The sequence below is a fragment of the Podarcis erhardii genome (genome assembly GCF_964252035.2).
Source record: "Podarcis erhardii genome assembly, chromosome: 4".
Classification (NCBI taxonomy): Eukaryota; Metazoa; Chordata; class Lepidosauria; order Squamata; family Lacertidae; genus Podarcis; species Podarcis erhardii.
Window position 1 is genome coordinate 51119682 of NC_138508.1, and position 144179 is coordinate 51263860.

At 41.1% G+C, this 144179-nt stretch overlaps 2 long non-coding RNA genes across 2 annotated transcripts; one reads left to right on the forward strand and one right to left on the reverse strand.

Moving 5' to 3' along the window:
- Positions 1-12551: 12551 nt before the first annotated feature.
- On the reverse strand, positions 12552-88609 carry LOC309340671. Its single transcript, XR_014156066.1, has 5 exons — positions 88589-88609; positions 86592-86702; positions 85383-85456; positions 79517-79563; positions 12552-12594 (listed from the first exon to the last, which is right to left on the reverse strand). It is a non-coding gene; the product is annotated as an uncharacterized lncRNA (long non-coding RNA).
- LOC309340049 lies at positions 38447-44560 on the forward strand. The gene is made up of 2 exons (XR_014155768.1): positions 38447-38693; positions 44181-44560. It is a non-coding gene; the product is annotated as an uncharacterized lncRNA (long non-coding RNA).
- Positions 88610-144179: the final 55570 nt, after the last annotated feature.

Here is a 144179-nt window from a genome sequence, read left to right on the forward strand (position 1 = left end):
GGTCACAAATCCAATACATTCAGGATTGGCACAGTCCATAAGAAATCCAGTTGCAGCAGACTTAACCTAAACTTAACAATGACTTATAATAAGACTAAACATTAGCATATAGAACACCACTCTAGAATAAAGAGCTAGAAAGAGAAAGTGAGTGAAACCCAGGCAACTCCTGGCCTGACTATTATAGTCAGCATGACCATGACAGAAAGGATAATAGAATCAGTTTAAACCAGCTGTACTCAGCTTCCCAGAAGGAATAACCCAAACAAGAACTTTCTGCCTGTTTCTTTCACATAGAAAGAAACCTTCCAGAACACTCCTGAACCAATCAGAATAGGAAAGATTTCTACACATCAGATCAATACTTTCTGTACTAAGAAATGCAAACTGACACCCCCCCCAAAAAAACCCCTCATGATACTACATTTATATGTGTGTGTTTTTTGCAGATCATCTATGTTGCTCTCTCTCTCTCTCTCTCTCTCTCTCTCTCTCTCTCTCTCTCTGTGTGTGTGTGTGTGTGTATTCTGTATAACTTCTTTTCACCACAGTTTGATTTTCTGAGTCTTCTTGATGTGAGTGCTGGCAAAGCCATTTTGAAGTCAGTAGCCAGTGAAGCAAATTTGATGAACAACAAACTGCTCTATCTGCACTCCAAGGATATGTTCTGAGAGACAGCTTTTATATTGGAGCCTGTGTTGAAATAACCAACTCTGCCTGATCTTCTTGACATGCTAGAGTTCCTGACGAGATACAGTATCCAAATAAACCCAAGGTCTTTAAGATCAAGAAGAGTTTAAAACTATGTGACTGAGGGATGAGAGACGCAGACATACGTGCCAAGTGCTCTGTCTGCTGGTTTTAATACTAGGTTGGGAACTAAGAGAAGGGAAATGAATCAGTTCATTATATTTGTATGGACCATGGACTTTTATCCATCCTTTCTTACTGGACTATCAGCTTTTATCCATTCTTATTTACTTTTGACCTTTCTGAGCCATCTGGTTTTATTAACAGAGAAGAGAATATTTTTAATAATAAAAAGGCTGACTATTGAAAGAACCACCCCTGTTTTGTTCAGGTATGCTTTTCAAAAGGCCATCCTAACTGGGTTTAACCTTTATAGCTTTGGGGGAATTGGAGGCAGTCTTGCTTTTTTGGAGGTGGGGCAGTGGCTCTCAAGTTCCAACATAAAGACTTTTCACCTACAAATGAGGGCTAGCCTGTGACACGAGCAATCATTAAACACCCACCAGAATGGAGTTGTAATACAGTGGTACCTCGCAAGACGAAATTAATTCGTTCTGTGAGTTTTTTCGTCTTGCGATTTTTTTCGTCTTGCAAAGCACAGATTTTGGAAAAGCCTCAAAAATCACCAAAGTCTTCAAAAACCTCAAAAAAGGCTACCACACCGCGTGCTATGAGTTGCTCCTCGAAGTCAAGTCGCAACTGCACCCCCTGAATTTTAAGAAAAAGGAAAGGTTTTAAGAAAAAGGAAACAAACTTGCAAGACAAAGGAAACAAACTTGCAAGATGTTTTCGTCTTGCGAAGCAAGCCCATAGGGAAATTCGTCTTGCAAAGCAACTCAAAAAACGAAAAACTCTTTCGTCTTGCGAGTTTTTCGTCTTACGAGGCATTCGTCTTGCGAGGTACCACTGTATTATACAATATTTTATTCAAGTTGGCACCCTTGCTCCTCTCAGATACGGAATGATAACTTGTGGAAAAGGAAGGCTCTTCTATCTATGTAGGGCTACCTGTACAATTCAGAACCTGGGGGGGGGGGGAGAGAGACTCCAGGTCACAGAGCAGATAGAAAAGGTTTAGTCCTAGAAAATGTATTCCTTAACATTGAAGGAGCTGAATGACCTTGGGTGCAGGGCTAAACACACATTTGCAGTCTCCTTGTATTCCAGCTGCCCCTTTGGTGTAGAGCACATGACAAGGACTAATGATTTTTAAGTAGCTGGGATGATAAAGTGAAGGGAAAAGAAAGTCTATTTTCTTTTTTAAAAACGAATAATGGTGTCAAAACAGTAGCAGATTCAGAAAACATTGATTGTAGGAAAGCATAAAACAACAACAACAAAAGATGGAAGACAAAGAGTTTGGGAATGGTTTGTGCATCCCCCGGGAACAGAACAGCTTCAAAAATATTTGAAACTGAAAATTCAACTCCAATGTCTTCAACTCTGTCGGAAAAAATGCAGACAGCAGTTTGTGTCAAAATGTAGCATTCATCGCTACTCTTCTGAGGCACTTTTTAAGGTTCCTTCACAACAGCGAAGTCATTAAAGGCTCAGCTATGTAGCTGTTTGTTGGAAGCATTCATTTCTTATTGCCATCGTAAATGTCTCCTCTGCCCACTTAACAGACAACACGGAGAGAAGGGTGTATTCTCAATTGTTTCATTACTCTTACTTCTTGCCTTACCCCTGTTTTCAGGGTATTTTGTAGCCAAACAGTCTAAAATATATATTTGATGTTTAGCCACTGGATATTTCAAATGCATATATTAGTGCAAGAAATGAGAACTTTTAAAGACTATTCAGTATAATTCATGTTCAGAGAATATCTTTCCTATGTTATCTACCACAGATGTTTCTATAATTGTGATACATCTGGCAAATTTAATGTTCAATTGGCCTCAAAATTTCTCATTTCTTACCTAGAGCTGAAGTGGCTTCAAATCTGCCTTATCTATTTAATAATGCTTGAGTCTCCTTCCAAAGCTATTTTTCCTAACATAAACCTTCAGTCTGGTTGGCTGTACACCTACCCATGTTCATATTTTAAGATGTTAAAGATTATACATTTGGAATTTGGAATTTCACTGTTCCTGACTTATGAGAAAACAGAGTTCCACAAGATTGGCATCTTGAATTTATGTAACAAGTCAACTTTATCATAACAATTTAATGCATCATATATACTGCATCATAGCTACATGTGTGAAAGTCTGCCTGCTCACCATATTCCTCTTTCCTCCTCCTCGACCTAGCTGACATGGATTGGACAGTTGCCATCAGAGAGGTTATTAAATACTCTACTGAGGTTGGGAACTCTGTGACCTTCTTTTTCCAAGAGATGCTGTCTCATTAACAACTGCATTGATTTATGAGGTCCAAATATAGTTGTTACTGCATTTGGGAGGTCCTTTTCGCAGTCAAATGTATATAATGGCTGGCCACACTGCAGTGTGCTTGACACTAAACAGGTCTTAGTGGTTCATTATGCTCTGCACAGGGATCCCATCCTGTGTACAGACTGTGCTGCATAATTTTGAGCCAGCCTGTCAGAATTCAGCATATGAGAATTTCACCCCAAATCCAACAGTATGTTGCTTAAGCTGTCTGCCTCTCAGACGGTCTATTTTATGAACAATTTAAGTGACATGCTAATGCTAGCTAATCATTATAAACATCAACCTCTTCTGGTAATGATGTTAAATGTTGGCGAGATTAAAAGATGCACATCTTAAAACTGATGACAACCAATCAATATATCTCAATGCAAGTCTATCTTCTTATTCTTTTTTACCACAGAGAAATTAAACCCATTCACTTTCAATAACTGAATAAATGCTAAGTGTCATAAGGATTAATTGAGATTTGAATAGACCTATATAAATACAGTTATCAATCCTGCTTGAGCCACTATCCCCAGTGGTTCTTAAAAGGATGACAAATGACAGTTTATCATGGTTTCTCAATGACATAGCCTGAAATTACTGGCCTTGGGATACTCATGATACATAACCTCAGTAGGCATACAGCACACAAAACGAGACACTGGATGTTTATGATTTTAAGAAATGTTATCAGCCTATGAATTACATCAAGGGATACCTGAGGGATGGGGTTTGATGCAGTGTAGACTGTTCTACCTGCCTTTAGATAGGGTTACACTCCATGTAAAGGAGAAGGTGGCCTGCCCAGAAATATTCCTGGATTCTTTATTGCTATTGGAGTCCCAGGAGATAGCAAGGGTTCACCACTGTCATTGCATTCACTTATGTGTTTCTTTTTTCTTTTCTTTATCTACTATTACGGAAGTAGTGTAGGCAGTGGAACCAGTGTGCACAACTACAGTTCTGACACTGCAAAGGGAATGTCAGAAAGGGCCTCAGATTGGCAAGTGATCAGATGGTGTAGGACTCAGGAGACATTTGCAAAGATTTTCTTCAAGTAGGTTCATCCACCTTTGGCCAAAAGATCCCACAGGGGCTAAATGAGTGAGATACTCTTAACTGCTGAATATTCAATTAATTTCTTCTTTGCTCATGTAAGTCTGAAATAAATGAGTTGGTCCCTACCATCATCTATGTATCTCCCCACCTTCTCTGTTATCCATGTAATTTATACGAAAGGATGTCTGTGTGACTGAGGGACAAGAGAGCTGTGTAGCTGCCCACCACCTTTTTAGATACTTTCATTTCCCTTCCCCAAATGTTCATATGTTAGGCATAGACATCTACGCCATGGAAGCCTACACATATAGATCTGTAGATCCACATTCATTCAGGGGTGCTGCATTATTGGAGCTCCAGAATGTGTGAGTGCAGAGGTCTTCGCCTGTAGGCTTCCCAAATAAAGATGTACACACATAGTTCATGAAAATTTAAGGAACAGGACCAAGAAACCACGTGATCTCAGGGACAGGAGCAGCAGTGTAGCCCCTCTGCCTCTTAAACGAGTGGAAATCTCTTTTGTACAATTAATGTGGGAAAGAGGCCCCTCTCACACACTCTCTTGGTATAGATCCTGTAGGAATGAAATGTGTGTATCCTCAGAAAGGCAGAACCAGCTCAAAGTAGATGTGGTGGGAACTTACAATGCAGCTCCTTCCCTTCTGCTGCAATTTTCTTTTTCCTTCTCTAATACTCTGCAAACCAGTGTTCTTGCAGCATAATCCTTTTTTTGCAGTAGTAGTAGTAAGGTTTCCTAACTTTCAGAATATTAGTGGCTGGAGTCTTCTCTATATAAGGCAAGAGAAATTAACATTTTTAAGGTCTTTCCCCACCATCCCAAAAAACCCAACTCTATGAAAAATAGTGGGGGATGATGACAAATGTAAACATGTTTTTAAGCTACTACACTTTCTGATCACTGCTGGAACAGAAATCAGAGGACAACTGAAATTTGATGGGAGTAAATCTACCTTCCTTCATGGTCCTCAATTTATTAGAGAACAACATGCATTTCTTTAAACTGCATTTCTGTCTCACATATACACCAACAGCAGGAGAAAGGCACAAACATCCTTGAAGGGGCACATATGATAAGGGTCATAATGTGGCTGGAACAACATAATGTATCAATGAAAGTGGCTTTTAGAGGTCCTTGCTCAATCGTTCTTTATCAGGCATTGAATCTCTGAGATGGGAAAATCCATGAGACTTCACTATATGTATTTACTGGTCTTTGTGTTATTGAGACCTCATCCATCATTGTTATACTGTTCCCCAAAGTCATATTTTCAATGAAGTGACAGGCAGATAGAATTAATATTCTGATATGATGCAGGCTTTGGGAGCCTGTTTCATTAGTATGGATTTATTTATTTAACAAAATCTGAATACTGCTTAACTGTAAATAAAACCTTTAAGCAGTTTAAGTGCCAAGTCTCACAAGGCACACCTACTGCAATACAATCAAATATATCAACAGTGACCTCAATTCTCCTTGTGACCTCAGTTCTCATTATGTAGCCAAAATAACAACACCCACAACAAGAGGTGGTAGCAGAAAAATGAGGAGAACTTTGAGGTGAGCAGGGGGAAGGAAATAAAAGGGAAAAGCCTAAGAGAGTGCCCTATCCCTATTCAGTTTCTCTAAATTATATCTGTGAAGGGGCCCTCTTCACACCTGACAACTACAGTCCTTCCTGTAACACACTTTTTGAATTAATTATACTTACATACGGCACTATCAATCTAAACATTTTCACTAGGACATGTAGTTGTAATTGTGCAGTAGAACTTCCCTGCCCTCTCAGCTCCATGTGCATCACCAGGGCAGCTCATAAATCTGCTCCAAAGGGTTGGGAAGACCCCTGAAACAGATTTAGGGGGCTCACGGGGGCAACTAAAACTTCCTTTGCTGGAGGAACTGTTTAGTTGGATAATAAAATGATACCAAGTTGATATCAATATCAACATTTGAATGACACTACTGGCTTGCATAAGGGGTGGGAAAACTTTTTTGTACCATATTCTAGATCCTTATCAGGATCAGCCTCATGGGCCAAATTTGACTAGGAAGAGCTATCCACCTGTTAGTCACATGGCATCATTATGACACGCTCTGCCAAACCTCTCTCTGAGGCCACTCTATCCCACTTTTTATGCCACTTTAGCTTCAAAGAGCAAAGGGCTTTAACCTCTGCCTCTCAGCTGATAAGTGAAGATTAGCTTCTTCTGCTGTGGCTATGCAATCCTTTCCGCTGCTCAGAACAGGGTGCACAGCCCATGCAGGATTAAATTCTGTCCTCCCGCCCACCAGCTGATGTCACCAGTGATGTCAGTTGATGGGCAGGTAGGTATGGTTTGGAGAAAATGGCCTCATGGGCCAAACTGAACTCTCTGGTGGGTCATGATTGGCCCATGAGCCAGATGTTTCCCACCCTTGGGTTTATACTGAGTTGCTGTAAAATTTCACTCCATCAATGGGCATATGGTTTGTTACACAGAACCAAGGAGTTCAACAACCAAAGAGCCGAAGCAAGTTTCTAAGATAACCCTGCCCCTGAAAAAACACACCATCAAACATCAGCTTTTGAAATTTCAAATGCCCATGCCAGAAATAATATTAGGAAAACTCAGAGATTTCTTAATACTCTTTCTGGCATTGGTGTTGTAGTTTCAGATTAGTAACAGAAGCTTAATTACTTATGCTTCAGGTGCCCCACAGGATGGCCCATTAGTAGCTAAAGGCTTTCTGCATGTTGCCAAATCATGTGTAGCATGGGAGGACTTGGGAAGTCTCTGGCAATACATTGGCATAGCAGGTGTCCCTTCTGGTCTCCAGATGGAGGCATTGTTTTCTCCTGGATTTTTTTAAAATGTAGACTAGAACAGCTTGCAAAAAAAAGAGGAGATAAAAGGAACCATGGAAGGAGAGAATTGGAAGTCACGAAATTTTATTTATTTATTTTGTTTACTATTCTTTTATGTTATTTCAAAATTTTATCCGATATTATTTCAGAGATTGTTTTTCCTATTATTTTTGTATTATTTCTGTTTATGCTCTGCTGATATTGAAATGTATCAGAAATGCAAATCATAATTTAAAAAATAGCTTTCATTTGGCATAACTGTAAGGCTAAGGAGCACTTAATTTACAATAGGAGGATAGGAAAAAACATTGGAGAAATGCTTCTCTCAAAACCGAGTTGCAGCCAGCCCTGTGTGCATTTCCCCCATTTAATCCAACGGAAGACTGGTGCAGTGATAACACTGGGCAACAATTTTTTACTTTTTGAATGTTGTCTAGATTTCTACAACTGATTTAGGGTATTTTTGCACTGCTGAATCAGGAAATGGCATCCGTTTCTCTCCATCAGGTCAGGTTTACTGTAAACTGAATGGTGGGCATTGATAAAGGTAAGTACACGTAAATTGCATGTTGCTTCACCATTTTTCAAACTTCAGGGCTTGAACTTCTGTTTCTTGGAACTCCTGGAATGCTCAGCCACAGGGAGGTCTATCTTCAGAGTCCAACAGTAGTCAGCCATCATGACTGCGTCCTAGCAACCCTGATAACTGGTCTCCATCTCTTTCATGTCCTGATGGAATCTCTCCCCCTGCTCGTCACTCATTGAACCCAGGTTCGCAGGAAACCGGCCCATATGTGAAAATAGGTAGTGCATCTTGACGCTCATGTTGCAGCCCAGGTTTCTGAAAGCAGTCAGCATGTTGTTGACAAGTTCTGCATAGTTTCTGGCCTTATTGTTGCCAAGAAAGTTCTTCACTACCAGAACAAATGCCTTCCACGCTTCCAGTTCCACTTCGTTCAGTGACTTTCCGAACTCTGAATCTCTGATGAGCTGACGGATCTGAGGACTGTCAAAGATGCCAGCTTTCAACTTCTCCATGGTCAATCCTGGAAAAGCCTGGCACAAGTAAGTGAAGCAGTCACCATCCTTGTCCAGAGCCTTGGTGAACTGCTTGATTAAGCCGAGTTTGATGTGCAGTGGTGGGAAGAGTATTCTGTCTCTGTCCACCAGAGGGTCGTTGATGATGTTCCTTTCTTTGCAAGGCACCAATTCCTCCCGCACAGGCCAGTCCTTCTTGGTGTAATGCTGAGCACAGTCCCTACTATCCCACATGCACAGAAAACATGGGTACTTGGTGAAGCCAGACTGTTGTCCCAACAAAAAGTTCACCATCTTCAGGTCAACACAAATAAACCATTTATGCTGATCATAACCAATTTTCTCCAGCACATACTTCACCGCTTCATAGTTCTCCTTCAGTGTACTCGAGTGAGCCAGGGGTATGGAGGCAAACTGGTTGCCGTTGTGTAGCAGAACACATTTCAGTGATCGCTTGCTGCTGTCAATGAACAGTCTCCAATCTTTGGGTTCATACTGTGGCACTCCAAGCTTGAGCAGAAGCTGCGCAATATCTGCACAGTACACCAAGTCCTTCTCTTCCGAGAAAAAACGGAGGTACTCTTGATGCCTGTTGCGGAGGAAGCTGATGCGAGCACTGTCAGAGAGGAGGTTTTTTCCCCCTTCAATATGGATGCCAACAGTTCGGCAGAGTCCTTTGACAAGCTGAGGTCGCAAACTAGATCATTCAACTCCTTTTGGGAAAATGGATGTGGAGCATCATCTTCAAGAACTACTTCTTCTTTATGTCCTTCAACACTGGAGGCATCTTCGTTACTAATGTCAGGAAGTTCTCCGAAGATAGGCACTGGAATTTCATCACAATGAGCTACAGGATGGCATGCTGATTGAAGATCAGGATACTTGAGGCTGCTCTGGTTCTTTCTGTTGATCCCACCAATTTATGAAGCCGCACCAATTTATGGAAGATTTTGAGGTTTTATGACTTCAAACTGATCCCTTTTCGACATAATCACCCAGAACTATCAGACCTGAATACTTCTTGTCATTAAAATAATCATTTCCAATCAAAACAATTATTCAACATGGCATTTTACCCCCACCAACTTCTTCTAAAATGCTCCACACAAGCGTACATGTGAACAAAAACTTTAAAAAATGGCATGTGCCCATAGCTCAAAAACTTGACCTGACTGAGCAAAACCAATGTGATTTTTGGATTCAGCGCATCAGATTTGTCCTAAATCAACTGAAAAAACGCAGACAACAAATTTGTTGTTGACCAGTGTAATACATCTGGAGAGCAAATCAAGTGAAATGTATGTGAGTTGTTTTTTAAATCTACATAACATTTGCAAGAACAGCAGTACTGGAGTGTGTGTGTGTGTGTGTGTGTGTGTGTGTGTGTAGGTAGGTGATAGACAGATAGCTAGATATAGAGATACACATACATACAAACACAATATAGGTGATATATAGATATGTCAATATATTGACATATATTGAAAGAAAGGAAGCAAAGGAAAGAGCACAACAGGTCCATTCAACTTTCTCTTAAAATGGGTTTAAAAGTAGCTGATGCTAATATAGGAAAAATATAGAGTTATTAACATTGCTAATATTGGAGAAATATATAGTTCTAGACATTGCTAGATGCAGATCAACAGATATTACTTATGTAAAATATTGTTACCTTACCTGCTAACTGTTCTTGAGGTAATTTACAATAAATATGGTGAAATAGATAATAAGAATGTTGGTCTCTCACTAAGTGGGGGCTTCCTCAGCCAGGTTCTTAATGATGTGCTTTCTGGCTTGCTTCGCTAAGAAGGAACTAGGGGAGAAAATGTGTTTATAATTGTTTCTTCAGTGATCAGATGTTCCAGCTGTCTCTTTTGTTGAATCACTGGAATACATAAATCCTTGAGGAACTAGAAATGCCTAGAAATGAGGAACACTAGAAATGTCTGGCAAACAAGCCAGTTGTTGGAATCCCATAGAGGGCTTTCAAAACAGCCAGATGTTGGAATCCCTCAGAGGGCAAGTCTTCCTCATTTGGTCTCCTGGCTCCTGACTACAGACACAAATAGCAGCCATTGTGGGAGGCTGTTTGGAAGTCCACCTCCATCCTGTAAAATATTTATGGTGCAAGTGCTGATCAGATCCTTTACAAAGAATACACATTATAGTTCCTAACACATGTAAGGAGAGTTCAACCTCTCTCTTTACCCCCATTCAAACTGCCAGCAGTTATCTCTATAATCTAATCTTCCAGACTTACAGCACTGCAGAAACAATGCATATAATAGAGGAATAGTTATATAAAAAAAATCAAAATCAGCTACAACCACCTTTAAATATAATAAAGGGAAACAGTTATCTTTCTAGGGGGAAATAGCAAAGAAGAATGCAGTCTCAAAGGAGCTTCAAACAACATTATTGAAAACTCTCCTCTCTGGAGATCTGTGAAATGTAGTAATTGTCACATGCAAACCACACAAAAGTAGGGATAATGGGAGATAACTATTTCATATAGGCATACAGTATTTCAGAGGGGGAAGGTGAATCTATAAATACACTCCAGTGCCTTACTGGATTGCATTCACAAACACAGAGTATAACTGTTTCAGCCATTGCAAATATTTGATTTAAGAAACCAGAAAAAGAGACAGGAGACCAAGAAATAGATGTAATTCAAATAAATACTTCAAATATTAAACTCGCTCATAGAGTGCAACTTCTTCACCTTTTGCTTAGTCATTTTCTGTTTACCTTTATTTCTCCAGATAAATGGTTTTGGGCTGACTCATAAGGTAAAAGGTATGTCCATTTTGCTTGGTCAGCACTTGGGACATTATCAGTGGCTACTAGTCACAAGAGCTATGCTTCAAAATGCCAGTTGCTGGAAACCACAGGAGGGGAGAGTATGTTTGTGCTCAGCTCCTGCTTGCTGCCTTTTCATAGGCATCTGGTTGGCCATGGTGAGATCATGATCCATCAGGCCCTTCTTATATTCTTTGGTTTCCTTTTAGGAAGCACATCCTAAACCAAATGAGCCATAATGGAAGAAACATATTCACATTAGGTTTGAAACAGATGAATTAAAAACTCAATCTTTCCCATGCAGAAGCATGTGCCATGATAAAAATATATAAAGTCATGGGTTTTAGAAGAAAAATGTCAATGCCATACACAACCTGATACATCACCTATATGTTTTTCCTCACTTAAAAAAAAAATACTGTTGAACCTTCCACATATCTCAGATTTCTGCATTTTTAAAAAATGTGCAGCTTTGGAATTTTCAATCCATGAATATTTGCAGGAGGGAAATTTTTTACATTCACAAAATATGAGAATTAGGACATACTTGATGACATGATAGGTATAGATTTACAAACACCCAAAAATCTGAAACATTCTGAAACAACCCATTGAAATCATGCTTAGGATTTTTAGAAATGGCAAGCTAGATGTTCCTAGACACCACCATGGATGGAGAAGGAAGTTTAGGTTCATGTCTCCTCCATGATTCTATAATTCTGCAACTCTCCGAATTCCATGCATAAATAAGTAAGCACAAGCACTTTCCACAATATAGATAATTGAATATGTTTTGCAAGTGTGATGCAACACTGAAAATTTGGGAATGCATACAGTTCATGATCGTCTCAGAATCAAAGTTAATTTGATTGTGAGTGATGTCAAGGTTAGTAGCCCAGAGTCTCCATTAATTTAGTTCAGGGGGGAAAACATCATCAGTAAATTAGTGTAAATTGGTAAAGTAACTGTATTAGTGGATTCCAGGCTTACCTGTCACATTTAATCAGTTAACTGCATGTGTGCTACCGTGCACGTAAAGAATTTCAGAAAGCTATCTCTGTACATGTATATGTTCAGAAATCATTACAATTAGAAATATAATTTACTTGGACTTAGTTCAGATAGATTTTAGTTTTTGCCCCCCTCTGAGATCCATCGATGGAAGAGCAGTGAATTAGGAGCTGACTGTTCAAATCAGCGGTAATGCATGAACACTTACTCCTTTCATCAGTAATGAAATGTCAGTCCCCTGTGCTGTTGATTCTAGGCAAGCTGTTTCAAGAATACATAATGGGGGACAGTCTTGTTTTACCCTAAGCATGTGCTGTTCAACTGTAATGAAGATCAGAGAATCAGAACCAGGCAGATCTTATTTACAGAACATCCTTTTAAAGCTTCAGGTGTAACTTCATCCAGGGAAATCACTTTTTGTTGACTAGAAACACAGCAGGTAAGCTTTTAATGACTGTTTGGCCACTGAGTTGGGTTTCTTTGGGGTAAGCCAGAAGTGACAACTAGGTTGCTCAATAAAATAAGTGGCAAACATCAAAATAATTGCCATGACTCAGACTCACTTGTACAGTGTTCTAATAATCCCTGCATTGATTTTATTTGATGTTTTCTTGTTTAAAACACTTTGATGCATTTTTTTTCTCCAGATCTTGTTTCACATAAGCTTTTTCATACATCGTACTTTGCTGCCAAATGTAACAATAACAATAATAATGAACCTCTTTGGAAAAGGATAAGTTTTCTTTATACTTCTAATTATGAAACTTACTAAAATTTTGAAGAATGTTTTCTTGCTTTCTTCCCCCCTCTCTGCTACATTTCCTTACAATAAGCTATCTAACTTAAGAACATAAGTCCTGAAGAATCAGGACAAAGGCCTGTCTAGTTAAGCATCCTGTTTACACAACCATATGCTTATGAGAAGCTCACAAACAAAACACGGATGCAGGAGTACTCTTCTTCTTCATGTTCCTCAGTGGCTAATATCCAGAGGCATGGGGATCCCAATCCTAGATATCATAAGCAGTATACTAGTAGCCATAAGCTACACATCCAGTGATTAGTAAGCTTTGCTTCCTGAAGCCCATAAAAGAGGGTTTTGGCAGAGCTCCATCCCTCAAATTACTGGAATAATAATGTCTGCCAGGTTGGAAAGGAGTGCTCACCAGCAGTGGGATGTGTAGTGGGGCAACTATAGAGCCACCCTCCTGACATTGGTGTCACTGATGATTAGCTGGGCAGGACTGTAGCAGGGTGGCAGTGAGGCAAGGGCAACAACGGTGTGTTGGTGGAAGTAACAGATTGATGACAGCAGACCTGTTGGTAAAACTGCAGAGCTCTGACCTCACCACTGCCCTGCTCCAGTGTTGTCAGTGTCAAAAGGTTGCCTCTATAGCTCTACCCCACCCCACAAGCTGCTATTGCTGCTCATGTTCAAATCAGAGATGAAAATTGGGTGCTTATGCACACCATCCCTTGACTGAGGTCCACTACCCAGAATGGTTTTCTACACAAAGTGAATCCATTGGTTCTGAACCCATGTTACTCATGCCAGAAGAAACAGATTTATTACACTTTAGAAATGATAGAATACACAGGGGTAGGGGGGAAATGTGTGAAGTAGACTTTCCAAGGTAACATTAAATGTGTTCATAGAGAGAATGGTTGCCATTCAAGAAACCATTACTTAAAGTAGATCTATTGAAATGAATGGCCACAACTAATAAGTCCAACAATTTCAATGGGTCTGCTCTGAGTAAACATTAGTTGACTACCACTGAGTACCTGGACATACATTTTAATGTTAACTATGGAATAGATGTTAAAGATGTAAGTTTAATATGCATAAAGTGCAATGTTTATGTGCACTGAAGTAAAAGAAAAACAACTTATGCAAAGGTTTGCATTTGCAAGAGAAATTTGCATTATACACAGGAGGTTTCATTAAATAATGCAGAAAAGGTTGGATGTTTCAATTTCAGTCTGTAGGCTAATGGATGTTGTCAGGGTTTTAGGGAGAGAGGAGACAGAGAGCGAGGGCGAGGAGGAAGAGGACGACAACGAGCCGAGGTTGTCCCAAAGTCCGTCTAGCGAATCAGAGGATTCCCAGAAGGGAGCCCCCCTGGTCAGGCCAAGGGGCAATAGAGAGGGAATCAGTCAGAGAGAGGGGAACGAAGAGGGAATCCCCAGTGGGAGTGGCAAAGCGGGACCAGCTCCCCCATCGGAACGGAGTAGAGGGGGGGGAGTTGCCAGTGTGTCAGAAAGAGCAGGACAGGAAGGAGGAAGGGGGAGGAGTTCGGAGCAAGACGTCCTGCCTGAAAGGGAGGAGTGTAGTACCGAGAGCAGCGTAACTGTAGAAAGGAAGGTCAGAGGCAACGTACGCGCGCCAAGTTCAAATATAGAGGCGCGCGGAAATGAGGAGAGCTCTGAGGAGGAGCCTGGTGCCAAAGCACGAAGGAGGGGGGAGCAGGCGGGAGAAGACTCAGCCTCTGGGGAGTCCCGGAAAGAGGGAAGACAGGGGGGCAGGAAGACCCTGCGGAAAAGGAAAGAGAGGAAAAGGTGGAGCAGTACAAGCCTCTTAAATTGGTGCAGGGGAGGGACGGACTCAGAGGGGACTACTAACATCTAAGGGTAACAGATGCGGAGCCACGGAGTTTGGATGTAATGACGACAATGATCTTCAATAAAACCTTTTGTATATAGCTTGGACTGGACTTTGGTCTCTTGTGAGCTGGGACCCAGGGTGGCTCTGACAGAAAGTCCCCTCCAAAGAACGCAAAATTTTTTTTTTTGCAAAGCTCACGAACGGTGACAGCCATGACTGCGGAGGAGCAGTTGACAGCGCTGCGAACTACAGTTTCCGAACTCACTGCTGCAGTCCTTGCGTCTCAGAAGAAGCATGACGAAATGGAGAAGCGCTGCCAGGACCTGCAAACAAGGTGGGAACGTGCAAGCAGGGAGGGGTTCCCAGGGTCCAGATCAGAGGGGATTGGACTTGGACGGAGGGGGGGCAGCCTAGTCACCCACTTCGATGGGAACCTGAAGCACTACCCCAGTTTCAGAGCAGACGTTTTGTATGCATTGCACTTGCTTCGTCATGACTTTAAAGGTGAGGAGGAGAAAGTGGGGTTTATTGTTTCTCACTTGCATGGGCCGGCCAGAGACTGGTTGCGCAATTTGTGGCGTGAAGATGGCCCTGCCCGCCGCGATGCAGATGAATTCATTAAAGCGATGGATGCCTGCTTCCAGTCTACTGTAGATGTGGATCTTGCACGCAGGGAAATTTTTGGATTGCGGCAAGGCAAAGCCACTGTGCGTCAGTACCATTCTAGATTTTTTGCTTTACTGACTGCGCTAAGCTGGGAGAAGGATTGTGCACCTGTGAGGGATTTGTTCTGGGAGGGGCTCAGCGGTCCCATTAAGGATGAACTTGCCAGGGGAGACAGACCCCAGACCCTGGAGGAGCTTGTGCAGAGGGCTTTGGCGATTGGGATACGGCACGAGGGACGTCCTTGGCACACTGAGGAAGAACGTCAGGTGCGTCCACCAGCGAGGACGTCTTCTTTCATCCCCAGGGAGTTCAGTCAGTCACATCCTTCGCCACTGGGAAGGCAGGGGGAGGAGCCCATGGAACTTGGTGGTGCTAAGGCTCAAGCAACAGCCAGAGCCCCAGCTTCCGGGGCAGTGAAGGCAAAGCCTCCTAGAGGGACCAGGAAGTGTTACATTTGCGACAGTGCACAGCACATGGCGAAAGAGTGTCCCCAGAGGCTGCAGAAACACACTGCAGCTTTAGCAACTGTTGCAGCAGAAATGATGCAAGCAGAGCAACCTCAGGGAAACGACAGTGCCTGGCGGGAAGCAGAGCTGCTGGGGCTCAGCCAGGCGAATCTGTAGAGCAGTCCCCAGCGCTTTTGCAACGCACAGACCCTTTACCACCCAGGCCAGCGGTGCAGCTCACTGCAACACTTCAGTTGCCGAATGGAACCACCCTGGAAGTCCCCATCACGATTGATTCTGGGAGCAACGCAGATTTTGTGGGGACGCACTTTGTCAAGCAGCATCGCATAGCGCTTCTGCCAGCGACAACACCTCTGAACGTAGTCACGGTGGATGGCAGGAAATTGCTAGGAGGACAAGTTGTGCAACAGACGCCTCCCATGGTGATGAGGATTGGAAATCATCGAGAAGTCATCAGCTTCAATGTCACCCGCCTTTCAGACACGCCTATAGTATTAGGCATGAGTTGGCTGGAGAGACACAGTCCTGCTGTAGCGTGGTACCAACGGCAGATCACCTTTTGCTCATCGTACTGTGCTCAACATTGCATCCAGTCCAGCCAGGAGGAGGGAGCTGAGCAGCAGTTGCAACTTGGCATGGTGCAGGCAGTACCCCGCAAGTACGAGGGGTTCCTGGAGGTTTTCTGCGAGAAGGAAGCTGACCAGTTGCCGCCCCACAGGCCTTATGATTGTGCCATCGACCTGGTGCCAGGGGCGCAGTTGCCGACTGCAAAGCTGTATTCCATGTCTGAGGACGAGATGCAAGAACTCAGGGAGTTCATAGAGCACAATTTGAAGCGCGGATTCATCCGAGAATCGAAAGCGGTGGGGGGCAGTCCTGTTTTCTTTGTAAAGAAGAAAGACACGCCCCAGAAAAGACTCATTGTGGACTATCGATTCATAAACAGTAAGACCCAACCCAAGGCCTTCCCCATGCCCAAGATAGATGGTCTCCTGGCAACCGTAAGGAAGGGGAAGATCTTCACCAAATTGGATCTGCGTGGAGCGTATAACCTCATACGCATCCGGGAGGGCGATGAGTGGAAGACGGCCATGTTCACGCCTCTGGGCACGTACGAATACAGAGTTATGCCATTTGGTCTCCAAAATGGATCTCACGTCTTCCAAGCATTTATGCATCACGTGCTAGCGGGACTTCTCTACAAGAAATGCGTGTGTTTCCTCGACGACATCCTGATCTTTTCGGAAACGGAGGAGGCCCATGAGAAGGACGTAAAGGAAGTCCTGCAGAGACTACGGGAGAACAAGCTCTACGCCAAGTTAGAGAAGTGCCAGTTTGATGTGACGGACGTGGATTTCCTAGGCTACAAGCTGTCCGACAAGGGGCTGGCCATGGACAGCGCCAAGGTCCGCGCGGTGTTGGACTGGAAGAGCCCTCGCAATCGGAAGGAAGTCCAAAGATTCATCGGCTTCGCCAACTTCTACCGCAAATTCATCAGAGGTTTTGCAAAGGAGACGGCAGCGATCACGGACACTCTCAGTTCCAAGAAAAAGAGGTTCGTGTGGACGGAACAGGCGGAGCGCTCTTTTCAGAAGCTTAAAAGCCTTTTCGCCTCCGAGGAGCAGCTGCTGCACGTGAATCCGGGCAAGCCCATACGACTAGAGACCGACGCGTCAGACAGAGCGGTTGGAGCCGTACTCCTGCAAGAAGATCCACATGGAAACTGGAGACCCGGTGCCTTTTACTCCAGAAAGCTCAGCAAAGCGGAGCAAAACTACACCATATGGGACAGGGAGCTGTTAGCCATTCACGCAGCTTTCAAAGCGTGGCGACACTTCCTCATAGGAGCCAAGCACACAGTACAGGTCCGCACGGATCACAAGAACCTAGAGTATTGGCGCACGGCGAAGCTCCAAAGCCAGAGGCACATGCGCTGGGCGGAATTCTTCGCGGATTTCGACTTTCGGATAGAGTACGTCCCAGGAGATTCCAACGTTATAGCCGATGCGCTATCCAGGAAACCGCAATATCTCGATGAAGCGGCGCCTGTAGCAGCCAAGCACATTTTCGCACCGCAGGCGTGGTCGTGCGCTGCCGCCACAGTAGATCTGGACGCGGTGCGACGCGCGTTGCAAGTGGATCAGTTCGCACAGTCCAAGATGGAGGAATTGCGCAGAGGTGTGCAGAGTGGCGAAGAGTTCCAACTACGCGACGGGCTGCTAACTCGCAAAGGTGCCCTCTACGTGCCAAGCGACGAGCTTCGCGCAAAGGTTCTGCAGCAGTTGCACGACGCCCCCAGTGCGGGCCACTTCGGTAAGGAGAAGACAATAGAACTGGTGGCAAGAGACTTTTGGTGGCCCCGGATGTGTGGAGAGGTAGCGGATTACGTCGCCAGGTGTGACACTTGTCAGAGGTTCAAGCCAGTACACCAGAAGCCAGCGGGGCTGTTGGAACCGCTGGAAACGCCACAGCAACCGTGGGAGAGGGTAGCTCTGGACTTCGTTACTGACCTGCCCAGCTCCAGGGGGAAGACGGCGGTACTGGTGGTTGTGGACCTGTTCACCAAGATGGCGCACTTCATTCCATGCGCAAAGGTGGCGACGGCGGAACAGACTGCCAAACTCTTCATCGATCACGTGTTCAAGGTGCATGGGCTGCCGCAGTCCATCCTGTCCGACAGGGGGCGCCAGTTTGTTTCCAATTTTTGGCAGAAGCTTTTAGGTATCCTGAACGTCAAGATCAACCTCACGTCGGTGAGACACCCACAAACCAACGGCCAAGCTGAGAGGGTCAACGCGATCATGCAGCAGTACCTGAGATGTTACGCCAACCAGCGACCAGCAGTTTGGGTGGACTACCTGCCGATGGCAGAGTTTGCCTATAACAACACGAAGCACGCGTCCACGGGGGTGACGCCGTTTTTCGCGAACAATGGTCGTCACCCCAGAACCTTCCCGGGGTTCGTGGCACCGGGAGAGGGGGTGCCGCAAGGAGCCGACCAGTTTGCAGCGGAGCTGCAGGAGGTGCACGAAGAGTTGCGGAGACATTTAGAGCTGGCCAAGCAAGCATATAAGGTGCAGGCTGACAAAAACAGGAGAGAGGGAGAGGAGATCCAGGTGGGGGACTGGGTGTGGTTAGCGGCCCAAGCGATGCCAGCCAAGTCGTTGGCCAAGAAGAAGCTGGGGCACAGGCAGTTAGGGCCGTACCAGGTGGAGGCTAAAATCAACCCTGTAGCCTTTCGACTAGCCCTCCCCGAAGGTTCCAGAGTGCACCCGGTCTTTCATAGATCGGTGCTCACTCCCTACAAGGCACCGCACAGGTTTCAGGAGTCTGACACAGTCACGCAACAACACACTAAGTCACAGGAGAGGGAGAGGGCGCCTAGGGCCGAACCACTCAACGAGGTCACAGAGATCCTGGACTCGAGATGGGGGCAAGAGGGAGTAGAATATTTTCTAGTCAGAGAGGGTGCCCCAGTCAGTGCCAATGGTTGGGTGCCGGGCTACGCCTTAGACGAACCTCTTTTAAAAGACGAGTTCCATGCCCTTTTCCCTCATAGACCCATGCCAGCCGAGTACTTTGATGACTGGCTCTTTACGCCCACATGTTCAGGCAGCACTTTCCACGGCTTTTCTTCAGCTGAAGAAAGGTCGCCGGACTCCAACTCGCCCAGGGGATCGTGTTCGGGGGTGGACACAGAACCCTCTTATTGGTGGGACGAGCAACCAGAGGAGGACTGGCGCAGGAAATGGCTGACGGGACCTTGGCAGGCAGCACCGGACCAGGTACCAATGGAGGAGGGAGAAGAGAACACCTTGGGTCAAGAACCCGAATTCGAACACTCGTACAACGAACTGCAAACAGAGGAGATGGAGGTGCAGAATCTGTATCCTGCGTCCGCCTCCGAAGAGCGGCAGCTTCCACAACCTGCACCCGATGAGCGGAAGGGGGGAAGGGGGGGCTTCGAGGGGGGGATGGATGTCAGGGTTTTAGGGAGAGAGGAGACAGAGAGCGAGGGCGAGGAGGAAGAGGACGACAACGAGCCGAGGTTGTCCCAAAGTCCGTCTAGCGAATCAGAGGATTCCCAGAAGGGAGCCCCCCTGGTCAGGCCAAGGGGCAATAGAGAGGGAATCAGTCAGAGAGAGGGGAACGAAGAGGGAATCCCCAGTGGGAGTGGCAAAGCGGGACCAGCTCCCCCGTCGGAACGGAGTAGAGGGGGGGGAGTTGCCAGTGTGTCAGAAAGAGCAGGACAGGAAGGAGGAAGGGGGAGGAGTTCGGAGCAAGACGTCCTGCCTGAAAGGGAGGAGTGTAGTACCGAGAGCAGCGTAACTGTAGAAAGGAAGGTCAGAGGCAACGTACGCGCGCCAAGTTCAAATATAGAGGCGCGCGGAAATGAGGAGAGCTCTGAGGAGGAGCCTGGTGCCAAAGCACGAAGGAGGGGGGAGCAGGCGGGAGAAGACTCAGCCTCTGGGGAGTCCCGGAAAGAGGGAAGACAGGGGGGCAGGAAGACCCTGCGGAAAAGGAAAGAGAGGAAAAGGTGGAGCAGTACAAGCCTCTTAAATTGGTGCAGGGGAGGGACGGACTCAGAGGGGACTACTAACATCTAAGGGTAACAGATGCGGAGCCACGGAGTTTGGATGTAATGACGACAATGATCTTCAATAAAACCTTTTGTATATAGCTTGGACTGGACTTTGGTCTCTTGTGAGCTGGGACCCAGGGTGGCTCTGACAGATGTCTTATCCTGAAAACCTGCCGATCTCTCTCAGCAGGAATGTGTAACCTGAGAACACAGCTTTTCTGTCAGTGATGGAGCCAGTAGGAGTAGAGGCTAAGCTCCATGATGAAGAACAAGCAAGTTGCTTAGGATCGTTCTCTGGGATCAGAGACAGAAAAGTTACTGAACTGTTTTAATGACAAAAAGAAGACAGGGCCACATTGCTAGTTTGTAAAAGAGTAATGTGTTACAAAATAAATGTAGGCAAAAATGCAAAGTATCTGTTTTATGACTGTTTCCAGTGCAGCACTGAAACTTATTTTTCTGGTGGAGAGCAAACTAGGGCTGCCATACGTCTGGATTTTCCCAAACATTACTGGGTTTTCAAAGGTGGAATTGACATCCAGAGGGAATTTCTGAAAGGCACCACTTTGTCCTCGATCTTAGGCAAGTCAATTGAAAAATTGTTTTTGAAAGAAAAAACTTTCCCCTGGTTTTTACTTTTTGAAATATGGCAACTCTACATAAGTTCCAGATTAGGGATTCCAACTGCAGAATCTATAACAATAGATATGCACGGTGTTTCTATATTAGTTGTTTAAATGAGGAATTCCCACTCATTATCTCATAAAAAATGAGCAGCAATTGACATGAGAGAAGTTATGTGCATGAGCCTGCTGAAATGTGGAGATATGCTGTTTACAGTGAGAGAACAATGAGTCTGGAAGTACCCTAAGAAAAAAATACTGTGTGCTACAGAAACTACTAATACAATTTTGATATGCAGGTGTTATAGAAGCTACTGGAACTATTCCAAATTAAATGGCTTGCAGGGATAGCTGACACAATTAAACACATTGGCTAGGATCCAAAGAACCATAGAACCATCAGGTTTCATGCAACAAAGGGCTTTGGGACTCGTGTCTCTTAAACAGAAACCTCACATGGCACATGACATTTTCAAGCTGATGGGGCAAAGATAATTGATTGTGATCGCTCCTTTTCCATTTTGAGCAACCAAGAACAAACTATTGTGAACTTTGTTAATGAGTTTCTCTCTTTCTTTTCAATATGAATAAATGATAGTCTGATGACCTTCATATTAGTTCCTGAGGTTTAGAAGAAGGCATAATACCCATGATGAATCTAGTGCTGAAAATTTCTTTTTTTACGAAACAAATGATTGGAAATGAATGTTGAGAATGTTGGCCATAGAAAGGAAATAGCTGCCTATGCATAAATCTTACTGGGAAGCTTCAGACAAAGCACTACCTTGATCCAAAACTACTGCAAAGTATTCTTTTGAGGATGAAGAAGATTTTAAAAATAGGGCATTCTGAACACCAGACAGTGAAAAAGACATCACAAGCAATATTTGTTGTTACAATTATAATTTAAAATAATATACTATAAATAAAACTTTACTTGTGCTCTGAAAACTATCATCTGAAGGATGTTTGAGAGTAATGACCAAAGAAAGGTATGAGATATGTGAGGCTATGTATCAGATTCAGCCGAGGCCTGAGCCAAACTGGAACCTATTCAAATTGGACTTAGGTATGGGATGAGTTGGGTACAGTCACAGACTGCTGAAAGTTGAGTTGGATAGTCCAGAGTGATCCAAGGAGAAGCAAGCAATGTGTAAAATGTGCACAAAAAGGTCAAGATCTACCTGACCTGAGGTTGCATCTTCTCAGGAGAAGCTAGGCCCAGGAAGCCTTCCTTCCTGACTCCCTGCCATGCAGGAAAAATGCTACCAGTCAACAGCTGCTGAGCAGAGGAATCATTCCTATGGAGTGCAGGTGCTGTTTCACACCATGCAGGATTGGATCTTCCTGCTTTCCAGCTGGTAGGAGGAGAGTCTAATCCGGTCACTGCTCCTTTGTGTGTGGTTTGTAGGCAGGCAAGAGGTTGCAAAGGAGCAGTACCATCAGGGCTGACTTACCCATAGGTGCTAGGGGTGCAGGGCACCCGGGTGCTGGGCTCTCAGGGGCACCAGGCTGAGAGTTCAGGGCCCAAGAGTTGAGTCCGAGGAAGAGCCCGCCCATCGGTTGGAGTGCCGCGGCAGGCTCTTCTGCTGCGGGCGGCTCTGTGCCGCGATTTCATGAGCGACTGAGCCAGCGAGATGCTGAGGTGGCCGTCTGGCTGGTCCTCCTGTGTGCCTGGGACTGGGCAACCTGGGGAGAGGGGCACCAGGCGGATCTTTGCACTCCGGTGCCACATATGCTTAAGAGTATGAGTACCATGCACAATCATACCATCCAGCTTAATAGGATCCAATTATGTGGGATGCCAGTTACTGCTCCTGGTTTAAATGCTGTGGAACAACAGGGGAATGGTAAATATACAACTCCAATGGAAGGACCTCAAAATGCAGGCCTAGAAGGATTCATAACTAGTCACATTGTCTAAATGTTTCCCTGGCTAGAGGTGAATTTCTGCCAATTATATATTAGATCAATCCCCCCCCTCCCCAAAGGGTGTTAAGACAGCTGAAAGGTGGGCAACACATCTGCCCAGAGGTAGGAAGATAAAAGCTCAGGCTCCTCACTACTTTCCCAGGAAAGTAAGGAAAATGATCTCACCATAGATCACCTTTCATTTGCCATCACTAAAAACCCTCCCTCACTTATGCACCACTATTAGAGAGGAAAGTATATGCAAGTAGTTAGCTTCAAATGTTAATTAACTATTTTGAGCTTCACTGCACCTCTCACAAATACACCATTCATTGCATTTAAAGCCATGACGCTTTGGATAGAGGTTTCTGATGCTTCAGGTTTGAAACTGAGAGAGAGAAAGAGAGAACCTTGCAGGCATGATACGCTCCACTCCTGCTTCTGGCTGCTTCTGGTTAAGAGCTCTCCCACACATTTGCATCCACCCAGTGGCAAAGAGTTCCTCAATATGAGAGAGAAAAAAGGTGTAACTTAAGAATCTATGTTCTGGGAATTTGTATGGCACATGTCATACTCCTAGCCCTCCCATTTTCCTTCTCCTAGCATCAGGCATGTTAAATTCTTCAGCTTAGAATATGTGTGCTAGAACTAGAATCAAATGCATCTGCCATTTTATATATACCTGTGCATAGTATATACCTGTGTATAGTTTATATATACCTGTGCATTGTGTGATTTATATGTTTTTATTTTTAATTTCAACAAATCAAATCTTGGTTTGTGTTATTTTGCTTGGGTCGCTCAGGCACACTTAGAAAAGTGTCGGTTGCATCTGGGGCAAAGATCCTGTCCCTCTTTAGGAGGTGGGTGGTGGGTGTCCCGTGAGCAATAGACATACACAATATCCATCCAGACCCTTGTAACAACTGGAAGCTACCTCAGAGAAGGAGAGAGGGCTTCACGGGTTTCTGCAGCACTTCCCAGACTAAATATGATTTTTTTGCTTGAATATCCAAATTGTTTAAATGATAAGACAAAGCAATTGAAAGAGAAGTAAGATGTTTATTCATTTTTCAGAAGTTTATTATTTAATTTCCACATAACCTTTCCACGCCTGCTCTCCTGGAGAAACTGTTTCCATGCTATTAAAATTTCCTTGGAATCCAGAAGTTTTATCATCAGTAAACACAATGGCAAACACTCTTTATGGAGAATGTGGAGAATATGCATTGTCAACAGTTGCTTTGTGAAGCAATAACATATTCAGATCATCCTTCTCCTTGACTGCAAAAAAACATAGAATTTATGTTATTGGGCAGAGGCAGGCATATAATGAGGCAGGCACAATTTAAGCTGCCTTTTAAATTAATTATATATCTGTCTCTGTGCCTTGGTTGAAGCGCACCTTTATAGCATTGCGTGCTTTGCCCGATATAGCCACAAATCTCTTAAGTACATTTTCATAAAAGCTTGTGTGTTTTGTTTTTGCAGTTCATTTTTAATGGCAGCATGTTATTTGGGCAATCAGTCTGAGAAAAAGACTGATTTCCCATTATGTGGAATGGTACAAACAGACCTCTCTGCCTTTGCTTCACTCTATTAGATGCAACCTTTATTATTTACTTACGCAGAGCACTGGAGGTGAAATGGCTTTAATTGCTATTTGTCCTTTCTTTGTCCTGAGTTATTTTTAAGCCCCTATTACATTTTGTGGTTGTTTTTATTCAAATTTAATACCAGGCAGAGCAGCAGAAGCAAAGTTGTTCGCCTTTTAAAAAAAATTAATCAAGCTAACATTTTAAAAATGTAAACGTAACCCATGAACAACAAGAAAAAAGCGGATAGAATTAACTATACTAAATGGGCTCTCTTCAGGCATTATGGTCCACATTATTACAATTGCATAGACTGGGAAGGTGGGGCTGCACCCAATGGGCCCTCTATCACACTCCCACCAGCATATTCCCACCACCATCTACCTCATAGGCTGAAGGTCTGAAGAGGGGACCCTATTGTAGGTGTGTAGGCTCCCCTTGTCATTTGGGGCACTGCTACGGGGTCTAAGTTGTGAGGAAAGTCTATGCACATATAGCAGGTTCCCTGCTTCAGACCTTCAATACCCAGGGGTTCTGGGTCTTCAGGAGTGTGATGGAGAGGGGAGAGCCCAGTGAGTGTCTACTCATAACTGTAATTGTATGAGATTTTGAATGGCCAAATTCTCAAGGATGGAAAATTGCCAGCTCAAAATTAGAGTCAAGTCAAACTCTCCCAGAAGAGCCTCTTCTGACAAATTTTTGCTTCCACTCTCCCATTCAAATTCCTCATGAAATGTTGGAGAATTTCAGCTCTCCAAAATATGGTGTGGAATGCCTCCCCTATGTCACCCACAGACAGAGTGGAGAATTTTGAGAGGCTATTTTTGTTCAGCCTTGTGCAACATGTACAACCCTCAATCCCTAGGAGAGGCCATTTAATGACTTTTTCTCATCCTCAAAACAGCTATCAGGCAGTATGAACTTTCCATTTTCCAGCAGAACTGTGCATTTGGCAGAATTCTGCAGCAACCCTGGATCCATCTGGAAAGTTGGTGCTTCACTGAGGACATAAGACCAGAAATTTCCACCTTCTCCTCTAGAGCATAAATCATCATTAAGAGCCCAGTAAATGTGTTTTGTTTTGCTTTGGCTTTTGCTTTTTTACAGCATGCTATGGGAGGACATAAAGAAGAAATATACTGGGGTAATTATTATTTTTCCTCAGCAAGATTTGAAATGGATGCAAAACAGATAGTAAAAGTGAATTGGACACAGTTATGTTTCAGATTGCAATGGAAGCCTTTCATGTGAGTCTTATGGGTACTTATGTGGACTGATGCATTCACACCAGAATGTTCTATCTGGCTCACACTGGGATGAATGCTGTGCTAATACTCTCTAGCAGAATCATATGCTAGGTTCTACAGTGTATTGAAAGGAACAGCAGAGCTGGAACATTAAAGCCAAATTTGAGAAAGAAAAGGTATGGGGTTGATTATTTTCCTTATTAAACCATCCATTGTGTCTAGGCAGGGGATATCACTTGTGAACAGCACTCTCATTAAGACCCCTTCCCTCCATCTCCCCTCATTTATAGCCTTTGTTGAGACTAATATGTTACAGGCCATTCCATTTGTTTGGTTTGTTTCTTTACCGTTGTATTCAAGGAACAAAATGTTTAATAATTAGGCTTAAAAGCAAGCTTCTTTGAAAGTGTGTGTGTGTGTGTGTGTGTGTGTGTGTGTGTGTGTGTGTTGACAGAGAGAGAGAGAGAGTTCTCATCTTTGCAAGAAAGAACAATAAGCAAAGCCTAATTACTGAGGGGTGGGTAGGTTGAAGAGTAGAAGAAGAAGAGTTTGGATTTGATCTCCTGCTTTATCACTACCCTAAGGAGTCTCAAGGTGGCTAACAATCTCCTTTCCCTCTCTCCCCCACAACAAACACTCTGTGAGGTGAGTGAGGCTGAGAGATTTCAGAGAAGTGTGACTAGCCCAAGGTCACCCAGCAGCTGCATGTGGAGGAGCGGGGATGCGAACCTGGTTCACCAGATTATGAGTCTGCCGCTCTTAACCACTATACCACACTGACTCTCCAATAGAGGCAGCTGGGGAGGGGAGGAAGTGGGAGATGAAAAGAGCGATGAGAAAGAGAGAAGGTAAGAAAGAGATAAGTAGAGAAAGAGACGAAATGAAATGAATATGTATGTGAAAGAGTATATAGAGTGACTCTGGCTGTGGTCCAATCTTTCATGGCCAAGTAGCATCTGAATGTGGCCCTCTGGGAGGAAAAATCCCCTCAAATTTAGGTAGCCATTAAATTAATGGATATGAGTTAATGAAGTATGTTAAACCAATGAGAATATTTGTTTTCATTATTCACATTCAGGTTTGTTGGATGTTTTCATTCTTTCCTGTATTGCCACTGCCTGTGTCCATGGTGGCAGCAGAGCTGCATCCCGGGGGACTGCAATTTCATTTCCCCAAAAATACCCTGTACAACAAGCTGAGCTGTCCTTCTTCCAAGCAGGATCCACAGCTGAAATTTGTATAGGGGGTAGGCTCTCCAGTCCCTCACTGAAAGAAACCCCCATCTTGGGACATGGGCCAGTCCACCTCAAGGTCTGATGTCACAGCTTCAGCTCAGTTGTAGGAATGCAGTTGTTATTTTCCCCCTTCCCAACATCTACCCAACAGGCAGACTGGGCCAAGCACTTGCAACAGTATGTAGGTTCTCAGAAACAAAATCCTTGCCTTCCTACTGATAATCTGTACCCAATAAAGTTGTGATCAGCCTTTTCCCCAGTTCTGTGTCCCCTGTTCTTATTTCATCATCTTTCTACCTAAGAAAGGACAGGTTAGCATAAAAATAGATCTGGCTTTGTCTCAGCCTTTAGATTTTAAATGTCACCCTGACAGCTTCTGAGACTGACAGCCAAGTGGAGCCAACCAGAGAAGCCTCCTGTCTGTGACAATCATTGTGCTGTATTTTTAAAGTCATCATTTACTGTAGGTTTCCATTTCATATCAGTCTCTTCTTTGGGAAGTGGCAGTCTTGAATAAGAATGTGCTATTTCAATAAAAGTAATATAGAGAAATTTCATATATATTAATATTGATTTCCCAAAGGGCAGGTTCCATCATCACACTCACAGATTACCCATTCATTGCTATTTAACATCTTAACCATTGCAGACAGTTTCCAAAATACTGACTAACTTTGACATATGTCACAGGAATGCATGGCTAATGCTGGAAAATATAAGCCAATGCAAGTTCATTTTTCAGTAAGACAAACTGCTCCTTCTCAACAGAATTTCAGTGCAGTTGATTTATGGAGCCAACCACGCTGACACTTAGGAAAGAACAATTTCAGCATCAGCTAATACTGTTAAGTCGCAATAGAGCCTTATATTAAATTAACATATTTCAAAGCATGACAGATGCTTAAGCAAAAACATTTTATACCTTCAGATAAAAAAGAAGCTGCGAAAGAAGATAGTTATAGGTCAGAGGATAAATGGCACATATTCAATGGCCTTTATAGAAAGGAGAACACTGTATATAATGTGTAAGAGTGGATTTAAAGGCTCTTCCACTCTCTAACTGTTCAAAAGGCATATGTAACCTTTGCTAGTTCAAAGAATAGAGAAAGGATGAGGAGGGGGGGGGAACTATTTCCTACAGCAATTCCTTTAAAAAAAATAATAATATTTATTACTTTTAGAGCTTACAAAAAAGAAAAGGAAGAAAGAAGACAAAAAAGAACATAAACAATACAAAACACAACCTTAACACATTAAACTAACACAACAAACAAAAAAAAACAAAAAACAAAAACAATTTAAAAACATACATCATACCTTTTCCATATTCTATCTTTCATTCCCTTGTATCATTGACCTCCTCTCACCTCCCTCTTTGTATTCCACTTCCATTAATTGTTTCAGCAATTCCTTTCCATCTTTCTCTATTTTCTATCATATAAATGTCTTAACATATTTTTAATCTTATTTCCATTAAAATTAATATACATATTTACGCTTAACTCCTTATAGCATTTCAGCTAAAGCCATAAAATTTCCTTCCCACATTTTTCTATCACTCATTAATTTTACAATATTTCTATATATAGACTTTAAATTTCCAATCTTCTTCCACCATCTCCTCTCTCCAGTCTCGGACTCTGCCAGCCACTTCCGTCAACTCCATACAGTCCATCAACCTGGAGATGTCCGAGGCTCTTAACTCTTTTCCACGTCCCTTCCGCCAGTCTTCTTCATATTCTTTGATGCTAAAGAGCAGATCTCGGGGAAACTCCAATCCAACTATGCTTTTATTCCTTCTCGACAGGTCAGCCAGATTTCCATAATTAAAGCTAGGATCCATAAAGTATTTCAGGGCATGTTTCAAAATTCCTCCAAATCCAAAGGCCCCCAGAACTCCAATCTCCTCCTGACCCAAGTCCATATTCCAAAAGTCAGTTAATCCCTGCATAGAGGGATCTTTCCAGCTTTCCTTTTCTAGTCCAGGCCAAGCTCCTATCTTCAAAATCTGACTTTTTCTAGTCTCAATCATAAAGGGCCTCCACTTGTAGTCCTCAATTTGCCTCTGTAAGGGTAAGGCTCCCCCTTGTGTTACTTTGGGTTCGACAACAGCAACTTTCTCCTTCTCCTTTTCAGCAATTTGTCCTGTTGAAATAGATTCCTGTGCCAAATCCTGAATAATTTCTGTATTGGTGCTCACTTTTGGTTCCAAAATGTCAATTTTAGTAGTCATAGCATCCATCTTTTTATGAAGCTGTTCCAACAGGTGGCTTATCTTAGAAAATGCGGTCCATAAGGCTTCTCCTGTCGACATTCTTGAATATCCAAGGTCAATCTCTAGTTCCCACAGTTCTTATCAAGCAGCTGGAGATTTCCCAGCTCCACTCTTGTAACAGTTTCAAAAGCTCCCTCTAGAGGGGAAAAGTCTCCACTTGTATCAATCTTTTCCAACACAGATCAAAAAGTAAAGATAGTTTCAATTTTCAGATACTTTTCCTCCCTTTTAAACGCAGAAGCGGACAATGGAAACAATATATTTCTCTTATTTAACTAACTGTCAACATCCATTCTCTTCGCTGTCAATGAACTCTCCCGAAACGTCAATCACTGGGAGCCCATTCCCAGGTTCAGAGCAGTGGTAATTTAATTTTAATCACTCTCTCCTGCAGGATACACAGTCCAAAATTTTCCCCCTCTTCTCCTGCTTCCAAGGGGGGGTCTAATAATTTCAATCGATGGAAGTTTAATCCTTTACATAAGGCTTTCCAAGACCTTAACTTGTAAGCTCTTTGCTTCAGTCTATTTACAAAGGGGAAGGCGGACTTCCTGTTTTGAACCTTCCCCGTTCGATGCCAAATTAAGATATTTAAAGATCCAATTTTCCTTTTTACTCACGGGTTGTTATTTAAAATCCAATTTTCCACAAGAAAAAGTCAGCACTCTCCAGCAACAGCAATGAGGCTTCACTCCATGAAAGAAGCGGTCGATTCAAAGCACTGCGCCACTCACCCCACGTTGCTCCAGATCCCCAAAACAGGGTTTCCCCATGAGTAGGGGAGGCGCAAAAGGTGCCAGCCGAATCCCAGGTTCACAGGCTTCTTCCGCCTGTGATTTCAATGGGTCTCCGCCTTCGCCGTGGCGGTTCATACCCAACTTTCCACGGAGCAAGTTCCTCCCGCTCGGAGGAGCTCCGCCATTGCCAGGGGTGCCAACCCGGAAGTCCTATTTCCTACAGCAATTCCTGACTACTTATGGCAGAAGAGGCTATACCACTTTCCTTGTGTATGTGACCTTGTATGTGACCGTTGGCTTGTATACAATGGTGTTGCTCAGTTCATGATAAACCTTACATCAGTGGAATGGTTTCACCACCTTGAAGTCACCTACAGCCCAACTAGACCTGGTCTAAAGGGTCACTCAATCACCTTCAGAAGATTTCAATAGGTTAGATGGAGGATAACCCAAAATTGGTTATCACTCCATTCTGCTGATGGAAGCTTTAGCATCAGCTGAGTGACACCACTGGATACAACATCAATTTTTTTGTGCACAAATGGATCTAGAAGAAGAAAAAAAACAAGACAAAACTGTCAGGAGCTGGGCCATTGGTAATAGTTTGAGATGAACCAGGAGTCAGAAGTTATGGACTTGTCAAGACCAAATAACAGGCTTTATCCCTCTCTGAGTTTTCAGCTCCTTTGTTAGTGTGTTGCAGTATTGGACCGAGACCAATATGGAACAGGGTTTAAATTCCCATTCATAATCTGTGTTACAGTAATCCAATCAGAAGGGTAACAGGGTATGGATTGCTATGGCAAGGTTATCCCCATCCAGTAATGGGCATGGCTGGTAAACAAGGCAGAAGCAGTAAAAGTCAGCCAATATTACTGAGCCACCTGGCTTTCCTGTGACAATGCTGAATCTCAGATTGCCACCAGATGAACTACAAGCCATTTAAAGCAGAGTGCAACCCCATTCAGAAGAGGTCGTGTTGGAGTCATCAGTGTAGTTAGCTTTTAGCTTCCAAGGTTTGCAAAGAGATTCCCATGTCTACTCAAAAGTAAGTACTAGTAATGTCTGTGTATTTACTCCCAAGTGCATATGCTTAGGATTGCAGCTGTTGTTTTATTACATTGATTAGTCATTCTTGTTGTGCTTTTTAATTTGTCACTTTGAAAGAAGTACCTCTAAAAACAGGCTTCTGGGCCTTTCTGCTCATTTTTCTCAAGACAATTTTGTAGTGGAAACAATTTAATTAGCTCTTTGTTATCAGTAATGAGATAGCTATTCTTCTCTGTCTTCAGCAATAAACATTAGTTCCAGTTTTTACCAAGTTTCAAATAAGGTCTCAGTGAACACTTTCACTAATAAAGCATTACTGTTATAAGTGGATATGTGCATTATCAAACTCTCTTTCTTTTGCTGAGTTTTAATTTGTTTTCCATGCTTGCTTGACTTTGATTTTCTATAGTGAACTGAGCCATCACTTAATAAAAAGAATTAAAATCATTTTATTTGCATATTTTCTATTGCATTGGCAGCAGAAATTCCTTAAAAGTGAACATCAGTAAGAATTAGTAAGGTATATGATCCTCCAGCATTGTTGGTTTTTGGGGGGCAGGGGAAGGTGCATGCCCTCTGAGTTCAACCCCTTATGATCCTTTCAGTGTTAAGGCAAGGAACTCTCCCTGCACCCTGAATTACCATTACTTTTCTGCCCCAAAAGGGCTACTTGCTAGTGCAAGCTTCACTTATGATAGATTAGAGGTTATTCAGCTGACCCCTGCTATTTTTCTGCAGTTGAAATGATCTCCCCCTATGCCCCCCAACCACCTACGTTGGCACTCAGGACCATACTTTAACACGCCACTGATTCCAAAGGTTTAAACAAAATTATCCAAGAAAGGCTTACAATTACTTAAGAGTAGTTTAGAATTCAGGGTTCAGCCAAATGACTTTCCTTCTTCTAATTGGCAGCTGCCCAACACAAAAAATTATAAGGACAAATGTTACTTTTTGCTTGACAATGAAACTAAGGAATAAAGAAAACTAAAGGAAAAAAACTATGCATATTGGATAGCCCACAATTCTCATGATGCATGATGTCAACTGCTTTTTAAAGAAAAATCAATGAAAATGCTTTAGTAATGAAACATAAATTCACTGGAACTAGCCTTTCACTTTGTTAGGGTACAAAAAAAATGGAATCCTCATTCCTTGCCAATTTGAACATATTTTGCAATACATTTTCTCTTTAGATGATTATTTTCCTTTTTTTTAAGAATAGTGCAAACTAATGTAAGATGATTTTGCACTAAGCGAACAGGTACATGGTGTGTGTCTTACCATTCTGTATTTACTTATATGGTTAGTTGTCCTTACTTCCCCCGTCAGTTCTGGTTACAGAGCAGGTGGGGTGGAAGATGGCCAGTGGACCCAATTCACACCTGGCTCTTGTCTTCCACTATTTCATCTTTACATACCTAAGCTTACATATAAACCATTTCAAGGACTTCATTTGATGTACATGGTTTTCTTATGCAACTTTCACACTGTGAGGCAGTGCAGGCATGATGAAAGAATGCTAGTAGAATGCAATGGACTCTACTACTTTCATATATTTCTCTTCCTGACTATGTGTCCATTTAGAAATCCTAATCGGATCCTTGGTGTATGCAGAAGCACAAGGCAGTGATCTCCTGGAAAGCAGGGTCACACACATTCATGCATACACCTGTTGGGAGTAGCAATAATTAATTTAGTTACAGTAATCCTGGAACTTAACACACATTTCACTTGTGCACATTCAGTTTTACATGCTTGGGGGGGGGAAATTAAATAAAAAAAATAAATAAAAATAAAATAAAAGCTGGAGCCAGCACTGATGGGAAGAATCCTTAAGCCTTTCCAACCATCTGACTCCATCTATTTAGGCCTCAAAGCACAATTACATGTAAGGGGGAAAAAACCCAGCTAGCGCTGAAAGCCTCATTTACAGTAGTGGATATATGAACAACTTTGATGGATTATACAGTTGGTTCTCTAAATTATAACCTAAGAGTCAGCAAGTATGACTGAATGTGTTCACAGTGGGTGGGCCTATCTTGCTCTTGTTTCCATGGCAATTCTTTCCCCCCTAGTTAGCTAAGAATTACAAACTGAAACACCTGTGTGCAATGATGCATGTGCCTAATAGAAAATCAGACAGCCAGCTGTTTTTTTTAAAAAAAGGTTCTGGAGTTTGGAGTTTGGGAGAAGAATTCAAGTTAAATTGCATACAACCCTTCAAAACTTTCTGGTTATAGAAGTAGATCTGTACAAGGCAAGAAATTAATCTGTGTCCACAAAGAAACTTGCTGGATGTGGCCCATCTTAAATTAACTGCTTCAGCTTGACTCCAGTAATCTGCTGCCACTTTCCCATACCCTTTTAAAAAATTAAAAAATGCCCAGGCAGGTGGAGATGCTTGCTAGTGACCAACTTAGCAACTTAGTGCAAGGTCTTTGTCCCTACCTAATTACTCCCCAGTAGGGCTGTACTGAAATCTCTCCTTAAAAAATTTAAGTTTTCTCTAGCTATAGTTAAAGAGAATTCCAGCTTTCTGGCACTTTCTCAGGACATGATAGAATTTCTTTAGAATTTTGGTGGAAGTGGAGGAAAGCTTATCTTATCATTGTTTTGGGTGGCTTGTGTGCTTTTATTTCCATTTTAAAAAATCTCAAGCACTCTGCAGCCTCCCTAGCTGCCTACTTATGCTGTTCTGGAAAAGATACATGGGGTAAATTTACCTCACAATGCCCTTTCAACAGTGGCATCACTGCCACTTACTGGGAAGCGGAGGTACGTTGGGAGGTCGGTGCTATGGCAGTGCACTCACACAGCCCTGTCCTTGCTACCTTCCTACCCATAGGAACCAACTCCTAGGGGCTGAGGGGTCTTGGCCTCACCAATAAAATATTTGAGGGGGCTGCACTCCCCAGTTGATGGGCATTGCCATTCAAATGGTGTGTGTGCACCATGTCATATGATTGGGAGGAGCTTACCCCCCATATTTTATTAAAGTTGGAACCCCTGTTCCTGCCCTATAATGACCCAGTAAGCAGTAGCCATACCACCATCAGGTCAGCTACACAGCTCCACAGCATGCCAGCCACTCTTGTTTGTTCCACCAACCTCAGAAGCTCAGGGTGGGAGAGGACATTCTCTCTGGCAGCCCCTGTTCTAGAACTTGATCCTCACAGAGGTGCATTGGACATCTTCATAATACATCTTTGAGTCCATTTTGAAGACACACCTCTTTACCCTGGCTTTTGACACCTGGGTTCTATATTTTTAGAAACCACCTTATTTCTGTAATTGTAAGTTGTTTTACATAGTTTTTTAACATTGTCTTTTAAATTTTGTAATCCACCCTGGGATCTTAGGGTGAAGGACAAGCTATCATCAACATCAAAAGTAATCTTGTAACATCTATTTTTCAGAATTAATGTAGCTAGTTCTTCATTGATGTACATTGTGACATCTCTTATATCATATTTTCTGAGACTAGGATGTTGAGATAATAAAACAAAATGCAATAAAATGGGAAAATTGTAAAACTAAAAATGGCAGTGACCTTTAAAATTCTCTTTCTACAGTGTCTTCCAGTCTTTAGCTTAACGTGATACTTACTTTTAAAAAAGAGTATCTAATCCTTCTCATGGAGGTTTTGGTGAAGGAATGAAGTAAGCATCATTGGTTTAATCAGACGCTCTGTTAAAAGCTGCATTACTGCATCTCAAATAGACGCTATGTTTCTTACAATAAAATGTTATAATGAGATGCATTTCATAATATGAATCTCAGTGGCAGGTGTTTAAAGTAATACAAAGGAAATTATTAAGTTAACTTCCACAAGACTAGTAATAGGTTCCCAAATAGCTCTTCTGCAGAGGCAAATAATTATAAATTTGAAAAAGCATACTGTTAATTCGACACCATTGTAATGACATCTCTGTAGGTGGCACATATCATGCACCATTTTATAAGCTTCTTAGGAGCCTAATGGCAGCATTTGCACAATAGGGATACAGGAGGATGAGGTAGCATAATTGCAGCATCACTGAAGCATGACTACATGCTAATTAACAAAATTGGAACTGCTGCACTCATGCTCCCATTTCATCTATCTTATTTCATTTACTTTTACATGCTGTTATTGCCAAAAAATTGCTGTGTGTGTGTTGTTTGGATATTATGGTGATTATTGTCCACTTGATGCTTCCATGCTGCTGTAGTACAAAAGGCTGGTCAATTGGCTAATGGTTTTATCCCAGAACCTGTTGTTCTTAAGAGTCTTAGGCAGTCATCACCTTTCTAATCTGGTTGCTCCTAGATCTTGCTACATTCTCTTTGAATAGCAAAACTGAAGCTAAAAAAGCTACATAAATGTGTAATGCAATAGACACAGATAAATCTTAGCTGGCAATACTACATTTGGTCAGGTCTACAATTATAGCTGGACCATAAAGAAGGCTAATTGCAGAAAAAAATGATGCTTTTGAATTATGGTGCTGGAGGAGACTCTTGAGAGTCCCATGGACTGCAAGAAGATCCAACCTATCCATTCTTAAGGAAATCAGCCCTGAGTGCTCACTGGAAGGTCAGATCCTGAAGCTGAGGCTCCAATATTTGGCCTCCTCATGAGAAGAGAAGACTCCCTGGAAAAGACCCTGATGTTGGGAAAGATGGAGGGCACAAGGAGAAGGGGACGACAGAGGACGAGATGGTTGGACGGTGTTCTCGAAACTACCAACATGAGTTTGACCAAGCTGCGGGAGGCAGTTGAAGACAGGAGTGCCTGGCGTGCTCTGGTCCATGGGGTCATGAAGAATTGGACATGACTAAACGGCTAAACAACAAAACAACAACAATTATAGCAGTCTTACGGTAACCCCATAACTTGGAAATCTGAATCACAGTACAGCTCATGTTAGCATATGAAGGAGCTTCCAAAAATTGTGCTGCCTAGAATAGGGTGCCAAGAACCCAGTCAGTCAGAGTTCCTGTCACCATGGAGGGAGCCCCATGCACATACACCTGTATAGATATGGTACCCACTTCATACTAATAGCAATCATGCATTGGCTGGGGATAGGGAATGCTGATTGTACATATTGGCCAAAGATAAAAAGTGATCAAAATTATAAAAAAATGAGCACATTGATGACGTGATGGCATGGGCTGTGCCTGCACTGTGAGAGGGAAGGACGCAAGGCAAGCTGATGAGCTTGACATTGAAACTGTCACATGGATGTCACTTGGCTGTCACATGGAGCAAGCTTATTTTATTCTGCTTTGGAGACTAGGACCCAAACCAATGGCTTCAAGTTGCAACAGAGAAGATTCCAGCTAAACATCAGGAAGAACTTTCTGACAACAAGAGCTGTTTTGACAGTGGAATGGACTCCCTTGGGATGTGGTAGACTCTCCTTCCTTGGAGGTTTGTAAGAAGAGGTTGAATGGCCATCTATCATGCATGATCAAGATGAGATTCCTGCACTGCAGGCCATTGGACTAGATGATACGTGGGATTCCTTACAACTCTACAATTATATAACTCTATGAAAAACAGTATTACAGTGAAAACACTGAAAAATCATTTGGTCCCTAATTCTAAACTTCAATGAAACACACTTCCATATATGTGGCGGTATGGCAAGGACATATCAACTAGAATTTCCCTATAAAAAGTGGTTTGAAATTTCTAGTTTATATTCCTGTCCATAAAAGTTGTTTAAAAGTTGTAATTACAATGCCAAATTGGGTGGATACTTCTTCTAGCTGTCTTTTAAGTTTGTATTCTGTCCTTCTCCAGAAGCAGATGTGATTAGAAATAATTTTATAAGACAGTACTGATTATGTTGTTTTACTATATACCATTTATCAAATACCTGCACAATGCTTTGAACAATGTACACTAACCAAATAGAAAATCACTTGGCACCACACAATGAAAGTGTTTGTAAGGTGTATACAAGATAATATATATCTGGAAAGGCAGAATGGCCATTTGCAAAAATGCCCAGACATGTAGCTGCAAGACTTGACATAATGTAGTGGTTCCTATTTGCCTTGACTTTGTAACATGGCAGAGCTACAGAACAGCAAAACGGGGAAAAAATGGGCATAATTTCTAAAGAGGGCCTGCTTTAAGAGCAGGACTGTGACCACCTGTTCAGCTGACCTGTTTTAGGCAATGCAAAAGGAAATGTTTGGTGAATAGCCAGAGAAAATGCAACAGTGATATCACAAAGAGCAGAATCAGGAGAAATGTGACAGAATCCCCTGCCCAATTTGTTTGAAATGAGACTGGTCACTCTAGAATAAACAGCAGGGTAGGTATGAAGGATATGATGACAGCAATCAGGCACAGTAGGTGTGCTTTGCCTTTGACATCAAATGCATTTGGCTGAGTGCCCACCACAACCACTCCAGTAGGGCATAGACAGCTTACTAATGTAACCCCTCTTAAGTGATTTGATGTTGTTAGTGCACTACTCATGCATTTTATCTTTGAATTAAAAACACAACTATTACAACATTTGAAAGTGACACAACATATGTCCTTTCACAGAGAAAACATGCACATGATACTTATTTGAATGATCAGAACACATTTTCTTCTTACGAACTGAAAGCAAAACTCAGGAAATGAAACTGGGGAAAATATGACATAAAGCAACTTTACATGATAAAACAAATGGCAGCAATTAAGGGAGTAATCCTAAGCAATCTGGAAGGGGAGTTCAGGGGCTCCATCTTCACCAGCAAAAGGACATCTGCCCCTGGTGGTGGAAAGCTCACCCAGCATCAATATCCTTCTGATGGCAGTAGAAGAAGGGGGGGGCGGTTCAGAGGCAGACCAAGGGAAGCTTTGGAACTGCTTGATCCAAACCCTTCCCATTACATAAGTTACGTAATTTTGCCACAGCAGACAGTGAGCCAAATGTGATGGTAACTATCCTATTATTATGATATTGACCTATACCTGGGGAGATTTATTAGTTTACAGCTAAAGATCAATTTCTCATTCCAAATCTCTTCCAATACAACTGGAAGAGATAATAAGAGTACCACAAAATGATACTGTGGTTTAAAAAGGGACTAGTTAATAGTTCAGGGGCAATAGCAATAATAACAAGAAATCAATCAGGCATCACAGAAAAGAGTAGACTAGCAAAAGAAATGAAACATCAAATGAGACAAAAGCCAAGTTCCCTCTCCCTTTTCACAGAATCATTCTATTTGTTTTTCTTAGGGCAAGATAATTTCTAAGAGGGGTGTGTAGGGTTTTTTTGGGGGGGCATCTTTATCTTACCCTAAAGACAAGGAGGCCTAGATTAGTTTTTTCTTTCCTTAAATGAAAAGTTTAAAAGAAGTTTTGCCACCTACAAGCGGCCAGTGAGTCTTTCATGTCTTGGCTGTGTTCCGACTTCCTTCCACTATGTTCATCTTCCTGTGCCAGCTCACCATGGAAATAATGCTAATGCTAGCGTTGTTTCCATGGTAATCTGACACAGGAAGAGAATGCAGTGGAAGGAAGTCAAAACACTACTGACAAATCAGTCTGCCCTCCAAAGCCTCCTGGACCTTGTGATTATCATCAGAGGCCCTTCTCCATGTGCCTCCTCTGAGGGAGGTTGCAGAGGGTGACAATCTGAAAACAAGCTTTCCCAGTGGTGGTTCCCCCATTTGTGGAATGATTTCCCTAGGGAAACACACCTGAAACAATGGTTGCCAACTTCTAGGTGCCAGGTTAAGGCATTCTCATTTGTCCATGCTATGGTATGCTTTCTGCCTACTTTTGTGATTGGTTAGTATTCATTCTTTTTACGGTTCTTGTTGGATTGGCACTTTTAGGAATTTGGTTTCATTGCATTTTCCCTAGAGAATTTGGTTTTGATTATCAGGTTGTTCTACCTTCTATAGATTTGTAAGGTGCTTTGAGATATCTTGTCTCAGACAAAGTGATGAAAAAAAGTAATAGACAATAATTCAGATTTTCTTCCACACACATTGGAGTTAACATTGCTGCTGGTCATTTAATCTCTTGTCAATTCTGTTCCAGGCATTCCTGCGCATTAACAGTGGGCAACAGCAGGCACTTTAGAACCCCCTCCTGGTGCCAAATACTTTGTTGTTCCTGTGCCCTACACTATCATGGAAAGTATATACGGTCAATACTTCTTTTAAACTGTGTTTAAAAAGGGAGGAGTGGAAGGCTACTTTCAATGACATCATCTATATATGAAATATAGTATTTAATACTATACTTAATACTATATATTAAATATAGCAATCCAACTCCTAGTCGCCCTCTACCCCTGGTATTCTCAAAAATTCTTCCTAGTACAAGCCAGTTATTGGCACATTTACTCTTTGGTCCTTCCCATGCAAATGAACAAATTAAATTGTCCCAGGAAAAAAGAAAGAATCTTAACTAAAACACATGTTTTCAAAAAAAGACAAAGGAGATTTTCACATACAGAACACTTTTGAATTGTCAACAGAGTTCTTGAAAGAATCAGCAGTCAATGCCTTCTTTAGGCTGCAAGAAAACAGATTGTATATTTATCACTTATTACAGAAGCATTTTCAAGATAACCACTTGCACCACTGTCTCCAATCTCTGTGAGATGATTCAGTATAACTGATGTCTACAGCTAAATTGCTCCCTAACCTGGCTGGTGCCAGATATTTGAAATGGGGCAAGGAAGTAAAACAAGCATGGTTGTCAGATGTAAGGCAGCTACATCTCCCACACGTTGCAGTTCCAAATGCACTGACAACCTGCCCATCTATGTGACATTTGACAATATCAGCCAGCTGCTAGTGAAGCTGAGTAGGATGTTCCAAGAATTAGTCACAGGAAAGAGACCTTTGATGGCTGTTCTTTTATGCCTGGTAGCATGAATTTAATGATATTTTGTCTTAATTCTCTCACTATATAAATCAGGAGTGGGGAAACTTCAGGCCGTTGATGTTTCTCTTTTTTATAAAAATCTTTTTCTATTAATTTTCTCAATAAACAATCATGGCATTGAAAAAGAAAAAGAAAAAAAGAGAGAAAGAAGAAATGGGGGGGGGAACTACACAAAATAAAACAATTAAAACATCTATATTCACTCTTAGTATTAATCCATATTTTGGGATTCATCGAATCCCCTGATTTCCCTCCACTCCCTCCTCTGGTCCCTTTGTGTTATTTTCATTTGTGCACGTCAACAAAAAATCTTTATCTCTAATTACTTCCTTATTTAAACATTCTCCATAACATTACAAGTATTGTTGTTGTTTTTTTAAAAAAATCCTGCTAATATATTAATTGTCTTGATTACTAAGTTTCCCAGTTAATTTAGCCATTTCCGCATATTCCATTAGTTTAATTTGCCAGTCTTCTTTAGTAGGGACTTCTTCTCCTTTCCAGTGCTGGGCTAGCAATATTTGCACGGCTGTTGTTGCATACATAAACAGAGTTTTGTATTCTTTTGGTAGATCAGTTCCTCTAATTCCTAATAAGAAAGATTCTGGTTGTTTAACAAAGGTTATTTTAAACATTTTTTTTAATTCATTATATATCATTTCTCATTTATATATATATAACCTTACATTGCCATCACATGTGATAAAACATACCTTCCATTTCTTTACATTTCCAACGCTTATTTCCCCTTGTTTTATACATTTTTGCTAATTTAACTGGTGTTAAATACCACCTATACATCATTTTCATATAATTCCCTTTAAGTAATGTACACGCTGTAAATTTTATATCATTCTTCCATAATCATTCCCAGTCTACCATCATATTATGTCCCACATCTATTGCCCACTTTGTTATAACACACTTGACCTCTTCATCCTTAGTTTCCCATTCCAACAATATATTGTACATTTTTGATAACAATTTATTGTCATTTTCTATTATTTTTCTCTGGAAATTTGAAATTTCATAATTAAATCCTTCCTTTTTTATCCTCTTTGAATATACTGTATCATTCAACTGGAAATATTGTAACCAGATTGTTACCTTTCCTCTTATTTTAACCCTCTTATTTCTTGAAATTTCTTCAATTTTAATTGGTTATCCTTTTCTGATAACAGTTCTCTGTATGTTGCCCAATTAGGATTCATATTTAATTTTTTCAAGGATATTGCTTCCAGTGGGGAAGCCACCATGGTGTTTTTTTGTTCTAACAAGCCTTTATATTTCACCCACACTTTTAAAATCACACTTCTTATTATATGAAAACTTTTATGTACTTTTGCCTTCTGATACAATAAATACGCATGGTATCCAAATCTATTATCATGTCCTTCTAAATCCAATAAATCTGTATTTTTTAATATTAGCCAATCCCTCATCTAGCAAATGCAAGAAACTTCATAATATAGCCCTTGATGCTTCTTCATCCAGCCTTCAAGAATTCTCCAGACCATGTCCTTCATAAATCCAGCAATATGCTCTCCTTCAGTGCTTTTTCCTAGTTGGGATGTGTCATTGAACTGTGAAAATGCTTCCTACTTCCTTGAGCAGAGGGTGGAGGGGTGTGTGTGTGTGTGTTGTATGTAGCCTACTGTACAAAGGAGACACACTCATTGCTCTGCCTAGTTTTGTCTATGATCCCACTCATCTTTTGCCTCTGGGTGTGTCCACCACTGACATATGGCCTCAAAAATTGCTGCCCAAAGGGAATATGGTTTTATGTGGAATAAATAGCCCATAACTTTTAAGCTCTGTGCAGGTGGTACAGGAAGGAAATTCATAAGGGCCAGTGGAAAGCAACTAGATTCATCACAATGATAGAGGATATATTAGCCAATAGTTCACAACCTACAAATATAATGCAATCTCATTGACCTCATGCTGCCTGGATCAGGGCTGATGACACTTATGGTCCTCCTTCAGCATACTTTTAAATTGGTTGGACAGTACAGTGTAAATATCAAACAAAAGTAAAGCAAAATTACCTACCTGCATTATGATTCAGTGATGATCATGCTTTAGGTTTTCATGTTGACTTTGGCATTATTAAAATTGTTTCCATTTCATTGCTTTCAAAACAGTAAAAGCAGTAGAGTTCCTATAGGCAGAGTCAACAAATTCATACTTGCTGTTTCAGTTGAATTACAAAGTATGACGTTGTAAAGTATTAAATTACTTGCTTTCCTATAATAGGCAATTTCACAATCTGCCCCTCCAGATTCTCTTGGACTCCAGCTAGTTTTGCCAATGGTCAGGGAAGATACCATCACTCTTGGACAATACTGATTATTTGGACCCATTCCAGTATGGATTCAGGTGCAGTTATGGGGCAGAACTGGCCTTGGTCACCCTGATTGATGACCACTATCAAGAAAGGGGCTAGAAGAGTGTAATCTTTCTCCTTCTTATTGATCTCACCAAGGCTTTTGATACCAATCATCTTCTCTACCACATTCCTCACTTGGCTATAGTTCCCTACAGAGGTAACCTTCCAGCAGATGACTTAGGGAAAAGGTGCTTCAGTTAGCAAGGCATCACTGGAGCTGTCCATGGTCCTGTTCTTGTTTGCTCTCTGCTTTGCTTTGCCTTGCCTTCACAGGTTTCTGCTTCTCCTATGAGCCTCATGTTCTCAACGAGCGGGACACTAAGGAGAACTAGAAGACACAGGGACCTTAGTCCACTGCTTCCTTTAACAATCTTAAAATAATAAACAATATTAAAACTGAACCCACAGATGCATCCAACATTCATGGATGGAGAAACTGGAGGGGCTATTTCATGAAATAGGGAAGGAATTAAATTATCCAACTGTTCAGGAGGAGCTCCAAGATGAACATTTTCAAATATTTGTCAGATAATAATAATGAGAAATGTAAGCTAAGTCTTGGTTAGAGTGTGTGATTCCAACATGTCTTATACCCCACAATTGTCAACTACCTTTAGGGCACTTTCCACAATTTGAGAAACTATGCTATAGCCAGACAAGGCCTGCTGACTCAATTTTCATATGATGAAATGAATAATTGTGTTCTAGGTTACACAAATTAATGGAGGATAGATCTATCAAAACGCATTAATGAGGATCAACCAAACATTCACTACACATCTTTCACTACCTCTTCCACATAAGGAATACACATACATATGAACAGTTAGCTTGCTTTCCAGAAGGAAATCCAAAATCCCATTAATTTAACAATATATTTCTCTATCAAAGTTTGTTCAGATTGAAAGCAAAGTTAATGTTGAAATTTTCTCTTAATACATCTTATTAGAGGAGCATTTATTTTCCAAAGAAAAGACCTTTGGAAAATAGCTGTTTTGATGTAAGTTGAAATGATTTTATTCTGATGTATTAAAATGCAAATAACCTTTCCAATAAAAGGCAGCTGCCCAGTGTTAACCGAAAGGACAGTGTGTGAAGGCCAACTGTTTAACATTTACTGCAGAACGTCTGACCAATATGGCTTCAAAAGGCTGAAGAATAATTGGAAACTGAAGTTTCTAGTTTTATTTATTGGACTTTATGAGCTTTTTATGTATTTGGATTAAACAAAGATGTAAAACCCTGAGGTTAATAATGTGCAGAAAACTGAAAATATTTGAGTCCCCACTGATCAACAGGTTAATGACACCAGTGTAGACATTAAATGTGCAGATATTTTATCTATAACACATTTCTAAATATTCTGCTATAAATATTTTATTTTAGATTTCATTGTCTACATTTTTGTGCATTTGTTTAAAAAACATATCGTATTACAAGGCCTCTAAAAGTCTGCATGTAGATGTCTACATCATTCTCCAATGTTGTGCCCTCCAGACATTTTCGATTAAAGCCCCGGTTAGCAATGTGAATGGTCAGGGATGATGGGTGATGTAATGCAAGCACTAGACTGGGGAAAATCTCTCTTGTCGTCATGTTCCAACAGTGTAAGCAACCCTTAATCAGGACAGCTTAATTTTAGAAGAAATCAATCAAGCATTTAATTAAGCTCTATTGAAGGCAATGGAATTTAAGCAGCCACTCGAAATCAAATGTTTCTGAACTCAAAACCTAATTATGTAATTTCAGATTTGTAAACAAGGAGATGTTTAGTTGATTTCAGATGTGCCTGGAACAGGTTTGTTGTTGGGGCGTAGAAGAAATTCGGTACTGGATGTTGCTTTGTTTCCAATTCCATAAACCTCTTTTCCATTTCCCCCTACTATCCCACCAAGCAAAGTACATCACCAGGTGTATCAAGAAACCATACTTTATTAGAAACTACTTCTTTTACATTGCCTATTTAATATGCCTATTTCCTTTGCCAGAAGGCGGAAGAAGCAACACGGGACCAAACTGGGACCTAGTCCTCACCAACAAGGAAGAATTGATTGATGAAGTAGAAGTACTGGGAAACGGGAGAAAGTGATTGTGTCCTTATGGATTTCAAGATACAGAGGCAAGGGAAAGCTGAATGTAGCCGGAGATGCACTCTGGGCTTTAAGAATGCCAACTTCAGAAAGCTTAAGGAACTACTGGTTGAGATCCCACGGTCAGAAATACGCAAGGAGAAGGAGTTCAAGATGGATGGAAGTTTCTTAAAGGTGAAATATTGAAGGCACAAAGACAGACAATTCCATCAAGAAAGTAAAGTGGGAGGCAAGCAACTAAATAAACCAGTGTGGCTGCATAAGGAACTTGCAGATGAGCTGTGATTTAAGAAGACATGCACTGTATAAGAAGTGAAAGAAAGGGGAAATCAGGAAGGAGGAGTATACATAAGTAGCCAACAGTTGTAGGGTGAATGTCAGGTGGGTCAAAGCTCAGAATGAGCTCAGGATTGCAGGATTGGTTAAAAATAATTTTAAAAGGTTTATTCAGCTATGTTTGAAGCAAGAAGAAGAATAAACAAGTAGTAGGACCTCTAAGTGGAGAAGACAGAAAAATGTTATTGGGTGACAGAGAAAAGGCAGAACTGCTCAACACCTACTTTGTCCCTGTTTTTACCCAAAAGGAAATCAATGCCCAACCAATAAATGATACAAGAAAGGGAGCTGCAGCCTAAGATAGGTAAAGAGGTGGTAAGGGAACACCTCAATATTTTACATGCATTCAAAAATCCAGAGCCTGATGAGCAGTACACAAGGAAGTTAAAGGAGTCTCAGACCCTCTGTCTATATTCTTTGAAAATTCTTGGAGAACAGGTGAGGTCCCTGCAGACTGCAGGCAGGTAAATGTAGTCCCCATCTTCAAAAAGGGGCAGGGGAAGAAGACCCGGGTAACTACCAACCAGTAAGCTGGACATCAATACCAGGAAACATCCTAGAACAGATAATTAAACTGGCATTTTATTCTGCCTTGGTCAGGACACTGTGTCCAATTCTGGGCATCACAGAACAAAAGAAGGATATTGAGAAGCAAACCATATGAGGAATGGTTGAAGGAGCTGGGCATGTTTAGGTTGGAAAATAGGAGACTGAGAGGAGATATGCTAGCCATCTTCAAATATCTAAAGGGCTGTCACATGGAAGATGGAACAGGCTTGTTTTCTCCTGCTCTGAAGGGTAGAACCCAAACCAATTGATTCAAGTTACAAGAAAGGAGATTCTGACTAAACATCAGGAAGAACCTTATGACGTTAAGAGCTGTTCAACAGTGGAATGGATTCCCTCATGAGGTTGTGGACTCTCCTTCACTGGAGGTTTTTAAGCAGAGGTTGGATGACCAACTTTCATGGATGCTAATGTTGAGATTCCTGCATTGCAGGGGGTTGGACTAGATGACCCTCATGGTCCCTTCCAACTCTATAGTTCTATGATTCTATAAGGTTGATATCTCTAGCTATACAAAGTCCAGTGGGTCACACTTTGATGCATACAAAGCCTACAACACTTCAAATATTCACAGTTTCTGGAGAGACTCCATATTACTTCCCACTCATCTTCATCTGAGTGAAATAACATAGAAGCATCACTGTGTTTCTTCACAGCATACCTTCATTTTGTCCAGGTCCTTATAAGGACAGCTCCCCCCCCCCCATCAATGGGCTGTTTCAAACATTATGGATCAAATCTGAGTGCTTTCAGAATCACTTCTATATGCCAGTACTTTGTACAGAGGTCGTAGCTTTTTCCTGTCTATGCAATAGTCCTGAATCCAAGTTCAAGTCTACATCATATGTATCACATCGGCCACAATTAAACAATTCTCAATGCTGTGTTTTGTACATGGCTAAAATGTTCAACTCCAAGTCAGTGTTACTGAAAAAGACTGATGATTAATGTGAGTTACTTGGCTAAATTTCCTATGGGTATGGTGCAGCACATTAGTATTTTTGGAGATGGCACACTGTACTATAAGGATGACTCTGGTTACCTCATTACTGCAGCAGCAACCTTCTTAAATAAAGGAGAATGTTTTCTGTACATGACATTTCAGAGAAGACTGAGTAATTTGTAGACATTAATAGACTGGGACTGACTTACTACTCTGACTTGCAAAGCAGAGCATTGTGGGGATTTTCATAGGTCTACTTTATAATCCCCTTAAAATGGAAGCCCATGCATGACTAGACAATTAATTCTCAGAGAACTCGAGACACATTCCCCTCATGCTCTGATTATGAAAACTGAGCAGTTGACAGTAAGTGAGCCAAAAAGACCCCACATGATTGGTCACAAGGAAAGCTACTTAGGCCGACAGAATGAGCACGAGTCGGAGAAAGCTCAGCACCTCTGTGCTAAACAGATTTATCCAAGGGGGAAAGAGGAGACAGCACAGTTGAAAGATTACAAAAATGGAAAACTTCATGGTACTGTGCTAGAAGTGGCATTGGTGAAGTCTATTTTAATCCAAATGTCCAAATTGTACTAAAGAAAATGTAACATGGCAAGAACTGGTTTCACACTTCAAAATTCAAATAATACCATTTAACTCATGTTTACAATTCCATTATATAATTCTATAAGCAGTCTATATTCATAAACATTGCATACATTTGCAGAATCACACTGAATCACAATGAATCACACTGAAGTGAGGCAGCAGTATGCCCCCTTTTTTCTTTTTGAAATTATGTATAATTTATGGCTTTTAACTTCATTGTTCACCTTGTCTTTTTTACTAAATGCTGAAGAAAGTAATAAATTCATACCATAGTTTCAAAACCTCTACCTAATGCTGGAGGTCATTTGGATATGAGACTGCCAACATTGTCCAGAAAGACAGATTCTTTGTTGTCCCAATGTCAATTAAAGTGAAATTTATCAATTAGTCTGTGTAGTACATGGGTCCATACTAATTCAACATGTAAAGGAATACCAACCTTCCAATACGTGCTGTGAAAAATTCTGCATGGAATTAATTCACTAATAATTTTTTACGTTGTATTTTTACTACATTATATATCTTGGCTAAGACGGCTTTAACCTTCCAAACTTCATCAGTGAATATAAATACATTTGCTTCCATTAATATAAAAATGTAATAATTAGTTCGCCACTGTCATGGAAGCAATAGAGGTTCACCTTGAATTAAGGAACTTGATTAGTTGGCTCAGAATGCCCCATAGTATGTAAGCCAGATAAGTCACTAAGAATGCTCTTGTGCCATATTGAATGTTCTAAGACAATGTCACTTTAAGAGTTTTAAAAGTAGGTTAACTTCATTGTTTTGTGATGACCACAGGACAGACCTGTGGCACACAGAATAATATTTCAGCAAGCATTCTACCTGTGGACACTGAGACATTAGCGGTGTGCATTGGCTCTCTGTGTACCCCCCAAAGAAGCTGAATTGGAATGATTTGGGGTAATATTTCACAGCACCAAGTTGGATTGCACTGTTAACAGGGCATGCTGTAGCAGAGCAAGGGATGTCCAGTCGTCCAAGCAACTTGGTTGCCTTGGTTTTCCTATAAAGGCAAATGCATAGCTGCCCCCTCCACTTGATTTAGTGAGAAACAAAACCAAGCTGACTGGGGAAACATCCAGAGTTCAAGAAGGGAGGTGGCACAGAAGAGACAGCAAGGGTGTAGAGTAAGGTTACCAGATTTTTTTTTCAAAGAATCCGAGGGCACGTTGTTGTTTTTTTTAAAAAAAGAGGGGGGAGTTATTTTTTAAAAAAGATTAAGTAATATCTTCTCTTCTGTGGTCTCCTCTGTCGCACGGCCTTCCTCTGGGCCCCAACCTGCTCTCTTGGAGTGCTAGCCGCTGTGGAGTAGGCTCAGGTTGGGCCTGGGCTTGGCCACATGTCCTTGCCCTCCTGGTGCTCTCCTACTACTCTTCCTTAGCGGCGGCGGCAGCAGCAGTGCGGCAAGTCGGGGCTTTCCACTTTTTTTCTCCTTCCTCTTTCTCTCTCCTCCTCCTCCCTGTGTTGGCTCCAGGGTTTTCCGGGGTTGACGCGCCGGGCGTCCCTGGTTCCCCCTCGGCAGTGGCGGTGGCAGTAGCAGTCTCAGCAGCCCAGAGCCAGCCTGGTAGCACAGCTGGCTCTGGCTGGATTCAGGAGCTGCTCGCTGCCATGGCATCTGCCATTTTGCGTCACCGGAAGTCCCCATATGATGTGTCTTGTGCCATTGAACCAATCATGCAACATTCATTCCCTACTAATAAATCTACAACACTTAAAATATAAATCCTGGGACATTCAATGAAATCCGGGGACATTCCGGGGATGGATTTTGTCCAGGGACAGATTTGTAAATCTGGGGACTGTCCCCAGGAAATGGGGACGTCTGGTAACCATAGAGAGGTGGTGGGGGAAGTTCTTTCATTTTGATGGACAGGTCTAGCTTTTAATCACAGTTGATTGTTTTCCCAGTACACTCCAATCACAGTGATTTGGAGGAGGAACATTGAAGTAAACATATTGGTCATCCTTTTCCTCTCAGAATTGGCTATGAAAACAGGGCACAAGTGACAGAGTTTGACTATGGAAGTGTCTTATACTGAATTAGCCACTTGATTATTTGGCTGAATGTTGTCTGTTATGACTGGCAGCAGCTCCACAAAGCTCTTTCCCAAACCAGCCACTGGAAACCTTTCTTAACTGGAGGTAGTAGAGTTTGCATCTGTGATCTCCTACATGAAAATATGTGTGTGACCACTAATCTAGGTCCCCTCCTATATTTCTCATAGCAGGACATATCTCCATAGTGACAAAGTATCTCAGTTTTTAAAGATTTGAGGAGCATGCCTAAATTGTAAGGGGGAAAGTGAACCCTAGGCCAAATTCATATATCTTCTTCTTCTTCTTGATAGTTCAGTAAAGTACTACCATATTTCATCTGTGAACTGATGATGGGCATGTTAATCTAGTTTTGAGGAACAGCAGCAAAGTGCTTCCTGGTAAGCATATACCTATATTTTTGGTCCCCAGCTGGGCTTACCTGTTGGTGGGAGAGAGAGCAACACTACAGTCTGAAACAGGAACCTATGGACCACTCACCCTCTAAACGATGTCCTATGCCCAGAGCACTTTACATTCAAGCACTGTGGGTAATGGAAATGAGAGGTGGCTTAAAACCCAGACTCCATGTGTCCTATGGACTGTAGACCTTTAGTGGGGTTTGACTGAGTCCTAAGTATTTCATTTGTGATATGTTGTGGATAGAATTAAACCATCTTTTCAAAATAGAGAATATAATGGTTTGTATTTTTCAAACTATACTTACCATGCAATCCTAACCATATCTACTCAGTTGTATGCCCTGTTGGATTTAATGGGGCTTTCTTCGAGGTAAGTGTGGTTAGGATTGCCATTTAAATTGGTAAGACTTTTTAAATAGGCTGTGCATGCAATTTTCCAAACAGTTTTACTAGGAATTACTGGGCTGTAACTTTCCTAACAGTGTTTTATTTAAAAAAGAACAAATCACAAATTGTTAAATGAAAAAATATAATCCAAAGGTAATGTTTTTAGAAGTGAAGTTATGGATATGTCCCTGTCAACCCACCCTTATTTCACAGACCCACAATTTTGAGTTGTTATGCATTACACTACAGGAACAGCACAATCAGTCTGAGACACTATAGTCTAAGACAATGTAATTCTTAAATAAGAACTATTGATCTGTGACAAACAGTCTGGGGGTCTCAGAGCAAATACTGAGACTGGTAGTATATGAAACAGCACTTAACTTATCTCAGCTTCTCTTTTTAGCCTAAACTTACTCTTGAATACTTGAGACAGTGAAGTTGTGCCTACTTCCTGAAAGCAATGTACATATTATTGAATCCAAGTGCTGCAAAACTGCAACAAAAGTGTGCAAAAATGAAATATCCTGCTGGAGAAGGCAGTAAAACACCAGAATCCATCTTCAGTTCATATAAACCTTTTAAACTGAGTAAGGTAAAGGTAAAGGGACCCCTGACCATTAGGTCCAGTCGTGGCCGACTATGGGGTTGCAGCGCTCATCTCGCTTTATTGGCCGAGGGAGCTGGTGTACAGCTTCTGGGTCATGTGGCCAGCATGACTAAGCCACTTCTGGCGAATCAGAGCAGCGCACGGAAACGCCGTTTACCTTCCCGCTGGAGCGGTACCTATTTATCTATTTGCACTTTGACATGCTTTCGAACTGCTAGGTTGGCAGGAGCAGGGTCCGAGCAACGGGAGCTCACTCCGTCGCGGGGATTCGAACTGCCGACCTTCTGATCGGCAAGTCCTAGGCTCTGTGGTTTAACCCACAGCACCACCGCGTCCCTTTTTAAACTGAGTACTGTATTATAATTTCTGCCTATTTTTAAAACAGCCCTTGACAAGTCCCCATCCAGCCTTTCTTTTCTGGTACAGGCATCTGTTGCCCTGATGGTGAAAATTGAAAGAGGGCTGTTGTTTTTTAGGTTGTCTACTATGTTTATGGTATTCCATAAGGGTGGTATGTTAATTGGCCCAAGCATCAGCTGCAAAGTAGGCATACCAGCCTGGGGACTCCACTCACCTGAGCCCCTGGAAATTGACTTTACAAACTACTGTATTGCTGAGGTTGGGCAAAGAAGTGTGTGAATGGGGGCCAGAATAAGTCCCTTCTTGGTTTCCCCAATACTTTTACTAGACCATATCTAAAGTTAATTCTCTGACTTATTCCACTCATGCCTTCTAGAAGACAATTTATGTGAAAGAGTGGGAATAAAATAGGGCTAGAGTAATATTTCCCAGAAAAGATTTTTCTGATAGATTTCTCAATTTCCGTTTTTAAAGCTCCTACATGAAAAAGGGGGATATTTGGTTGTGCTCCCACCCTATGCAAGACTGCTTTCAGCAAAATGGTTTCCTGAATTTTGCTGCTTGTTGACAGGGTAAATAGTTTCAGCCACAACTGTGGATCCATTTGTTTTTTGTTTTTTATGAGGGAAAACTTGTCTCTTTTTTATTAAAGATTTCTTGGTTTACAAAGGTATGCACAATGTCTCTTTTTTCAAGTTACATTTTCCATACGTCAGTTTCCATTTTAAAATACAATTTGATTTTCTTTTAAATGTTGTAGAAGTGAGCATATGACTTGCCCCCCCTTTTTTTTATTACTTTTACCAGTCAGTGCAAAGTTCCAGTTTCATCCAATCTGGTTTGTCAACATTCTTTTAGAACTGAAATGCAGCAAGGCACACCAGATTGGTATTGGTAATAAACAGTATCACCAAGGGCCAATCTATACAGCTTGCTGTCCAAGGTGAAGCAATAAATGTTATACCACTGCCAAGTTAAGGTATATAGTACTAACTATTCGAATTATTATGACCCCTGAAAATTACAGATATGCTTTCCCATGCCAGCATAAAATACAGTAACAACAAATTGAATAATGAACACTTTGTTGTCCTTATAGGAAACTCAAAATCTACTGCCCAAGGCAGCTGCCCAATTCTAATGGTAGTGTGACCCTGAATTAGATAATGTGAAGTTCTGAATCAAAGGTAATGTAGCTGCCACCCTGACTAGAAGAAAGACCAATGAAAGACTCTGTTCATTTTCATTACAATTGTGCTTAATTATCCAGTTTCTACTTGCATGTGTATTTTTGAAAACTTTTGATTTATTTTTTTAAAGAATAACTTAGTTTTTGTGAAATTTGTGTCATATCCATCAACTACGGGAGGAAAAGAAATGCAAAATAAGACTTTCCTTCTTCTCTTTTAATTTTCCAAGCTTCATTAAATTTGGTTTATCTATTCCATGGTAAGAAAATGCATTCCTTGAAGCAACATCTATCATCCAAAGAGTTTTTATAAACAAAATATATCCACATCTGTATTTCAGTTTCTGTCAATTTTAAATGGAGCTTTGCATAATTCATTTGAATATTTTTTTCTTAGAGGCATAATGTTTCAATACACCATTGAAGAATGCTATTTTTATTGCCATCAAAAGAAGGTATAACATGTGAAACCATAGGAAGACAGGCATGAACATTTAAATTGCTCCAGCTACTATGTCTCATTAGGAAAGTTTCCAAAGTAGATTCTTAAATTCCTCATATTTTCTGTGCAGCAGCGATAGTCAATGTGCTGTCCTCCAAATGTCATTGGACTACAACTCCCATCAGCCCCAGCTAGCATGCTCAATAGTGAAGGATTATGGGAGTTGTATTCCAACAACATCCGAAGATCACCATGTTGACTACCCCTGAATGAAATGGGACTGTTCAAAGGCAGAAGAAATAAAAATAGATTATCAGTAAGATTACTGATGGAAGTGGTGACCAAATTCTTTCCCAGTCATTGCTTCTGTGAACTGAAAAGGGAGCAAGATTTGCAGCTGTACTCTGACATCATTCCCCCACAACAAAATCTTGTATGAGGAGCTGACCTTGCACATTATTGTGTGTGGAGCCAGACACAAACTCATTGCTAAAAGTTTCTCTAAAATTCAAGGGGGTGTTTCACATGCAGGGGTAGAATGGCTACCTCTATGCCAGTCCTTTGCATAATTATCCACAAATCCTATGGGCAGGAAAGGAAAGTGGCTAGAAAGAACCCAACCTCCCACATCCCTTCAACTTTCCACACCATGGAGCAATGCTTGCATAGCATAGCAGTGTTCTATCAAGAGGGAAAGTCAGGCTTGGCAATCTGGCACTGATGGCTACCCTCAATGTAAGCCAAGGGGTTGGGTGCTGGAAAATGTATGCAGCATCCCACAAGCCATTGTACACCACTTACAGAATAGCTCATGAGGACTGGGTCTTTAGATACAGACAGATTCTAAATAAAGTAAGGCATTACTTCAGTGTCACACAATTGGTGTTTCATGTCTAATTTCCATAAGCTTTCAGGTTGATGGATCAGTCACAAGCTGCCAATTGACCCACTGAGCAGCTTTATCTCCTTGATGTCAATTGGCTTCTGCTGCAATTGAGCAATATTTGTGCAGTATCATATATCTTCATGATGATTCCCATGGAACACCTTAACTAGATTTATGGGAAAGGGCTCATTCTCAGTAAAATGACAAGGTCAGCAATGAATATATGCATGTTGTCTATATGCAGTAGAAAAGAAAAGAAAAGAAAAATCACTCCAGAAGAAGTAAATGTAGTGCTGAATCAGTTCTGAGGGTGCTGATAAAATACACTGTATGCAAAATATTTTGTTTCTAAACAAGGTAATTCCACAAATAATGTAGAGCACAAATATTTCCTTTCAAGATGCTTCTACTCAAATTTCCAATTGCATGCTCTTATGACAGTGTTCTGGTGTTGTGTATTAATTAAAACTCAACCATTCTGAAGAGCTTGGCACCATCTTAAATTGACCTGCTTTACCTAATCAAAAACCATTTTTACTTAATTTTAAAATGCTTTTTTCTAGGCTGTGGGTGGTTTTCAACTAAGTTTAATTTAGAGTCAACCTGATGAAATTAATGGACCTAACTTAGTCATGTTCATTAATTACAATGGGTTTACTCTGAGTAAAACTTTAATACCACAATGTATTCTCTACAGTGTGTGTGTGTGTGTGTAGGGGGTGCTAACTTGTGACTCTCCAGATGTTGCAGCCAATTGCTTTTAATATTAGCAAGATTTTACAGTGAGCAGGGCTCTAAGCTTGTAAACCTGAATGTGTTTAGAAGGCCTAACCTGCCCTCCTTGCTCAAGAGCAGGGCTACTGTGCACCTCCCTACTCATGCTGCCTTTCTCTGTTCATGAACAACACCTAAACAGGGCTTGAATTGATTCGGGAGGTGGGTGAATCTGACAACTTCCATTCCTCTCAGTTTAACTTTTCCAGTCTTAACTCTGGTTCACATTTTCACATCAGTTTGCATTTTTATGCCATCCTTGTGGGAATTCATCAGCATTTTAGTGCGCATTCTCCTAATATACCATTTTGCAAGCATTTTTTCATTTTAACTGCTATTCTCACAGATGTGTGCATTTTTATGAACAATTTCACACGATATCTACATTTTTCTGTAAATCATTTTGTCGGAAAAATACATTATCACATTTGTAGAAGTGCAAATTTTGAAGGATAGCTGCATTTTTGTGTATTAGGTGGGTTCATCTCTGCCCCCCAAAATCACTTCTAGTTTAATTGCTTTACATTACTCCATCATCTCCTACAATTATGCACTCAACAGTCTACTTGGTACTTGCTTTCCTGCTTTTATTTCTAATTGTCCCATTTTCCTTTGAAGTCAAATAAACAGGTTTTGCAGGATGATTTCCACCCTGTTTCAATAAAGAGTACCAGTTCTTTGTATATTAACTTTCACCTCCGAGTAAATTGGTTTATTAAAATCTTTGCTATGAATTTGTTTGCCAGCCTTTTAGTACTCTCAAAGTGAAATTATCCCACCTTCCTCCCTTGACTCTTTCCCCAACCACTCAAGTTGAGTGCACGCAAGTTTTGAGCTTCATTTCCGACTCAGGTGAAGTGTTACACATTTACAGTAATTTGCTTTGAACATTCTGCTATCTGAAGGGTCTATAGCTGCCAAGCAGCTCAGTTGGCACCTGTGATCAAGTTAAATTAGTGAATCATCTTGCAAGCAGGAAGTATGCCATCCTAACAGATGGTTACGGTGTGTAGTCACAGCCAAGTGATCATGTATGTACATCACTTGCGCATGTTAAAGACAGCAGCCTCCACAGCCAGGTTAACTGACAGTCTATCAAATGCTTTCATGCATAAGATGACAAAAACATGGCTTTCCATATGCTGCACCTTGCTATTGCTCAGCTATATCTCACTGTGTACGTTTTCATAAGTTTCTATGAAAACAGGGCACTATAATACGAAGGCATACCTGCATCACAGCATGGATCTTGGAGACAGGCACTTAAAGGCATTTTACTGAGATTTCCATTTTAAAAGAAAGTTGAGCATTGATAAGGCAAAGTATTATCCATTCAATCTCAGTTTTCAAAGCCAGACTGAGCTTTCATTCCAAAGCTTTTGCAAGATAACTGCAAAATGATGTTTAGAAACAACATTAAGCCCCCAGGAACAGCAAAGCCAGAATGACACCTTCTGTGTGGATGGCACTTTTATCCATGAAAGGCTTTTGATCCAGCAAATAGATACTTCTGGGGGAGGGGATCTGCCAACCCTCAAGAAGAATTGGGAGAAGCAGGCCAGTGAGTTACAGGAGGGGAAGTGGGCAAAAAGCCCCCTTGGCCACTAGCGGTAGTGTCCCCTGGTCCCTGGTCCTGATCACGTTCAGGAGCAAAGTTTGGATCTAAACTAATGGATCGTCTCTTGCTTTTCTCCTTGTGTGCATCTCACAATGAAGAAAGCTGAAATATACTGAGCTTGTCAACTTGTGCAGGTAAACTAAAACCAACATCAGCTACAGGACCCCTGATGGCACCTTATCCAGGAAAGGCTTTTGATCAAGCAGGTGGATCTCTCTCTCTCTCTCTCTCTCTCTCTCTCTCTCTCTGTTGTATTTCATTTAGATGTCATTTTCATCTGATCACTTGTTTAAGAAAGCATTTAAATGTGTAATGTAGCATACAGTAGAAACCATTAGCTATGTGTGCTTTAGGATTCCTCTATTCATTTTAACATGACTGTAAATACAAAAACAAATGAAATGGCATTTGACCTTGAGTATGAATAGCCTGTTCCACTTAACTGTTCATTGCTGGCCCTTGGAATGCTGATCACATACAGAAGGGATTTAGACAAAATAGATTTGACTTTTTCAGTAAATTAATTTTAAACCAGCTTAGACATTTAAATAATGGGGGAAAAAATCTAAATGAGAATTATGAAGGGAGATTTAGCTCACCCTGGTTAACAAAATCTCTCATCATGATCTTCGTTTAGCCAGTTCATTTAGAAACTCTAAAAATCCCTCATCCTCCAATGCCTTAGTAAAATAGTTGAAACAGCCAGAGGACTTTTTTTAAAAAAACCCAAAAACTGCAAATAAGCATTTTTTAGGACAATTTGTTCATTTTATCCAATAAACAGAATTATTAACAATGCAAGAACAGGAATAACCAAGTAGAATAAGCACTATAACCTAATGAATTATTTTTGCAAAATACAGAGGTTAGTTACTAAAATAAGTCCTAACAATTAAAAAAAGCACAAAGAAGTTGAAAGGTTATGCTATGCAACACTTTTTGTTTTATTTTTCCTTTTCAGAATTTGTTGTGTTATAGATGAACCCACAGCCCAACCCTAAGATTTACTGCCACAGAAATAAAGTATTGGTATGGACTGTAAAATGCATTGAGTGCTACTCAACTTACTTTTACTCAGTGTAGACCCATTTGAATTAATGAGCCAGCAGGCAGAGGACAAGGGGAAAGGTGATGGTGAGGTTGGTGTCAAACAAGAAATTGGCTCCGCTGGTGCATTTGCACAGCACAGCCCTGCCTCACCCCTTACCAATGCAACCAATTGGAGGTCAAGTGACCAGCAGTGCTATAATATTTTTAAATGGATGATCAAATCTTCTTACATGTTTCTTCCAAGCAGAAGTTTGAAAATATCGAATTTCACTGTAGACAGAACTTTGTAGCAAATGTTGGAAGCTTAGGGGCATACATCTTCTAACAAATTCCACTAGTGGTTTTTTTGGGGGGGGGGGGTAGAGGTAATTCTTTTTGTTTCCCTTGAGATTTCTTCAGTATTTTGACCAAGCAAAACCTCTATTTCAGAGAAATTCAATGGCAGTTCCTGTCTTATTTTCCCTGCTTCCTATCCTGGAAAGAAAGAAAAAATAAATCCAAGGAACTGAACATCAAATGGTGGGGAAAGCTGAAGTAAAAGATTCGATACATGACAGTTAGATATATGATAGATAGATAGATAGATAGATAGATAGATAGATAGATAGATGATAGATAGATAGATGATAGATAGATAGATAGATAGATAGATAGATAGACAGATGATCGATAGGTAATAGATAGACCGACAGAAAGACGTCCCTACATACCAGTGCCCTGTGTGCTTTTAACAGAGAAGTCTTTTTTAAGCAAATGCAAGATGCACCACCTTAGTGGGAGTGCTACTTCATCCTTGCATCTCTGGAGAACTTCATTATGTGTGCACCATGGGAAGACTAGCTTTTGCTTCCAATTTATTCTAGGAAGTAGCAACATCCGGCATGAAAGAGTAAAGAGCAGATTACCCTGTAGTTCATCTGTATTTGTTTCCTATATCCTATTGTTTTCCATCTGTTAAAAACTCAATAGACATCAGCCCTCTGGAATTAGATAATAACCTCGCTAAGCGGCAGCATAATGGGTTAATCAGTCAAGCAACGAGAAGTTTGTACTTTGAAAAGTCATAAAGCAATACTCCAAAGAGAAGCACAGCTGAGCGAGTCATTAAACTTAATGCAGATGTGTCGATGAAAAGTACAAGACAAAGGTACAACAGTTCATTAAGTTCTCTGCAAAACAAAAGTTGTTGTACTTAAAAAAATCTACAGGCTATGAAGGCATATATTTGCACACGTTTGACTAAGGTCATAGGCACAAACTGATTCAAGCTAGTGGCAGCATCAGATTTCAAAGCAGGGGCTTGGAATGAGCATGCACATCTTCCGCCTTTCCAAGTCTTCAGACTGGAGCCAAACAATCTAAGTGCCATGTCCAGCTGCAATGGAGTCACCTAGCAATGTCCACCCACCCTACTACTGCGCAAACATTTCTAATCAAACCTTACAATGCATTGACTTTATAGAGGGATCATGCAACCCTACAAGGTTGTTTCAGCAGCGTCCCATTACCAGAATCCCCAGGGAATAGTCTTACTTAATAGACATTAGGATACATTTCTAGGTTCCTAGGGCACTGTCAAAAGCATGTACATCAACATTTCAAGTGCCATGAGGCAAGGGAAACATAGTTCCCAGGACTCCTGTGATCCCTAATGAGAATATAGGATTTTTTAATATATATAATATTTTTTATTAAGTTTTCCATTTTAACAATCCAATCAGATCACATTAAATATTCCAAATTATACAAATACATATAATAAAGTCCAAATATTTTGCCAGATTATTTTTTTTTTTGTTGGGGCTTCCCATGCTTCAACTTCAGTGGGGTCCAATCATCTTACTGCCTTGAGTTTCCAATAGTTCTTTGTTTAAATCCTCCTGTTGTTATCCTTCCTTCTTTCATGGCCTCTGAGTCGTTTCCACAGGCGAGTTGAAGTGAACGATAATATACTTCTGTGTGAACTTTGTATGATTCTCCTTTTTTTTTGCAGTATGTCCTCACACGCTGATGTTTACACTAAATCAATCTAAAAGTCCTTCTCTGGTGGCAGACGCCATCTTCTCTTAGTTCTGATGAAATAAAATCTATGCGTTTGCTCGTTAATTTTATCAGACAGGTTGCATCAAACATTAGTCTTTCCAGGGGAGGTTTGCCAAATCGGACTTAAAGTACAGATATAATAACAAATTAAGAGCTCGCCTCCCCCTATGACTATTTATCTCTGCAACTCAGTCTATCCCATAATGGCGGATCCCAACTAAATAGTGGGAGAGTCTTTTTTTCTGAGGATATCGGATTCTGTGGAAACCTCAGTGTCCACATTTCTTGGAAAATATCTTGCTATGCCAACCACTTCTCAGTAGAAAAGTTACGTTACGTAATATACTTGAACACTGAATGTGTAAGCTTATGTCTAATGTCTAACTCATTTAGCTTATGTCTAATGTCTAACTCATTTCACAGGGATCTTGATGTTCAAGCTGCTTCCAGAGCAGTGATCTAAGGCATAATTGAGGTCCGATTCTAAAGTTTCTCCATTCCAATGGTTTTAAATTGTCATTGTTTCAGAGAAAGTTAGGAATTAAGATACTTATTTATCTCAGTGTGTGTGTGTGTGTGTGTGTGTGTAAGCTAATAGATGCAAACTATCATATATATCAAGAAGGTTTTGACTCCCAAGTGTAGAGATGGGGCTTATAGCTTGAGTTTGAATGAACAAGAACTTTATTGAAATTGAACATAGATTAAAGTGTTTTCCTTCTTCTGCAGCATTTTTGGGGAGAATCAAGCCCCCCTGGCTCAGGGTTAGTAGTTCACCTTTGTCCTATACATGCCCCTTCAAAGCCCTCACCACCACCACCACGAGTCTCACAGCTTTGCATGAATGAGCCAGGAAGGCCACAAGTTGGATTCATGCCCTTCTCATCTCATAACCTTGATGGGGCAGATCTGAAGAAGTTTTCCTTCACCTTAACACTTGCTTAAGGGTGCTTACCTGAGGATTCTCTTCATTTCTGTTGGACATATACTGCATCAGCCAGCCTATACAGCTGTGACAACCAATCTTCAACCAGGAGGACCAGCAGGTCATTGTAGCATAAATGAAACCTCCTTCACCAGCAGCCACAAAACCGTACTTGGTCTGTCAGTAAAAACAACAACAGCTATGTGGCACCATTAGCCAGAAACCAGTTTAACTCACATTGTATTCTGGGTGGGGAAGTGGCTGCCAAGCTGAATGCAGAAGAAAAAGTCTTGGAATATAATTGTATATTGTCTTACTCTGACTTTTCTTTAACTGGCTCACCAATTTACTCAGCTAGCCATTCTTTTTCCTCACCAGGGGACTAAGTGCAAAGATGCCTTTGTTTTGTTTTGCTGATTGGTTTTTACAAATGATGCCTCACATTTCTGCCTAATGTCTCCTAACTTGTGAAGACTTGGCTTAGTTAAATCTTAATTGAAAGATGCACAGTTGCCACATACATTTTTAATAATACTCTTTTCATAAGTCTGGAATTATGATACATCATACAAAATAATACATTCTGATTGCTATTTGTTGTTGAGCAGAGTTATTTGGCCTTCAAAATAGCAAGAACAGCCTGCCCTTCTTCAAGTTGACACACACACAAAGCTAGAGCTCCAGTTCCTCTTTTCTTCCTCTTTTACCTTTCCCATATCTTCTAATTTGTTGAGGGAAATGGTCTGACACACCCACTTCTTATGAATGCTTTTACATAGTCACTCTCTGTTATAAAATTATTGACTAAAACATATCCACTCCAGTTCTTTTCTAACGTTTTAGTAAGTAGTCCCAGATTTCTTTTGTCTGTTCCCTTAATAATGTATTCTGAAAGGAATGGAAAGAACATGAAGGAAGTGACTTGATCAACAAAAAGAAAGACAAACTGTTCTAGGTGCAGGAAACCACACAACGCATGAACACTCAAGGATGTAAGTGGGAGAGGGTAGCAGCACTGAATTATAGTAAATTGACTTGTTTAGAGCAATAGAATAAAGGAATGATGGGGCTCACAAACCAGAGTATTCCTCTAGGCTGGCTCACATCCAATATAATTTTATTTTTCTGAATAGCAGCTGTCTTTCCTGTGAGTCACACACTGGGTTAAAAAATTAATGTTGTGGCAAATGAGGCTCCCTATGTTAGGGATACTATTTGTGGTGGAACCTTCTAACTTCAAAGCTCTAAGAATCAAGGATGGCCCTACCATAAGACAGAGGAGGCAGGCACCTCAGGCAGCAAATGCTGAGGGGTGAGGAAGAGAGCTGTGTGTGCCACATGGCCTGGCCTGTACCCTTTGTGCTAGATCCCTTAGGTGGATTTGAGGATACTGTTCCCATAGCCAGTGTAAAAAAGGGTTCAATTGCCAGATTGGTTATTTTCTGAAGATTAGGGTTGCCATATTTTGCAGAGCAAAAAAGAGGATGCTATGATGGCACATTGACTCAATATCTTGTTCTTTGTCTCAGGCAGCAAAATGTCTTGGGCTGGTCCTGCTTAGAATCATAGAGAATGAATAAGACACTGATGGGCTTACCCAATGGAAAAGAAAGTTGAGTCTACTCAATGAATCCTGGGTTAACTAAGAAGACCACTGGGAGAGAAAACAGCACGTAGAAGAGTCTGAGTGTTGACCAGAGCATGGATAAGGACTTGAGAGATAAATGGGATCCTCCTTATTGAGGGTCCTGGTTGCATGTGGGCCCCTAGGACACCCCTGCAGGGTTAATTATTTAGGTCTATAAAAGCGGCAGCATGACATAATTTGGGGCACTTGCTTCTCACTGCTGGGCTCTCGCCCTCCCTCCTTAATGTTAGGTGTTGCTGCTTTGGTCTTGCTTTGGATTGGGTCACCTGTTTTGGAACAGGGGCTGGGTAGGAATTTTCTCATTTGGCAGATTGGCTATAGCCACTTGGTTTTCGCCTACCCCCTCAGCAATCGTCACAACTTTGTAAGGTATGGTGGCTAGGCATTGGCTTACTGAAATGTGGGGGAGGGGAGGTGTGGTCATCACCTGCCCCTCCAGGAATAGGGTATTCCGGTAAAGCAATCTAGGGGTCCTGGATCTCGTCCGAAGTCCACTTGAGGGGTTAGGACCATGCCAGGACCACAGGAACCCCGGGGTGAGCTTCAGTTGGTCTTCATCGATGTTGCTCCCTCGTTTGGTGTTTACCCTTTCAGACTACCAGTCAGAGAGGCGGGGAGTCAGTTATAGTCTGTTGCCAATGCCTAAGCCAATATCGCTCACTTTGCTGTAATCAATAAAGTTGTGGCCTAAAATTTTGCCCAATAACTTAAACTAAAATATGTATCCGTGTGAAGTTATTTACAGGGGAGGGTCTTGGAGGCCTCAAAACGCAAAAAGCCACAAGCAAAAGAATGGAAGAAGAAAGCAACCCTTCTAGTGGTAACACTATGATGGAGCAGAACTGGAAGATTATTGTAGGTATTCTGAGACACTAAGGTTGATCAGCCTGTATGCACATTCCTTTCTATCACTATTGAAAGAGAGTGGATGCTTTTTTATGTTTATTATGCAGTGATTTATTCTGGGTCTTTGAATCAGTCCTAGGAAAAATATGGTAAAGAAGGTTAAGGTTTCTGCCAATGCTGTGTCTTTGAACATAGGTTGATGAGGGTTGCAGTCCTAAGCCTCAGTGAATCCCATAGTCGTTAAAAATGAGTACATATGGTAAAAATTTTGCTGATTACTTAGAGTAAGAATGTTTAGACTTGCATTGCAATTCTTGTTAGTGTTGGTGTTGTTTGTTTTGGCTTGAGGCGGTAAGATGTGAGTGTACCAGGATTCAAACACACACACATCTATGTGCCTCTTTATAGAAACATGCTTCAAAAAATAAACAGTTCTGTTTCCTCCATGTTAGATTTCAAGTGATGGACTAAAATCATGCAAATGTAGTGGTAGAAATTTGTACATATATACTTACAATGACTTTTTAAAAATCCAAGTTTTCACATGTCACCTTGCTTCTGATATTCTGCAAGTATGGCATATCCTGGAATGCCTTCTCCTTAAAGGGCACATGTAGGATTCATTTTCCCATGTAATCTGAGCTAATACATTCTCCAACATATTTACACCATTTTTGTCAATATGTGAATAATATTTCTGTGTTTATTTAGTTATAATGCAATTAGCTGATAAAGGCTTATTACCTACTAAGACCATGTTTATCGCACTAGTCCTGAAAGTCATTCAGCTCAGCTTTCTGTTTATAGTAAATAAAACTGGCTTTAGCCACACAGGAAATCACTGCCATCTTCTCTAAATGACATTTGAATGCTAACTGTGATCCTCACTGGCAAACTTTCTCCTACCCTACTGCTGAGAATACAAACCAGACAGAGTTAGAAATTATGCATGTGGACTTTGAAGAAATTCAATGAGCCTGTCTCTCTTGAAAGACTTATAGATTGATGGCAGATGGCACTTTACTGTCCTGCAGCAGGCAAGTAACATGCAACAATACATAAAATAATCATATATGATAAACAATTTTCCCATGGAGGCAGACTCTCATTTCTCCCCCAAGTGATGATTTTGGAGTATCAAAATGGTGCATTTAGGGGAATATGACTGGTTTGGTTGCCCTGGGCACAGAACCTTAGGGGCGTCCTAGGGGGAATAACAACTATGATCCATAATAGAAGGTGAGAGGCAGGTATCACATGGGGCATCAACGGCATTTGAGACCCTGAGATTCTTGTTTCTGGAAAGCAAGCCTTATGAGGAAGAGTTCATGGAGTTGGTATGTTTAGTCTGGGAAAGAGGAGACTGAGAGGAGATATGATAGCCATCTTCAAATATCTAAAGGGCTGTCACATGGAAGAGGGAACAAGCTTGTTTTCTCCTGCCCCAGAGCCTAGGATCTGGACCAATGGTTTCAAGTTACAAGAAAGGAGATTCTGACTGAACACCAGGAAGAACTTTCTGACAGTTAGTCAGAGCTGTTAGACAGTGGAACGGTCTCCCTCACGTGGTGGTGGGCTCTCCTTCGCTGGAGATTTTAAAGCAGAGGTTGGATGGCCATATGTCATGAATGCTTTAGTTGAGACTCCTGCATTGCTGGGAGTTGGACTAGATGACCCTTGAGATCCCTTCCATCTCTACAAATCTATGATTCTATGATCTAGACTTCAGTTTGTTTATCTGTGTTTAGTGTTTGGTCAGGGATCACATTCTTCAGATTTGGTTTTCTGCCTTTTCTAGTAAGGCAAGTATGCGGTTTTACCTTTCATGCTATTGGGCACTGTGGATCAAATGTTAATTTGTGGGATCTGGAGCTATGTAAGTAATTTTCAGGTTCATCTGCATTGTAACATTAGCATTATCAATTTGAGAATCAGAATATGTCCAGGGTAGTGATGATTTTGATCCAGAATCTAGATAGGGTCTCAAAGGGCCCCGTTTTGGAAGTAATGCAAACCAAACAAAGGAATAAAATAACTGCCTCTCCCTAGTTCTTGGTCAAGTATTTGAAACTGCAGCAAATTCATCTGGACTGCAAAGAACCTTTACAATCTAATTTTAGTCTTGTAATTTGCCACCTAGGTTAAAATCTGGACCTAGCAGCAAAGGCAGCTGTCAGGTAGATAATGAGAGGGAAATATTGGTACAACTGGGCTAAGGTCATCAAACCATGACATAAACTGGGTTTGAAAGAAAGAAATGCCACTTAGTCTGCAGGAGCTTAAGACCCCAGTTGAAAGAGGCTTGATAGGGAAATGGCATGAATTAGGTAGGAAGAAAAAGAAATGGAAAGAAATATATAACCTCTGCTCTCACTTTGGGGATAATTATAGATCCCATCACCCAGAAAGAAGGGTGTGCTTTGTCGTAAATGTGACTCTGTAGGAAAACATATAGATATGTTCTGAGGCTTCAGTAGAAAAGGGGAAATTTATTATCCCTTGTTGTATGAATGTAAGGACTATTTGTCAGAAATCATTACAAAACTTATTTCTGTTTTGTACATTAGGAGCCAAAGCTTCTTAGAATACAGATGCTGGAAGTAAGATTCTTACAACCCCTATTGACAATGGTCTAACTATATAAAATGTATATAAAAAGCACACAGAAGGAAATGGTTGCACTCAATCACAGATAGTAGCAATAGGTGCTATTAAAACTTAAAATCTGAAAATGCATAGTGGAAAAAATGAAGATGAGAACATACCTGAAAACAGAAAAGAAACCCAATTGTATGACAAAATAGCACCACAAATATTGAGGTTTCTTTCTTCTGGAATGTTGGGATGCAACTCAGCTTGCACTGGAGGCTAATGTGTCTGCATTAGAAAGGGTAGATAGAGGAACCTCCAAGTTTCCTGGCCTGCCCTTTCTGACCTAACGTATGCTGACATTCCTTTGGGTAATCTCTTAGGGTTGCTGACCTCTTTTGACCTCTTTTCTTACTCTCTTCATCTTCATCCTCATCTTGGAAGAGGAGACTTTTTTTTTTGTATCTCCCACTGAGATGCACAAACAAGCAAAGTTCAAGGCATCTCCACCTGAGTTAGACAGAACTAGGATCTTTCCTATAAAGCATGTATTCCTTGTAATAAATGTTGTTTTCTTATTTTACAGAGTCTCTCTGTGAATATATCCAGGTTAAAGTGATACAGGGATTCAGTATTCATTTTAGTTTCTGCTGAAAGTTTTAAATCTAAACACCAACAGTTCCCTACGGGTCTGCCATCTCATCCTGAAAATCTTGTTCTATAATTAGTTTTCTCTTCTTCCATTTGCATCAAGCAGCCTAGCCTCCTCCCCATTACCAGAATTGTCCTCTCACTGTTACCTTTGACTTGAAATTTGCACTAGCAAGTGCTAACCTATTAGGACAGCATGTCCTTTGCAGATCTAGTCAACACTTCCACTGAAATGGCCAGCCAATAACGCCAGCCAAGGACCTCCTGAAGGCATAAAAGCAATATTTCTTCCTCATAATTCAGCCAAGACAACATTGTACCACTTTACATTGGGTTGATGAGAGTCTTATGTAGCTCTCATGTGATCTTCCAGGTAGTAACTAAACACACCCATCTAGAATCAAGTATCTGCTTTTAACAGGAAGTGATTATAAATTTATGTATGGAATTGAAAAAGGGAATAGAAAAAAAGGGGGTTTTTTAGTCCCATATCTCTCTTGTAACACTAGAAGCGACGGATACCCAATGCAATTGCATGTTGCAAGATTCAGGAAACAAAAGTTGAAGTAGTTTTCACAGAGTGCATATTAAATGATTGAACTCTCTCCCACAGGAGGCCGTGATGGCCACCAACCTGGGTGGCATTAAAAGAGGATTGGGCAAATTCACAGAGGATAAGGCTACCAGTGGCAGTAGCCATGATGGCTACGTTCTGTCACCACAGCTGTACATAGTAACGCTTCTGAATCCTAGTTGCTGGAGGCTACAGGAGCGCGGAGTGCTCTTGTGCTCAGATTGTGTTTGAGGGTTTTCCACAGGAATCTGGTTGGCCACAGGATGCTGGACTAGGTAGGCCATTGGCCTGATTCAGCAGGCTCTTCTTATGTTGGGATTGTTTTTAAGTGTAGAATATATTCATACAAGCATATGGTCACCCAACAGTAATGCATCAAACCCTCAAACCAGACATGAAGGGCTGCAAGTTCCAAGAACCCTGTTCAAATGGCCTACCAATTTACTCCGTTCTTCTTAACCCCTGCATTCCTAATTTCTCTCCACATAACCTACAAGCATTTCCTGCCATATCAGTTTTCATTCCAAGATGTGTAATGGCAGGCTCCTTCTGTCTCTCTTTCACAAGAGGAAAAAAACTACTCTCTAACAAGCTCCTGCAATGGACCCCTTAGGGTCTCATTCTCCCCTGAATCAATTTCCATGGCAAGCAAAATACTATTCAGCATGCAGTCTCTTATAATTATTTGGTTTCTCTTTAGGGCTTACTCTAGCTCAGCACCTAAACTTTTCCAAGACAAAGCAAGGGGAAAAGTGGCCCATAGGCAATATTTCACCCACCCATGTAAGACTTCCCATTGGAAATCAATTTTGTCAGTAGAAACTGGAAGCAGAGAGTTTGTTTTAACAGTGCATTTCCCCAAGAGAACTTGCTTTCCACTAAGCCAAATCATAGATATAGCATATCAGAATAAGTATGTGTCAGAGAAGACTATGCTGGGAGAATTGAAATATTCCTTTGCCTCCTGACAGGAGTCAGAAACATAGCAAAAGAATCAAGTGTGCTCTCGTGTCATTTCTGCAGCAATTTCAAATCGAGACTTCCTCGAGTTAACCATGCAGAAAAGTCCTAAATAAGATATACTCAACTCTTCCTGAGTATTTGCCCTTGTTCCAATACTTGACTACTCATGGCCAGTTCTGCAACACTTGAGCACAGATAGTACTGTATAGTGTTTAATTAGGGCCACTGGTGAACTTTAGGCTCTCAAATTTCAGCGGCATCCAGGAATCTGATGCCTGATACTGGTCATAGGAACCTTAAAATTAGCAACTGTGAGGGTATGTTTCTGCTTTTAAATGTTTTTAGGTTTTCTAAATATTTTTTATGGATTTAAATTGTTTTTCTGTTTTGTAAGTATGTTTGCTGCCCCAGGTTCCTTTGGGAAGAAGGGATAATGATGATGATGATGATGATGATGATGATGATGATGATGATGATGATGGCTCACCCTGTCCTCTCCCAATTCCAGATCACTGTTAAGTATTATGTCAAACAATATCCCAAGACACCAAACATTTAAAAAGGAATTGAATCTAATTCCAAATGCATTGTAGATCAACAAAGGTATGACACAACGCCATATCTGTAGGCTTCTGATTCTGTTACCACCTTAATTAGTATTTGAATTTAGGCTGGAAAACCTAACCTTGAAGATCTGTAGTCTAATATTCAACTAGGAAAGTCCATCTCATAATACTTCGATGTTAATTGTTTTCAGGTCTATTTTACAAAAGTTAAGAATGCTCGCTGAGTTCTAATTAAGTATCTGCACAAGTCTTCTCTGAATCAAAGTCATGAATATCTATATTTCATTTTACTTTTAATTAAAGCATAACTCCTATTTCAATAAGTTGGCTCACTTTAAAAGGTAATAGAAGACGGCTACTTTGCAATTTGTAATCCAATTTATTTGTGTTGAAAATGATCTCCTAATGTCATTATATTCGTTATTAAATGTTCTTTGATATTGATGGAATATTGTTTAAAATGTATTTTTAATATTTTACATTAGACATTACCAGTGCTATTTTCTGGGGGGACGCAGGGGTATGCATACCCCTAAATATTTTTGAATCTAAGTTTGGTTTCATTGAGGGACAGTATTTCAATATGAGTAGGAAAATGAGAGTACCTCTAAACATTTTTTTTTTTTAAGAAAAAAAAGCACTGGGCATTACACATCAGTGGTGACAATAATGAGGATGTTGTAGTCAACTGACTTTTACTCAGTGTAAATCCATTTAAATTAATGGTGGTGACTTAGGGCTAGTGATTTTAGTGGGTCTACAGAGGTTTCCCAGTGGGGAGGGCAGTAGTAGGGGGAGTGGCACTTTCCTGTTTCACCCCGGGCAGTGAAGCGGGATGGGCCACCCCTGGTCATTGGATGCAAGGCTTTTGCATGTGCTGATAGCTCTTTCCACCACATATTTCTACAAAAGATATTGATGGGTTCCCTTCAGCTTGGATCTAGTGAATCATGAAGCTGGACTTGATTCAGAACAAGGGAGGTGCCATCAGTCTTTAATCATAGGAAGTGAATATTGAGGGAATGTGAATATGTGGCTGGCCCCCTCTCTAGATAGCCATGCATTGGCATATACATCTACACTGGCAAAGTCTACAAGTGAGCAGCTGTTCACATGCCAGTTTCCATGCTATTGGGAGCCAGGCATGATGAAGAGGGTTGCCTCAGTATTAAGAACCATGCTGGCATATGGATTATACCTGATAAAGCACTCTTCACGTACCTTTCCAGTGAATAGGGGCAACTGATTAAGGGCAATCCAATGGTGTTTTGTCAATGGGTTAGGTCAAGACCCTGTTGTTTCCAAATATTCACCAAATGCACTGTTTTTACACACAAGGTGACAAACCTTGCCCAAATAGTCTTATAACAGAATAAAAACAAAACAAATTCCAAAATACTTATAATCTGAAGCAAAACAGGAGAAAATTAAAACCATAACAATGAAATCATAAAAAGATGACAAAGTGAGACATACACATACAGCATATACCGTATTTTTTGCTCTATAAGACTCACTTTTTCCCTCCTAAAAAGTAAGGGGAAATGTGTGTGCGTCTTATGGAGTGAATGCAGGCTACGCAGCTATCCCAGAAGCCAGAACAGCAAGAGGGATTGCTGCTTTCACTGTGCAGCGATCCCTCTTGCTGTTCTGGCTTCTGAGATTCAGAATAATTTTTTTCTTGTTTTCCTCCTCCAAAAACTAGGTGCGTCTTGTGGTCTGGTGCGTCTTATAGAGCGAAAAATACAGTAGATACATTATCATTTTTATTCTGAAAGTTTTGATTATGAGTTCTACCCCACTCACCCCCCACCCAAAAATATTGGGAGAGGCGAATTTGATTTGGGTAATATTTTCAAAGTTTAGAATAGCCAAAGAGTAAAAATCTTAAAAGATCAAGAAATTGCAGAGTTCCTCCCACTACTTTCCCTTGTTTTCGGCAGAAACAAATGGGATTTTTTCTTTTTCTTTAAGAAGTGAAAAACAGCAACTTGTTTGTTTTATAAGGTCACGGAGACAAATTGCCCTTTCTGCTGTTAAAGAAACCAGCTTGAATCTTCCCCTTGCAATTTGTCCTGGGTACTGAATACATTGTGTTTCCATATAAATGCAGTTAATGGACTTTAAAAAACACAAGATAAATGGCAAACTTCTGAAGTAAAGTCATGGTGCTATCAGGGGTCCTATAGTGCCATCATACTGATTACAGGTGAGTTACAGGTAGTTGAGAAGTGAGTAAAATGTTCACTAGGTGCCAATCACAAATAATAATGTGTCCTCAAATGAAGAAGTGCTCTATCACTAATAATACCTTGCAATTTGCATATGTTCTACTCAACTATTTAGGGTGCTGGTAGGTTTTAATTATGGCTGTTTTTAATGCTTTGATGCAATTGCTTTATTGTGTATTTCAATTATGTATGTTGTTACAATTGACTTTATATGTGTAAACCGCCCGGAAGCCATTTTGGCATGCACATAATTAATATAATAAAACACAATTAGTATTGATGATAATGATGGTGGTGAACACCATGGGGGCAGGTCTAGCCAAAGCTCGTCATGCTCATTATAATATACATGGAAAGCTCTCCACACAGACGTTACTTACATGCACTAGTGACTGGACTCTGTGTTTCCCAATTCACACAACTCTCAATTTCTGGCACAGTGCTCTGCTTTCCTATTTATTTCATAAAATTTACATACGGCTTGACTGTAGAAAAAACCCTCAAAGAGGTTTCCTGTCACAAGATGTAGCTCAATCTCCCAGGATCCCTAACATGCAACATTATAGAACTTCAAGCTTGCGTCTCAAATGAGAAACTTGGAATAAAAAGTATTTCACATGTTCAACATTGTCTTAGTGCACCTATCTAGTTGTTTCAAATTTTAGTTTAATATCTATGCAAAAGCAACCTTTTTTTCATAATACCTGGCATGAATAGATAAATCTTTCCTGAGACTTGTATTTTCTTGACTATAATACAGCTAACAGATTTATACTAGAAATATATAGCATCATAAATTCCTACCTTAAAACATCCTGCTTCTGACTCTTCTTATCAACTTTGATATAACATGAATCAGCACACACAATAATCTTACATTCCCACCCCCCAATAAATTTTGCCCTGCATCTGTGCACTTGCCGATGCTTAGTTTAAAAATGGTATTTCTTGGAAGAAAACTTCATACTTGCTCTCTAGAACTAGTCTGTCAGGTGAACTCAATGGAAAATAACTAGAATCTTTTTCCAAATGGTATTGTTAATCAAAGGAGGATACAGCTTTATCACAAAATAAAAAAAGGGGGGGTGCCAAAATAAAAATCTGGGTAACTGCCATCAATGTATCAATGACAATAAATTTTAAGCCTCCAAATGAGCAGTGTTTTTGGTTGCTGACAGGAACAACGTCAGTTGCCCAGGGACACAGAACACCATATAAAAAGCTGGCTGCTGAGTAACACTTCATGAAGTAAATGTGAATTCAGAGAATGTAGGCTAGAAACAGCTCCGCATTTTTGCAATACTATGATATAACCTAACTGTGGAAGGGCAAGAAGGCAGAAGTAGAAAATCCATACTGGGAATGTGCTGCACATGTGAAAAGCTGCTGTGAAGAAATACCATATATTCTGATATGGAAGCAGGTAGGACCGAGCTGGCAGGTGAATTTGTTATTGCTTTCCAGGAGGGAAAGGAGGAGGGGACAAGTTGTGGGGAGCTTGGCATGGTGCAAATGTACTAGCTGAATCAATCCAGAGTTCCTGCCAGTGTGTCTGCACCCTGCTGACCTCTCCACTGTCTCACTCCTGTCCCTCATGGTAAGCAGCAGCAACCCACCTACAGGAACAGGAATGTAGCAACTCTACCCTGCCAGGTGAGCCTCTTCTGCTCTGATGTCTGGACAAAATCAAAAATTCACAAAGAAACCTAGAACAGGAATTTGGACTATAATCCATCTTCTGATCCAATCTACAAGGCTTCCCTAACCTCATACCTGCCAGGTCCCACCTGCTTGATTAACTGAATAAAAGAACCCATATGTCAAAGCAGTGGCAAGGAGTATTCATGACACTGAAAGTTAGTATTGACAATTTTATTAGAATGGTGTGTGTGTTTTTTTCATTTCCTTGCACACCCAATGGATATTCACAAGGATTGCACTCTCTAAGAAGCCTTGGCTAAACAGTGCTTAGTTTCTACCTGCCTGCCTTATTTTAAATGCCTACATGGAGAATGCATGAGTCATCTTACTGGGAAAGTGGCTAAATAAATGTGTGCAAGCCAGGTATCATACATCTTTCAGACAGCTATGAGTAGACAGCTAAAAAATCCTACTCTTAGCATTTACCCTCTTTCAATACGAGAAGCTGGAAGATGAGGTACAGACCACTTCATAAACCTGGGAGGCATGGTCCAGTTACTCCAAATAGTTGGCTAACATCAAGGAGGCAGGTGCAACTAATTGGAATGTTTTGTGGGTCATTCTCAGGTAAGATAGTTCAAAATCCAGACCCCCACCTGACCCCAGAACTCTCTTGTGGGAAATCAATCAATCAATCAATCAATCAATCAATCAATCATTATTGCGGTCAAAGACCAGACAACTCTTTTGTGGAAGTAGAAGGGACATATGAAGTTACTTTCATTCTAGAGCAAATCAGCTAAATTCAGTGTGTCTCAGCAAATATGACCCAGTGCTAAACTAACATATGGTTAAATCCACTAGCAATTCATTGGTTGTGCTGGGAAGAGATTCAAGGTCCCTTCACATCTGTCAGCAGCATGTCTCAGTTTCCCCAAGTTGTTATTCTCAATTATTTTCATCACCTCCCCAGCATACACAGATTGTAAGACTGGTTCCTAGTGCCTTTGTTGCACAGATGGCTTCAATGCCTACCCAACATGAGCTATTCAAGTTGCTCTTGTTGCTACGCTATCAGTATACAGAGTGCTTTACAGAGTGAAATCAGGTAAGCTCCAAGGAGCTTGCAACCTATTTGTTGACACTACTGGTGACATACGGGGGAGGAGGAAGGAAGACTTAGGAAAATGTGACAAGCAAATGGAGAAAGAGAACAAATGAGAAGGGTAACAAGGAACAAATTGTTCCTTGTTGAGTCATGAAGCCAATATTTCTGTTGAGGATGAGTATTCGTTTTGGACTACAACTCCCACCAGCCCTGGGCAGACCATCTTGGCTGTGAGGCTTGAAGGACACACTCCCTGCTTTGCAGGCCTTTTCCCATCTGACCTGGGAGGGCAGGGCCTGACTGATTCTAGCTACAAAAGCTAAGGCTGTTGAACCGACTTTTGTCCTGGGATATTGCTTAGGGCAGAGCTTTCCAGACTTTTCATGTTGGTGACACACTTTTTAGACATGCATCATTTCGTGACACAGTATTTCAGTTTTACTAGCAAGCCGGATATTAAACTAACCCCTTTCCAGCCCCAGGAGGAGTGCAGGAAGCATTCACGTGACACACCTACACACTACAGTCAACACACTAACATGCTGCAACACAGTTTGGAAAGCTCTGGCTTAGGGGTTTTTTGTGGGGGGTATTGTTGCTGTTATTGATGTTAATTTTTTGTGGGGGGGATATGTATGCACTGGGTATGTACATATGACTGTGTGTGATGACCACATTCACTGCTGGGAAGTGCCAAATGGTGAATTTAGCCCTTGGACAAAAAATGGTTATGCCCCTCCGGTGTACCACACATTAAAAATATTTTTTCACTGCCCATACTGTGTACAAGTAAATGTTTCCTATAGCTTCATATGTACATTAAAAGCCTCAACTATTCTTTGTGCTTATAAGACTGGAGAGACAAACCTAAAATAAATGTTTTCAGTTCTAAGCAAATCATTCTTCTTTTCTGACAGTGTAATATTGCTGCAGTAGTATGCCCCTGATGCCTAGGCTGCATCTAATTGAAACACCACTTTTTACTGTCAAGCTGAGCAGAAGTCAAACGCATATCATTTGTTTCAGTTCTGTCATGCCACACAAGTGTTGCATATGAAAGTTAGCTTCTAATGGGGGGAAATGTAAAGCAGATTATAAATAACTTTACAGGACTTGCATTATTAATATTACATTACCAAGCAAACTCAAGGAAAATCACATTTGCATATTGATACTATAAGTAAATTTGGAATTAACAAGACAGCAATCAGGGTAACACAAATTGTGCAGCGATGGGAACCTTCAATCACAAATCATATGCTTTGCCTTCCCTTTGTATGCCCATGTTGATGTTTCACTCTATACCCCAAAGCATGTCCCCTCTCTGGTTCCATAACCCACTTTTGGAATTACTATCACCACCAAACTTAACACATTCATCCATTCATTCATTATTTACATCAGTAATAGCAGTTAGCAGCCAAAAGGGTTCTTAGATTCGGGTTATATGAAAACCAATAAATTAAAACTAAGCCACCACTGCCCACAGGCTTACAACCCAAAAGGTTCAACATAACAGGAAAAAATGATAGGGAGGGGAAAAAACAAGCTGAGGCTTAAATAGTAGTTCTCATGTAGAACAGATGCAATGGAAACAATTATGGGACTAAAGGAGCCTGGTAGAGCTGGTCTTTCAGCAGATCTGATGAAACAGGATTGCTTCCTATCTTTCTTGCTCAACATGAAAACAGGGAAGGTATCAATTTGTTTCAAAAGACAAGTTTAAAGGCTTGGGGTAGGAGACACCACCAACTGGTTCTGAAAAGAACCCACAGAAGGGACAATGCATAATGTAGGTGCCACCATTTGTCTACAGACAAAGGTTTCACTTGACTTGGTGGTGGCACATGGAGTAGGACATGCCTCTGAAGAGGATTGGTAGGTAGAATAGAATGGTCCCAACCTTGTCTTTACACTTGTGGTGTATAATTTTATGCCCCACTTTCTTATAAGTTGATTTAAACTGTTTTCAGTTTTTAAAGATGTTGTAACACACCCGGGTGACCTTTAGAGTGAAAGGTGGATAATTAATAATAATAATTAATAATTATAAATTATTTAGGGCTAACATCAGCTGTTTAAAATTGGAGCCAGATGGACTAGCCCAGTTTTAAATACTTCAAGCCTGGTACAGTCCCATGGACTAGATCATATGCCTCCTTTTTGCCCTCGCCAAGGTTGGAACGATAGTTTACCTTTCTATAGCCTCACAAAGCAGGCTTGTTATGTTGGGTTTACCTCTCTTAGGGACAACCTTTCTCTGCCCACAGAAAGGGAAAAGCCAAATGATTCTACACCCCCTGAGAAATCTTCCCAGGTACCATAGAACAAATATGTATCCACAAACCAAAACTAAGTCCATTTGAGGCAGACTCATTTCCCTCAAATTTTCTGTTCTCAAGATATGCTTATTTGTATCCAGCTGCCCATGACTGTATGGATTGCATGTATGAATAAAATGGACTTTGTGCTTCTTGTTATTAATTCAGGTGCCCTTCTTTCCCTTCTGTTTAAGAGGAAAAAAACAAAATGAGAAAAGTTTGTTCTGTGTTTTTTTGCAAAGCAACAGGAATAGCTCTTAACACTCCATTGCTGACTGTTTGTTCATTATAGACTGTACATAAAAATGGATAAAGGAAGAAAGGTTTCACTAAATGAGAATGGTTAAGAATACACACAAAGGGTTGTCTTCAATCAGTAATAACCTGATGTCAGGTGACATGTTTATTATAGTACTTAGTGCCCTGGCAGTGAAATGAGGGTGTACCTGTCAGAGATTACATACTTACAATTGTCAAATCAAGTCATTTAGTTACTGACATCATGACAGTAGTCAACGCCAGTTTATTTTTTCATTCCATTGTACCTGATGTCACCAGCAGGAGAAACATTTCAGTTTTTCTTCCACTCTGTTCACATGTTATGAAAAACATTGTACAATGACACAAATATGCTTGCACAGTCCTGGCTTTAATTGCTTACCGGTAATTCTTGTATTTCAAGTACCTCAGGAAAGATGTTGAGGTTTGGTTTCTCTTCCTTGCTTTTCAAAGAAGCTTTGTGATCCTGTACTAGTATCTTTGTTTCATAAGATAGAAGTGAGAAGGCAAAACACACACACACACACACACACACTAATGTATCTGTCACTCACCGTACTTTGTTTATCTTTGACTTTTCTTTCAACTAGGATAATGAAAATCAATAAAGTAGTTTCACTTCTACGCATTCACAGTTTGCAAGCTGCTCTATATTATATCTGAGAGCTATGATTCTGCAAACTTGCTTAACCCTAGGCTTTGCTGGTCAATAAGAGACCATTTTCAATTTTAAAGCTGGTATGTATGGTTGGCTATATATTTCTGTTTTTAGAGTGAATCGCTTGGCTATGGAGTCACTCTGTATTTCCATTATGTGTCAACCTTTTATATACAGTTTCATTACAAGTTTATTTCCAAGAACTAATATTTATCAAGAAGGGTATTATAGATGGATAAGCAAATGCATCAATTTCGGTTTCTCTAAGGGTAGAATTAAATGTAGTGCTAAGTATTAGCACAAGCATTTCTCCCCTCCGCTCTCCTTGCACACTGTCTTGGGGAAATCTCCTGAATCTCTATATTTGAAGGCAGTGCAGGGGGCACAGAAGGAGGAGTGAGCAAAGTCCCATTTTGCGCTAGCAGAAGTCTTTAAGCTGGCTTCTGCTACAAGAACTCAGTAGTTGACTCTGACTCTCAGTTTCTCATTTACCTGACTCCCATGCCAATTTGTGAATTCTTTTTTTTTTTAAGTCCTCATGAAAATTTATCAGCATTTTAGTACACATTTTTCTTCTAATATACACAATGTGCAAATTTCCCTAATGTCCACAAACTTTCACTAATATGTGCCTTCCATGCACTGTTTATATACTCTGTGCATTCTTGCACACACTAGTGGGCTGGAGAATTGAACTGCAAAATTCAGAGAAATGTAAGTTCTGAAGGATGACTGTGCTTCAGTTCACATATTGGTACAGGCATAAAAGGGTAAATTGGTTAGATTCATCTTTAAATGTGAGCTTCGCCCAAGTGAGCTGAATAAAATGTATGCTGGGCCCATTCCTAACTTATACAATGCTGCACACAAATGTACTAGATCTGTCAAATCAGGATGAATGTTTATGCTCGTTCATCTCCTCATATAACCTTCCTACAAACAAATGCCCAATAAAGACTTTGTGCAGGATATTCATAGAATTGTAGAGTTTGGTGGGACACCAATGGTCATCTAGTCCAACCGCCTGCAATGAAGGAATCTCAACTAGATCATGAAAGGCAGAATTCAGGATGAATGTTTGGTAATCTGGAGGAGCCCTCCATATGGTGAACATTTCACTTGCCTACAAAAAGTCTGGACATACAGTGATACCTCTGGTTACGAACTTAATTCGTTCTGGAGGTCTGTTCTTAACCTGAAACCGTTCTTAACCTGAGGTACCACTAACTAATGGGGCCTCCCGCTGCACCTGTGCCGCGACTGCATGATTTCCGTTCTCATCCTGAGGTAAAGTTCTTAACCCGAGGTACTACTTCCAGGTTAGCAGAGTCTGTAACCTGAAGAGTTTGTAACCCGAGGTGTTTGTAACCCGAGGTACCACTGTACAGCCTAAATTTGCCCATGGAAACTTGAATTCTCTTTACGATGCAGCATGAATAATAAATAATGGTTCTATTACAAGAAAATCTTTATCCAACAGTATCACATAACATATATACATATGCGTATGTGTGTTAGATACTTGTGGGATTAAAATGCTTGTCCGAAAATAGCAAATGTCACCAGTAGTTATTTATTCGCTTGAGGTGAAAGAATAAGATTAGTCACTTGACAAAATTGTGGAGCTCCTCTTAGATAATAGCACAAAAGGTCAGAATGCTGTATGTCAAGAACAAATTTAAACAGTAAAAATACAAATACTGTACATTGCAAAACAAGCCATCTTCACAAAACATAGATGAAAGCCCATGTATTGATATATATAGAAAGTCACAAAGGTTAGGAAATAACAACAGTGATGGCAGTCTTAGACCCTTCAACATTTTCCTGTGAATATCTACTTGGAATGGAACAAATTATCAGCAGCAGATATGGGCATCTACTTCCCTAATCCAAAGCAGTGAGGAAGAAAAATACGAAGGACAAAAGCGGTAGGCAGGAGTGGTGCTCAGCTTTTCTACTTCCCCCCTGTAAAACTCAATCCTGCCACCATCACCACTCATTTGCAAATGTATTATGACAGGGTTATATGAAATTAACTTAGATCCATTAAATTAAACATGTCTATGCTAAGAAAATCTTATTGGATACAACCCAGATTTTCCAGGGTTTTAAACAGAAGACATTCCCAGGCTTACCTAGAGATGCTAGGGACTGAACGTGGAAACTGTTGCATGCAAAAACATGTGTTGTACCTGAGCAATGGGCTTTTTGATTATTATAAACGTAGTAAGCACAGTCCGACTTTCTGATGCACCCACAGAATGAAAAAAAAAATACTTTTTTCACACAAGTTATTAACAGTTAACAGCCAACTGAAATTTAAAATATGGTAACTTCCATGGTATAATTTGTTAGCAATTTCCAAACAGTGTAGAAATTGGAGAAACACCACCATTTTAATAGATCAGTTACTTTGTCTGAAAAACATACTTTTTATTTAATTTCTTTCTTCTTTTTTAGATGTAAGGCGTTCTGACAAACAACATACATTTGACTTTATAGAGCCAAACATTTGGAAATTCAGATAAATGATCAAACATTTGAAGACCAAAGCTAGCATTCTTTATAATGTGCCTGCCCTAGGCATCTGCCTTGGCTCTCTAAGTGGTAAGAGCAGACCCAATTTTCAAATATATTTCATAGACTTGATGAAAGTGTAAAATGTAGCTAGATTAACACTGAAATGAAAAATACATGTGAACCTAAATATTTTAATTTTGACTCAGTGAGAAAACTGAAGCTGCAAGAGTGGTGAAATATTTAAAAATATGAAAGCAACTAATACAAAAATGATATTTAAGAAGCACTTTAAAAAAACCATACACTTTTTGAAATGGCCTAATGGGCAAGCTTGTTGAAGCAAATGCAGAAATGTAATCAAGAAGCAATTAGAAGGAAATGATGTATTAAAATGGATAAACTTCAACAGACTAAATAGCTCTCATTTTGAATCATTTTTACAGCATTGTGAATTTAAAACGTAATGGGCAAAAAGGCAGCTTCTGCCTCTTCAAATTCTGGCAAGCTAAGAGCATTTTTTCCACTTGATTAAATCACTGTAGGAAACCAATATACATTGATTAACTTTCATATTTCTTCAAAGGAAGGGAATGTTGCATATGTGAAAACAAAACCACGTGGGCAGAGTTACTTTGAATACAGTTAACAGACATAGATGAAATTTCTCAAATCTAAGATCTGAAATGCTCTGAGCATATTTTTTTTCCAGAGCTAGAACATTCACTAAACTTGATGAAGTAGGTTTCTGTCATCACAGAGACTTAATCCAATGCCCATGGCAGTCCATCAAAAGGATAAATCCCTTTGTAGCCAGGTCAGAAAATAAAGAAGACAGTTTGATTTAACATGGCATTTATAGTTAAATTACTTTTCAATTATATCCCGGTGGTTTGCGGACTAACAGACAGACAACAAAATTGGGTTCCGGAAGCCATTACAGTAGCCAAGATACTAAGACCCCATCAGAACTGGACATTTAAAGGAGAATCAGTCCTGTCTACCCCCCAAAAATTATGAGAATTGCAGATTATTAAGAGCATGGGAGTTGTTAGGATACCCATATTTCCCTCACAGAGCTACAGTTATCAGAGTGGTTTAACAGTCAATTCCTCTTCCCAGAGAATTCTGTCATTGTAGCTCTTGGAGGGAAATGTTTCTTACTTAACAACTCTCATCAGCCTTAAACTACAGATCCCAGGATTATTTGAGGGAAGCTACGGCTGTTTAAAGAGGTATGATACTGCCAGAGTTGGGAGGACAAATGCACATCATCTACAACTCAATAGTTTCACATCCTCTCTACCCTTTGCATGTGATTTATAGTCATCTATCTCATTTAAATATGTATTTTTACATATAGACTGCTCATATTAATCTATACATTTAATGGAACTGAGAGACGTTTTCCATAACTCACTTAACGTGATGAATATGACTTCTACCACAATAATCACGAGAGTCCGTCTGCAAAGAAATATACATTAACGTTTGAGAGGAAATGTAACAATCAAAGGAAACATCAGCAAAGATACCACAGATGATCCATCTGCCATCTGAATCATCACAATGTAACTTTAAAATTCCTAGGAACTAACAGATAGCAGAGCCAGAAGCCCCAAAAAGTCAAGATTCTACTGTCATTTACTTTGTGATACCTGTGATACAACAACCCAGCAGATTGCTGAAGAGCACTTGCCTCCTTTAATAAAGTATTATAGGCAAGTGATTCAATTAGTCACCTAAGCTAACAGTATGCTCTGCACTGGAATGTCTTGAACCTAAACCATCAACAGCAGACATCTGCCCAGTCTTACTAGGAAAATCACCAACGGAATAACTTCCATTGCTGGTCAAATATGCTTCTTGGAATCCATGCATTGTTCAAAAAGAAAGAAAGAAAGAAAGAAAGAAAGAAAGAAAGAAAGAAAGAAAGAAAGAAAGAAAGACAGGCAGGCAGGCAAGAGTCACACTTCTGCATTTTCCCCATACGGGAAATACAAGAGATATCATTTGTAGTTCAGGGATCTCACAAAGTATGAGCTGTTCCAATCACCACTTGCCCACTTGTGACTGGGAAATCTAGATTATATATACTGGTTGAGCTTATGCTTTATTTGCCTTTTTTCCTTCAAAAAGACTGATTAAAATAGTTATTTTAAGTTTTAATGTTATTTTGCATTCATAAATCAACTGAATGGTGCATTAATTTGAAATTACTTGGCAAATGATTTACAAATGTCTAACACTCTGAGGAAGAATTTATGCAAATGGATTAACTGGGTATCTTAGTAATGCAGATGACAATTATTAATGTTTTTCCATTAGTACAGTTAAGATGCATGAAGTCAGTGGTATTTATGAATCCTAATGCATTCAGTTTGCAAGCTATAGTGTTTGGTAAAGGGAAAAAACAAACTTGCTAATAGAAATGCACTTTTTATTAATTAACATTTCCAAGTGTATTATAATAAGTTGCTGATAACAAAATCTAATTTTAAATAAAGAATTAATCTGATGTCTATCTCTCAGGCTCCCACTTCAAAACGGCAAGCAGGTTTCAGCAAGTGTGTCTTCAATGTGTTTTAAGATACCTGGTTCCCTACCCCACCCACCCACCCACAGTTTTCACTTTCCTTGGTGTACAACATTCCTTCACTGCAAGGATGTAGGGAGTGGTGGCCACAAGAATATCAGAAAATTGTATCAACCTGGTGCACAAAGTCACTCTTGTTTTGTTTTGTTTTGTGTTGTATTCTGTTAACCTTGAGTTTTAGTTTTAAGCAGTGTGTCTTTAACAGCATCCAGTAGTTGAGGAAAAAAAGGGAAGGGGTGAAGAAGTAGGAAGACTATTCTGAGAATGTGATGATTGGTTATGAATAGAGCTCTCTTTGAGCATCATTAGAATCTATTTCTTATAGTTGAAAGGGTAGATACAAAACTTCGCCTCCCAGTTTCTTGTCAACCTGCTGCCATGTACTTTGCTGAACTGTTCTTTAAGGATAAAGCATGGGGAAATGGGACCACTGTGTTGCACTCCTAAATACAGGGATGTGGGTGGCGCTGTGGTCTAAACCACTGAGCCTCTTGGGCTTGCGATTGGAAGGTCGGCAGTTCGAATCCCCACGATGGGGGAGCTCCCGTTGCTCTGTCCCACCTACTGCCAACCTAGCAGTTCGAAAGCACACCAATGCAAGTAGATAAATAGGTACCGCTGTGGCGGGAAGGTAAACAGTGTTTCCATGCACTCTGGCACTAATCACGGTGTTTCATTGCACCAGAAGTGGTTTAGTTATGCTGGCCACATGACCCAGGAAACTGTCTGTGGACAAACGCCTGCTCCCTCTGTGTGAAAGCGAGATGAGCGCCGCAACCCCATAGTCACCTTTGACTGGACTTAACTGTCCAGGGGTCCTTTACCTTTACCTTTTACTCCTAAATATATAAATTCAAGTCTGTCAACAGCCTGACATAGACTTAGAATCTGAAATACACACCACAAACCTCTTTGGGTATGAATAGAGAGGGCTAGTGCAGCCTCTGAATCTCTGCCACACAGAGCAGGCAGTAATTCCACCACTCTCTAAGTATCTTGGAAGCCTTGATGCTACCAAAGTGCAGAACAGGAGAGGTATTGCTACACGTATTCCAATGTCTATGGAGTGCCAGGGGGACAACAATACTCTCTTAACATACCAGAGGCTTCCATGCATAGGTGGCAGTTTCACATTGGAAGTTATTTGAATCTATTGATTCTCTAAGGTTAGCCTTCCATCGTACATAATTAAATGGCATTTGAGCAAAGTAATTTCTGTGGGATAACCAGCCAGATAAAACCAACATGCTTAAGTCTAATTAATGAATGAAGGGGTTAAGACCATAGAGTAAGCTGTCCTGCCAGGCTTAGCTCACCTCCCAACACTGGTGAAGAAAAAGCGCTTTATATGTGTAGTCATGCATTATAACACTGTGACACCACATGGTGCTGTGGAGTTCCGTTTTTGCCAATATGATTTCTTATACAAAGTTTACAACACATTTAACTGAAATGCTTCTTTGATCCAGCCGCTGTCTACCAAAGAAGCTCAATGTGTAAAGAGGTTTTGAGCTTGTTGATGCAGATCACACTTCATGGCTCTTACAGTTGCATGTGTTCCCATACCAATAATTTAGGAACTCACCACCGAAGCTAAAGCCAAATTTTACTGTCTGTGCAACCTTTTCAGAATACTGTATGGAAAAGGACATGAATTTGACCTTTGGAGAGTTTGTAAGTAAACTATTTCTAACTTATCAAATGTGTGGACTTTTACTATGCTAAGGGAAGAGGGAAACTTTTGAAGGAATTTAGAAGGGCATATTTTAAAGGTCTATGTCTCCACACTTTTATTTCAATCTCTATATTTAAATCTCTGTTGGGGTTCTCTCACCAAAGAGTACTTGCCCAACTTGGGTCTTTGCATCCAGGAATTCTCTTTTATACACCTATTTTTCCTTGCCACCAACAGTTTCAGGAATAGCTTGCAATATAGCACGAGTGCCTGCTGCTCAAAGAATCCAGCTGGGTACATACAATTCCATGGGAATATTTAGAGTAGCTATTTGGATGCTATCCAGTCTTATTAAGTGCTCTAGAGTTGCTAATTTTATTTCTAGTGCATATATCTCAGTGAAGTGATGAACCTTGTCTAAAAATTTACCTAAAGCCAAATTTTCTCACTGTACCCAAGCAAATTGTTTCCATATAAGGACAGTTATCCACTGAGACAGAACCAGCACCACATAAATGGTTGTTTTGGCATCTTCTGGGGCTCTAGGATGTCCACCTCTGATACTCAACCTTTGGCTTAAAAAACAAAACAAAAACCCTCAATTAAGCCATTTGGAGCTGTAGCCTTTCCCCCCTCTTCGTGATTGACAAATCTATCAATTATTGGTTCTCTTAAGTTGTTGGTTCGCTAAGTTGTTCATTGTTCCAATCTTAAATTGTGAGATGTAACAAGAAACCCCAGGGAATGAGAAAGAAGTTTCATGGGCTCATCAAAGATAACACACCAGGAACAGTGAGTTGAGAGGTTTAAACTTAAAGCTTTAAGAAAATAAGCTCTGCTGAAATACACATATTCAATAACTGTACAGATTTTAATGACGTACCCAATTATATGGTACTTCACCACAGTTCCTTTTCTTTATAAAAAATAACAAAAAATGGTTATTTGCCTTCTCCGTCATGCTTTCATAAAGCACAAATATGCAGTGTATTCAGGGGTGATGCAAATGTAAAAGGTACTGCCTTTCACATTAAAATAATTGAATACCTATGTGCGGTCAATTTTTGAAGGACCTTTCAAGGGAGAACATTAGGCCCTTATATTTAGCTATGATGGATTATATCTGGCTCTCACAGAAATCAAAAAACAGGAACTGACTTGCATTCTCAAGCTGGTAGAGACACTAATGGCTAGCTTTGCTTTCTATGCAATTTAAATTTGCCTTGTATTTGTCCATGCTGGGAGAGACCTGCCTCTGAAATCTTGGAGAGATGTTGCCAGTCGGTGCAGATAATACTGCGCTAGAGCGACCAATTGCCCTACGCATTATAAAGGAAGCAGTGAAAGTTGACAGTTCCCTGTAGTTTCTCATGTTAAATTCAAACCTGCACAGGAAAAAGGAAGAAATTGAAAACAAGTGTCCAATATGGTCCCTCCCTTGTGGGTAATGTTGAGCACATGTTGCCCTCCCATGAGCCTCTGCATATGTCGATGCAGGTGACAGGAAGCATACAGTAAGAGGTTGGGTTGCCCTTTAACCTTCCATAATCCTTGGCCAAATTTCATTTTTATCAGAGATAGGCGCTATCAGAGGCCAGGCTGAGGAGAGCTACTCTGTTGACGAATGGTGGGGGCCTCCCTCTCCCCCTGCTCCTGACCAGAATCCTGCAACTGCCCAGGAGCAGTGGAGCAGTATAGATTTGGAGCAGTGGTTTGCAGAGTAACATAGTTTGGAAGACAGCAGCTGGGCAGAACTGAGTGGGGAACAGCTAGGAGAAGAAGAACAGGGAGAGAGAGTATTAACAGACTCCCTTTTGCTGGAAAGTGTCCCAGTGCTCAGTCCAAAGTCAAGGAGAGCAGATAAGGTAGCTACACAGAAGACCAAATGGTTGCGAGATCAGGTTACCAGACAAAAAGTGATGGGGGTGGCTGGGGGGGGGGAAGTGGGTGGAAACCTTAATTAGGAGACCTTTCCTCTGAGAATTGAGTCTTTGTTCTTTCACTGTGAACATTAAATATCTCTTTAACTGGTAAGACTAATCACTTTGTTCTGCTCATCCACGGCCAAAGGGAGGGAGGAAGCCATTTCCCCAAAGCCTGGCAGGAGCACTGGGGGGCTCAGTCCTCCCACAGAGGGAGTTCCACACCTCCTTTCCCTTTTTGGTTACTCTCAGTTCCCAAAGTGGGCAATATTGGACATGGCTGTCATCAGGCATGGGCCATGGAGTGGCTTTTCTGTTCTGTTCCCTTCCCGTCCCTTGACAATCATGCAAGTCCTATACTGTCACATGGCACTAAAAATCCTCCACTCTGGGCTGTGTGGTGGTAATTTAGTGGAAATATAACAACAACATAAATTCCTATAAGGAAGCAGCCTTATCCTGAGACAGAACACTGGTCGATGTAGCTCAGTATTTGACACACACAGTCAGCATCTCTCTAGAATTTCAGACAGAGGTCACTCACAGCTTTACTGGGGCTGCTGCAATTTTAACCTGAACATAAGACCTTTTGTATGCAAAGCAGATGTTTTGTCACATGAGCTATAGTGCTGAGTTCCTATAGTGCTGAGGCTGAATAGCACTTGATAGCAAACAGGATGCCGATCTAGTTCCTCTCTTCTGAATCTTCAGCTTGTCTACCATCAGGCGGTGATTACTTAGATTGGATCAACAAATGTTTATTTATGGATTCAGTTTTATACTTCTGTTGCAGCTTTTTTATTATTATTTGTGAAGAACTAGGTAATTTGCTTCTGGAAAGTGCTAGAGTTAGCCGTAGTAAATCTTTCACCAGAGAAGAAAAGTAGTTAAAATCAAATGAGCTGGGAGCCCATAATTATTTTATAGAAGTCTCAGTAAAGACACAGATCCTGAAGGACACACTGGGACAAAAAGGTCAAATGTATAATGAAAACTATTCATTATAGCGACAAAACATTCTCTTCTAACATGTCTTGACAGAAGCCAAACAGCTTTGAAATACATCACATATAATAGTTATTGGAATGATTACCTTTCCTGTTCAGAGTAAGCCTTGTATCTGGTGTCTATCATCTTAAAATCAGCACATGGATCAGCTAATCCAGTCTTGAAGCAAATGAGAGAAATGTATATAATCATAACTTTCTAGTATTAGTAGCTGGAATTGTGGTTGGCAGTATGTATAGATAGGTCAAGGTTTAATAAACAACGCAATTAAAATCACTTTTTGGGTATGGGAATGTTGAATTTGGCTTCAGCTAGATTTCATCTGGTACACTTGAATCTTTTTTCTGCATGGTTTTTAATATTAGAGAACTCTAAGGATCCATGTAAACAAAATCCATGTAAACAAAATAGAATGTGTAGCATTTGATTTTCTTCCAAGAGATACCTGTCCCATTTCCAGATTCCTAAATGCTGCAACAGGTTGTTTGAGAAAGATAATTTAGCCTTGTCTTGTCACTGGGCAGTACATCCCCTGCATAGCTAAAAAGGAGTGGCCCACAAGGTGATACATTTTAAACCCAATATGTTTATTTTGTGATGCACCCAGAACCTTGGATCTTAGCTGTCAATCTTGCTTCCACAGACAGAAAAAATCTGCAAGACCCACAGATTTAATGAAAGGGGGGAAGAAAGGATACTTTGTAAAGAGAGAAAAGAAAAATGAAGGGACATTTTGCACCATATTATCCCATGGTATTTCATTCAGTGCTGCCAACAATATTACAAAAATAAAACTCTTGTAAATTAAAACTGCAAGGATGCTAGGGAAAAAATTCAACAATGAGAGCAATAAGCACAAAGTGCCCCCATTTCTCACCAACTATAGCTTTAGAAATTTACCACATAATGCTAATGCTAGTCAATCAATATTTCATTTTGGTGCTCTAAAATGATGAAATCTTTGACCATAGATCCTGCTAGATTGAGAGTTACATAACATGAATGGAGGTCTGCCTTCACTCTCCTAATTGCTCCTTTATTTAACTACATCAGATGAAATAGCTTTCATACTTCAGTTTAATTTAGAACAAATCCATTTTCCAGATATTCTGAAAAATATATATCAGAGATTGGGTCTCTATTACTGTTTAGCAAAGGGATGGGAAACATGTGGTCCTTCAGATGTTGTTGGACTCCTAACTCCCATCAACACCAAGAAGTCTGGTCAAAAGTCAGAGATGATGGGAAATCAGAGACCCACAGTTAAACATCCCTGATTTAGCATAAAACCTACCTTGTCAAATGCCACATCACTGCAGTTTAACAATTGAAATGGGGATTTGTGTTTTCCCCCATTCTGTTCTTTTATTGCTTCTTTGCCTTCTATAATATTCTTCTGGCATTTCTAAACAAAGAGAAATTCTAAAAGCAATTCTAGATTTGGAGCATGCAGAGTTTGCTACAGGCTTCAGTTCCATCAGTACACTTACTCATTTCTTAACCTTAATGATGCATTTCTAAAATGCAACATTTCTAGGGCACATATCTGAAATGTCTATGTAACCTTGCAGGATAAGAGAGGGGGTTGGTATTGTTAACTACAACTCCCAACATTCACAAGTAGGTTTTGTTGATTTTATTGTGAGGAAAGGGAGTTAGTGCAATATTGTTTATGAAATATATTAAAGCAATTAGGACTAACAAATTAAAAGAAGTTTGCTTTTCTTTTGCTTCTTTTGCTTAGCAAAGATTTTTCCCTAGGAAATAGATTCTATAGCGTCTCCTCAACAGTATATTATCCATGTAGAAACTGTTATGAGTTTTGGGGGGAATTAGTCTGAATGCCTTGGCCCCCTTCCACTTCTTGGAATAGCCAGGCTACCCTTCTGGTGAGGTGATAGCCTGGAAATGGGCCATTAAGGGAACAAAGGAAGTGGATCCATGCCAGACAAGAAATTGATAGGGCCCCCACCCTTAACTCACAGGCTCAGTTTGTATATATAAGTATGTAAACCATATATCATAAAGACACTACAGTCTCCACTCTCCATCATTCCAAAGGAAACACAAACCATGAGTAAGTGCTTGAAACCCCTGGAATCAGAGATTGGGTTCGTGTGCAACATCTGTTTTCTCCCAGCAGTTCCCAATGCAGCTGGGGTAGTATTAAAGGTAAAGGTAAAGGTAAAGGTAAAGGAACCCCTGACCATTAGGTCCAGTCATGACCGACTCTGGGGTTGCGGTGCTCGTCTCACTTTATTCGCCAAGGGAGCCGGTGTACAGCTTCCGGGTCATGTGGCCAGCATGACTAAGCCACTTCTGGCGAACCAGAGCAGTGCACGGAAATGCCATTTACCTTCCTGCTGGAGCGGTACCTATTTATCTACTTGCACTTTGACGTATTTTTGAACTGCTAGGTTGGCAGGAGCAGGGACTGAGCAATGGGAGCTCACCCCGTCGCAGGGATTCGAACTGCCGACCTTCTGATCGGCAAGCCCTAGGCTTACTTAGATGATTCTAAATAGGCTCATCACTTGGGTCCCTGGATAACAGAATCTGCACTCTGCTGAGAGATGGGACACACGCCAATTCCATGGAAATGGCCTACGAAATTGGGTCCCAGCTATAACATTTTGTGATTTACATGTTACATTTGTCATTCAGGAGCTACTTGTAGGAAAATAGCAAAGATGTGACAATGGTACAATGTATAGGTCTCTAAATGAGTTAATGAACCACTATCAGATTCTCACTATAGCATGAGTAATCAAGCTGTGACTTCAGAAAATTCCGCCGAAAAGTATACTGAATTTTAATATATTATTCATATATTTAACAATGTCTGACTGAGACAGATGTTGGTAGAAATAGTAACAGATGCTAAATGATTCTCTTTTTATAAGACATTTATAAAAGAGAAAAAAAAGTAAATGTCAAAGTGATAGAGGTTGCTCAGTACAGAGATATAAACCTCCTCAAACTCATTAAAGTCAAAACAACATCCAAAACAGGTGTGCGTCAGTGGAAACTTAAATTCACCATCTTTGAGCGGCGAAAATGGTGCTAGAGGGCAATCTTTAAGCACTAAAGCACTTGCAGGTCCAAGCATTGTGCTCCCCATACCCCAACCCATATAAATAAGAGACCAATAAGACTGGTTTGGATCAAATAGGCCACAACTTTACTGAATACAGATGAAAGAGGTTTGGCTTGGTCATGGGAAAATCAAAATGCCTCCAGCCCGCCCACATAGTCAATCCAGGTGGTGGTGGGGGGGTCCCTAAGACTTACATCAAATAGGGTGACCCCCATGGGGACCATCATCTGGGGGTGTGCCTTTGGCCCTGACCCTGCTTCGGCACGCAGACATGACTACTCCCACCAGGTCCCTTTAACACAGCCTTTCTCAACCTGTGGGTCCCCTTATGTTTTGGGAGTACAACTCCCATCAGCCCTAGCTAGCAAGGCCAGAGCTCAGGGATGATGGGAGTTGTAGTCCAACAACATCTGGGGACCCACAGGTTGAGAACCACTGCTTTAATGGGATACGCCAGCATTTGGAGGGGTAGGCAGAGACTGCAACCTCCTCTCCATCCAAGACAAAGGACTGCCCCAATGCCCAACCAGTTGTGACAATTGCTATGAGGTAGGCAAAACCACAAAGTAAGAGCCCATTTGCCTGGTGGACAAATTCCTACCCGGCCCCATAAAGAACGGCAACCACCATAGCCACAGCAAAGTCACTGAAAATCAGCTTAAACCAGGGGTGGGTGGGCAGGGAAACCCGATGAAGGAACAAACAGGTAGTGCCCCAGGTGTAGGTTGCTTAAATAGCTAAGGGGCAGACCTGAGGGAAGCCTTCCGGCTCCACCCCCTGCCACAGCCCAAGTCCCAGCTTGCATCCCCATTCACCAAAGCAGGGTGCAGGCTAAGATCCAGCTCCTGATAGGTGGGGGGGGGGGCTTATGTCTCCACCGCCTACCAGGAAGGGCACTGAAATCATGCTTCCCTCATCAGGGCCCCAGAAGAGCCTCTGCTGTCCTGTAACGCTGCCGCAGCAAAACAGGTGAGCAGACTTGGTGAATTGTTTGTAATGTATGGCTGGACCTTTGCAGGTTACCATGAGACTCCAGCCAAAAATCCTGAAATGTAAGGGAAGGTTGCTTTTCAGTCCCGTCCTGTCCGTCCCATCCCCCGTATCTATATATCTACACTCATCCGTTCACACACAGGCGTTCACATAGCCAATAGATGGCACTGCAAACTACAACGTGAAGAGAGGTGGTAGATTTGTAGTTAAGGCAAGCCATAAAGGAGCAGGCAGTGCCAGCCCCCCAGATCCCTCTTAATTTTATCCACAAATCACCACCACCATGTTAGGGGCTAAATGTGACTTGCCCATAAAACAGGAACAAGAGGGGGGACCCAGCCATTAAAAACTGAATGCTGGACTAAATAGGCCTTTGGTTCGATCCATCAAGTTCTTATCTTCATGTAGCCAATGAGTTTTCTTTGACATAGGAAATTAAATTACAGTAAGGACAATGCTTCCTGACCTGACTTCAGTTAACTTATGGGTAAAAGTGAGCACAATCATCATCACTACCTAGAAGTGGAGAGAGCTTACGTGTTTCCTGAAAAACCACCAAAATGTCTCTCTCCTGACTTCACAGCCTGTAAACTGAATAATGAACTTGTGGGTGCCATTTTTAACTCTGTGCTGCTCTTAAGTCACCTGAACTAGCTCCTCTTTCTTTATGGTCTCTCTTGTTCACTAACTCAAGAGGATTGTGTTAAGAGTTGTAGAGCAAATATCCCAGGTCTGCACCTTCTGTAGAAATTAATTCTCTCCACCACAATAATGAATTTTTAAGCTTTACTGCAGAACAGTCTTAAACACTTAGGTTACAAAAGAAAATGTCACAAAATAAAGTAATAAGTTGCCCCCCACAAAAAACAATGAGTTTCAGTTCCATAAAGTTAGCATCTCCGCTTCATATTTTACTGAAATGAAGTTTCTTTATCTTGCCAATAATACACTGTATCTGCCATTCTGTGTTGCAAGAAACCTTCAGGGAAATACATTTATTCAGGTTCACAGGTTACATCCTCTGTTGTGCTTTGTGACTATCTTGTGATGGACCATGAGATTAGTCACGAGGTGTTTAGCTCATTCACAAAAGAAAAACACTAGCTCTGTGCTGAAGGTAAACAAAAACAACCTTCCTATACAACATTTCTAAATATAATGCACTTAAATACAGCATTTTATATACATTAAACTTAACAGATTGCCCCCTATCAGCACCTTCTTTCTTTTGCTTCAAGGTGTGAAGCAAAAAATTGGCGTGCAAAAAATCAATGAGACTTGGAAATTGGACTTTTCACAATCACACCACTCCAATGTACTGGCCTCTTAGCAAAATCTCTTGTATGTTGCCCTTTGTTGGCATGGAGGTCTTAGGTTCAGTCTCCAGTATCTTCAGGAAGCAGACGATAGAAAAGACCTACTAAAACCTTTGGAGCCACTGCTGGTCAAAGTATGCAATACAGGCCAATTGTTTTATTCAATCCATTAAATATGAAGATTAAAGTCAGTAAAAGTCGGCAGAATAATCTTTTGTTTCTGGAAACATGCTTGTTTCCCAAAGAAAAACTCTCTTATAATACATGATTAATTACCTGTTGGATTTAGGTTTTAAAAGAAACTTATTTAACTGAAATGACTCCTCTAATCAGTAATTAATATGCACTGCTCAGTGTTCTGCTGAAGTATTAACATACCATATTTTCAATGTACTAAATGTATTTAAAGGGATTAAAACTTGATAAATAAAATTATAAAATTTAAAGACATTATTGTTGAGGCAATTTGGTAACAAGACAGACAACAACGGTACTCTTGAAAAACATGTAGCAATAATTACTTCGGTTACTTAATGTATTAATTAAATATCGTTACCAGTCATTAAAAATGTAATTCTCTAATAGGACTTTAAATCTGAATTTATTACTTGCATAAATTTGTGTTAAACGCAATGCCATTAGATTCATATTTCACTTATTGAACTTTAGAAAATGTTCAGCTAAATTATTCATGATGGATGCCATATCGAGAAAAATCTGTGCTTAAAATGGAGCATCATATTATATTTCTAAAAGAGGGCATTAAGACAGGAGTGGAGAACCTCAGGCCTAGAGGTCTAAGGCACCCCTCTAAGACCCTCTATTCAGAGCTTGTTATTCTGCTCAAATCATGCCCCATCTCTTGACTCCACCCATCAGTGGCCTAGCTCTGTGCTGTCCTCTGGTAGTTTTACCTGGTTAGAATGTATCCTTCAAACTGATATAGTTCTTGCATGTCACACTCTGACATTCCCTTTTCAGCATCTGCTGTCATGAGAACACCAAAGGCGGTGGACTGAAAATGGTGGAACTTTCTACTGCCACATGCTTTTAAACATTGAGCTTCTCTATCCTAAGACCTCTCAGCCACTCTCTTAAGGAGCATGGACCTTCCAGAATATTGCCTATTATTTGAAACAACAATGGAAAAATAACTATATTTTCTGATCAACTTTTCAGTTGCTTTCGTTGCACATCCTACACTAATTTTTTTAATGCAGCCAATCTTTTAAGACAGCAATGACCAAAAGTCTAAGTTTGTTCTCCCTGAGAAACTAGGAACAGATAAAATATATTGGTAATAATGCAAACTTGTCTTATCCTACAGAAGGGAAACTGAAAATGAGATAAATGAAATATTAAAGCAATGTCTTTTCCATATCCTTACTCCATATTTTAAGCTAAAATCACTTGCAGCTAACAGAGGGAAATGAGATAAATATTGCAATCCACATGAAATATTCTAAATGCATGAGTAAAATTATTGTGTAAGGGCATTTGCCCCTTTTGCTGTAATATTTTGACTAGAGACACTGTGACGGACAGCACAAGAATTATAAATTTCATCCAAAGTAAATTCCTAAGGTGTGTCTTTTTGTCACACTCTAGCATGACTAAGAGGAGAGCAGAGGTGTGCAGATTAAAGGGTGGAACAATGCAGGTAAGAACAGATTCTTTTTCTGAGACAAAATAAACAGACTGCAGTCATTTAGACTACTGACAAGAGACCAAAATCTGTTCATCCAAGAAACCACCAAGGCTAGATGACAGATTTCACCCATCCCCTCATTGATTGTCTTGAATTTGCATGTTTCCCTTCTCCCATATAAGGGGAAAGTTGTCATTATGGTAGACATACGGGATCCATCTAGCTCATGAATATTGCAAGATGAAATTTCTGCCAGAAGAGGCTAAGCTTACCAGTGTAAAGGCTGAGGATTGGCATTTTTGTCATCACCTGTGCTCAAGTACAGTGGTACCTCTGGATACGAACAGGATCCGTTCCGGAGCCCAGTTTGCATCCAGAGCAGAATGCAACCCACATCTGCACGTGTGCGGGTCATGATTTGCCACTTCTTCGTGTGTGCATGATGTCATTTTGATCGTCTGCGCATGCGTGGGCGGCAAAACCCGGAAGTAACACGTTCCGTTATTTCCGGGTTACCGTGGAGCGTAACCTGAAAACGCTCAACCTGAAGCAACTTTGACCCAAGGTATGACTGTGCAGGACTGAATATTTCTCTGCCCCCTGATAATGAATGACAGCCATTTAATTATGTGGCAAAAAGGTAAAGGTAAAGGTAAAGGACCCCTGAACAGTTAAGTTCATCCAAAGGCAACTATGGGGTTGTGGAGCTCATCTCGCTTTCAGGCAGATGGAGCCGCCGTTGGTCCACAGACAGTGGACTATTCTGGGTCATGTGGTGATAGGTGAGAGAATAGGTTTTGTCATCACTTGAGCATGTGTATTTTGCCCCATAGAAGTCTATGGGGTTTTATGGAAGACACAGATGGCTATATTCAGGGAAAGTATCTATGTGGGTTTTGTAATCAGCTGAAAGAAAAATGTCAAACAGCTATTAGGCAAATTAAGACTATTGCATTTTAACACTAAGGATATTGTGAGAGGGTGAGAAAATCATCTACCTATCCACATTCTCCACTCCAGACATGACTGTATGCATTCCTGCTTACTTTTTTAATTCCAAGCTAAAAAAGTCCCAAATGTTGTATACTTTTTTCATAATGGGGTTGCTACATTCCTTTGTAAATTTTGGTTGCCATCAAAGGGCTGTGATCACTTTTATATACAGTGGTACCTCGGGTTAAAAACTTAATTCGTTCTGGAGGTCCGTTCTTAACCTAAAACTATTCTTAACCTGAGATACCACTTTAGCTAATGGGGCCTCGTGCCACCACTGTGTGATTTCTGTTCTCATCCTGAAGCAAAGTTCTTAATCCGAGGTACTATTTCTGGGTTAGCGGAGTCTGTAACCTGAAGCGTCTGTAACCCGAGGTACCACTGTACTCTTATCTCACAAGGGAGAAACATGCTAAGAGGAAGGCACGCTTGGCAAATCCACACCATTATCAACTCCTGCCCAGAAACCAATGTCCCCACCGTGGAAGGACGTGTGGATCCAGAATTGGCCTCCACAGTCACTTACGGACTCATTGTTAAAACTGTGTTTATGGAAGACAATCTTACTCAGCTACGAGTGATCGCCCAAGACGCCTGTTCAGACACAACGTGTGACCACTAATCTTTTTATGCTGTCCTTCCTCTTCTTGAAGCAGACACAGCAGCACACATCCAGTAGTGGAGCATGGATGAAGATGCATACCAGGTATATAACAATTACCCTTCACTTTGGTGATTCAAATCTCTGTAATGGAGGGTTGGTGGGGTTTTGTTCACCCACAATTATGCTCTGCATTTCCACCCCTTTGCTTTATTAGTCAAAATATATGAAATCTGGATTTCAGTGATTTAAACTTGTATTTGTATACTTGGACAGAGAGTTAGCTCTTTTTATATTTATCATTTGTTTTCTGCACTGTTTCCTTTGATGGTGATCTCACCCTGTCATTTTTAAAATTATATTAGTTGTGTTGCACACATGGCTGGTGGCTTTCTCCATCAGGGCAAGTTGCTGAACTAAGACCGAAGCCGATTGAATTTTCTCTATTACAAATAATTATAATTAAGCTATAATGACTGCATGTGTGTCAAATTCTCATTTAAGCCAAACAAAATGAGGACAATAAGATTACCCAAAAAGTCAGAACATGTCAAATACACTATATGGATGTTTGAATGTAAAGGTTTCTAATAAAATACTGCTGCAGCTACATTTAAGATTAATGTCAATGTCTCTTCTCACTCTTAGTGAGCTTAAAAGCATTCCACGAAGGCATGAAATTATAGCGCACATAGCATTTCTAGCCATAAACTATTTTGACGAACCATTTACAATTCTGACTACAGGTTCAGAATCAAATTGGCTTATTTTTTAAAAAATAAAAAATAATACTTTTACTCCCACATGCCATCTGTTCAAAAAGGAGAAGCAATAATTTTATGCTCAGACAGATTTTTTTTTTCCTGATAATGTTGTATGGACTTTTGCAGGAGAACAGTGCACACTGTATTCACAACAGTGTACTTTCCTGCTTCTCTGGACTTCATACCCTATTAAATTTGGAGAAATCCTTATAAGCCTCTAGGTCTTTAATATGGTTCCAATGCTACTTGTCTCCTCTCCAGCAAGTCCTACAACACTATTAAGTTCCATTGGAGCACCTGTAATGTTTACTCACACAGTAAATAGCAGCTTTATGGAGAGCATTTTTCATGGTGATTTATGTGAAAAGGTTAATCCCCTCCCACAGGGCTGCATTCCTGCTTAGAGACCCGATGTTGCATAATGGCTAGGTCACCATACATTTAAAGCATTCTTACACCCCTAACAGTCATTGCTTTCCACAGAATCCTACAGAAGGAACTGTAGTTTCTTAAGGGTGTTGGGAGTTGTAATAGGTCCTTTAAATGACAGTTCTCAGGATTTCTTTGGGGGAAGCCATAACTGTTAGTGTAAATAAAACATAAGGTGTGGTGTAGGACCTAAGACAATGAGCTATGACTCAATAAGTGTCTGGTTTGATCTTTGCCTCTGCTGTACATAAGAGCCAGTGTGGTATCTAGAGGTATAAAGTGTTGAATTAGGACCTTGGAAACTAGTGTTCAAATCCCCACTCAGCCTTGAATCTCACTGAGTGACCTTGGGCCAGTCACTGCCTTTCAGTCTAACCTACCTCACAGGGTTGTTGTGAGGATTAATTGAGAGGGAGAACCATGTTGAGCTCCATTAAGGGAAAGGTGGGGTAGAAATTCAATTAGTAATAAATTTAATCCATAGCCTTATGTAAGCACCCATTCTTAGTCTCACTTCCCACCATGTTAAGTGTTCAGAACACTTGAAATGACTATACAAATATTATGTATTAGATTGGGGGGGTGTCTCTTGTGGTTCCTATTAAAATTCAAAAAATTAATTACATTGGGGAATTCAGCATGAATCACCTTGTGTTATATCTAGCTGCAACCTTAGAACAACCTCATCAGTTGTTCGCTTATTAAAGAAACATGGATTGTTCCATTTCACCTTGGAGAGGTATATTCCTTGCTGCCTGCTGCCCAGGAGGACTCCCCTGAGTGAGTGCCTGGGGGCCCTGCTCTTGCCACTTACCATCTGGCCTGGGGCGGGGCCTGAAGCCTCACAAGGACTGCTTGCTGCTTGCGGGTAGGAGGAGTTACGCTAAGACTAGACCGTGTCATTACAGAAGAGGCAGGTTTAGTCGTTGTCTGAGGACTATTCCTGCCTCCGGGTCTGGTCCTGACCGGATGGATACTAGAATCAGCAAGGGATACCCACATGACCTGAAGGTGCTGCTGTGCAATGCCAGGTCAATGATTCATGACTTGATCATGGATGGAGGACTTGACCTGGCATGTGTAACAGAGACTTGACTGGATGAAGCAGATGGGCCTGTCCTTGCCGCTGCTTGTCCACCAGGCTTCTCTTACGCACAGCAACCCAGGTCATGTGGGCGGGGAGGGGGGGTTGCAGTGATTTTTAGGAAGTCATTAGTTTGCACCAGGCGTCCTATTGGGAAGACCCAGTTTTCCGAGTGCATGTTCTGGAAGTTGGGCAATAGGGGCAGTACAGGATTCCCTTTGGGGTACCAACCTCCCCACTGCACCAAGGATTCCCTGCCCGAGCTGCTTCAGGTCGTGGTGGATGTTCTCCTGGAGACGCCTAGTTTGGTCGTCCTAGGGGATTTTAACATCCATGCCGACACGACCTTACAAGGGGCCGCTCGGGACTTCATGGAAAGCATGGCCTCCATGGGGCTGTCCCTGAATAAGTCTGGCCCAACCCATAGCCGCGGACATGCCTTGGACCTGGTGTTTACCTCTATGGATGTTGGTGATCTGACACTAAGTAAAAGCGAAACGAAAGAAGTGCCATGGTCAGATCACTTCCTGGTGCAACTGGACTTCTCTGCAACCCATCCCCTCTGCAGGGAGGTGGGACCGATTCGGATGGTCCGCCCCGCCACTTAATGGATCCAAATGGTTTCCAGAGAGTGGTAGGGGATGCTTTATCCCATGTTGATGGCCTTTCAGCTGATTCCCTGGTGGCCCACTGGAATGTGGAGTTAACCAAGGCTATTGACTGTTTGGCTCCGAAGCGCCCTCTCCGATTGCATGGAGCCTGGATAGCCCCGTGGTTTTCCACGGATCTGAGGGCAATGAAACAATTGTTGAGACGGCTAGAGCGCCGGTGGCGGATAACTCATTCCGAATCTGACCGGACACAGATTAGAGCTCAACGTCGAGCCTACCAAGTGGCGATAGCGACGGCGAAGAAGAATTTCTTCACCGCCTCTATTGCATCTGCAGAAAACAGCAGCAGGAGACTTTTTCAGGTGGTTCACAATTTAGCGGAACCACCTGCAACATCGGGGCCCAGCAATGATTTTGCAAAGTTTTTTGCAGATAAAATCGCTCAGATTCGGGAAGTAGACTCCACCGTGGGAGCAGGGCCGGGTCGGGAGAGTGCTAGAGTTTTGTCTAGTCAAGTTGAGTGGGATCAATTCCAATCTGTTACCTCCGAGGATGTGGACAGGCTGCTTGGACGAGTGAAACCAACCACCTGTCTCCTGGATCCTTGCCCATCCTGGCTTATAAAAGCTAGCCGGGAAGGACTGGGTGATGGGCTTTGTGGGGTGGTGAATGCTTCCCTCCATGAGGGAGCCTTCCCAGACCTGCTGAAAGAGGTGGTTATTAAACCGCTTCTTAAAAAACCATCTTTAGATGTGGCCACGATGGCCAACTATCGCCCAGTCTCAAATCTTCCATTCTTGGGCAAGGTGATTGAGCGAGCGGTTGCTGAACAACTCCAGGCACGCCTGGAAGAAGCGGACCATTTGGATCCCTTCCAGTCGGGATTCAGGCCTCATCATGGGGCTGAAACTGCCTTGGTCGCACTGGTTGATGATCTCCGGCGGGCTAGGGACAAAGGTGAGAGCTGTTTCCTAGTTCTGCTGGATCTCTCAGCGGCCTTTGATACAATCGACCATAACATCCTTCTGGACCGTCTAGAGGGGCTGGGGGCTGGGAGCTGGGGGCACTGTCATACAGTGGTTCTGCTCCTTCCTCCTGGGCCGTGTTCAGAAAGTGGGGGGGGGATGAGTGTTCAGACCCCTGGGCTCTCACTTGTGGGGTGCCTCAGGGTTCTGTCCTCTCCCCCATGCTTTTCAACATTTACATGCAGCCGCTGGGAGAGATCATCAGGAGGTTTGGGCTGGGTGTTCATCAGTATGCGGATGATACCCAGCTCTACCTCTCTTTTAAATCAGAACCAGTGAAGGCCGCGAAGGTCCTGTGTGAGTGTCTGGAGGCGGTTGGAGGATGGATGGCGGCTAACAGATTGAGGTTGAATCCTGACAAGACAGAAGTACTGTTTTTGGGGGACAGGAGGCGGGCAGGTGTGGAGGATTCCCTGGTCCTGAATGGGGTAACTGTGCCCCTGAAGGACCAGGTGCGCAGCCTGGGAGTCATTTTGGACTCACAGCTGTCCATGGAGGCACAGGTCAAATCTGTGTCCAGGGCAGCTGTTTACCAGCTCCATCTGGTACGTAGGCTGAGACCCTATCTGCCTGCGGACTGTCTCGCCAGAGTGGTGCATGCTCTGGTTATCTCCCGCTTGGACTACTGCAATGCACTCTACATGGGGCTACCTTTGAAGGTGACTCGGAAACTACAACTAATCCAGAATGCAGCAGCTAGACTGGTGACTGCGGGGCGGCCGCCGAGACCATATAACACCGGTCTTGAAAGACCTACATTGGCTCCCAGTATGTTTCCGAGCACAATTCAAAGTGTTGGTGCTGACCTTTAAAGCCCTAAATGGCCTCGGTCCAGGATACCTGAAGGAGCGTCTCCACCCCCATAGTTCTGCCCGGACACTGAGGTCCAGCGCTGAGGGCCTTCTGGCGGTTCCCTCATTGCGAGAAGCAAAGCTACAGGGAACCAGGCAGAGGGCCTTCTCGGTAGTGGCGCCCACCCTGTGGAATGCCCTTCCAGCAGATGTCAAAGCTATAAACAACTACCTGACATTCAGAAGACATCTTAAGGCAGCCCTGTTCAGGGAAGTTTTTAATGTGTGATATTTTAGTGTATTTTTGGTTTCTATGGAAGCCGCCCAGAGTGGCTGGGGAGGCCCAGCCAGATGGGCGGGGTATAAATAATAAATTATTATTATTATTATTATTATTATTATTATTATTATTATTATTATATACATTCCAAGGCAATGATCCATGCCATCACTCTCAAATGTCTGCCATATGTCCAATAAAGAAAAAGAAACAATAGATGGCATTTCCTTCAACCACCCTGTCCTATTGTTTGTACATAAGCCTGCCCCAGGTGACATGGACCAGGATGCAAGTTTAGATTAAAAGAGTTAACTTGATTCCTGTCCACTGAAGTTCTCTGGATTGTTCTCTGAAGTCAGTTTGTCAAGCATCCTGCAAGGCACCAGGACTCTGCAGAATGTCAGGAAGACAATAGAATCTGAGATTCTCCATTCATTAGCATGGCAGGGAGGAAAATTTGATCCGTAACTTTTCAAAAACAGAGATTTCTCCCATGAACAAGACATGCATAGATGAGCCATTTTTCTGCAGCACATCACCTCTGAAATAGTATATGACTTCCCTTAAGCTAGAGTGACAAGAATACAGTGGTACCTCAGGTTAAGTACTTAATTCATTCCGGAGGTTCATACTTAACCTGAAACTGTTCTTAACCTGAAGCACCACTTTAGCTAATGGGGCCTCCTGCTGCTGCCACACCGCCGGAGCACAATTTCTGTTCTCATCCTGAAGCAAAGTTCTTAACCTGAAGCACTATTTCTGGGTTAGCGGAGTCTGTAACCTGAAGCGTATGTAACCTGAAGTGTATGTAACCCGAGGTACCACTGTACACCCTTTCTCAACAGAGAAGCAGGACAGGTTGAAAAGTCAACTGACAGTTCCTTCAAAATGGTTAAAGAAAAGTTAAGATGACAAACAACCTTACATTATTCTGCATTTATTGCTTGCTAGATCAAACATCATCAAAATAATTACATGTTTGATAGCCCCAATTTTCAAAATGTAAAAAGAAAAAAGCCCTGTAACAAATTTATACCCATAAACCTTCATTGACTAGAATCCACTTTTTGACTCCCCCCACACAAAGGAAAATTCAATATCTTGTCCTATATATCTCTCTCAGCATTTTTAAAAACAATCATTTAAAATGGCACTCTTATCTGGAAGTAACTTCCACTGAACTCCACATGACTTACTTCTGAGTGCCTGTGCGTGCTCCACGATAACCTGTGTTGGGGACTGCAGCACAAGAAAGCTATAATTATAGATATCATAACCATAGTGCATTGACTGTGCTTTGTTTCACTGGTTTGGAAAAAAACAAAATGCATTTTAATCCTTCAAGAGTTCATCAGCACACATTTTTCTCCCTCCTATGCTGAGAATTTCTGTATGAAAATCTACAGGGAGATGTCATATCAAAAGCACAGGGTTACATTCAGTTCTTTGTTTTATAGTCTCGTCCCTAATAAATTATAAATGTTTATCCCCATGTGACACTTCTCTCCCTCTGATGAAGCTTCTGCCTCTTTTGGAAATGTGTTTGATCCCTTCCTCACAACACATCACTTGAGGATTTAATATTCAACAAAAGTTGCATTGAGTACCACCAATCTTATGCATTCCCAAACAAGCTATAATTCTCCAGGGATTTTAATTACATAGCTCTAAACCACCCAAAATAAGGGAACAGAAATCCATCTCTGCAAAATAATATCCACCATGTTTAGGGCAGTTTTATATGCAGTCCAAAACACTATCACTATCACATATGTGGAATGGCCATAGTTTAGAGGCAACATTTCCAGATGAGCTGGGAGAGACTTGTGTCTGAATTCTGAAGAGTCATTGATGGTCATTGTAGACAATACTGAGCTAAATGGACCAATGATCTGACAGAAACTAAGAGGCCTCGCTACATTACTGGCTTATTGTAGGTTCTCTATTGTAGGACACTTGATTTGTACCTCCGACTTGTGTGGATCAGAACTTAACCAGCCATTGGTTTTTATGCCTCCCAAATATCCTACACAGTTTTGGCTCAAACATGTGTTAAGCGCGATTTTGAATTGTGTAGAGAGAATATGTGTATATATTAAAAATCACAGATCATATGGAAAGAGGACGGAATGAACTTAAAAATGAACACATGCAAAACAGGAATGAGCCAGAAATAGATTGATTTTTCTGTCCTTATTTTCAAACCACCAGCTTCTCTCCAGCCCTCACCCAAGTGGACAAGTTGTGTCTAGGAACCAAAAGGCAGCAGCAGCAGCAGCAGCAGCAAGACCATCAGAGTTGATTTAAGAAAAACGTCTGCTTGCCCTCAATGCCCATTGTAATGGTTCTAGGGGTTGCTCATGCGTAAATCGGCGCCACACTTGGCTGGGTTACCTGGGTGAACCTTTTCTGTCCAGACAGCCACCCATCGTGGCTGCCTCAATCGCTGGCAGTATCCGTCAGTGGGCGTTTCTTGTTCTTCCAGCAAAGAAGCTCTTTGATGCCTAGTCTCCGCCTACTCTCCCTGCGCGGAAGTCTTCTGCGCAGGGAGGGTGTGGGCAGCGGAGGACCCGTGCTCTCCCCGCTGGTCTCCAGCAAGGAGTCATGGAGCCCCCTCGCCGATTCCCCCATCTGCTCCCCTTCTCCACTGGTGCTACGCTGATTTCCTTCCCCAGCAGATGGGCTGCCTCTCTCCCTCCTAGGATGCTCTCCGGCATCCCTCTGGAGCCCTCCCTCCTCCTCTGGCTCCGATGGCAGTTCCCTGACATCCACCTCCTCCCCAGGACCCCCTCCACCCCCGGCGCTATTTTCTGGTTCAACCTCGTCTCTTTCCTCAGCCGACGATGCGGGGAATCCCCTGAAGGAGCTGTCACCATCCTCGAGGATTCAAAACCAGCTTCCCACCCGCTCAGATCTCTTCCCGTAGGGGGGACCTCCCAGTCTGATTCTTCTTCCTCTGACACCTCCCCTCCCTCCTCTTCGGAGGCTGGAAAACCCACAAAGTCCCCTTCGTTGTCTCTGGTCCCAAATTCTTCCTCCCAAAATCTCGCTAGTGGTTTTGGCTTGTCCGGGAACAAACTGTGGAATTCCCCACCAGATAGTCATCATTAATTGATTCAGCAGGGACCCACGTGTTTTCTGACCTGGGTTCTCCCTCCCAAGCCACCAAGTACTCCACCTGTCGACCTCGCCACCTTGAATCGAGTATTTCTGTGGCTTGGTTGCGGAGTTCCCTCTCCTCTACCAGCGGGTGGGTGGTGACTCCTCCCTCCCTCCCCGGAAATTCCCTCCCCTCTTTGTACAGTGAAAGTAGGGACCTATGGAACACCGGATGTATCTTCATGCTATCAGGCAACTTGAGTTTGAAAGCCACTGGGTTCACCTGCTGTGTTACCTCAAACGGCCCCAGCCACCTCGGCTGCAACTTCTTGCACCCTCCCCTTAGGGGTAACCCTTGGGTTGACAACCACACCCTGTCTCCCACCCGTATGGCCTCCCCCTCCTGACGGTGCTTGTCTGCCTGCCTCTTGTAAACTTCCTTGGCCCGCTCCAAGTTCATCTTGAGTTGCTGGTGCAAGGCCTCCATTTCTTCTACAAACTGTTCAGCCACGGGTACACTCCATCCTTCCTCCCCCCTCCCCGGGAAGGCCCTGGGGTGACACCCATAATTGGCCATGAACGGGCTCATCCCCGTGGACACGTGTTCAGCGTTATTGTACGCAAATTCAGCCAACGCTAGTTTCTCTACCCAATCGTTCTGTCTCTCGCTGACGTAGCAGCGTAGGTATTGCTGAAGTATACCGTTCGCTCTTTCTGCTTGTCCGTTGGTTTCTGGGTGCCTCACCATCGAGAAGCTCACCTCGACCTGTGGCAAGCTCATGAGCTTCCTCCAGAACCTGGAAGTAAATTGTTTCCCTCAGTCCGAGATTACCCTTGAGGGATCCCCATGCAGCCTGAAAACGTGGTCCACAAACAACCTGGCTGTCTCCTCTGCCGTCACTGCATGTGAGCAAGCTATGAAATGGCACATTTTGGTCAGTAGATTGACTACTACCATGACTGCTGTCTTCCCCCTTGACTTGGACAAATCTGTCATAAAATCAATGGACACCACCTTCCAGGGCCTTCCCGGTGTGGGTAAGGGTTCCAGTAACCCTGCGGGGGCCTCCCTCTCCCCCTTTGCCCTCTGGCATCGGTCACACCCCCGTACATATTCCCGTACGTCTTCCCTCACCTTTGGCCACCAGAACTGCCTGGTGACGAGCAGCATGGTCTTGTGCTGCCCAAAGTGCCCAGCTGTTGGGTTGTCATGGGGTTGTTTCAGTACCTTCCCCCTCAAGGTCTCCCCCGGTACATACAGCGCCCCCTTATAGTACAGTAGCCCTTCCTTTTCCTCAAACCCTCCATGGTCTTCCCTCCCGTGCCGGAGTTCCCTGATGTTTGCTTGAGCGAACGCGTCGTCTCTAATGAGCCCTGCCAGTTCTTGTTTCCCAACCAACGCTCCCCCCCACACACACCCAGCGGTCCTTGGGAAACATGTGCCGGATCTCCGGTGGTCCCTCTCCTTCCATGTACTCCGGCTTCCGGGAGAGAGCATCTGCTCTTATGTTTGGTAAGATCTCTCCGGCATCTCTCTGGAGCCCTCCCTCCTCCTCTGGCTCCGATGGCAGTTCCCTGACACCCATGAAGGCAGCATAATTACCAATTCACTATACAAGAGACTTAAGAGGTCATTTTCTCTTTGGGCAGTCTTTGATACAGTCCATTCTTCCACTAAATCATGAGAAGCTCCTAGCAGACTTTTTGAAAAACAAGTAGCAATATACTAAGCCTTTCCTTTCATACATTTATTCTATTCCCCCTGCTATGGACTGCCTTTTTAACACATCAGTTATGGAGGAAAATTGAAACAGCAGATAATGTATCACAGTGCATGTAAATAGAGTACACTTGCTTGCAACCAGGAATTTAAGCTTATTCACACATTATGCTGCACAGATATAAACTGACTCTACAAATGTAGAAGTGTTTGTGTGAAAGATTATACAGCGGTACCTTGGTTTTCAAACGTGATCCATTCTGGAAGACTGCAAGAGTTCTGAAACATTCAAAAACCGGAAACTCAGTAGCCGACAGCTAGGCCTCAGGATCTTGTACTCAGCTGCGCGACACATTCAACTTCTGAGGCATGTTCAAAAACCAAAATATTTGTGAATGGACATGTTCAAAAACTGAGGTATCACTCTACACTTTGCATAGCTCAACTATTGTGTATACAGTTATGCAGACTGTACCCTCACTGAATGCAACATTTTAGATGTAGCTTTTAGATAGAGTACACAGTAGCTATGCAAGACAGAGGACGAAATAGCACATGCCTTGCCCTCATACGGAAAATAATCATATTGGCAGTTGAATCTTATTTCAATATTGGAAACAAGGTAATGTCTGTCACCACATCTGGGGAAAGCAGGGTACCATAGATGGCACAGGACACAAGACAGGCCATGTAGCACACAGGTTCTGTCCTCTGACACTTCCCATACCTCACAGCCTCTGCCACATGAGGTAGCTGCCTTATTTTGCCTAATGGTTGAACCGGCTTAGACATGCTCCCTTCTTCGTCTCATTTCCAAGGTTTGTATTTGTTCTAATAGTGTGCTAGATGTCATTATTGTTCCAACACCAGATTTAGGGCAATGTGGGTGGTTCCCCTGCACAAGGCACTGAGCCAAGGGGGCACAAAATAGTAATAACTATTTATACAGGTACCTATTGAGAAGATCCATAAAGAACCAAGTGTACCAAAAAGAATTATTGTGAAAATAAGTATTTAGTTGGAGGGGTACAATTCTTGTCTTCTCTCAGGGTGCAATATTACCAAAGTCCACCCTGATTGTCATCATAAACAGGACACATTTTACCAAAACAGTGGTTTATACCAATTAGAATTCAATACATGCTCTGCAGTCTAGAGGAAGTGAAGCAGACTGGAGGAAGTTTTCCTGTTCCTTCCATGTAGAACTCCAGGCACACAAAGATAAAGAAGGATTCCATTTGTCTGTATACTTAACACCCTTTACACTGTATTTAACTATAGTCAGTGAAAGGGGATTTTAAAAATAGAATAGAAAACATATAGTTAGCTTAGCCGGATTCATACATCAAATGCTCTTCAGTGATAGTGACAGGGAGAGAAAAGCAAAACTTGTAAAGAAGACCATTATTTTAGTGCCCATTTTTCTTTTGATTGATATTTTCCTACACATTTCATGTGAGTAGTTAATAACAGCTTAAGCACACACTGAGCATTCCACACAATAAAACTTTGATTCTCAAAAAAGCTCATTTTAAGCTCATATGAGTGGGAAGAAAACTTGAGCAGTGGACCTATATTATGAAAATTGCTTCGAGGATACTCTGGAAGGATGATGTGGATGTGAAAGATGTGAGATAACCATTGGTAGCATAAGAAAGGTGAATGCAATGATGAAAAGAAACTTTTCCTTCCTTCCTTCCCCACCCAGTCATTTCTGTCCTCCTTTCACTCCCAGACCCTGAATAGAAATGTATATGATTACCCTGTGAAAAGGTTAAACCAAAAAAGGAAGATGTATACATTGTTGTTTGTTGTTTAGTCGTTTAGTCGTGTCCGACTCTTCGTGATCCCATGGACCAGAGCACACAAGGCACTTCCGTCTTCCACTGCCTCCCACAGTTTGGTCAAACTCATGCTGGTAGCTTCGAGAACACTGTCCAGCCATCTCGTCCTCTGTCGTCCCCTTCTCCTTGTGCCCTCCATCTTTCCCAACATCAGGGTCTTTTCCAGGGAGTCTTCTCTTCTCATGAGGTGGCCAAAGTATTGGAGCCTCAGCTTCACGATCTGTCCTTCCAGTGAGCACTCAGGGCTGATTTCCTTAAGAATGGATACGTTTGATCTTCTTGCTGTCGATGGGACTCTCAAGAGTCTCCTTCAACACTATAATTCAAAACATCAATTCTTTGGCAATCAGCCTTCTTTATGGTCCAACTCTCACTTCCATACATCACTACTGGGAAAACCATAGCTTTTACTATACAGACCTTTGTTGGCAAGGTGATGTCTCTACTTAATATGTATTTAACAGGCTGCATTCTACTGGTTTACACAGCCTAAACATGGTTATGGTCTGAAATAGGGTTGCTAGGCCAGAAGCATCCTGACCTGGCATCCAAACCAGGATTTCAGGAACCCCCAAAGGATTACATAGGAATCTGAGGTTACCCACAACTAGGTAAAAGGTAAAGGTACCCCTGGACGCTTAAGTCCAGTCAAAGGCAACTATGGGGTGTGGCACTCATCTCACTTCAGGCTGAGGGAGCCAGCTTTTGTCCACAGACAGCTTTCTGGGTCATGTGGCCAGCATGACTAAACTGCTTCTGGTGCAATGGAACACTGACAGAAGCCAGAGCACACGGAAACACCGTTTACTTTCCCACCACAGCAGTACCTATTTATCTACTTGCACTGGTGTGCTTTCGAACTGCTAGATTGACAGAAGCTGGAACAGAGCAATGGGAGCTCACCCCGTCACAGGGATTCAAACCACCAACCTTCTGATTGGCAAACCAAAAAGGCTCAGTGGTTTAGACTACAGCACCACCCACAATTGGAAGCATTCCAAACAATCAAGCACATATTTGCACCATCTTTGCAATCCCCACCCATGCAGAGCTCTTTCCCTTGCAATATTTAACATCTTACAAGATAGATTTTCAAAAATCCCATACTCTGAAATATACTGCCCCTGGGCACAAAATAGGTGGAATCCATCACACACGTTTTACTTTATTGCCCATTTTATATAAAAATATATTATAAGTATTTGGCCCCCTTATTGAAGGGGATTTATTGCAGTGACTATTCCAGGGTGTCTTATCTGCTGAATAATTGTAGGAATGACATTGTGGAGAATGTGGCAAGATTTTTGAATGATCCCATGAAATGATATCACTAGAGGTCCTAAGAGCCATTTTCATACCTCACAGTGTCTGGTCAGTTTTATCCTAAAGTATTTCCTATGTTTCATTCTCTGAGTTGTGTTCTGATCCATGTATATGATGCACTTTCTCTATGCCAATAAAAGAGGTTGACTGATTAACTGAAGTTAATTTGGAGTGGGGAGCAAACAAGAGTAGACCCCCCCCCAGCAGCGTATCAATGCTAAGTGAGCTCCCCCTCCCCCTGGAGATTCATGTCCTTCACCTGCCCACCTGGAGGGGCTAGGCAAACCTGAAGACTTCAGGTCAGATCTGAAGCTCTGACAACTCTAGTCTGCAATACGAAACCTAATTTTTAAGTTTCTAATGCTAAGGCATGGTGGCCAGTGCTTAGTTTTTATAAAACCTTTTTTTTAAAAAACAAGCAGCCTAAAATAATGATAAGTTAAATATCTGTCCCTACAGCAAGGGTGACATACAATTTTTTTCATTTAAAGAAATACAATTCTGGAACATGGAAGATTACTACCTTGTTTTTCTAATTTGCTCTTTAGGGAGAATAATGTATGCTGTTCCGGTTTCAGACACAGGACATAAGTGAAATTATAATCTTAAATACACAAGTGGTTATGGATGGAATATACACTACACACACACACACACACACACACACATCTTCAATGAGTATTAATGGGCTTTTAGTACAAAGCACACACTGAGATAATTTGCCTACAATCCACATTACACATTATGCTATTTGTCTAGCTGTGGTAATGCTGTGCTATGGCATGGACAACCTGACCACATTTTTAAAGGATGTGCATACTGGAATGTAAAAAAGGCTTCAGCTGTTGGAGAGAGAAAAGAAGAACTTGTGCTTTCTACTTTTGAACATTTCTCCCCATTATCTGAAATACATCAGGAGCTCACGTATAGTCCAAAGAAGGCAGATGTGTGTCCCCATTTAAGACATTGCAAGAGGAAGCAAAGTAAGAAATGCAACATATTCATACTTATTGCCCTCCTTGCAACTTTAAACAGCTGTAATTACTTACAGAAATCACGGCTACAGCATATGGGTTATGAGTGTCACCCTGGGCTTCTATGGACGGATAAGATAAGGGTGAGAATCTGGTTATTGTGATGAAAGTTTGCCTGCAAAGAATGCTTGCTGTCATGAGTAGTACTTTGACTCAATACCACTATCTCTGTGTGCCACATATCTCCACTGAGCTTGCAAACGGATAGCTCACACCAGTCAGAGGGAAGTGGCACAAAACATATGTCTCCCAAACCATGCCCAACCACCCCTTCCACATAGGAACAAGGATTATGCTTGTACACATCACACAAATTACTGTATTTTCCCCTAAAATTCTGAAGATTAAAATAAGTGATCATCTTATACACGGATAGTGCATTTTTTAAAATTATGAGTCCCCCAAAATACATGGGGGCATTTTATACATGGGAAAAGACAGTAAAATACTGAGGATTCATTTGAGAAATTTTACAAAGGTCAGATTTTTTTACAGTGGGAAAAAACAGATTTTTAAGTGCATTATTCTAGCTGAATACTGGCAAGATAATGCGACAACATCCCAGCAACTAGACCACTGTAAATAGTAAGTGTTATGTACTGAGTTGAATAGGATCCAAAATGCAGCAGTCTGATTGGTCCTAGAACAATAGGATCCAGAATGTAGCAGTCTGATTGGTCCACAGGAGCCACCCAATCCAGCTCAGGGTAGAAAAGTCCAAGTAATTTCTTTTGTTTCTCTTGAATCTCTCATTGTTTGGCTTAATTGGATGATCTACTATGTCCCACCCCCGCTTCCCCAACTCAGCTTTCCCCACCTGTATTAGAAAGCCCCAAATATTGAAACCTTTCTTCACAGGTGTGTTTTCTAGTAGTGTTAAGTGCCTATGATACATATGTACTCTAAACTTGGCACATCCTATAAGAATTCAAGATGCTGAAAGGTTAACCTTGTTTAATTCACATCATCAATCCATGTTCATTCCTCTCGCCTTGATCATTTAATGTCTTTCACATGCTCAAATGTTCTAATGTGAATTCGCAGCACCTGTTAATTCAGTTATGACTAACTCTGCATTCACAAAACCCACTAGCATCCTGTCAGAAGCGGTTTTAGGGTGTAACGACCAGTGCAGCCACACTGCGGGGGCACCAAAGAAATGATGTAGAACAGAGTTCAAGAGGTGGGGGCACAAAATTTTAGCATCTCATTAATTTCAGAATGTCTGCTCCAAGCATGACTAACATCTGGATCAAGCTTATATTCTTGGAGGCATTGTATCATAATGCTTAAAGATCCTGATAATGAAGATTGCTCATCAAGATGACTTTAGTTACAATCTCTCATTCATCTGTTATAGAGATTGAAGATTTGGTACATCCATGGATGTAGGTGGCGCTGTGGTCTAAGTCACTGAGACTGTTGGGCTTGCTGATCAGAAGATCGGTGGTTCGAATCCATGTGATGGTGGTGAGCTCCTGATGCTCTGTCCCAGCTTCTGCCAACCTAGCAGTTCGAAAGCACACTAGTGCAAGTAGATAAATAGGTACTGCTGTGGTGGGAAGGTAGACAGTGTTTGTGTGCTCTGGCTTCCATCATGGTGTTTCATTGGGCTGGAAGCAGTTTAGTCATGCTGGCCACATGACCTGGAAAGCTGTCTGTGGACAAACGCCGGCTCCTTTGGCCTGAAGTGAGATGAGTGCCACACTCACTAGTCACCGTCGACTGCACTTAATCATACAGGAGTCCTGTACCTTTTACCTCCATGGAGACAGAAGATCCTGAAGCTTTGTTTTTCACTTAGCTTTACATAATTAAACAAGAACACCATGGCTCCAAGTCACCCACCTCCCCTTCACCCACTAAATAACTCTTTTAGGGCCTCAGAACATGAACAATGCATAAAGAATTCTCTACTATGCTAGACATGAGAACTGGATCCTAATAGCTCAATTTTTAGTCTGAAAGGTTAATTATAATTTGATTGGACTGTTCCCACATTAAATAGCTGAGCTCACTGATGAATAGCAATACATATCTAAAATTAGGTATCTTTAAAAAAAAAAAAAAAGACAGTTCCTTAGTTACATACATATTAGCCTGATTAGTTGTAGGGCTAAGAAATCTGAATCTATGAGCTTGAACCTTCTTTGTTAATTCTAGCTGTAATAAAAGATTGTATCTGTCCTTCTATTGTCTTCGTTTAATACAAGTAAAATCTTTACTAAGAACTTAACACACCCACAATTTCTGCATTAAAATGGATTATGAAGTCTAGGCAGCCACTATCAAAATGGTCATTTCACCCCCAAAATTGCAATGCATTGCCTATTGTGCAATGACTGAAAGATAAATATTACATGGCTACTTATCTGCACAGGAACCAGAATGTGTGGATTGGCCTACTAGGTGGATTGTCCACATTGCATAGAGAAATTGCATACAATAACAGCAGAGTCTACCATGAGTCTTATGGGATGTCGAAGATTTGTGAGGGGAAAGCAGAATCACTTAAATAATGCAGATGGGGTCCAGAGAAAGAAACTAATAATCCTTTACTGTGTCAAACTGAACAAAAGGAATATATAATATGAGGAGAAATAAATGGGGTATGCATCTTATCTACAGGCCTCGTTCACAGCAATACAACAGTCAAATAATATACAGTGGTACCTCAGGTTACATACACTTCAGGTTACAGACTCCGCTAACCCAGAAATATTGCTTCGGGTTAAGAACTTTGCTTCAGATGAGAACAGAAATCGTGCAGCAGCGGCGCAGCGGCAGCAGGAGGCCCCATTAGCTAAAGTGGTGCTTCAGGTTAAGAACAGTTTCAGGTTAAGAACAGACCTCCAGAACGAGCTAAGTACTTAACCCGAGGTACTGCTGTACTGAGGAAAACTTCCTCAGATGTACACAGCCAATCAGAGCTTGAGTTACCTCAGGCAGCAATGCCAACCAGACTTCCTTGTCACAGCACACTGTATGTGGATTGGCCCCTCTGTACTCTTGTGCCCTCCCAATCTATTGATTAGAAGAGCTGCTTATGTTACATATATGAACTTAGCCTAGCTATTGCAAATTTCAAAGGGGCGGGTGGAGGAAAACCTTTCATAACCTTTTGCTCCTGGGTGGAAAAGCAAGATACAAATGTATGTCACACTGTACATAAACTATAGGATATACAGTGGTGCCCCGCAAGACGAACGCCTCGCAAGACGGAAAACCCGCTAGACAAAAGGGTTTTCCATTTTGGAGGCGCTTCGCCAAACGAATTTCCCTATGGGCTTGCTTCGCAAGACAAAATGTCTTGCAAGTTCCTGTGGGTTCCCCCCCTTTCCCCCCCTTTTCCTAAGCCGCTAAGCCGCTTATCAGCTGATCCGCTGATAAGCCGCTTATCAGCGGATCCGCTAAAAGCCGCTAAACCGCTAATAGCACTAATCCGCTAAGCTGTCAATGGGCTTGCTTCGCAAGACGAAAAAACCGCTATACGAAGAGCCTCACGGAAGGATTAATTTCGTCTTGCGAGGCACCACTGTATTCCCATGGGAGGCAGTGATAACCACCAACTTGCATGCCTTTAAAAGAGGATTAGAATTAAAGTTGGAGGCTGAGGCTATCAGAGCCCATGGTCTGCCTCCACAGGTAGAGAAAGCATGCTTGAAATCCTAGGAGGAGAGAATGCTATTGCACCGAGGTCCTGCTTTCATGCTTCTCATAGGTATCTGACCACTGTTAGATCAGGATGCTGGAGTAGATAGGCCACTGGACTGATCCAGTAGGGCTTTTCTTATGTTCCTATGTAATGTCATTCTGAGATCATGTAAATAAAGCAAAGGCATGTTTCTTGTCTTAACTGCAGTGTCTCATAGTCCTTCTTTTTACATCAAAATACCCTAATAAAAAAAAGTATGCTGATAAATGACAATAAAAAATGATGTGTGCCCCTTGTCAACTGCTGTGTTCTCAGCAAGGCTCATTCCACACTGTCTGGTTATTAGACAAGACCTCCTCCACCACCACCCTTTGGCCGGCTGACTAACCAAACAGAATTAATCCTTAGGTTACTAACTACAGTGGTACCTCGGGTTACAGACTCTTCAGGTTACAGACTCCACTAACCCAGAAATAATACCTCAGGTTAAAAACTTTGCTTCAGGATGAGAACAGAAATCACATGGCGGCAGCGGGAGGCCCCATTAGCTAAAGTGGTACCCCAGGTTAAGAACAGTTTCAGATTAAAAATGGACCTCCAGAACTAATTAAGTTCTTAACCCGCGGTACCACTGTAAATGGAACAAAAGGTTGTGGTTCCTGTACAAAGAAGCCATTATATGGAAGCAAGTACCTTGCCTTCAATAGGAGGGCAGTAATACAACCAGCAGCCTTTTCTCTTCAAAGCAGAGCTGTACTTTTCAAAATGCAGTTTGACTCAAACATCAGCTGCTGGGTTTCTGTATACAATAGAAATATTGGGAGTTGAAGCTGTTTTTATAAAAGATTGATTACCAACATTATCATTTTTCTTATGTAGGGAAACAAGATGTTTGTATGAAAGGTACTGAAATTAACAGTATTATTTTGTTTACTTCATTTACTATGGGGCCATTTAGATTTCTATGTTTTTAGGGGTCATTTATCTTCCTGAAACAGTTTCTGATACTGAAACAAGAACTGAACCAAAACAGTATTTTTTAAAATTTAGTGTTTCTTCTGAAAAACACCCTCATTTATCATTATGCTTTTGACTGCACCCCTCCCCTGCTTGAAATTTCACCTATTTTTCATCCAGCTTCTGGATACTAAAAGGAATTGTGCAGAAGCCTGCAAGACTGCTAGCCCTTTCCCTGATGTGTGTTAATGTTTTGTATGTGCAATGAATGTTTTCTTCTCTAGGAAGTATCCGCTCATGCAATTTCTCATCTGTAGTCAGAAATGGTATAGTAGCAGCTCATCTGCCCTGTGTGTGATCCAAGCTTGAAATATTTTTCTATGCATTCTCTCCCATGAAATTCTCTGTCCTCCCACTGAAACAACATGCTGGTCTTAAAAAAGAAAAGAAAAAAGAACACAGTTTCAGGAAAAGATCTGAATACAAGTTGCAGTGACGCATAACCTGCCCATCACAAAACTGGATGTATAAGATTGAATTCAGAACTCCATGTAGACTAACCCTAGGTGTCTGACAAATGTAAACTCAACTACTATTTTTAATGTCCTCCCTCCTATAGTGAGAGGAGGAATTATTTTGCTTCAATGGCTCTGGCATGGATTGTCTCATTGAGTCATGTTGAAGTAGTAACAACACTACCAGCAAAGCCTAATTTCACAATATCATCAGAAACAGGGGGGAGTAAACACCTCCTACTGGTGACCATCAGGCCACAGTTTCCTTGATTGCTTTTCCCCGCACTAGGTAAATATCTCCTAATAGTCTTGAAGGAAGATAGACGTATGAAGTATGTGTAGAAACATCAACCTTTCCAATGGCTGGAATGAACCTACAGTGTAGATGCAAGAATCATATCCATTGTTCTTCCCACTTTCACATCTGGTCCCAACCAGCACTGGTTTATGGCCACTGCTGCTTGCCAGAAATCATTACTGCAGAAAGCACCAGTCCCATATATTTTCTTACCTGACCCAGAGAACAAAATGGTGTTTCCCGCATTCCACACAGAATTCAACTGGATTGGCTGTTGCTGCCGCACCATCTGTGCTGAAGTTAGATGCACCAACCATCACCACACAGGGGGCCTTAGGGCCAGCTGTATAGAACAAATAACTTCAACCTCAGCATCTAACCAAAGACACCCACAGTCTGAGGCAGCCAAGTTACTCCACCTAATAATGGTAGGGTTGAACCTGACAACTAGGGAAGCCAAGAATGCCAAGGACAGACAACCATGTAGGCAAACATGGCAAAGCAGCACCCAATACAACCTTTCATAATTTGCCCACACAGAGGATTTCTGGTCATTCCCCTGCAACATGCTTTGCATGCCAATGTCCATGCTACTTCCAGGGATCACTGCCATGAAGAATGAGCATGGAGCTTCCCCATCCCCTAGGCTGCCACTTAGTTTGTGATGCTCTTTGCTCCACCAGTCCCTGGGGATGGCCTCAAGGGTTAAGGCCAAAGGTAGAGACGATTTAAGTCTTTCACTGGATGATGGGGATCAATTCAAATCAGTTAGCTTTTAAAGGCAAGACCATCAAATCTGCACTTTCCAGGGAGAAGAGGGAGGAGAGAGGAAACCAAAACAAACATCCTTCAAAGTTTGTACTTAGTGTAATTTGGTGGTGCAATTCCCTAACCAATATTTACAAAAATGCACATAGTGAAAAATGTGCATAAAAGTGAACAGATGAAAATAAAATACAAACGCACATTATATTAAGCAAAATTGAAAAATGGGTACATTAGTCAAAAATTTGTTTAATATGAGAAATTCACACTAAAATGCTGGAGAATTTAAATAATTCCTTTTTTAAAAAAAAACCAGCTTAAGCATAATAATAGAGAACATAATTTAAGATTGCAAAAAATTGAATAGAGAATTCACAGACACTTTCACCAAAGTATTCACCAGTGAAGACAGGGTTATAGATGCAACACAGTCCAGCAAACCAAGGACAAGCAAAATAAGGGAGCAACAATCTCAGGAGAGTATGGCAGGAAAATCACACAACATACAAAACACTAAAACCTAGGCTGTTGCCAGAAAGTAGCAGCTTCATATACTTTGGCCTCCTAAGCCACGCCCTAACCACAGCTGCTGGCAATGAAGGAGAGTCTGGGATTACTTACACACAAGTAGACCCCTGACTCATGAGTAGACGAACAACTCTGGGTCAAAGTTGTTCTTCAGCCTGGAACCAAAGCTTTTGGTGTAGCAGGCACTCTCAAGGACCAGAGGTCAGTTCCACACCCTCCTCTGACAATTTCAGGAGTTCTTATCAACATGCAGGGCCCTCAATGGGATCTTCAGCATTGGATTCAGACGTTCTGCCACCTCCTCACTGTCCTTGACCTGTGTGCTGTCTGGTTTTTTCTAAGAGGAGTCTATGCAGGCTATAAAGTCACGGCTAAATTTGACACCACCTTATAGAAAAGCATTGAGCATCACTCTTCATAAATAGATAACTAGCATTAATTTAAGAGTTCAGTAATTTTTATCATCAGCATCAGTTTAATTCACTGCCTCTTCCCTCAGTTATAATTGCCTCCCTGATTACATTTTTTGCTTAGCTAATAATGGGCAAATATTATGAGCGATGGCTGTCAACACAATCCATTACAACTTGAATTTTCCCTTTTTAATTTCATCTCAATCATGTTAGCATGTTGTTTCCCATTCATCATTTAATTGTATTTAATTTCTGGTTATGAATTTACAATTAATATTTTAGTTGTGATCCGTGTTCTGATCCAGCTGTGATTAGGAAGACTTATCAAAGCTTTGGTGTATATTAACTGCAAGGACTTGAGTTTAGAAGCACCATCAACAGTTGGGTCTGTCGCTGGGATTCCAGACAAAAGGCTGTATTAAGAATGGCTGAGGGTAAAGACAAAGCATATAATCAGAGAGAGGAAAGGCTGGACAGAAAGTAATTCATTGTGAAATCAATGGAACTTAAGTGCTTAACTTGAAACTACAGTGTAGTTTCTGTTCTGAGCCACAGTTACACTATTATTTGCAATAACTGGAGTGAAAATAAAAATTATAGATATGTAAAAAGCCCCCAACACTGACATCTTAACCTACCATATGACAAAGTGAGGAGGTTACTTTGGGTGTCATGAAAGGGCAGAAAATTCTTATTTACTGTATTAGTATTGTATGCTTACTACTGGGGAGGAGAGATAAGTGCTTATCTCCAGTGGCCATGATAGGTGAAAACTTCTCTTGGGCACCCTTTTAGACACAAAGCCTTAACATGAAATACCGTATTTTGCGCCCCATAGGACGCACCGGCCCATAGGACACACCTAGGTTTTTTGGGGGGAAATAAAGGGGGGAAAAATTATTTCCCCCCCAGGTGTGGGGCTGGAAGAACCAGGTCGGGGAACAGCAGGAAGGCGCGCTCCGCCTCCCCACTGTCCCCCGAGCTGGCGGGCTGGCGATGGGGAGAAGTGTGCTGAGCCCGGGACTGCAGGCTGCTCTGCACAGCCATCGGGAGCCGGGCGGGACATCGTGCCCCGCTCCCGATGGCCGCGCAGAGCTGCGCTGAGCCCGGGACTGCAGGCAGCTCTGCACAGCCACCGGGAGCCGGGCGGGACTTCACGCCCCGCTCCCGATGGCCGTGCAGAGCTGCGCCTAGCCCGGGACTGCAGGCAGCTCTGCGCAACCCTCGGAGCCGGTCTCCTGAGGGTTGCACAGAGCTTCCTGAAGCCTGGAGAGCAAGAGGGGTCGGTGGCACCCCACTAGTCACTCTTCTCCAGGATGAAGAGGAACCATTGATGAGCACCCTTTGGGTTCGGTCAGTCAGCCAGTTACAAATCCACTGAGTGGTAGCATAGTCAAGACCGCATTTTACCAACTTCTTTACAAGAATATCATGGGGCACCTTGTCAAATGCCTTGCTGAAATCAAGGTAGGCTACATCCACTGCATTCCCTTCATCTACCAGGGTTGTAATTTGGCCTAAAACTGTTGCCTTGTTGTGCAATCTGGTAATGACATTATTTTAGCAAATGTTTGAAAGTGTAAAAATGCACGTGATGTGAGGTTTAAAATTAATACCTTAGTCCCATGAATTTGAATACAACTCTAATTGCTTGAGTATACAAGATTATTATTACATTTATCTTTCATACCATTCCAAATCCTGTGAAGTGTTCTTGGTAAACATGATTCAAAAATAATCTGTTAGGCCTGTAACTAATTAAAGAACCATTTGTTTGATCCAAAAGACAGATTACCTATAAGGCAGTCACAAACATCGGGATATGAAATTACTATAAATTGTAGAGTCTTTTTCATTGCTCACTAACCAGTAGAATGAATGAACGCAAAATCATGAATCACAGTAAATGACAGAATTATTGACAAAGATACTTCCCCTTGTAAATGTTATTTTAAAAAGTGTCTCAGATTGGTTTGAGGTGCAAAAGAGCATTTATACACAATTTTACAGAAAGATTGAAAACTTGAGCTTGTGTGTGTACTGCTGATGTTCTTGAAAATCTATACAAAAAAATTGATATAATTAAACATTGACCTGGTGTCAAAGGAGAGTATCAGATCTTTTTTTCCTTGAACAAAGATTCTGAAATAAGTTTGATCCAGATGTCAGCCACTCAATCATGGAACATGATAAGTGATGCAGTTTTGATCCGCCTGAGCCCTCTTCAGCTGTTCTGATTCTGTGTACTGTAATAATGCCAGGTGGAATTAAAGGAATGAGTGTACTAGCCCTACAATCCTATTTTCATCCTACATGCCTCCCTCCATGAGTTAGATGCTGACTGCATGAACCCGGAAGCTTCTGTACTCATGGATACTCATTGAGAATTTTAGAAACCGAATTTTCCAGAATTCTAAAAGGATTAGGCAAGTGTCCCCAAGCAAAGCATGCTCCCCATTTCTGTTGCCCTCATGGAGGACAACAAAAATGGTCATGAGTGAAGTGAAGCTAGCACAGTCTTCCCTGAAGGACACACAAACATAATTTTGTACATGGCATAAGAAAGCTTGAACCGGGCTCTATAGCTCGCATATTTACTTGACCAGTCCAGTTCTTTTCTGGCAAAATGGCACTTAATTCAGTAATGACAACTAGAGTACAACACAGAAGAGCCACTTGTGATAGGGTACTGCTATCCCAGAAGGATAGATGCATAATATTTTGGGAATAAAGATAAGCTGAAAATGGAAACACTAAATAAATTTCTAATTAAGATCCAGTTTTTAAAAATATGTAGGGATAAATGTATATAGGAATGTAGCCCTGGAATATATTTCTGAGTAGACATGCATAGGATTGCAGTGAAAGTCTACAAAATGTTGACATGAATTAAGCATTTGAGGTTTCCTATGTCCTCCTCCTGAATACAATAATTCTTGGAAAGATCCAAAATTTGTTTCCCCTCTACATTTATGGTTACATATAATCTTCAGTCTTTGGATGAGGAAATCTTACAAGCACATGAATTCAGACACCGCTCCCACAGGATCTCTTTATCTAGAAGGTGAATACTCCCCATACAACTTCAGGCTTTATTGGGAAAGGGAGACATTCCCTCAGAAACACACTTCTAGGTCAAATATATGGTTAAGAAACAGGTAGGGAATTCTGTGTCATTTTACTGAAATAGAAGAAAGTACAAAAGAAGTATGAGGTGAAAAGTGTGTGGGAAGAAAAGAAGGAGAACAAGCAGAGAAAGTGATCATGGGAGAAAGGAGGTGAATGAGTGATGACAGAAGAGATGGGAAGGTAGTCAGGTAAATGGAGAAAGCAAGATATATTTGATGTCCCAAAATGATCATTTTACCTGAGAGGGAGGCTGTTATTCTAGGCATTCTCTAGCCAATTACCACTACTATCCATACAGTGCCACTGACAACCAAAAGTGGGGTGAGAGGAGAGTGGGGTGGCAATCTGTTCACCCACTGCACATGACCTTTTTGGTTGTCCCAAACCACCTCCCCTCCTGAGAACATTTATTCATGAAGCTGTCATCTGTTCTGCTCATTCACAATGACTGCAGATAACATCCACACCATTTTGAAGGATGAAGTGAAACAGTGGTCTGGCAAAGGATTAGAGCTGGAGCCAGATTGCCGGGCAGCACAGATGCAGCCACAACCGGGATGGGGATGGGGAGTGGCGATTCCCCTGTTTCACACTTGCAATCCTCTGGGAGAATTAAATAGATGAGTGGTTGTAATGGTGACTGTGTATTATTTGTAGAGAATATATATATATATTTTTACATGAGATTATCAACAAAATGCATAGAGAAGACATTTCTCAAATGAAGAATTTAGCAAATTTTAGAAGGCAAACCCAGAATTCTCAAATATAAAATCTGATGTTTGATAACACAGTTAGAAAATCCTGAATCTTATACTCATAGATAAATATTAAGGCAGTAATGAAGCATTTTGCATACTTACAGTAAAACACCGCATCCTGTTTTGCTAAAACTTCTTATATCTACCCAAACCAACATTGGAATGCTATTATTAATTCAAAGTAGGAGAATTTAAATCAAAACAATTGCAAGCACATTTGAACTGGAATTTACTTAAGGGCTTTTCACAATTTGCTTCAGCTTTAGGTATTTATACAGCTATAATTGTAGCAAATTAGGACATCTGGGATATAAACACAGAATTGCCTTTTATAAATGGAGTAATTTAGGGTGGCATATAATGGAAATGGAAAAACAGATGCAGGAAAGTGTATAAAGCAGGTTTCATATGGTATGATAAGTTTTTGGTTACTCAAAATAACTTACATCTATAATTGTGACATTCTGTTTCAAGTTGTTTTAATGGTATGAACACTCTATTTTTTATAAAAAAAAAGTTCTTTAAAAAGAATGTTATGATAGTGATGACAAAAATATACAGCTTTAGTAACTATTCTTAAGGACAATTCCACATAGAGGATTGTATCCAAACCTGCCATTGCACTCACAGTTCAGACTTCTGCTGTGCAATGGAAATTCAGAGAGAGAGAGAGAGAGAGAGAGAGTCCCCCGTCTGCCCCAAGCTGGGTTCACTTTCAGTATGAGAACCTAGATGAGAGCAAAGTACTAGGAAAACAATGTGAAAGTAATCTTTAGCAACCTTCACTCACCTACCTCCTTGATGCTTTAAATCACACAATCCATTTTAGACAACACTGGGGCACACCACCAGTATAGGGAAGGAAGTCTGCCCAGTGGTAGAGTCTCTGCTTTGCACCCAGATGGTCCTAAGTTCAATCACTTGCATTTATAGGAAGAGCTGGAAAAGACTTGTAACCCTGAGGAGCTGTTGTCAGTCAGTGTAGACATTACAGAGGTAGATGGACCAATGGTCATTTCAGAATAAGGCATATTTCTATGCTCCTATTTTCCTTGCAGTAGAAGATAGCTTGGACTGTATAGTTTAGACCTAAAAGTGGTCTGTTACGAGAAGGCTGAGAAAATGATAGACTGCCTGCTTTGATTCATCTGATGGATCGGACTTCCGGGTTAGCGCCATCGATAATGGCGGAATCCCTCTGACTAGGAGGGATTTGCTTCGTGGGAATCGGGTCTGTCCACCACGGTAAAGGCGGAGACCCTTTAAAAATCACAGGTGGGTGAAACCTGTGAACGTGGGATTCGGCGGGCACCCTTTGTGCCCCCCAACTCGCGGGGGAACCCGACTACGGGCTCCGGAGCGAAGCGGGGTAAGCGGCACGGTGCTGTGAATCGACTGCTTTCTCCACGGAGCGAAGCCGCACAGCCGTTACCGGAAAGCGCTGGCTTTTTCCTGTGACAATTCGACTTCAAAAGCAACTACCCGTGAGTAGGATAAATTGGAAAAAAGGAGAGAAGAAAAAAAGACTCAATTTGACACCGAAGCGGGGAGGCTTAAATAGGAAGTCCGCCTTCCGCTTTTGTAAATAGACTGAAGCAAAGATGTTACAAGTTAAAGTCTTTGAAAGTTTTTTGATAAAGGATTAAATCTCCATTGGTTAAAAATACAAAAAATACAAAACCCCCCTTGGAAGCAGGTGAAGAGGGGGGAAGTTTGGAATTTTGAACTTAGTAAGCCTGCAGGAGTGAGGGGAAGATCAAATTACCTCAGCTCTGAACTTGGGAACGGGCTGCCAGATGACGCTTGGGGAAAGTTTATTGACAGAACGGATTTGACAGCTAGCTAAAATAAGAGCAAGATACTGTTTCCATTGTCCTCTTCTGCATTTAAGATGGAGGGGAAAGTAACTGAAAATTGAAACTATGTTTAATGTCTGAGTTGTGCTTGAAAGAACTGATACAAGTGGAGACTGTTTCCCTCTAGAGGGAGCCTTTGAAATTGTTATAGGAGTGTAACTGGGAGGTCTCCAGCTGCAAGATAAGGATTCTGAGAACCAGAGATTGACCTTGGACTATTCAAAATGTTGATAGGAGAAGTTATTTTGACTGCATTATGTAAGACAAACTATTTGCTGGAAGAGATTCATAAAAAGATGGATGACATGACTTTTAAAACTGATAATTTGGAACAGAAAGTGACTAATATGAGACACAAAGTGTGCACCAACACAGAAATAATTCAGGACCTGGCACAGGAACCTACCTTGGCAGAACAAATGGTGGAGGAAAAGGAGAAAGTCATTGTTTTTGAACCTAAAATAACACAAGTGGGACCCTTAGTTCTACAGAAGCAAATTGAGGACTATAAATTGAGGCCTTTTATGATTGAATCTAGAAAAAGCCAGATTTTGAGGATTGGATCCCGGCTTGGACTGAAGAAGGATAGTTGGAAAGATCTCTTTATCCAGGGAATAATTGACTTTTGGGACATGGACTTGGATTTGAAGGAGACTGAAGTTTTGGGGGCCTTTGGATTTGGAGGAACCTTGAAATACGTCCTGAAACACTGTATAGACTCTAGCTTCAACTATGGAAATCTGGTTGAACTGTCTAGAAGGAATAAAAGTAATGTTAGGATGGAGTTCTCTCGAGATTTGCTTTCTAGCATTAAAGAATATGAGGAAGATCTGCAAAAGAGACCTGGAAGAGAGTTAAGAGCCTCGGACATAAGATCTCCAGGTTGATGGACTATATGGAATTGACGGAAAGGACTGACAGAATCCGAAACCAGGGAGAGGAGTTGATGGAAGAAGATTGGAAAATTTAAAGTTTATATATAGAAATACCACAAAATTAATGAGTGATAGAAAAATGGTGGTTTGATATTTTATGGATTTAGCAGAAATGTTATAAGGAGTTAAGCATATATAAGTATTTTAGTTTTAATGTTAAAAAAAGGTTAAAAAAAATTGGTGAAAGGAGGGAAAGTAAAGTTATATTATATTGAGATAAAATACAGAACAAAAATTGGAAAAGATGGAAAGGATTTGCTGAAATAGTTAATCAAATTAGAATACAAAAAAGGGAGGTGGGGGGAGGTCAAGGAAACAAGCAAATGAAAGATAAATTGGGAAAATTAGTGTGTTTTTTGTTTTTGTTTTTTGTGTGTGTGTGTTTTCTTTTTTTTCTTATTGTGATGTGTTGTTTTGTTTTTGTTTAACATGGTGTTATTACTTTTACTTTTGTTTTTTGTAACCCTTAAAAATCTTAATAAATATTATTTTTTTAAAAAATGATTCATCTGATGGATCAAGTTGATTCCTTGGTTTGCTGCAACCTGTTATGGGCTTTTGCTCTGAACCCCAAATCACTGTGGTGTTACGTGTCTCCTTGTTACAGTCCCTAAGATCTAGGTTTCCCCTAGACAGCCTGAATTTCCCCTACAGAATTTCCCCTACAGAAATAAAACTTAAAGGGCAAAGGAAGTTCAGGAGGGACCTGAGGCTGGCAAGCAGCCAAGGAAACATTGCTGTGAAAGGCTTCCCTCTTGCCCATTACCACTTCTATCTGATTGAAGTATCTGCCGCTTCTAGCTGTCCTATAGATATCTATAACTATCTAGAGTAGCAAGAGCTTCTGCTTCACTGCCGCCTGTGACATAACTTTGTGGTTGATATTAAAAGCAGATATGATACATGAACCACTTTTGATCCCAATATCAGGCACATTTTGTGTTGTTGTTGTTTTTAAAAAAGACTCCAGAGAACCTTCTAGGGATGTCAGAGGAATTCTCAGAAAATGAATTTCCTTCCATGCACCTGTTCAGTCTCCATCATGCACTGGAGTCTTGCTTTCCATCTCTCTGCAATATTTTTATTTTTTTATTTTGGGGGGGGGGACCATGTACAAATCATACATAAATCGATATGTAAATTGCTTTGCAATTTATGTTATTTACATATTCATTGATGTGTAATTGCTGCTGTCCCAACAGGGGCCTCATTGCTCATCTTTTTTTCTGCTGTGTCGTTTGTTGACTCTGTTTGTGTATTAGTTGTTTGCTGTTATAGACAGCCTACGAGCACTATTCATGCAGATACAGACTGATGAAATAAAATGTTGCCTTCCAACATTTAGAGTGCCGTTAAAATGTTCAATATGCCCACAGGAATTCATCCAGTCCAGAACACAAAGAGCAAAATACCAATATGAAGTCTGGATTAAGTTTATATGGAACCTATATGGAACTCTAAAATCAAGATAGTCGAGCTGCAATCCTAATTCCATTTACCTGGGAGTAAACACACTTGAATTCAATGTTACTTACCTTTGAGTAGGCATGGTTAGGAGAGCAGTCTATATAGATGGCTTTGTGATGGGTCATTGGCCACTTCATTAACTTTGTCTTTCAGGTGCCACAGGACTGTGTTGTTTTTAATGCAAAAGATTATCAGGACAACCTCTCTGGGCTACTTCAAAATTGATTAGTTTTGAAAGGAAGGTAATTGATTTTTAAACATCTGTTGATTGCTGAGATATGCATATCTATCATGTTCTATGATCTATGTAAAACAACAACAACATATATTTCAACAGTGGATGACAAAATGGAGGAAAGTCTTGTGCAAAATAAACCAATTGCAGCAGAGTAGAAAATGCTGAATGAAAGTTGGAATGGATTGAGGCATGTTTGTACATTACTAGAATATTTTAAGAGTGCAATTTTATGCAGCTTATATTGATTGCAAGTCCCATAGAACTCAATGTGTTGACATTACAGGATTGTACTGTGTATAGCTATCTTTATAACATTACCTTGTCTTTATTTTTTTTTCAATGTAGTCCACATTGCATTGCTCACTTGCAGGAAACCTCTTGTATCTTAATTTTCACCGATGGTATAATCTGAATTTTTCATGCAATTAGAGGAATTACATTAATATTAATGAAATTGCCCTCTTGTTCATCTAAAGTGTGGTGCCATGGATAAACAGTATTATTGCTCTCATATGGTTATGCAGTACTTGACATGTCACCAGTATCATTTCCCAATAACTCTTCACAAAATGCTCAACAAAGGCCGTTGGTTAAATAGGATAATGGAAGGCCCCAGGAAGTAAATTGAGGGTATTATTCATAAATTAATGAGCAGCTAAATGAACCCTAACCTGGTGAAAAACAAAACAAAAGCATTGCAACAAATTTTATTTAACTTTGCATTTAAAGAAGTCTAACCCTGAGAAACTAAAATTTGTTTAAGAAATACATACCCATGTTATGAAGTAAGACAATTAATGAGGAGACATAGAATGGACCAATTACTTAAAATGCTCATATTCTTTATCTTGTGGTCAATAATGAGTTGCTTTACTAATTATTGTATTGTGATATAAATAGTAGAATATTATTATTAGCTTTGGAAGAATCTTAGTTCCAAGATGAAGATTCATGTATTGGTAACCTCACATTGATTACTACAATGCACTCTATATGAGACTATCCAGAGGCTCCAGCTGGTGGGAAATGCTGTGGCTGGACTGTTGATGGGGACAAACTCTCTGTAGCATGTAACTCTGGTATTCAGAGCTTTCACTGGCTGTCCATAAGCTACCAGGCCAGGGTTAAGGGGAAAAGTGATGGCGCTGCAGTATCCATTTACAAGAAAAAGGAACTGAAATGTCTTAGGTGGCATACATCTTTCCTCAATGCAGCTTTGATTTCACAAACTTAAACTCTCCTTGCCTAGGGGCAGTGGTGTAGCATGGTTTGCCAGTGCCCAGAACAAGGGGGCTTACTTTTCCAGCTAGGGGACTGGTGCATTTGCAGCAGGCTCCAATTAATGCAGTGATTAGGAGCAGTGCCAGAAAAGGATGCAACTGCCAATAGCTGAGGCTCAGAGGTGGGGAAGCATCCTTCACCCAACTTGCACCCCTTAAAAAAGTTGTGCACCGGGGAAGCACCCCGGTGCCCCCCAAGCTATGCCACTGCAGTGGAGTACTTTGTGGGCATTTGTCTTCTTTTTGATGCCCGCAGAGAAAAATGAGAATTTTTCACAGCCCAAATAACTATTTCTGTCACAAATATGGTTAAGCAAAGTAATGTGCACTTGTCATAGAAATGTGGAAAGAGATACTACAAGAGTGGAAGTCAACAGCTTAGCTCTCGGATGCTTTATATAGGGCCTGTATAGAAGCCTGAACCTGCTTAGTTAATACCTGTCCTTTTAGGCCGTGTCCCTTAAGGAGTTAATTGTGTTTATGACACAATTTATGACGCATGAGAGTGGACAGTATGCTGTATGAGTGGGAAGAGGTCTTGCTTTTCTGAAGGAGCTTTCTCGGCAATCCAAAGGCTTTCAGATACAGTGGAATCTTGGTTCTCGAACTTAATCTGTTCTGGGAGTCTGTTCAAAAACCAAGGCACAGCTTCCGATTAGCTGCAGGAGCTTCCTGCACTCAATCGGAAACCATGTCAGACGTTTGGATTCCAAAAAACATTCACAAACTGGAACACTTACTTCCGGGTTTGTGGCATTCGGGAGCCAATTTGTTCAGGAGCCAAGCCATTCAGAAACCAAGGCACCACTATATCTGGTTTCTTATGCTTTGCTTTGTATCCTTCTCCATCAAATAAACTTTTTAAAGGACAACTTGTCCTTTAAAATTGTCCTTTTATTGTCTACTTAGATCCACAAAGTAGCCTCCTACCCCTAGGCAAAGCCCAGTTCAACTCTAAGGAAAGAAGTAGGCCACCTAAGACAGTTCATTTTTCTTGTAAATTGCTACTGCAGAACCTTGACAAGTTTTTCCCTTGACATCCTAAAATACACGCCTACACAAATTTCAACAGTTAGTCATTTGCAAAGTTGCATTTCTAGTCACCTCAAACATCCCAACGCTCTATTGTAAAAGAGTTATCAGAACAAACTGAGTACACAAGACATTCACACACCCACATGTTGTAAGAGTGAATGAAGAGGCTCTTGAAGCTTCCCTTCACCACTAAGGATGGGGGATGTGTTAGATTTTGTTCTCATTCTAATAAGAAACTACCCAATTCACACTTCTGAAAGCAACATGTGAACTGAAACTGGCCTATTCTTCAAAATCTGTACTTCTCAGAATGTTACAAAGCAATTCTGACTGAGCTGTAGGCATTCCCAGGGAGTGGACCAAATTGGAGGCAAGGTTCTCTCCCCAGGCAATTCCTACTGGCCCACCTGTGATTGGGTGGTACCAGGGTGGGCTCCAACAAGTCCCATGGCTGGCAGAGGAGGAATTGATGTACTCCTCTGGCAGTACATGGCCTCCCCTGAATGACATGGTCCTTCCCTGCACGATGGTGAGCTGCACCAGGCCACAACTAAGCTGCAACTATGAAAGGTGAGTGGTGCTTCTCAGAATTTTACAATGCAACTCCCCAGTCAAATAAAGTGTACAAAAAGGCACATATCAGGGCAGTATGCATAGAAATGCACACACTGGTGAAAATAATAAGGATGCATAAAATTAGGAGAAATTGGTTAAACCCACATGTAAAAATGTGTTTATAAAGAGAATTTTACACTAGTGCTGAGCAATTTTCATGAGGATTTATTTTTTTAAAAAATGCACAGATTGCTGCAGAAATGTGAAGAACTAAATTTAGGATTCGGAAATGAGGCACTAAGGCTGCATTCATGTGGTAGTTCATTCCATTTTCATGAAGTTTCCCTGTTAATTTCCACATTTTATTTGAGCTTTCACACATTGTAAAAGCTACTTCTGGAACTATAGTGGAATATAGTGCAAGTTTAGCACTCATTTCCACATTATTTGAAAATTGATTTTTCTAGAAGCAGATAACATGGAAAAGAGCACCAAACTTGAAACTTTTTCCACTATAGCTCAAGATGTGGCTTTTATGTCACGTGGAAGCTCAAATATAATGTAGAATGTAACATTCTGTGTATCTGAAGAAGTGTGCATGCACACGAAAGCTCATACCAAGAACTGACTTAGTTGGTCTTTAAGGTGCTACTGGAAGGAATTTGTTTTGTTTTGACTATGGCAGACCAACACGGCTACCTATCTGTAAGTAGAATGTAACAGTTAGGGAAAAGTTGTGAGAACAGAATAAACTGCCATGTGGATGCAGCCTGAGAGAAGCCAAGACTGATAGATTCATCTGTCCCTGCCCACCACTGACATGTGCTGCAACCCCTCATCAGGAACAGCTGCTGTGTCACACACTCACCATCTGTGCATTCAGCCAGCACAGAGAGTGACTCTAAGAAAGCACAGTATGAGCACAGAGCTCTGTCCCACACCAGCTGAATGACCAGATGGCAAAGTTATGGACACAAAATGTATTGGCCGCAGTGACAGGCCTTTCCCACATAACCCTCACATGTTACTTCAATGCATGGCATGATCACCTGATCTTCCCTAATAACTAAATGTCATTAAACTGTTCCAAAAGAACAATCCCCATACACAGGCACCCATAATAATAAGCTTACAGTGGTACCTCGGGTTAAGTACTTAATTTGTTCCGGAGGTCCATTCTTAACCTGAAACAGTTCTTAACCTGAAGCACCACTTTAGCTAACGGGGCCTCCTGCTGCTGCTGTGCCGCCAGAGCATGATTTCTGTTCTCATCCTGAAGCAAAGTTCTTAACCTGAAGCACTATTTCTGGGTTAGCGGAGTCTGGAACCTGAAGTGTATGTAACCTGAAGCGCATGTAACCTGAGGTACCACTGTATGTCTCTTTGCTATCGACATTCTAGTCAGTATTTAATGAACAAACCTGCCACCGGTGTATCTTTAGATTCTATTCTTTCAGGGCTTATCTCTTAAAAGAAAATGAAATAGCTATTTAAAATTTATATCTCTATGGTGATATTTTGGTGTTCAGTTGTGAGGCTTCTCCCCACAGCTGCTCCCATTAAAAATTAGCTCCTTGAAATGATACAATAGCTAGATAAAATTTTAACACGGAAAAATTTCTCTTCCAAATCCATTGTCTTGCTATCCAAAAGACAGCACAATATTCGCTCTCTGGCACCCTGTTAGTCAAAAAGTATCCCAATGAGAAGATGCCATGATATTAAACCTCTAAATATTTTAGTAAACTAAAATGAAGCATTTAAAGAATTAGTCACATCTGCCATTGGGCCCTACTTCATCAAAGATATTGCCTCTGTCAAAGATGGAGATTTAAATATTCAAAATGCCAAAGAATTAAAACGAAGATAATTACCTGAAATAACCCCATACAGATTCTCTCTCTTTCTCTCTCTCTCCAGTGGAATTAAACATACTGTTTTAATTGTTTACATAGTGACTTTCTTTAAGTAACCGCTCTAGGTGCTGAGATTATCATAATATTAATTAAGCTTTGCCTCTGTACACCAACATTCTTGCATACAACCAAAGTTATCCAATTTCCATGAGATCGAAATTAGAAGGATTATATGAACATCAAAATATCTAAAAGTCAATACAAACTGAAAGTGTGCATGTATAATATTAGAACTGTAAAATCTTATGTACAACAAGTATTTGAAAGCAATAACAATTCAGTGATAATGAATTACAGTCAATTGCCATGCATATTTGAACTGGTCTACTTTAGAAGCTCATTCATGACAAAAAATATCTCTGGATGCCATTCACACACAATCTTTTAATCCTCTAGTGCACTAGAGCTGTAATCCCATATAGAAGTATCTGGGAGCAAGCCCCATTGAACACAGTGGGATATTCCAAGTAAACATGCATCGGATTGTGCTGTTTATCAGCTTAATGGCTTCTTAACCTCCCATAACAATTCCCATCCTATTTCAACTGATGGAGAAGTGCTTACCTCTGTTATGAAAGCCATTTAGTATGCCATCATATGATACATGAAAAACAAGTAGGCAGTGACAGGAAGGGAAGGCATTGTTCATATTTGCCATGGCATAGAGTATGGAAAGCCAGTGAGCTGCTCTCCAGATGTTGTGGACTACATTTCCCATCAGCCCCAGCAAGCATGGCTAATAGTCAATGATAATGAGAGTTGTGGTCCAGAACGTCTGAAAAGCACAGTGTTCACTATTATTTATTATTATTTATTAAATTTGTACATTGTCCTTCATCTGAATCTGAAGATTAAAGTGCCCCTGTCTTATCCGGATTGAGCTTAAGTTTATTGGCTGTCATCCAGGCCATTACCAAGGCAAGACAACTATCCAGCAAATCCACTGCCATATCCACAGATGTGAAGAAGTACAGCTGTGTGCCATCAGCATATTGCTTACAATGTACTCCAAAGCTCCAGATGACCACACTCAATGGTTGCATGTAAATGGGTATAAAACTGAACTCTGAAGAATCTCAATATCCCTGAGAAAATTACTATCCCTGTAGCCAAAGTAGTGTAATGGTTATTGACTTGGGAAGCCATGGTTAAAATCCCTCCTGAGCCATGAAACTCACTTTGGCCAGTTGATGTGGGGATAAAATGGGGAGGAGAGAACCTTGAGCTCCTTGGAGGAAATGGTGGCATATAAATGTAATAAATACATGCAATGCAATAAATACCATTGATATAGAGACAGCAGAGCTGGTAGGGTGCTAAGAAAGCAATTCCCGCATTTCAGCCTGACAGAAATGTCAAACAAACTGATGCATCAGTAGTGACCTAGACCAAATCTTTTAGTCTAAACAAATCTGAACAACATTTTGTTCAATTTTTTCCATTCATCGTATCCATTTTATTGTTGAAAGAATGTAAGATGCAATTTAAAATCCCACACTTCTTATTTCTTTCTGCAAGGCCCACTTCAGCTTAAACTGAAAGAGGCCCCGACTTGTGGTAATCTTATTGAAATAAATTGTTAAGCATAGTGTTCTAGGATTTTAAAAAGCCCTCCTAGTTGGCCCAGTTAACAACAGAATCTGCTCTATTAATGCTACCAGACTTTCCAGATCTAGAGCCTGGCATACATACATGAACTGGTGACTCAGAAGTCATTTAAAGCACAGGGAAAATCTGAAGAGTGTCAAGAAGTTGGCAACTATGCAGATCAATCAAAGCACTACCTCATTGCTCACGAGACAATGACAGGAGCTGATGTTGGGTTTGATCGATTCACTGACACCATCTTTTATAGATGCAAAGATCAGCACATTAGGCATTTGCCAACTAACAACATTGCTACCAAATTTGAAGAGGATAAGAAATGAATCATACCACAGCACGGAGCACAGATGGACTTTGAGAGGTTGCAGGGTGCATATAGCGAGACTGATATGCTTCAATTTGCCAGTAATTTCCTCTGTGGAAATCAACCTTGGCTTGCAATGTGCAGCTAATGGAAAATATTGGACCACCAGAAGAAACAACCAACAACAACAAAACATGTGGTTTGAAATTTGTTCCAAATAGACTTAACATTATCTGGGCAGCAGTTCCAGCCATCTCATTAGATTCCTGGAAAATATTCAAGTAAAGGGGGAAATGTATCTCACAGAGCTATTTTATTTTGAGAACATCATTTTAGACTATTTTAAGGTACTTCGTGGTATTTATGACTATTTTTATTACTTATTTAGGTGACACCCCTCAGTTTAGCTAGCTTTGACAAATATAACAAAGAAACAAAACTAACTAATACAGAGGGCTCAAATGAACAGTGTAATGTTCTACAATGCTGTATAGTGTTGTTGTTTTTTAAAGGGGTATGCATCAACCACAATATTCAATTTGGTTCTCTGGAAAACAGCTTGCCTTAATCAAGGTGCTTCATAGGCTGTCCAGTTATGTTCAGGGTCTGTTTATGTTCACCTTGTTTCTTCTCCATCACAAGTGGCAGATCCAAAAATGGTTGTACTTTCCCCCCCGTTTGATAGAAATGAATAAATTTGCAGATATATTAAGCCCTTCAGAACGGACAATGCCTGCTAAATTACCATCCAAGATTGGGTGACGAGGAGTGCCCCATGACATCACATGCCCTATCCCTACAACTTTCTACACTCACAAACACACTTTATTCCTCCCTTCACATCAGCTTAATATCTATATTCCAGTTTAGCTTTCTAGTTCACACTTAACAGGGAAAGAATGCATGAGTTTGCAGACACTCCTGGCTACCAAACTATATTTTGACTCTACAGCCTTGTGTGTCTATGTTAAAATGTTGCTAAGAAGTAATAATATAGGAAGCCATTACAGTTATATGTTGCATGGCAATTCTAGCTGTGGACATTAAATGGATATGTAACACCAAGGAATTGTAAAATTCAGAGATTTAGAGATACAGTTATTATGGTTAGCTGAGAAATAAATTCACAGCTATTATACTACTTCCTTTGCTGTGGTTAGCAATCATCCCAACTAAAGCAATGAAATTTGCATACCATTTGGCTATCAAGGATCTAATTCATTAAAAGAGACAATACAGTACCAGTATAATGAGGAATAATATATTTCCTTACAGACAGTGCCAAATTAATTAATTTATAATTCAGTGGACTTTTCAAAGAAAATTCCTAATAACCTAATACAGTGTGTTGGCCTACAGCCAAAAATGTCTTCTAATATATTTTGGCTAAGTACAAATCCTACTGCTGAAAATTAACTTCTGTCACAATGCAGGATCACTGGCAATATACTTTATTCTGCTTCTAAGGTATTTAGCATTAGCAAAATTCTTCCCAAGTGCATTGTGCTGATAAAATGTGGGGTTTTCAGTGTGCACACAACCATTCCAGTTGTGGAAGACCACGCTTAACATGAAGTTTTCCTTTCTACTATGAGAAGTTTACTACAAAGAGTATTGTTGCATATGTAACTTTGAAGCAAAGCTCTTCATTTCTAGTATTATTACAGATACAGTTTTGTTGCGCAACTATCAAGTTTCTCTTTGATTGGTAAATCTCTCAGATTCAAAATGTAAGTAGAACCCGTTTTGTTTCATTGAGCATAAGAACATAAGAATAGCCTTGCAGCATCACGTCAGTGTCCCATCTAGTCCAGCATTCTGTTTTCACAGTAGCCAATCCATTGCTCATGAGAAGCATGCAAGCACAATAGGTTGTAACTGATATTCTGAATATTCCAGTATGCATTGCAGAATATGTTCAGGAGAAAACACTAGTTTTTTCTGGGAAAGGATGTCATGCTATGAAGAGAAATAATATTGTGGCAGTGGTAAATTACAAGAAAAAGCAACGAAGTAAATAATCAAGCCATTAGATGGAATGCTATTGATTGTTTGAGGTTCCTTACAAGACTTGACTTCTTCTCTACAGCAAATCAGCAATGAATCAATTCATTCTCTTTCCCACTCAATTCAACATAACAGACTTCACATAAGCAGAATATTTATAACACAGTTAAAGAAAACCAGGGTTGCCAAGAACAAATTAGAATTCATGCAGCTTTGCAAAACAAGATGGGAACTGTGAGATGAAATGTAATTCATGGTCTAATGTTTCCTGATCAATCAGCTCTTGATATGTAATAAATGTGGAGCCCTTCCAATACTTTGGTACAGCTGTGTAGCAATCTGAAAGGAAAATGTTAACCATATATTCCCATACTAACAAGAATAGAAATAATTTTACTGACCAAAATTGCATGGAATGGTGGAGGGAATTATCTAACATGGATCCTTTGAAGGAAAATATCAGTCTGTAAATCATACTTTGTCCTTCAGCTCTTGTTCCATGTTAGATACTCTCTTCTAATCTCTGTGCCTTCAGACTTGGCCCTGCATAGCTGCTCAATGATATTGGGCTTTCTCACACAATTCTACACATTTTCCCTTGCTGTCCCCTGTGTCCATCTCTATTCCTGAAGTTGTATGTTGTGCAATTTATTTTTCTTTGCCCAGATTCTACCTCCAAACCCAACTTTTAGGATTATGCTTTGGTATCAATGTGTTTTTATCTAAATGTATTTCATCTGAAATTCTAACTCACACTGTCAACTGATGGTGACATATCTCAATAATAATAATCATCATAATAATAATACACTTAATTACCATGATAAGGTTAGGATGAGTTTTGTGCTTAAAAAAAGAGAGTTATGTGCTTATGTAATTTCCTAAACCTTACGATGTGCAGTTAGTAAGGAATTAGACGGGCTGTGAGAAATGTTGCTATTGGGCAATCTATTGAGCATTGTCTCCTTTAGCAAATCCAAGAGAATGAATCACAGCAATAATATGCTCAATAGCCAATAAATAAACTGGCATCCTTGGAAGTGGTAGCTTCTATCAACAGCATGAACTGACTTTAGGTTGTATATTATCCATTGATATCTCATCTCCCAGATGCTACTTGCGTACTATGCTATCTCCTGTGTCTCTTCCGTATTAGACTACTCATACTTTTCTGTGTAACACCTGGAATATTTTTGAATGCTGGAATAGTAATTGTGAATTAAAAATATATATATTTAAAAAAATCTCTTCTCATAATCTGGTCATGCTGTCTGATAGACCATTCTCTGAATCAAGTTCTTTCTTTTTGCATTCATGATGCAAATAGAACTCATGTCTATTACTGCCACTTACAAAGAACACTTCTAAGCTTTCATGCTACAGGGAAGGAAGACTCTATTGCCTTTCTCATTTGTCCCAGATCAATGATCCATCTTGTTATGTGATTTTTCCACAAGATGTCCAATTGGCCAACAAGCCTTTCATAATCTCCAAAAGCTCCCTCTTCGCTTTCTATTCTGGTATGAAGTGAAACTTTAATAAAGTCATGCATGTTCTTAAAAGATTTTGTTTTGTTTTGTTTTCCTTATAGTAATGATGCATCTTGTAAATCTGAGTGTGTGCCTCTATTCATAACATTTGCATTTTTAATTCGCAATGTTCTCATGCTTCCTATTGTTTTAACACTAATTTATTCTCCAGTGAATACTTTGCTTAGCATACTTTTCATCTTTAAAGCTATTATCCTCAAGCATAGTCTGCTCCCTGCTTCTTGGTTATTTTAACAACTTGCTTTCTGAATTCACCTTTCCCTTCCTATTGCCTTAAATATGTCATGGGGACTTGGGGGCCTCCAGAAGTTGCTGGACTACAACTCCCATCATCCCTGACCATTGGCCAAAAAGAAGCCATACCCTATGGAACATGATAACTGCTGCCCAGGCACAAATACTTCTTTCAAGGAGAAGGTGTTTGAGAGTGTGATGGCTGATCACTTTCAGTATTCTTGGAGAAAACTCATTATCTGGACCTATATCACTCTGGGTTTAGGCTTGCCTACAGACTTAATCACCCTACATGTGTGACCTTATTGCTTCTTCTTGATCTTTCAGTGGCTTTTGTTACCATTGCCCATGGTAATTTACTGAGCTGGCTCTGTGAGATGGGGGTTATGAGCACTGCTTTGCAGTAGCTTTTTGTGGGGATTAGTTTCAGAGAGTAGTACTGAGTGATTGCTCCTTGCCACCTGATATTTGTGCTGTAGGGTGCTGCAGTGGGACACCTTTTTTTTCTTCTTTTTTTGGTCCCAAGTGCTATTCTGTGAAACAAGGATTTTGACCGAAGTGCCATCCCAGCTTTATTTTCTCTGTAACATCTGAACTGAGAGAGGCCATGCAAGCCCTGCATAAGTGTATGGATGCTGTGGTAGGACTAGATGAGAGCCAACAAACTGAGCGTTTTTTTCTGGCAAGATGGAAGCATCTTTGTGTGAGTGGTTTCCATGCCCTGGAAATTGTTCAATTACATACTTTGAGCTGGGGTGTCCAGTCTTTTTTTAAAAAAACAAATAAACCAAAACTGTAGTCTTTAGGTTCTCCTAGATTTGGCACTATCACTAGGGGCACAGATGTCTTCAGTGTCTAGCAGTATCCTTTATCAATTTCAGATTGTGAGAAAACATTTGCTATTCCTAGACCACCAAAGCTTGCACACAGTGGTCCATGCATTGGTAGACTGAAGACTGCAGTACTGCAATGGGCTTTACTTGGGGCCTAGTCCAGCTGGTGCAGAACTCAGCAGTTTAATTGCTGATGGCAGTAACTTTACTGTGGTAACAGCAAGGTTTTTGTACTAGTGTACAAAGCTCTAAACAACTTGGGACCGGGGTATCTTAAACAGCAACTCACTTCCTATAGGCTGAGATTCTGGAGGTGCCTCATGCTCCAGAAATCAAATCTCTCTATGCTCAAAAGAAAGTATTTTGTGCAGTAGGCTCTGCATAATGTAACACCCTCTCACTGGAGGTGAGGCAGACGCCAACAGTGCATGGAATTCAGAAGGCAGTATGCTTATAAATACTAGGGCTGTATACAGACCCCTGACCCACTCCTGATATGGGAGGCAAAAATCTGGCTGACTTGCTTTGGGCTAACTTGGGAACTACCCACCCCAGATCTAGTCCCAAATTAGTTTGGGGGTGGAACTAATGTTTAATTAATTTAAAGGGGGAAAACCACCCTAATTAAACATATGGCCAGGAGGGGAAGGAGACATTGCACCTACCCCCCTTCTTGATCAAAAATAGCAGTGGGGCAAGTTATCTGGGGTGCTCCTCCACACATGACTTCCCTGCACAGAAGCTGTTCATGAAGGAGCACCTCATAGGATTGATGCCTCTGGTCAATAACTGTTGTGTGAAGGCATTAATCCAATAGGGTGCTGCTGGGAATGGGACTTCAGATAGGAAGAAGTCAGGCAGCAATCAGATAGGTTTCAGCCTTTACATAGAGTTTTCCCACCCAATGCCAGCTTCTCCTTCCTGACTGATGCCTTGCCCCTGACAGCTTCAGAAGTCATCCAGCCTAACCTGCAGCAATCCATGGTTGTCTCAACCCAACTCAGCTGATGCCCAGATCCTCCCCAAAAGCTCCAATTTGGCTCAGGCCTTTATACCAAATGAATACCAGAAATAGGGAAAGTGCAGTTATTATCAGTGATCACTGGCTGTTTGCAGTAAATACAATGCAATGCAATAAAGCTCCCTCTCCCTTCCACATTTATATTCTCATTCTTTTCTTTAAAAGAAAAACAATTATGAGAAATTGATCATTACTGTATAATGAAATTAGTTAAGCTTTGTGTGTGGAACAGGAGACACATAACCCTACCACCTACTATTCCTTGCTAGAGTAGTGTGAACTCTGCTCTCAATCTCTCCATTCTCCAGTTAAGCATGTAAAATGATATTCTCATTATTACAGACCTGTAGTTGGCTATTTGCATTGCCATCTGCAGCTAGTAAGAATTACCTCCAGGTGACCCAGCAGCAAAGTGGTTTATTTCAGGCTACAAAGAATTAACACTGGTATATGTAGGCAGGCCATAAAAATAAAATCAAAACAAAAACGTGGGAAGGCATTGTAGAGATTTGTATAGATTGCTTGCCTCTGCTGAAAATTTTGAATGCTACTGAAGTCATACTAATATCACCACTAAGTAGAACATTTATCTCGTAGACAATAGTTGCCTAACTGTTAAGCCACCAACAGAGCTGCATTGCCCAGAGGAATTCATATCCTGTCAATATATTTTAGAACATGAAAATAAAAAGAATTGCAGAAATATTTCAAACTACATGATTAAATAGCACGACTCTGGTCATATGAAAGAATCATGCCTTCAAAATAAGAATACAGTTGTGAGCTGCAATCCTTTGCACACTTACTTGGGAGTAAGTGCCACTGAACACATAAGTCTGTTCCATTCATGCACTGGCACCAGTGGAGTCAACCATCGGTGCTTTTGGTGTTTCCTACCCTTTGTCTTCAGATTTTCAAGGTGTTCTTCACAGCTGTTGTATAAATATGGGTTGAACTCAGCTAATTGAATGAAAAGCAATGGGACTTCAGTGACCTCAGTTCAGTCAACCATATCTGGCTATAGTCTTAGGGAACCTGCATATGGAAAGGTCTGGCTTCTTGGACCATGGTCTCCACTTCCTTGTGGAAGGACTCCTGGGTGTGTTTAGCCTAGCAAAGATGAGATTGAGAGGAGATATGATAGGCATCTTCAAATATCTAAAGAGCTGCCACATGATAGATGGAGCAAGCTTGTTCAGTTTGGCTCCAGAGTGAATTTATTCCATTTACAAGAAAGGAGAGTCTGTCTAAACATCAGGAAGAATTTTCTGATAGTAAGAGCTGTTTGACAGTGGAACAAACTACATTGGAAGGTGGTGAACTTTCCTTCACTGAAGGTTTGTAGGCAGACATTGGATGGCCATCAGTTGAGATTCCTGCATTGCAGGGGGTTGGAGTAGATGACCTTTGGTGTTCTTTCCAAATCTACAATTCCATGATTCTATTACTTTATTAAGCCAGTGTGGGTTACACAGAAAATGGTCTGTCCAAGGCATCATACAAAGCTGGAAAGGGCAACAGAAGCCTGATAGTGAAGTGTCAATCACAAACAAGGAATTCACAATATTTCAGAATTGAAGAACCACAGGAACAACACAGGAAAAACTACTACATTGATTGACTTACACCAACGTACACCACACTTATTCAAACTCTCTTTTCATTAAACTTGGTATACCTAGCAATTGATGCACTTTCCTTGGGAAAGAGATACACCTATTTCCCACCAAAAGCAAATACATGATCTAATATTGTCATACATTTAAGTAGCAAATAGAAGATTAATTAGAAATGTATCTAAATATTTTGTGTTTCTTAAAAACATGACCGCAACATCTACCTAATTAGGTTTGGTTACAATCAAGTTTGACTTTGAACAGCTAATTTTGCCTCCTGGGTAATAATGACTGGCATAACAAATGTGTGACACTTCTTTTTAAAGCCATTCATAATCTTGTACTAAAAACTGAATTCTTGACATATTGTGGTAAAAAGCCATCAGAGATAACAGAGTCAAGAGATCAGTTAAGATTAAAAAATATTTTAAAAAGGAACAAATGATTGTTGCATAACATCTGATTATCTTATGAATAAATAAAAGCAATTATTGAAATCCAGCCTTTTTGCATGTGAAGCATTAATATGCATATTAAAACAAAGGAATTGTTTAGCTGCATGTCATGGCCTTACTCAGGGGCTCTGATGAAGATGACGGTGGGGAGGAAGAGGCCATTGATCAGAGCCCTCCCACTCAAGCCCCACTACTCAGAGGCGGGGCCCTCCATTGAGACTCTCCCTCTGGTTGTCACACAGCCCCCCTCCTTCCTTAATTCATGGCAAGGAGGTGGGAACATACAATGTTAAAGAAACCACTTCTCCATCAGATGAGGCAGAGTCAGTGCCATGACACAGATTGAGTTGTTAAAGGAGGACAGCCATACCTTGTCTTTAAGGCAGTGACAACACACCAAGAGGCAGGAGAAGACATAGACCCCAGGAAGGAATACCTGCCTTAAGACCATGACTTATTGGCATGACATGTGAATATCTGGATATTTCCTTGTATCTGTTTAAAAGCATGGTGAATAGGTGGGGCTGATTGTTGAAGCAACTTCACACTCGTTTGTAGTTCTCAGCTCTCCTGAACGTGGAATCCTGACCCCCTAGCCTTTTCCTTGAATGGTATTTGGGAACCTTGAAGCTGAGTTTGCATTGTACTGCTGGAATCAAGCTCTTTTAACAACTGTAGGAATGGCAGGCCAACCATGATCAGAGCTTTTCTCCTTTTTGGCTAACATCGAACATAACAAAAAGAAGGTATGGGCAGAGCTAACCTGCTCTGTTCTGAGGTCTTCTTGCATTCCCCTGCATAGATCTCATCTCATGCAGGGTTGCATTCCTGCATATCATGTGTATAAGCAAAATTGTGTAATGCCATAGCAATCCTGGGAACAGCACTGCACAACCATTCCTATCTGTCATAAGCCACTGCTGGTGGGCCTTGCCACCCTCATGCAAAGCAGAGTGGATTTTTAATCCCACCACCACCATCAGGCTCTGGAAGAGTCACACAAGGGCCCTCACAAGATCTCAAGAGGTCCTTCTGGGGAGCAGGACTCTCCCATACCTTTTTATTATTTTTGAATTTTGGGGGGCAATCTGCACAAAGCTGTGAAATCCACACAATATGTATAATTTTCTTGTTCTTTTCTTGGTAAGGGTGAAGGAGCTATTGTAACTTCCTGTCGCTGATACAAACAATGTCAGCTATTGGGAATGAGGAGCATTCCACCTTCCTCTTCATTGGTTTTAATCTAATCAGCAGTATCAGCTGGTATGCTTGAGTGGCGCCATGCAGCTTTCTGTTAGTTTGCAAGCCCCCCTCCACAGAGGCTGGCCCCTCTCACTGTCCTCGAAGCTTGCATACCGGTAACCTCCTCTGGCTGATATCCAGACAGACCATGGAGATTTTGATAGGCGACATTTTCCCAAGAGTGGGTAAAATGCACAACCCCTCCCTCCTGCTTCCGCAGGGGAAAGAAAATAAGTCAGAAATCTATTTACATGATGTTTATTTCTGACATTACAGCACTAGAGAAAAACACGTCCTTTCAGTTCATTTCTTCTAGCACGTCTGACAAACTTCCTGAACATGCGCAGACGGAAGGTTTCAAATTACACTCTTCACAAAGTCTTATCCAGCCTGTGAACGTCCTGGGAAATTCTTCTCTCCCACAGACAGGCGCATTATGTGATGTCAACAAACTGGCTGTCTGCAGCGGTGATGTTTCCATATACTGATACTTTCCTCCTGACACTGGTGTCACTCTAGTTTACCTTTGAGGGACTGTTTAAAGTGGTATGATACTGCTTTATAGTGTGGATGTGGCCATAGAACCTGAATGCCGTGCTATCCAGGGCTATGCTGTGCCACCCTGACCCTGCTATATCTTCAAAGGTTCTTTCACTGCAAGAGGAACTTTGAGTTAACTCATCCAATTCTTAATGTGTCTGTGTCTGTGTCTGTGTCTGTGTCTGTGTCTGTGTCTGTGTCTGTGTCTGTGTCTGTGTCTGTGTGTGTGTGTGTGTGTGTGTTTGTTTGTGTGTGTGTGTGTGTGTGTGTGTGTGTGTGAGAGAGAGAGAGAGAGAGAGAGAGAGAGAGAGGATTATGATGAAACAGAAGGCCACAATATTTGCTACCATGGCTGGAAGCCCGAGTTTGAAAGAGTTAACTGCAGAAAATATATTTAAGTTAGAAATAGAAGGTTCCCAATCTTTCTCAATTTTGGTAAGTTCTCTCTTTATTGTTTCTAATACACATAGTCCCTTGATATATTGCATTGCATGAGTACTTACTCATAGCAAGAAACATATGAGACAAATTAAATATTGATGTTCACTGTAGTATAGTTACAATATTTCACAGGCTTTCACCAAATAAGCAATGTTCCCAGTTGTAGTGCATTCATTGCTGATAAAAAGTGATTCCATACCTCCCACACATACAGACCAACGTTACTCTAGAGGAACTTTTAAAAGTCACTTTAGTTCTGTCTCACCAATGCTTGGATATTTTCATCTGAGGAGTGTATGGTTATAGGATTGATGGGAATTGATGATAAACCACCTTTAACATCAAACCACTTTTGCCCCTGTTCCTAAACAATTTTGAGTTTATGGCTTTTGCTGTAAAAGCTTTATGAGTAGGATACACAGCACTGGATTCAACTTTGCCTGAACATTTGTCTCCAGACTATGACCAGACTGTGGACTGCCTCTTGACACTGTCTATTCCTTTGCTTGAACTGCTACCGCTGTGTGCTTTGTGCCCTTGCCCAAACTACTAGCTCTTTGCTTTGGGGCCTTGGTGTAGACCCTCTTTGGGGACCTGGCCTGAAATAGTTCATTGGGTCCAAAGCTGCCAAAGCAGCACCACCTTGACTTTGGGGCTCTTTAGTTTAGAATAAAAGAAAGAGGTGACATGCTAGAAGGGTATAAAATTATGCATGACATGGAGAAAGTAGATAGAAAGAGGTTTTCTCCCTCTGATGTAGCACAATATCATGTGGACATTCAATGAAGATGAGTGTTGGAGAATTCTGGACAGATAAAAGTAAGTATAGTACATCTTAGACCATAGAATTTGCTCCCCAGGGGGCAGTGATGGCCACCAACTTGGATGGCTTTGAAAGAGGATTAGGCAAATGCATGAAGTTAAGGACTATCAATGGCTACTAGCTACCATTTTTAGGATGTTCCATCCCTAGTAGATAATATCTTAAGAGATCATGGACAGTTTTAAATTTGCTCCCCTCATCTCCAGCATTTTATAAATTGGACAGGAGATCACTGGCTTGCCCTCAGTTTTTAAGCTGTCCAGGGAACTGGGGTTGCTTTGCTATTTACATGGCAAGCCATGCTTCCTCACCTTTCACTTTCTGCAAAGTTCAAAATAAAGCTGTACCCAGTTCAACCTTCAAAGCATTTTGTCTTCCTTTCAACTTTTCTTTCAAAATTGCCTACCCTGCAGCTCTGGTCTAGAAGGGGAGTAAGATGAAAGAAGGGCTCTTTTTGAAGATAAAGCAAACGGCAGCCTGATTGGGCAAATAGCACTGGTCATGTGCTAGTCTGGAATGAGAGCCCAGTTTTCATACTGGAAAGCGGGTCTTTCTAAAGAACTATTACAGTTGCTGTATTATAGATCTCTCCTGCTTCCTACCAAAAAGATCTGCATGCTTGATTTTTTGACAGTTGTAAGCCAGTGCAGAAGAACATTCCAGAAACAACCAAGGCTTTCCGGATTTAAAAAGTGTACAATCTTGTGTGCAATCTTTTTATCTGCTGCATTGTTTGGACTTAAGTTACACAGAAATGCTGTGAAAAATCAGTGCAAGTCTACAGTGTGTTGTTGCTTTCAATATGGGAGTGAGTGATTACAATAAACCATGACATTTTGTAGTATAAAGCTTTTTCAACCTTAATTCTTCTTTATGATCTACACTGCTGAGTACAACAGAGTAATATATCCAGTCTTCAATAATTATACACTGTCAGCTATTTGAGAGCGGAGGAGTTGGGGTCCTTCCGCCATGACAAGCAGGTAGGGTTTTCTAGTATTTATAAACTTTTCCCCCCCAAAATCAGAAAGCTTAAAAAAAAAGATGTCAGCACAAAGTTTGATGAGTTGAAGCATTGTAATCAGGATAGGGATAGAGTTTGAAAACACAAAACTAAAAGACTAAAGTTGAATCTATTATTGCTGTAATAATAAGCCTAGCACACAGACATTCACATACACACCCCTGCCAGTGAATCAACAGCATCACTGGACAAGTATAAGATGAGCACTTTACAGGTGACAGATATTTTCAAAATGTCACAGGAGTTATTTGTGTCTATAGTCACAGATGAAGCATTTGAAAGAACCAATAGATCATCTGGCAGTAAATCTCCAGAACCAGATGGTATTCTTGAGGGACCTTCATGGCTTGCTGAAGGATTGTGTTTGGAATATACCACAGGACAGAAAGGTAGCTAATGCCATATGATAAAGAAGTTCCAGGATTTATGTTATAAACTACATTCTTCAGATTGATTAGACAAAATAAATGGATCTAAAGGTTTACACAGGTGGTGTTGGGTAATTTCTTTGTTTTTATTTGCTCAATTCTGCTTGTGCCGATTTAAAAACCTATAATTAATTGCAGGCCAACATTGCTCTTTGGAAAAAAAGAGCAACCAAACAGATTGTGTACCAGCGTGCTTAGAAAGACAGAGTGTTTGCTAATTAGAAATGAAATATGTTTGTAATTGCTCAGTTCAGATGTACTAAAAGAAGGGTTAAGACATCCCACCCATCTATGGTTTTGCATGCCATCCAGTGGATGGTCTGAAAAGGCAAGTCCTTGGCCAGCTCATCTCCAATTGGCAAAGCTATCCAAACGACAATTTAGCAGCAAATATAATGGCACTTTAGCACCACTCAGGGAAGGCAGGGGATAGTACCTAGGGATTCCAGAATGACATGAATGAGCTGAAGGATTGTATTATTTGAGGGCTTCACATGGCAAGATGAAGTAGGGTTAGCCCAAAGGCTTTATATGATGGCTGAACTGGACTGGATTAGTGAGAAAAGTTGTCAGTGAATTTCAGCTGAAGTGAAATACAATATGGAGGATCAATTTCAAAGGAAGCCAAAATAGATTGATGAGCAAAATATAGCAGAAGAGGTCATCACTCAATACTATGAAAGGCAAAATTAGAGGTAAATTCTGAGGTTCTTGCTTGATGGAGTGGGTGGCGCCGTGTCTAAACCACTGAGCCTTTTGGGCTTGCTAATTCAAAGGTTAGCAGATGAATCCATGTGACGGGGTGAGCTCCCATTGCTCTATCCCAGCTTCTGCCATCCTAGCAGTTTGAAAGCATACCAGTGCAAGTAGATAAAGAAGCACCGCTGTGGCAGGAAGGCAAATTGCATTTCCATGCACTCTGGCTTCTGTCATGGTGTTCCATTATGCCAGAAGCAGTTTAGTCAAGATGGCCACATGACCTGGAAAGCTGTCTGTGGACAAACACCAGCTGTCTCAGCTTGAAGCGAGATGAGCGCCACACCCCATAGTCACCTTTGACTGGACAACCATCCAGGGGTCCTTTACCTTTACCTTTAATTACTAGGGAAATTGTAAGATTAATGAAAAATAGTTTGATTAGGGCTTACTCTAATCAGCTCTCCGAATTTTCCACCCCATTCATGGATAGTAGGTTATGACAATTTTCAAGGGGCTATGCGAAGGGGGACAAAAATGTATATATCAGGGTGAATGTACACAAATGTCATTACAAAGACAGCTGAAGCATTGTGGGGAAATGGTGGCAGCAGCAATCTAGGAAAAGGCTATAATTCATGTGCAACATTTTTTCATAAAGAGTTTGCAAAATGTTTCACAATATGTACTGTTTTATCCCAAAGACATTTACTTGGCTGAATCTTGTGGTCAGGCCTAATTTAAGCTATCAAGAATGGCATCACCATATTCAAAGAATGTATGAAATCTATTGCATAGCTAGGTTACCTGTCCATTACTCCAGAAGCAGTAAGTCAAGTCATTTCAGGCACGAATTAATAAAGATCAAGCATTCATATTTTTAGCCCATTAAAAACAACACTATGGTAAGAACACACTCATACAAAATACCATCTTTCATCATCTAACACAACTTTTCTGTGCTCACAGAAAGAAGGGAAAACTGCAATAGCAATATGTAGTATTTATTTAACACTTACCCCAAGTACGACAAACATTTACCTGGGCCTGCCATACGTCAGGAAAATTCCTGACAACCCTAATTTACCTCTGTTGTTGAGATGTTTAT